Genomic DNA, 121,896 nt, shown 5'->3' with positions numbered 1-121,896 from the left:
ATAGTGCAACCATATCGGCAGTATACTGGTGAGGCATTCGTCTTCATGGACGACAATTCGTGCCCCAATCGTGTACATGTTGTGAATTACTTCCTTCAGGATAACGATATCGCTCGAGTAGAGTGGCCAGCATGTTCTCCAGACATGAACCCTATCGAACATGCCTGGGATAGATTGAAAAGCGCTGTTTACGGTCGACGTGACTCACCAACCTTTCTGAGGGATCTATGCCGAATCGCCATTGAGAAGTGGGACAATCTGGACCAACAGTGCCTTGATGAGCTTGAGGACAGTATGCCACGACGAATACAGGCATGAATCGATTCAAGAGGACGTGTTACTGGGTATTAGAGATACCGGCGTCTGCAGCAATCTGGACCACCACCTCTGAAGGTTTCGCTGTATGGTGTTACAACATGCAATGTGTGGTTTTCACGAGCAATAAAAAGGGCGGAAACGATGTTTATGTTGATCTCTATCCAAATTTTCTATAGAGGTTCCGAAACTCTCGGAACCGAGGTGATGCAAAACTTTTTTTGATGTGTATATATTGCCTTCTGCCGACCTGTACCTAGCCGAATTATGCCTCCTAAGCTCACTGTGAAGTTTACATACGGTTGCAAAATATGGGAAATTATTCACGTTCTGCACTTTTTGCGTAATTCATAAGAGAAAGCATCAACAAAAGATATTATCATGCAAGTAATTATAATACGGGGTGTTCCGAAACTGTTCGTTCAAACTAATATGAGACGTAAGAACATCAAAACAAATATACTTCGATAATGAGCGTATGGTGTCTGATGTATGTAATACTAGGCAACATTTTGTCAGTGGTGCTGACGTAAGCTGTCGTATTGGTGTTGCCGAGTGGGAGTGTGAACTGATATTTAAATGTCGACAATTCGCACGTTTGGCACATGTATATCCATGAGGTACTCGACCTCGTGTTAATCATCAATAGGAATTCGGCATTAATTCGTGGGCCGGCTTTCTCGGTCATAAGTTGACTGGACCATAGGTTTCTCCACTCCATCTCAGAGGATGGAAGTATCGTATCTTCGTGTAACATGTCTTTTCGGAACTGCTGGAGGACGTACCTCTGAATGTTACACGAAGGATGTACATACAGCACGATGGGGCGCCAGCCAGTTTCAGCACTGTTACAAAGAATCATCTGAGAGCCACCTTCGGGAATCGACGGATCTATCGAGGTGGTTTTGTGGTCTGGCCACTCAACTCACTTGACCTCACGTGTCTGGATTTCTTCCGCTGGCGGCAGATTAAGCAGTTGGTGTATGAAACCATTGTGGAAACACAAGAAGACCTCGTCACTAGAATTGCCGTCGTTGCTGGTACCATTGCAGATGTGCCAAGAATCTTTGAAAGGACACGGCAATCAATGGTCAACAATGTACTGCGTGCATACAGGCCAATAGTCGCGCATTCTATCATTTTCTGTGAATGCCACTGCTGTACTTAGCACACTTAACTACCTTCTGCGTAAATCGTCCCTAGCATCCGAAATTTCCGTCAGGGAGCGTATGTACCATAACTAAATACATTTGGTCCTATGTTGTAAACCTCCTGTATTAATTTGAATGTGTAGTTTCGGAACACTGTGCATATTCACTGAAGTCATAAATATGATGTAATATGTATTAGAAATGTTCACATTCATGTTGCTACATCGAAAAACTTTTGAAATGTGTATTTATCACCCAAACGGCGAAAACATGCAAATATGCTTACAGTATGCATCTGCGTACAAATCTTGGTTCTAGTGATTACGAATCGCAAAGTTCATATCTATGTAGCAAACTTCGGATAAATTGAGTATGGACTTCACTTGAATCATGTGAAAGTCTCTACAGATTAAAGATGATTGATTGGAATGACAGAAAATAGAAAAAAGGGGTTGTTGTTACGTGTGTACAAGAAATCTCTCAGCAACAGCTTCACCTGCTGTGCCCCGAAAACTATCGCTCTCAAAACGACATAAAACAGTCTGCCTTATTATCCATCTCACGTATCACTAGTTGCGGAATGGCCTACTAGAAGGGAGGTTTATCGCTTTTGGACGAAATGGCCTGTTCGTTAGAGAAGGTAGTAAACACTGTAGGCACCAATGACGACCACTGTTGATGGCATTGCCTACTATAAGACAGTATCAGTGTCGAGCAGCAAGTGGCCAGTACGCACAGACATGGCGTCGCAGCGTGTGTCGATTTTCAGCTTGACAGTACTGGTGCTGGCACCCACAGTGTATGCTGCATCAATCGGCATCAAAAGCGGCACTGCCCTGAAAGCCAACATCGGAGCAGGTGAAGACCGTGGCCTGCAAATGAGTGTCGGCTCAGGCCTGAAAGCGAATATCGGCGCAGATGGAGGCGAGGGCATGAAAGCGAGTGTTGGCTCAAGCTTCAAAGCGAACTTTGGCACAGGCACTGGCCAGAGCCTGAAATCTAATATTGGCTCAGGCCTCAAAAAGAACATGAGCACGAGAGGAGGCCAAGGCATGAAAGCGAATATTGGCTCAGGCCTCAAAAAGAACATCGTCATAGGAGGAGGCCAAGGCATGAAAGCGAATATTGGCTCAGGTCTCAAAAAGAACGTTGGTGCAAAAGGAGGTCTGGTCATGAAAGTGAAGAAAGGGACAGCACTGAATGTGAACATCGGCACGAGTGGAGGGCAGGCCTTAAAAGCAGGTGTTGTGTCAGGCATGAAAGTTAGTGTAGGTGAGGGTGCACTTGCAATACATAATATCGTGTCTGCCTTGCCACAGTTGCTTAGAGCGAGGGGCAGGCATTTCTTCCAAGTGCTTTTGAGAGTTGTTCCTGTCTCTGTCAATCTGCACGCAGTCATCAAAACAGAAGGGCCGGTCAGTCCTGAACATGTAAATAAGCAACTTGTTGAGTTTTCTTCACATCTCAAGAAGGTAAGCATTTCAATCTGCTAAGTGCCTTGCACAGTGTTGTAATATTGCCTTTGCTTGCGCCAGTCACAGGCATATGTTAAGTGCAATTATCAATCACTTTCCAAATTTTTCTTAATATTCTATACCAAATGAACAGACACTGTAACTACGAATTGTCATGCTGTGAAAAGTAGTCAAAGTTTTAATTATCACTTCAAAAAAATAAAATGATGTTATTAATTTTTTGTTTATTTGCAGGTACATGTCTGCAGTCTTGGTAGACATTGATATCCCTGCAGCACAGTACCATATGATGCCACTGATGTAGAAAAAACAAAATGACGCATTCTATTGCTAAAGTAGAGACGGTACTGTGGTGCAGAAACTTCAGTGTATGTCAGGATTTGCAGACATGTGACTGAATATAGAAAAAAATATGTAGGTGTATTTTTTGAGGGTAATTATTGAAACTTGATGACTATCCTCATATTTCATACTACAGAATGCAGTTAATAATCTTACAGTTATCTCAAAGAGGGAAGGAAAAATATTGGTAAATATTTGTCAAGAATGATAGAGACAGGACACAAGCATTGACTTGGCCCATTCAAATGAACTGTTCTGGTACTCTCCAAGGGAGGTAGCACATCAAAAATTTAAACGAAATCGATTTTTCAAAAATACGCCAAGCACATATCTCCCTCAGGAGTTTGATATATAAAACATATGTTTGAGGGAATATAAGACATGTTATTTAGTCTTAACTGTACCGAAGTACAGTGCCACGTTTCTTCGCACAGCATTCTTTTGTCATACGACACTGTATTTCGCTCAGTGAAATTCAAACCGGTATATTTTCGCATCAGGCTCTCATACCTGCAAGAAAGCACTATCAATAGCGATACTCTTTCAGTTGCTGTCGACGTACGCTTTTCGTTCACTGATTTTGTTTATTCTCTGTTTTGAAACTATTGCAGTGTGATTTTGTGAATTTCAAATCGATTTTTATTTAGCTGCATTTTTTTGTGCTCGTTTGTGGCATATTATCGCACAAGATGCCTTGAATTCGTTGCTTCGGCCGTAAACAACGTCACCAGGGCAGATACGCAGTAAAGTACGATTCGATGAACGTTACACCAGTGGCAGAAAGCTGCCGGTAATCGAATCAAAGCCGAGTGTTCCAAGAAGGAAACTTGTTTTTAGTGCTAATGAAAACGGAGGATGAATTGAGGGTACATGAGGTATTATTGTTGATATCAACATACTGTCCCAGTTAATATCGGACAATGTTACATGCAAGCATTGCTTTCGTGTAGAAATTGCTTCTGTGGTGGAAGATGAGAATGCTAGCAAAGGCCTTGCTACAAACTTATCAGTACTATGCAGCAAACGCAATCTTGGTACTTCTTGCATGACATCTGCAATCATAAACAAAAAATATGACGTAAATGTGAGGGCAGCGTAAGGCATGCGCTGTACTGGTAGGGGACAGAAGGCAGCAAGAACATTTTGTACTGTGAAGTTAATAAAAATCTTCTGGGTTATTAGGCCGCGTCATGTTTCTTCTAAAATGTTCGACGTTTCGACCCCTGTGCTGGGATCTTCCTCAGGATCTTTTGGTGTTCACTGCTGCTAGAACACTGTGCTGAACCTCCCACCCCCTCCAGCAAAATTTTAGAGCTTACTGCTTAGCGGAATAAAAGAAGTTGCGGAACCATCAATGAAAAGTGCTGCAGAAGAATCTGTTGTCAAATGGCACAGTGGATGTTTTCGAATGTACCTGGCAAAAACGATGGCACACTTCATTGAAGGTAGTTATTGCAGCAAAGTCTGTTGCCACTGGCAGAGTACTAGAGGTTGAAGTTCTGAGCAAATTTTGTCATAGTTGTGTGTATGGGATTCCAGATCATGAATGAAATATGAACTATAAAGTCGGGTGTGAAGGTATGGAAATGCATGGAGTTATCAGCTTGTTTACCAAATCAGTAGCCTCCCGTGGCCTGTGACATGCGAAGTACCTTGGTGACCGTAACATTAAAGCTTTCCTTGAGGTTCAAAATTGTGCTCCGTATGCCACTGCCACTATTGTGCAGAAGTTAGAATATTATGGCTTGACACTAAAATGGAATATGAAGGACTTGAAAAACTTGAAGCCAACAGTTTAGGGCCTTATACTTCCACAAAATGTCCACATACAATAGTCATGGTATGGTCACCAAAGGTCAATTGCACATGGTGAAGAATACCCTCACAGGAATTCCCTACCAATTCCTGTAACGGAAGCCATCACAACTATATTCAGGGACCTTTCAGATGAAATTTTATTGAAGAAATGTCTTCATGACGGTACCCAAAAACCAAACGAGAATTTTATCCAATGTGTATGGGAAGGATTGCCAGAAACACTTTTTATGCGATCGACAGAGAGGGTATAGTGAAAGCAGATAAATAATTTTTGAAGGTGACAAATAAGAGTGCATCATAGGAATGTAAAAAGGAAGAAAACTGATATAGAAAGCGGAGAAGAACCTACTTATGGTGCTGGACAGTTCTAAATGAATGACAAACACAAGCAGAAACTTTAACGGGTATTTTCCACAAAACACGTATGTGTGCATAGTCACTTATAACACCCAAAGTAAAAGGCCCATAACTTTCAAACTTTATATATTTACAAAACACAACCCCCTTAATACAGAACTCTAGAATTTTGCAAATATATAAAAAATGTGGTAGAAGCTGAGATAATTAACTGTAAACTTTGGTTTTTTTCTAATCATAAAGTTCAAAATGTAAACTCTCATTCATTTTTTCACCAATTAAATAAATTATAAAGTTTTAAACACCTGGAAGTGTGCTTTGTGTGCTCTGCAAAATTCATCGAAGACTCTCTCACTTATGAAGGAAAAGGTACTTACGTCATCAGGCCCGTCCAAAAGTCAGTAAAAATGGAGAGATTTACACGCAAAAAATATTTTGTTAGGTTCTGGAACTTTCACTACTATGAGTGTGAATCTTGAACCCTTCCTGATCACGCTGAAAAAGTTTTATGAATTTATTTGGAAAAGTATTGACAGTGGAAATTAAAACGTCTTGTGGTGCTTCTCCTACTCCCAGTCGGCCGGTTTGACGTCCTAGCCCCATGTACAACTAAATATGGATGATCTGATGCCAGTTTAAAATTTACCTCTCTGTTGTCTTAACCACTTCGCAATTGCACCACTTCAAAGAAGAAAGTTTCAAGTTTTTACACTGTCCTTAGATCAGAGAACCCTATGTTTACGAGAGAGTGGTGAAAATAGCGGTTGACATGTTACATGTTATGCATATTACTCGGTTGATTTTCCCGCTTCGCTGACGCAAATCGCAACCTCTTGTCGCTACAGCGCTCCTAATTGTAGAGTGTAACATGACGGTGTGTAACGTAATTATGTCGGTGCGTGAGAAACAGTTTCTAACCACAGAAAACATGCCTCCAATAGCAATCCATAGAAGAATGAAAGCTGTGTTCGGCGAGGACTGTGTCGACATTAGTAATGTGCAAAGTTGGTTCGTTCGTGCTCATAATAATGGAAACGGTGGTACAAATCTCGACCTCTGTGACAGGAACACCGACGCCAATAAAGTTCTCTGTAAGGCACTGCGAGACCCTCAGAACACCGAAAGCAATAATTCGAGAAGTTCGTCCGCACATGGAGTAGCGTCCTCTTCAGCATGACAATACCCGACCACACGCGAGCACTCCGACATTTGCAGCAATCCGAGCCTTGGTTTCACTGATCATCCTCCATATACTGTAGTCCCAACGTGGCCCGATCCGATACTCACCTGTTTCCAAAATTTCGCTATGATAGTAATGAAATGATGAAAGCAGAGGTGAGGTTGTGACACCGTCAACTATGCCAAATGGTCTACAATGATGGTATCAACAAACTGGTCTCTTATTGGGAGAAATGTGTTTGTAGCCAGGGTGACGATTTTGGGAAATATGTAGGTAGATACGAAGGATAAAGTTGTAGAATGTTACTAATGTTTGTTTTATTTAAAAAACTTTAAGAGTTTTCACATTAATAACTCGGAGGCGTTACATTTCAGCACGCCCTAGTAATGCGAGTGACGTCTAGATACATTTTACCATTTCCTCTCGAGCAAGTCTCGTGAGTTATACTTCTCGGATGCCGTATGAGTATTCTCATTTCTTGAAAGGTCACAAGAAACGGAGTAAGTCACTTTGGCGGGTAAGAGAAGTGGGCGCTGGCAAAAGCTGCCGGTAACAGATATGCATCAAACCCATTGATCTGTCTTATATTGATAAATATATTCCTAGATCCTTGTATACCAAAGAAATGCAACAAATCACTGTTTCGTCTCAGTTGCGACAAAATTTATTTATGAAGAACACCACATGTTTTGTATATGCAACAGCCCCCAAAAGGCAGTTATGCAATTAGGGTTCAAATGGTTCAAATGGCTCTGAGCACTATGGGACTCAACTGCTGAGGTCATTAGTCCCCTAGAACTTAGAACTAGTTAAACCTAACTAACCTAAGGACATCACAAACATCCATGCCCGAGGCAGGATTCGAACCTGCGACCGTAGCGGTTCCAGACTATGCAATTAGGGGACCCACATCGTAGTTCCAGCGTTAAGATAGATCCCAACGGTTTGGCTTTCAGCAGTAGCAACAATACTGTGAGCTCGGGCTTAGTTCCTTCCTTTTTTTCTTTTTGCAAACCGCACCTAATTGTAGAGGATACAGATCCGTGGATTAACATTAATACATTGCTCAAAAGAATTAGGAGAACATGACTTCGGGCGTCTGCCATACTACTTTGAGTAATAAATGAGGACTAGATATGTTATCAACTTACACCTTTAACTTTCATGAATTACGTATACAACAAGTCGTTACGTCCTCGTTCATTTACTTAACAAGAACTGAAATGTCCGGCAGGTGTCGAAAACAAAGTGGAAACATTCATTCCGTCATCCTGGGTGCGTTCCATTTGTCTTTCAGAGCTTCAATAACATATATGCCCTCCGCGAGCATCTATCACCGTCCGACACCAAAGTAGCATGCTTCGTATATGCCTTTGGAGGCTGCCCTATGATATCCGCTCCCATACTTTAGGGAGAGCCCTTGAGAGTTCTTGGAGAGTCTACGGTGGAACAGGATGAAAACGGACATCTCTGCCAAGCACATCCCACACATCCTCGATGGGGCTTAGATCGAGACTCACAGCTGACCATTCCTTTACTTAAACGTCCAGGCTTTGCGAGACATCCCTGGTGACTCCCGCCACAGGAGCCTAAGAACCGTATGCAGCAACCAACACATGGTACAACAGGATCTGTTCGATGTACTGCCTGGCGGAAAGGCGACCATGCACAAAGACAAGATCCGTACGAGACAACACTGAAGCTTCCCAACACCATCATAAAACTGCGATCGAATGCACAGCATTTGGCAGGCACAAAGGCGTCTCCACACACGAAAATGACCATCACCTCGCATCAGAAGAAATATGGACTGGTCTGTAAATAACACGTTTAGCCAGTAACGAAGTTGCCACTTGACTTGGGGACGATATAGCAGTAGACCGGCTGCGAGATGTTGTCGTGTCAACTGGGTTACTTGAACAGGACGTCTGGGTTGTAAGGGCCTTCCTCGTAATCTGTTACTTAGAGTGCGATAAGTCACAGCGTCTCCAATGGCCACTCTGAGGTGGTCTTGCAGTGTTCTGGAGATAACTGTACGAAGACGCAACGCAGATATGACCAGATATCGGTCTTCACGTGGGGTGGTAATGCGTCAGCAACCTAGTCCAACTCGCCTTGTGTACTAATCTGTCTCCCTGTAGCGTATCCACAAGTTATGGATGACAGATGGAGAGACATTGGCATCTGGAGCAACACGACGGCAAGGCCATCCTTCTTGGATCAAACTTACCGCCCTTGCAACTTGCGCTGCATTGAGATGTCGCTCTGCATGTGCTTGGTTGAGTACAACGTACACAAATAACAACTGTCGTCTGCGCAGCTAATTAGGGATCACGGTACCGGCACTCACTTCCTTCTGATGTGTCACCTGATACTGTAATCCATAACAGGACCGAGTAGTGGCGAATGACTTCAGTTGTTGCATACATTAAAAGTGAATATCTCAGGCTAATCAATAAGACCACAGCTACCGCCTGTGTCAAAATGGATTTAACATTCTATACGTTGATACACGTGTTTCCCTCATCCTTTTTAGCAGTGTATTATTGTAAATAACACTTCAAAGGAACAGTTGCTTCACTTTCAGAATTTAACTTTAAGAAAAGCCTTTGGTATATGCACATTAATGTGTCCAGTGACTCAATGTAATGAGAAAAGTAAAAAGAACTGTTAATACGACAGTAGAAACATAGAAATTAGGGATAAAATCACGAGAAGCGTTTGAAAAGTGCATGCAAAGTCCGAGAGATGGCACCACCTGCGCGTATCGAGATAATGTTTAGTTAGTAACATCTTTGGAAAGAACGGAAAGAACGCACACCAAGTTTCAGCCATATTGGTCTACTTCTTTGCGTGAAATTTCTTTCGCGTGAATCAAGGAAGTCGAGTGATTGTCAAAAAATGGACGAAGAAGAATTTCGTGTGGTGATTAAACATTACTTTAGATTGTTGTTTGGTCTCAGGAGTATACTAATGTATCCACGTTTCATCTACAGTGACGAAACGACGCTTAAAGTCGTGCGGATTCTTCCTCAACAGCTGCAAACCACCTTTGCAAAACGCCTCAGGAGGCTAAAGAGAAGCTTGATAAACATTACAGTTTATGAGTGGTTTCAAAATTTTCGGCGTGGCTATATGGGCACAAGTGATGCTGAACGTTCTGGACGCCCTGTGGAGGTTATGACTCCAGAAATCATTGATAAAATCTATCATATGGTGATGGATGGTAGAAGAGTTGAAGTGCGTGAGATTGCTAGTGCTGTGGGCATCTCGAATGAACAGGTACATAAAATTTTGCATAAACATTTGGACATGAGAAAGCTATCTGCAAGAAGGATTCTGCGATTGCTCACAATTGACCAAAAACGGAATCGTCTGAAGTGTTGCAAGGATGGTTTGCAGCTGTTCAGGAAGAATCCGCAGGACTTTAAGCGTCGTTTCGTCACTGTGGGTATACATGAAATGTCGTGTGGCTAAGGCCTCCTGTCGGGTAGACCGCTCGCCTGGTGCAGGTCTTTCGATTTGACGCCACTTCGGCGACCTGCGCGTCGATGGGGATGAAATGATGATGATTAGGACAACACAACACCCAGTCCCTGACCCAGGCGGGAATCGAACCCGGGACCTTACGATTGACATTCCATCACGCTGACCACTCAGCTACCAGGGCCAGACTGTGGGTGAAACATGGATACATTACTATACTCCTGAGACCAAACAACAATCTAAACAATGAGTTACCAAGGGAGAATCTGCACCGAATAGGCGAAGACCAGTCCTTTGGCCGGAAAGGTTATGGTGACTGTCTTTTGGGATTTGCAAGGGATAATCCTCATCGATTGTCTGGAAAAGGGTAAAACTATTACAGGTACATATTATTAATCGTTATTGGACCGTCTGAAAACCGAGCTGCAAGAAAAACGCCGGCGATTGGACCGCAAAAAGTCATTTTCCGTCACGACAATGCACCAGCACACACCTCAGCAGTTATGGTCTCAAGATTAATGGAAATAGGATTCCAACTTGTTTCACATCCCCCCTATTCTCCAGCCTTGGCTCTCTGGGACTACTATTTATTCCCCAATTTGAGGAAATGGCTGGTGGGACAAAGACTTTATTCAAACGAGGAGGTGATTGCAGCAACTAATAGCTATTTTGCAGACTTTGACAATTCTTATTATTGGGAAGGGATCAACAAATTAGAACAGCGTTGGACGAAGTGTATAAGTCTAAAGGGAGACTATGTCGAAATATAAAAAAGGTTTACCCCAGGCACGTAAGTAGTTTTTATTTTTGCACGGACTTTTCAAACACCAATCGTATAAACTGTGATGTAATTTATAGTATAAAATTATTTCTACAAGTTGGTCACCCACAGGGGAAAGAGTACACTCGAGGATTGCCAAGTCATGCAAATACCGCCGGGGACCTTGTATAACGTAGCTGTAAGACTGAGTTTAGAAGTACAACGGAAGTAGTAGTAGTAGTAGTAGTAGTAGTAACTACATTTAATACGGGTTTGGCAAACCTCAACAACTTCTAAAGTAGTGAGCTGTTACTTACATTGACGGAAAAAAATCGCAACACCAAGTGTAGTTGCGCGACATAAACGAAAGTTCGTAAAAATGTTTCTGCATCTGAAAGATGATGTCAAAATTCCGCACAAGTCGCATAAGAATGGCGATAGTAGCGCCACTATGAGGACGCAAATCAGCTTCGCTTTAAGTAGATGCTATAACGGTCGGGAGCGTTAGTTGCCTTTGAGACTCGACTAGTCAAGAATGCCTTCGGGGTGAGAAATACGTCGTTATCGGCACCTCACTGAGTATGAACTAGATCGTGTATAAGGGCTATGAGACGATGGATTTTCTTTCTGTGATACTGCAAAAAGACTTGGCAGGTATGTAGCCACTGTACATGACTGCTGGCAGCGGTGTTCACGAGAATGTACGGGCGCAAGAAGAACTGGCTCCATACGGCCACGTGGCATTACCGAGATGAATACCATCGTGATCCGTGCATGGCTCTGGCGCATCGTATTGCATCTGCAGCAGCAATTTGAGAGACACAACGAACTGTTACAATATCTTTGATTGAAGGACAGCTTGCAGCCGGACGACATGTAGCGTGCGTTCCACTGATACCAAACCACCACCATTTGTGACTTCAGTGGTGTCAAACGAGAGCTCACTGGACGGCAGGGTGGAGGTATGTTGTGTTTTCTGATGAAAGTTCGTTCTGCCTCGGTGCCAGTGATGACCGTGTGTTGGTTAGAAGGGGGCTATCTGAGGGCCAGCAACCAATTCTCTGCGTGCTACACCTACTTGACCTACACATGGAGTTATAGTTTGGAGTGCGATTTTGTACGACATCAGGTGCATTCCCGTGGTTATCCCACGCACCCTGACTGCAAATTTGTTTGTCAGTCTGATGATTCGACCTGTTGGGCTACCATTCATGAACAGCATTCCAGGGGGAGTTTTCCAACAGGAAAACGCTCGCTCACATACCGCTGTTGCAACTCGACGTCCTCCACAGCGTCTACATGTAGCCTTGACCTGCTTGGTCATCAGATATGTCTCTATCGAGCACATATGGTGCATCATCAGACAACAACTCTTAACCGTCCCTGTATTGACCGACCAGGCAGCAAGCGCGGAACTCCGTCCCACAAACTGACATCCGGCATCTGTACAACACAATGCATGCACATTTGCATGATTACATTCAACATTCTGACGGTTATACCGGTTATTAATATGCCAGCATTTCACATTTGCAATGGCTTATCTCGCGCTTACGTCAACCTGTCGTTTTGCAGTGTTAATCATTTAAATGTGTTACTTAGCAAATCTATTCCAGAATTTTCATTACTCTACATTAATTACACTACTAACCATTAAAAACGCTACACCACGAATATGACGTGCTACAGACGCGAAATTTAACCGACAGGAAGAAGATGCTGTGAAATGCAAATGATTAGCTTTTCAGAGCATTCACACAAGGTTGGCGCCGGTGGCGGCACCTGCAACCTGCTGACATGAGGAAAGTTTCCAGCCGATTTCTCATACACAAACAGCAGTTGACCGGCGTTGCCTGGTGAAACGTTGTTGTGATGCCTCGTGTAAGGAGGAGAAATGCGTACCATCACGTTTCCGACTTTGATAAAGGTCGGATTGTAGCCTATCGCGATTGCGGTTTACCGTATCGCGACATTGCTGCTCGCGTTGGTCGAGATCCAATGACTGTTAGCAGAATATGGAATCGGTGGGTTCAGGAGGGTAATACGGAACGCCGTGCTGGATCCCAACGGCCTCGTATCACTAGCAGCCGAGATGACAGGCATCGTATTCGCATGGATGTAACGGATCGTGCAGCCACGTCTCGATCCCTGAGTCAACAGATGGGGACTTTTGCAAGACAACAACCATCTGCACCAACAGTTCGACGACGTTTGCAGCAGCATGGACTAACAGCTCGGAGACAACGGCTGTGGTTACCCTTGACGCTGCACCACAGACAGGATCGCCAGCGATGGTGTACTCAGCGCCAAACCTGGGTGCACGAGTGACAAAACGTCATTTTTTCGGATGAATCCAGGTTATATTTACAGCATCATGATGGTCGCATCCGTGTTTGGCGACATCGCGGTGAACGCACATGGAAGCGTGTATTCGTCACCGCCATACTGGCGTATCACCCGGCGTGATGGTATGGAGTGCCATTGGTTATACGTCTCGGTCATAGCTTGTTCGCATTGACGGCACTTTGAACAGTGGACGTTACATTTCAGATGTGTTACGACAAGTGGCTCTACCCTTCATTCGACCCCTGCGAAACCCTACATTTCAGCAGGATAATGCACGACCGCATGTTGCAGGTCCTGCACGGGGCTTTCTGGATACAGAAAATGTTCGACTACTGCTCTGGCCAGCAGATTCTCCAGATCTCTCACCAATTGAAAACGTCTCGTCAATGGTGGCCGAGCAACTGGCTCGTCACAATACGCCAGTCACTACTCTTGATGAACTGTGGTATCGTGTTGAAGCTGCATGGGCAGCTATACCTGTACACGCCATCCAAGCTCTGTTTGACTCAATGTCCAGGCGTATCAATGCCGTTATTACGGCCAGAGGTGGTTGTTCTGGGTACTGATTTCTCAAGATCTATGCACCCAAATTGCGTGAAAATGTAATCATATGTCAGTTCTAGTATAATATATTTGTCCAATGAATACCCGTTTATCATCTGCATTTCTTCTTGGTGTATCAATTTTAATGACCAGTAGTGTATTTTTTTGGTGTTGCGATTCTTTTCCGTCAGTGTATTTGTGTAAAATTTGAGTAATAACATGAGTGAAAGTCATTTAATTATGAATGCTTCAGATCATTTATTTGGTCTTCCTTATTTATAAGATTTTAATTATTTTTATTATAAATTTAGATTAGAGCTATGTGTGTAGACTGAAGCAAAATGAACTAGAGTGTTATATAAGTATCGGAAAAATGCAGGGAACGTTTTAGCTTCCAGATAAGAGGTGTAGAATTTACTGTAATAAAGTGAATTGACTGACAGAAAACTCAGACTCAGCTGCGAGGAAGGTGTGTTGCTACATGACACCAGGCCGTCCCACATAAGGTAGACGTTGTTATAATTATTGGAATTGAAGTCATACACGTCGTGTAATGTCTGGGTAGTCAGGAAATACCATAGAACGCAAATTATAGAATTGTTTCGCAGCAGAGTCTGCGAGTCGGTTATTATCTGCACAGGGAGCGCAGCATCCGCAGCGAGTGACTACCTCGACGAGCTGATTGTACGAAAAAAGGAAAGGAAAATTATGCTATTACATCCCACAGACGTCTAGATAACTGGAGACGGAGCACTAGCTCGGTTTGGCGATAATGGGGAAGTAAATTGGACGTTTCCTTCGGAAGAACCGATAAACCATCGCTTTAAGGTAAACAACAGAAAATATTGACAAATATTGGTGGCCAGACAGGAATATGATTCGATGTCTTCCAGAATGTGAGCGCAGTGCCCTATCATTGTACACGAATATTTTGGGGTGAAGGGAATGGAAAGGAAACGTGATGGGAAAGAGACAAAAAGGAAATAATGACTTACAGCCGCACAGGGCATTGCGGCAATACAATGGAGAGAGCTGAAAATTTGTGCCAGATTGGGACTCGAACCTGGATGTTGCGTTCCTCTAGAATTTTTAAATGAAATTCCTAGAGTGTGTATGTAGAATGGTTTCAATAACCATTTCTTCTTTAATTTTGATTGTTATTGTTCTCGGTGTTTGGTCTGGGTGGAGTCGCTTTGCGTCTGACCAAATTCCCAACTTCCCTCTCGCCGCGCCGCAACGTGTCCGATACAACAGACACCACTCACATCTTTAACGCTTTGTGCGCAGTGGCTACTTAATGAAACAGCTTCAGTGCGGATGCACAATCAACGTCCGAACTCCTACGGGAATCAAGACATTTGCGAGTAGTGGGTGAAAGCGCAGGGGTTGTTGCGGTGCGGACAGCGGGAAGTTGGGAGTCTGCGTCTTACGGAAAGCGTGTCCGGATGGCCGAGGCAGCTTAAGCAACTGTTCGAGAGAAACTGTGTAGCTGGGTTCGAGTTCCGCTCCGGCACAAGTTTTCAGCTCTCTCCGTTACATTGTCGCATCGCCCTGTGCGGCTGGAAGTCATTATTTCCTTCCCATCTCTTTCCTACCCCGTTTCCTTCCCATTACTTTCACCCCAAAATATTTATGTTTATGACCCAGCTGCTTCATCGCGGGGGCGTCCGTTCCGATGGACATGTCCGACAGGACAACACTGATTTCTCTAACCGTATTATTGTGACACCTCGGTCGGTCCTATTGTACGAAGTCACCGAACTGTTCTGATTCTGTGAATACAGTCGCTCCTTCAAAGGCAGTCCAAAAATTTTTGAACGTCCTCAGTTAAACGTCACTTGACAGGTGTTAGCCACAACCGTGGCCCGGTCATCTCCAGAAGAGCTACTGGACGGCTGAGATCCCCGACGTAGGTTGAGTGTTGATCAAAGTTGATAAACGGGAGGTTGACTGCAGATTTTGACTACACGTTCTCTGGCCACGAGTGGGGTACGACCCACCTCCACATAGCATGAGCGTATATAGGCAATAAGCGATATTAATGTCCAGGACTACGTAAGTTGTGACACCAAACCACTGTTGCAAGATGTTCGGGTACAACTGTATGTGTAGAAAAAGCGGACCAAACACGCGTAGTTTGAAAACTGCATAGCCGGCCGTTGCGGCAGAGAGGTTCTAGACGCTACAGTCCGTAACCGCGCTACTGCTACGGTCGCAGGTTCGAATCTTGCCTCGGGCATGGATGTGTCTGATGTCCTTAGGTTAGTTAGGTTTAAGCAGTTCCAAGTCTAGTGGACTGATGACCTCAGATGTTAAGTCCCATAGTGCTTGGAGCCATTTGAACCATTTGAAATTTGAAAACTGCACAGGAAAAAGTTGGTTTTGGCAGAACGCTTTGTCTTAATGACTTTGTTGAGTTTCTTGGATCCTCATATCCAATCATTATGCCTACTGACTAGTCCCAAGAAATGAAGTATCTTTAAAACGTAATTAAGCTATCATTTATGTACTAGTAACAGTTTGTGCAGGACCTGTCGCTGTCGTTTCCTCAGATTCCCCTCACTGTTAATTAATACAACTGATGGCTCGATCTTCGCACTGTTTGCTGGCTTCATAGCAAACTTCACGCAGTTCGTCTTGCTTAGTAAGTATCTTTCCACAAATTCTTCTGTTCGCACCATCCTTGAAATGACATCATTGGAAAGTGCGATATTCAGATGCTCTCTAAATGTCTGCCTAACAGCAACAATAATATCCCTACGTGTGTAAGCAAGCTCATATCGGCTACGATCAGTCAGTGACACGCCATGTCATTCATCAACAACACCGTGCGCATTTCCCTCTAGATGACGTGTATAACCAAATATGAAAATCGAAATGTCGCACTTCTCTCTTTGAGAAAGTGTTGCGATAGCTTGCTTGGGCGTTAGTGAAAAATCATGACGTGCCTAATACCTTGTAGCAATAGCTACTTTCTTGCCAAGGAATGAAAGGAAATGAAACCCCGAATCTTCCGGCCGCTGTGGCCGAATGGTTCTAGGCGCTTCAGTCTGGAACCGAGCGACCGCTCCGGTCGCAGGTTCGAATCCTGCCTCGGGCATGGATGTGTGTGATGTCCTTAGGTTAGTTAGGTTTAAGTAGTTCTAAGTTCTAGGGGACTGATGACCTCAGATGTTAAGTCCCATAGTGCTCAGAGCCATTTTTAAACCCCGAATCGATGCGGTCAACGGAAGGTAGGAGGTGTCGGTGACAAGTACGTAGGCCGATAAAGTTACTTAATTTAGTCTTGACTGTTCACTGACAGTTTCTGTCTTCGCAGTGACATACGGTTCAAAAGAATTAGGGGAACTCATGTATCGACGTACGGAACATTAAGTCTATTTTGAACAGGCGGTGCCTGTGACTTTATTGTATGGATTGAGATCTTCGCTTTCAATGTAGGCAACGATTAAAATCATTCATCTGTCGGCTTTCTTATGCATTACAGTGTAAGGTGACCCATCACAAGGAAGTTATTACGTGCGTCCCAGTGTTTTCTAGCAACATATATAGATGGCAGTTGTCATTTGTGTACGTTGTATTCAACCAAGCACATGCAATGCGACATGTCAATGCAATGCAAGTGGCAAGTGCGATCTGTCTGATTAAAAAAGGGTGGATTTCCGTCGTGTTGATGTAGATGCCAATGCCTCTTCATGTGTCGTCCATAGGTTGTGGACCCTTTACAGGAAGACAAGTCAGTACACTAGGCGATTTGGACAAGGTCGACAACGCGTTATGCCGGCCGCGGTGGTCGTGCGGTTCTAGCGCTGCAGTCCGGAACCGCGAGACTGCTATGGTCGCAGGTTCGAATCCTGCCTCGGGCATGGATGTGTGTGATGTCCTTAGGTTAGTTAGGTTTAAGTAGCTCTAAGTTCTAGGGGACTGATGACCTAAGATGTTAAGTCCCATAGTGCTCAAAGCCATTTTGACAACGCATTACAGCTCTACGTGAAGACCCATTTCTGGCCATATCTGCGTTCCGGCGTCGTACGGATACCACCACAGTACTGCAAGACGATCTCAGAAGGCCTGCCGGAGCCACTAGGTCCAGACTCTAACGAACAGGTTACCAGAGAGGACCTTACGGCCCAGACCACTTGATCGAGTACCCCACTTGACAAGACAATATCTTGGAGCTCGCCTTCAGTTCTGCCTTCCCCACATCAACTGGCAGCTTCGTCACTGGCGAAACATGTTATTCACCGACGAGTCCAGATATCCACTGACGCAAGGTGATGAGCGTGTTCGTGTGCGGACACCCGTGGTGTTCGGTATCTTCCAAATGTTGTCCAGGAAACTGACAGATATCCAAGGTTCTGCGATACTACGGGGAGGCTTCTGTATTGAGAGCCATACGGGCCTTGTTGTCCATGGTCTCTTATTGCCAGGCAGTACATCGAACAGATCCTATTGTTCCCTGTGCTGGCTGCAGCATACGGTCGTGGCCTTGAATTCATTATAACGCCAGGGCCTGTGTGGCGGGTGTCAGCAGGGATGTATCGTATTACGAAGCCTGGACAGTGAAGTGATGGAATGGCCGCAGATATGTTCCTACCTAAACCATATCTTGCTTGTGTGGGATACACACACATCAAAAAACGTTTAGCATCACCTCGGTTCCGAAAGTTTCTGAACCTGTACAGAAAGTTGGAACAGAGATCAACATAAACATCATTTTTGCCCTTTTTATTGCTCGTGAAAACCACACATTGCTCGTTGTACAATCATACAGCGAGAGCTTCAGAGGTGGTGGTTCAGATTGCTGTGTACACCGGTACCTCTAATACCCAGTAAGACGTCCACTTGCATCGACGCGGCCTGCATTCGTCGTGGCATACTATCCACAAGTTCATCAAGGCACTGTTGGATCAGACTGTCCCACTCCTCAACGGAGATTCAGCGTGGATCACTCAGAGTGGTTGGTGGGTCACGTCGTCCATAAACAGCACTTTTCAATCTATCAAAGGCATGTTCGATAGGTTCATGTCTGGAGAACATGCCACTCTGTCGTTATCCTGAAGGAAGTCATTCACAGGATGTGCACGATGAGGGAGCGAATTGTCGTCCATGAAGAATGCCTCGCCGGTATGCTGCCGATATGGTTGCACTATCAGGCGGAGGATGGCATTCACTTATCATACAGCCGTTATAGCGCCTTCCATGACCACCAGCGGCGAAAGTCGGCCCCACATAATGCCACCCCAAAACAGCAGGAAACCTCCACCTTGCTCTACTCGCTGGACAGTGTGTCTAAGGCATCCAGCCTGACAGGGTTGCCTCAGAACACGTCTCCGACGATTGCCTGGTTGAAGGCATGTGCGACACTCATCGGCGAAGAGAACGTGATGCCAATCCTGAGCGGCCCATTTGGCATGTTGTTGAGCCCATGTGTACCACGCTGCATGGTGTCGTGGTTGTAAAGATGGACCTCGCCATGGACGACGGGAGCGAAATAGGGCGTCATGTAGCCTATTGCGCACAGTTTGAGTCGTAACACGATGTCCTGTGGCTGCACGAAAAGCATTATTCAACATGGTGGCGTTGCTGTCAGGGTTCCTCCAAGCCATAATCCGTAGGTAGCGGTCATCCAGTGCACTAGTAGCCCTTGGGCGGCCTGAGCGAGGCATGTCGTCTACAGTTCCTGTCTCTCTGTATCTCCTCCACGTCCGAACAACATCGCTTTGTTCACTGCGAGACGCCTGGACACTTCCCTTGTTGAGAGCCCTTTCTGGCACAAGGTAACAATGCGGACGCGATCGAACCGTGTTATTGACCGTCTAGGCATGGTTAAAGTACAGACAAAACGAGCCGTGTACCTCCTTCCTGGTGTAATGACTGCAACTGATAGGCCGTCGGACCCCCTCCGTCTAATAGGCGGTGCTCAGTCACGGTCGTTTACATCTTTGCATGGGTTTAGTGATATCTCTGAACAGTCAAAGGGTCTGTGTCTGTGATGCAATGTCCATAGTCAACGTCTATCTTCAGGAGTTCTGGGAACTGGGGTGATGCAAAACTATTTTGATGTGAATATGTGACAGCCGCGTTCGTGGTCGTCCCGTTCCACTACAGACTCTCCAAAAACTCGCATGATCTCTCATTCAAAAATGGGAATGGATTCTACGGGGTGGATTCCGTAGACTTATACGGAGAATGCCACGTAGGCGTCAAGTAGTGACGAAAGCTCGCGGAGGGCGTACACGTTATTGAATCTCTCAAAGTCCAATGAAAAGCACCCAGGGTAACGGAATGAATAATAGTTTCCAATTTGTTTTCGACACGCGTCGAACATTTCAGTGTCTTTATGTAAACGATAGAGGAAGTAATGACATTTCTTTGTGTACGTAATTTATGAGAGGTAAAGGTATAATTTGATAACATACCCAGTCCACAGTTATTACCCAGCGGTGTATAGCAGACGCCCATGTTCATGTTGCCTTCATTCTTTTGACCAGTGTATTAAAATTCCATTTTTATAACTATGAGATTAATATATTTTTTCGTGTTGTCAAAATACGGATTAGAAATGGGCAAATCACTCACATTTGTCAGCACCTCAAATGCGCCATTGATTTTCCTGCTGTCTACGAGACAAACGATATGCCTTGTTCTTACGGTGTTCGACATACATCTGCATATGCACTATATGAACCAGATCGAACTACATCCAAATTTCCTAAGTCCCAAACCGTTTTATACAGTACAAATGGTCCTTTTACATTTCCCTATGAGCGTGTTTCACTCTAGATTCTCTATGTTTCTGAAAATCTATCGACTTTTCCGGGTATTTCAAATAGGTACCCCACTCATACAATTACAGTCGATGATGACTTCATCTACCCTTGATATCCTGGAAAAATTATACGTTTAAAGCCGGCGGCAGGCATGAAACGTCTTCCGAAATTGTACTGAATACTTTCTCAGAAAATTATTTTGAACAATTAATTCAGGAGCCCACTAGAAGCGTAAATGGTTGCGAAAGCATACTTGACCTCATAGCAACAAATAATCCCGGACAAATAGTAATTATTATGACGAATACAGGGATTAGCGACCACGAGGCAGTTGCTGCTAGGCTGAATACCGTAACACCCACAACCATAAAAAAGAAACATAAAGTACATTTATTTTTAAAACACCTGACAAAAATGCTCTTAACACCTTTTTTATGAGACAGTCTTCACTCCTTTCGGTCTGATCACGTAAGCGTAGAAAAGATGTGGAATGATTTGAAAGAGATTGTATCGACAGAAATTGAGAGATATATACCACATAAATTAACAAGTGGTGGTACTGATCCCCCATGGTACAAAAAACGGGTCACATCCCTGTTGCAGAAGCAACGAAAAAAGCATGCAAAATTTCAAAGAACGCAAAATCCCGAAGATTGGCAAAGGTTTGTAGAAGTTCGAAGTATAGCGCGTACTTCAATGCGAGATACTTTTAATAATTTCCACAACGAAACTCTGTCTCGGAATCTGGCAGAAAACCCAAAGAGATTCTGGTCATACATAAAACACACCAGTGGCAAGACGCAATCAATACCTTCACTGCGCGATAACAACTGTGACGTCACCGATCATAGTGCTTCTAAAGCAGAGTTATTAATCACGGTTTTCCGGAACTCCTTCGCCAAAGAAGACGAAATAAATATTCCTGAATTCCAATCAAGAACAAATGCCAGGATGAGAAACAGAGACGTAGATATCCTCGGTGTAGCAAAGCAGCTTAAATCACTTAATAAAGGCAAGGCCTCCAATCCAGACTGTATACCTTTCAGAGTATATTTAGCAATTATATACAACCGCTCGCTCACAGAAAGTTCCGTACCTAAAGACTGGAAAATTGCTCAAGTCACACCAAGCCCCAAAAAGGGAAATAGAAGTAAATCCACTGAATTACAGGCACATATCGCTAATGTCGATTTGAAGTAGGGTTTTGGAAGATATACTGTGTTCGAACATTGTGAATTACCTCGGAGAAATCGATTTATTGACACTTTGTCAGCACGGATTCAGAAAACATCTTTCTTGTGAAACACAACAAGCTTTTTATACTCATGAAGTAATGAATGCTATTAACAGGGGATGTCGAATTGATTCCACATTTTTAGATTTCCAGAAGGCTTTCGACACCGTTCCTTTCAAGGGTCTTCTAACCAAACAGCGTGTCTATGGAATATCGCCTCAGCTGTGCGACTGGATTCGTGATTTCCTGTCAGAAAGGTTACAGTTCATAGTAATAGACGGAAAGTCATCGAGTAAAGCAGAAGTAATATCCAGCGTTCCCCAAGGAAGTATTATAGGCCCTCTATTGTTGCTGATATACAATAACGACATAGAAGACTAGCTGAGTAGCTCTATTAGATTGTTTGCAGACGATGCTGTCATTTACCGTCTTGTGAAGTCATCAGATGACCAAAACGAATTGCAAAATGATTTAGATAAGATGTCTGTAGGGTGCGAAAAGTGGCAGTTGACCCTGAATAAAGAACAGTTGTAAGTTTTTCACATGAGTGCTAAAAGAAATCCGTTAAATTTCGATTACGCGATAAGTCATACAAATCTTAAGCCTGTAAATTCAACTAAATACTTAGGGATTACAGGTACAAATAACCTAAATTGGAACGAACATATAGATAATGTTGTGGGTAGAGCAAACCAAAGACAGCAATTCATTGGCAGAATACTCAGAAAGAGCAACAAGTCTACTAAAGAGACTGATTACACCACGCTTATCCGCCTTATTGTGGAGTACAGGGCTATTACAAATGATTGAAGCGATTTCATAAATTCACTGTAGCTCCATTCATTGACATATGGTCACGACACACTACAGATACGTAGAAAAACTCATGAAGTTTTGTTCGGCTGAAGCCGCACTTCGGGTTTCTGCCGCCAGAGCGCTCGAGAGCGCAGTGAGACAAAATGGCGACAGGAGCAGAGAAAGCGTATGTCGTGCTTGAAATGCACTCACATCAGTCAGTCATAACAGTGCAACGACACTTCAGGACGAAGTTCAACAAAGATCCACCAACTGCTAACTCCATTCGGCGATGGTATGCGCAGTTTAAAGCTTCTGGATGCCTCTGTAAGGGGAAATCAACGGGTCGGCCTGCAGTGAGCGAAGAAACGGTTGAACGCGTGCGGGCAAGTTTCACGCGTAGCCGCGGAAGTCGACGAATAAAGCAAGCAGGGAGCTAAACGTGCCACAGCCGACGGTTTGGAAAATCTTACGGAAAAGGCTAAAGCAGAAGCATTTCTTAAACAGGAGATTGGAAAACCGATGGATCGGTCGTGGTGGAGATCATGATCAACAATTCATGTCATGGCCTCCACGCTCTCCCGACTTAACCCCATGCGATTTCTTTCTGTGGGGTTATGTGAAAGATTCAGTGTTTAAACCTTCTCTACCAAGAAACGTGCCAGAACTGCGAGCTCGCATCAACGATGCTTTCGAACTTTTTGATGGGGACATGCTGCACTGAGTGTGGGAGGAACTTGATTATCGGCTTGATGTCTGCCGAATCACTAAAGGGGCACATATGGAACATTTGTGAATGCCTAAAAAATCTTTTTGAGTTTTTGTATGTGTGTGCAAAGCATTGTGAAAATATCTCAAATAATAAAGTTATTGTAGAGCTGTGAAATCGCTTCAATCATTTGTAATAACCCTGTATTGCTGTGCGGTGTGGGGTCCGCATCAGGTGGGACTGACGGACGACATCGAAGAATTTCAAAGAAGGGCGGCCCGTTTTGTATTATCGCGAAATGGGGGAGATAGTGTCACAGACATGATACTTGAATTGGCGTGGCAATCATTAAAACAAAGGCGTTTTTCGTTGCGTCGGGATTTTCTCATGAAATTTCTATTACCAGTTTTCTCCTCCGATTGCGTAAACATTCTGTTGGCACCCACCTACATATGGAGAGATGATCATTACGATAAAATAAGAGAACTCAGGACTCGCACAGAAAAATTTAAGTGTTCGTTTTTCCACGCGCCGTTCGAGAGAAGTTCATTGAGCCCCTGCAGGGTACTTTATTGTGAATAGCAGAGTAATCACGTAGATGTAGATGAGATTAGGCTTCCTTGTCCTACATAAATATTTTGTTTTCTTTTTAGATCTTGATATCTTTCTCATGCGTTGCCAGTTTTCGCATAATAATATGCTTCGTTGTAATTCTTGGAAGAGAATTTACTTCTCTGAAAGCTTACATTCTGTAAGGACTGTGATATAGAACAAGCCAGAAATAAGACAAGTTGAGACCTTGCGACTGATGAGCACTTTCGGTTCACACCCACATTAACATTTTGTCCCTAACAAAACGCTGTCCTTTCGGTCAGGTCGTCACTTTAGCAGATGAAGTATCCCCTGGGCCCGAGAAGGGCAGTAGGGACCGTGCACTATAAATGTCAAACCTCTCTAGATAAATAGGCAAACAAGTTTTTTGAGAGCAATGCTGGAGTGTTATCGTGATGATAGAATCAACCGTCGGGTCTCGATCTCCGATAGATAATGTTAATTGTATCTAGAACATAACGAAGATAATGTTCAGCGTAATGTTTTCATGGTTTCACTAAATTCAGTTCTATACTTGCCAGCTGGCACCTTTCCTGTTCTCGAACTTTTCATACTTTCTTTTTGCCTGAATGAGACATTTGATATGTTTGGTAATCCTATCAGTTAGAGTTGATACTTGCGTTTTGTTAATTTTATTAATTAGCAAATACCTTACTTACGTATGAAAGCAAGGGGAAACTACAATCGTAATTTTTCTCGAGGTCATGCAGCTCTATTGAAAAGGTAAATGATGATGGTATACTGTTGGGTAAAATACTCCGGAGATAAAGTATATCCCCATACGGATCTCCGGGTGGGAACTTCTCAGGAGGATTTAGTCACCAGGAGAAACAAAACTGGTGTTATACGGATCGAAGCGAGGAATGCTATAACCTGGAATAGGGCAATAGGCCAAAAAATTTAAAAAAGAATATACAGTAGATAGGGTGGAGATGGGTTCAATGCGAATAAGTGAAGTTCGGTGGCGGGAGGAACAGGACTTCTGGGCAGTTGAATACAGGGTCATAAATACGAAATCAAATAAGGGTAATGCAGGAGTGGGTTAATAATGGATAACAAAATACTAATGGGGGTAAGCTAATACGAACAGCACAGTGAAGGCATTATCGTAGTCAAGATGCCCACACCTACCACAGTAGTACAATTATGCCAACTAGCTCTGTAGATAATGAACAGATTGAAGAAATGTATGAAGAAATAAAATAAATTATTCAGGTAGTTAAGGGAGACGAAAGTTTAATTCTGACTAGGGGCTGGAATTCGAGAGTAGGGAAAGGAAGGGAAAGAAAAACAGTAGGTTAGTATGGACTGGGGAGGGGAATGAAACAGGAAGCCGTACGGAAGAATTTTGCACAGAGCATAATTTAATCACAGCTGATACTTGGTTTAAGGACCATGGAAGGAGGTTGTATACGTGGAGGAGACTGGAGACACCGAAAGGATTCAGACTGATCACATAACGGTGAGACAGAGATTTCGGAACCATATTTTAAATTGTAAGCCATTTCCAATTTAAAACATGGTTGCAAATTCTGAAGGTGGCAGGGGTAAAATACAGGGATCGCAAGGCTATTTACAATTTGTACAGAAACCAGATGGCAGTTATAAGAGTCGAGGGGCATGAAAGGGAAGCAGTGGTTCGGAAGGGAGTGAGACAGGGTTGTAGCCTATCCCAGATGTTATTCAATCTGTATATTGACCAAGCAGTAAAGGAAACAAATGAAAAATTCGGAGTAGGAATTAAAAGCCAGGGAGGTTCGCCGATGACATTTTAATTATGTCAGAGACAGCAAAGGACCTGGAAGAGCAGTTGAACGGAGTGGACAGTCTCTTGAAAGGAGGATATGAGATGAACACCGACAAAAGAAAAACGAGGATAATGGTATTTAGTCGAATTAAGTCGGGTATACTGAGGGAATTAGATTGGGTAATGAGACACTTATAGTAGTAAATGAGTTTGGCTATTTGGGGAGCAAAATAACTGATGATGGTCGAAGTAGAGAGGATATAAAATGTTGAATGGCAATGGCAAAGAAAGCGTTTCTGAAGAAGAGAAATTTGTTAACATTGAGTATAGACTTAAGTGTCAGGAAGTCGTTACTGAAAGTATCTGTATGGAGTGTAGCCATGTGTGGAAGTGAAACATGGACGATAAATAAAAAAATGATTCAAATGGCACTGAGCACTATGAGTCTTAACATCTGAGGTTATCAGTCCCCTAGAACTAAGAACTATTTAAACCTAACCAACCTAAGGATATCGCATACATCCATGCCCGAGGAAGAATTCGAACCTGCGACCGTAGCGGACGATAAATAGTTGGGACAAGAAGAGAACAGAAGCTTTCGAAATGTGGTGCTACAGAAGAATGATGAAGATTAGATAGGTAGATCACATAACTAATCAGAAGGTACTGAATGGAATTGGGGAGAAGATAAATTTGTGGCACAACTTGATTAGAAGAGGGGATCAGTTGTTATGACATGTTCTGAGACCTCAAGGGATCACCAATTTAGAATTGGAGTGCAGCGTGGAGGGTAAAAATCGTAGAGGGAGATTAAGAGATGAATACGCTAAGCATGTTCAGAAGGATGTAGGTTGCAGTAGGTACTGGGAGATGAAAAAACTTGCACAGGATAGAGTAGCATGGAGAGCTACATCAAACCAGTCTCTGGACCAAGACCACAACAACCACCAAGACATTTCAAGGGGCAGATGTGGACTCTGACCAGACTTTTGGTTATGAACTGTAGATTAAAAGTAGAAGAAACTGAAAAAAAGGTAGGAAATAAATGAGATGTGGCATACTGAACGCAGCAGAGGATCAAATAGGTAAAAAGACAAGGCGCAGTCGAATTCCTTGGATAACACAGGAGATATTGAATTTAATCGATCAAAGGAGAAACTATAAGAATGTAGCACATGAAGTAGGTGAAAGGGAATACAAACGTATAAAAAATGAGATTGGCAGAAAATGCAAAATGGATAAGAAGGAGTGGCTAGAGGACAAATGCAAGGATTCAGAAGCCTGTTTCACTAGGGGACGATAGATGCCGCGTGCATGAATATTAAAGAGGCTTTTGGAGAAAAGATCAGCAGCTATATGCATATAAAGAGTTCAGGCGGAAAACCAGTCCTAAGTAAAGAAGGGAAAGCTGAAAGGTGGAAAGAGTACAGGGTTTTAAAAAAGAATATAATTACTACAAAGTATTGTGTTGTCAAAACCCTCGGTCGTTGCACCAGTGCTCGGTAATTTGAGGAATGAATACATTGTCTATTTTATGTTTATTGCCACTAGAAGTTGGTTGTCTACTGTTTACTTGGTTACAGTCACAGGTTACAAAATGGCTACTCCGCAACAGAAATGTTTGCAACACAGGATATGTATGTAAAGAAAATAGTCCTGGCAGCCCTCACGTTACCGACGAAAATGCCGCACGAATTCAGACCGCTTTAGTCCTTTCAAACCAGCTCGACGTGCCAGTCGGGAGTTACAAGAACTGCCGATAACAGCAGTTTGACATGTTTAGAGACGTCGTCGATTACGAAGCCGTACAAGTTACAGCTGATACAGACCTTATATCATGACGACAAACGTGAATGTGCGGCATTTTCTGACGAGCTCCAGAATGCTGTTGACAACGGTAACACCTCTCCACAAGGACTCGTGTTCAGTAATGAAGCGACTTTCCACCTTAGTGGGAAAGCAAACAATTTTCCAGTTTGGTGCCTAAAGGACCCACATGCACATACTGAACATGTAGAGATTCACGCAAAGCCAATGGTTTTGTACGATATCCCACTCACCTGTTTTCGGTCCATTCTTTTTTCATCGGAACAGTCAGCGGTATATTGCTGTGTTAACAAATTGTTGTTCCCGAGGAGGCTGAAGAAGGACAATTTCATTTTTCAACAAGATTGGGCAGACCTTCACTGGAGTTGTCAAGTGTGTGAATATCTGAATGAAAGAGCCGTTGGACTGGTCGATAAACAGTCAGCTACTCAGCACTTCTCAAATGGCCTTCACGGTCAGCGCATTTGACGCCCTGGGCGACTTCTTCTTGTGGGGTTTAATTAAGAACAAAGTTTATACACCAGATGTTGACGGTGCAGGATTTTGCGCTCGAACTAGCCTCTCGATTATGTTCCACAAATGTTCGATGGAGTTCAGGTCGTGCGATCTGAGTGGCCAAATTATTCGTTGGCATTGTTCAGAATGTTGTACAAACCAATCGCGAACAGTTGTGGCCCCCGGCTGGTGTGGCCGAGCGGTTCTAGGCGCTTCAGTCCGGAACCGTGGAGCTGCTTCGGCCGCAGGTTCGAATCCTGCCTCGGGCATGGATGCGTGTGATGTCCTTAGGTTAATTAGGTTTAAGTAGTTCTAAGTTCTAGGGAACTGATGACCTCAGATGTTAAGTCCCATAGTGCTCAGAGCCATGTGAACCATGTGTTGTGGCCTGGTTACATGAGCATTTCATCCACAAAAATTCCATCGTTGTTTGCTGCAACTGGTCTCCAAGTAGTCTAACATAAGCATTTTCAGTCAATGATCGCTTCGGTGGAACGACATCATCCAGCCACTTCGATATAAACACAACCCTCACCACTATCGAGCTACCAGCAATTTGCACAGTGCCCTGTTGACAACCTGTGTCCATGGCTTCGTGGGGTTTGTGCAACACTCGAACCCTGCCATCAGCTCTTTCCACCAAATGTGGACTCATCTGACTAGGGCACGGTTTTCCACTCGTCAAGGGTCCAACCGATATGGTCACGAACCAACGAGAGGCGCTGATGTTGGCAAAGGTACACGCGTCGGTCGAATGCTGCTACAGCCATTTACTTCAAATTCGCCGCACTGTACTAATGGATACGTCCGTCGTACGTCCCACATTGATTTATGCCGTTATTGGTGCTTTTCTGTTACCACTGACAACTGCGTTGTCTGTGGTTAGAGGTAATGCATGACATTTGGTGTTCTCTGCACACTCTTGTCACTGTGGAAGCCAGAAAATGGAATTCCCTAAGGATTTAGCCACACGTCTAGCTCCAGATACCATTCCACGTTCAGAATCAGTTAATTGCCGTCGTGCGGCCATAATGACGTCGGAAACCTTTTCACATGAATCACCCGAGTACAAATGACATCTTCGCCAATGCGCTGTCCTTTTATACCTTCTGCACGCGATACTACCGCCATCTGCATATGTGCCTATCGCTATCACCCGGATTTTGTCACCTCACTTACAACAATGCTCAAATCCATTTATTACGTTGGTAATCTCACCTGATGCTATATGAAAACATTGATTTTTGGTTTACAAATCCCAAACTGATCGTGGAGCGTTAAAACAAAAGGCCAATTTAAACCACGCAAAGACGCATTCGATACAGTTCCCCACAATCGTTTAATGAACAAAGTAAGAGCATATGGACTATCATACCAATTGTGTGATTGGATTGAAGAGTTCCTAGATAACAGAACGCAGCATGTCATTCTCAATGGAGAGGAGTCTTCCGAAGTAAGAGTGATTTCAGGTGTGCCGCAGGACCGTTGCTATTCACAACACACATAAATGACCTTGTGGATAACATCGGCAGTTCACTGAGGCTTTTTGCGGATGATGCTGTGGTATATCGAGAGGCTGTAACAATGGAAAATTGTACTGAAATGCAGGAGCATCTGCAGCGAATTGACGCATGGTGCAGGGAATGGCAATTGAATCTCAATGTAGACAAGTGTAATGTGCTACGAATACATAGAAAGAAAGATCCTTTATCATTTAGCTACAATATAACAGGTCAGCAACTGGTAGCAGTTATCTGTGAGTACGCATTAGGAGTGATTTAAAATGCAATGGTCGTATAAAGTTGATCGTTGGTAAAGCAGATGCCAGACTGAGATTCACTGGAAGAATCCTAAGGAAATGCAATTCGAAAACAAAGGAAGTAGGTTACAGTACACTTATTAGCTCACTGCTTGGATATTGCTCACCACTGTGGGATCCGTACCAGATAGGGTTGATAGAAGAGAGAGAGAAGATCCAACGGAGAGCAGCGCGCTTCGTACAGAATCATTTAGTAATCGCGAAAGCGTTACGGAGATGAGAGATAAACTCCAGTGGAAGACTCTGCAGGAGAGACGCTCAGTAGCTCGGTAGGGGCTTGTGTTGAAGTTTCGAGAACATACCTTCACCGAGCAGTCAAGCAGTATATTGCTCTCTCCTACGTATATCTCGCGAAGAGACCATAAGGATAAAATCAGATAGATTAGAGCCCACACAGAGGCAAACCGACAATATTTCTTCCCACGAACAATACGAGACTGCAATAGAAGGGAGAACCGATAGAGGTACTCAAAGTACACTCCGTCACACACCGTCAGGTGGCTTGCGGAGTATGGATGTAGATGCAGAATTCGTTTTTGCCTCACGTTTAACTTTAATATCATGTTAACCGAATCTTCCGTCGGTTTTGGTAGCACAACATTGTAATAAGTAAAAACACTAGTTTGCTTTTGTTCTACAGTATTACTTTTATTGTGTTAACTGGGTTTCGGCTTACAAGGCCATCTGCAGACATTTATGACAGTAAATGTCTTAAGATGGCCTTGTAAGCCGAAAAGCGGTTAACACAATAAAACTAATACTGCAGAACAAAAGCAAACTAGTGCTTTTCATTTTTTTATTCTAATAATTTGTCAACGTCGGCACTTTCCGTTTGACCTAATCTGTTTATATTTGTAACCAATTTGTAACACAGTATGAATAATTTTTTTTTATTTCAGATGGTGCAGACAAACGTATTGCCGAATGAAAAGGCCATTCTTTTGCTGAAACAAACTGTAAGAGAACTGAAGGCGGTAAGTACAGCTTTTTGTCTGTGTGCAATGGAACACAGTTTATCATTTTTAAATGACTCATATAATAATGGCAATTTTATCGATACTACTACATTAGAGAATTCTTTGAAACAGTGCGGTTAGAGGCGCCTCGCCTCCTCAAATCAGTTGCAACTGGGTAATAGTTGAAACGTCCCCTTAGAAAAATTTGTGAATGACTGTGCTGATAAACCTCTTCCATTATTTGATTTTCAAACAGCTGAGCAGAACTGAAGGTACTCAGATATTTCGCTCTTTATCTATTCTGATAAACAATAAACTGACACACAATATTTTTAGCGCAACGCAATCTGACTTTCAAAAATCCCTACAAAAGAATGGCCCTGACTAACAATAACCTATACCTTTCATGAATCACTTAGCTCACACGATCGTGTGAAACCCAGCTCGCGCTATTCGTCCACGAGACTCAGTGGGCCATAGACACGGATTCCCAGGTAGATGCCGCTTTTTTTTTTTACTTCCGCAAGGCGTTCGATACAGTTCCCCACAGTCGTTAAATGAACAAAATAAGAGCATATGGACTATCAGACCTATTGTGTGATTGGATTGAAAAGTTCCTAGATAACAGAACGCAGTATGTCATTCTCAATGGAGAGAAATCTTCCGAAGTAAGAGTGATTTCAGGTGTCCCCCAGGGGAGTGTCGTAGCACCGTTGCTATTCACAATATACATAACTGACCTTGTGGATAACATCGGAAGTTCACTGAGGCTTTTTGCGGACGATGCTGTAGTATATCGAGACGTTGTAACAATGGAAAACTGTACTGAAATGCAGGAGGATCTGCAGCGAATTGACGCATGGTGCAGGGAATGGCAATTGAACCTCAATGTAGACAAGTTGAAACGTCCCCTTAGAAAAATTATACATGACTGTGCTTAAACTGACACACAATATTTTTAGCGCAACGCAATCTGACTTTCAAAAATCCCTACAAAAGAATGACCCTGACTAACATTAACCAATACGTTTCACAAATCACTTACCTCACAAAAATCTCCGTTACTCGAACTACTGCAATACAGAGAGCGCCACTACTGCCAGCTAAATAAAAGATTCAAACTACGGAAGGCACTAACTACTGATAGGCATAGTTAGCAAATGAAAGATTTTAATAGATAACAAACAATGTATTTACCTTAATAGTCATCAAAAGTAATAATATATATAGCAGTTCATGACATCCAGTCTTACAAATTTCAAAACTCCGCCATTTCTCTCCCCACATCCACCACTGCTGGCGGCTCACCTCCAACTGCGCAACGCTACGCGCTGTTAACAGCCAACTGCCCAACACTACAATGGCAGACAACAATGCAAACTAGCCACAGACTGCACACAGCACAGCCAGTGATTTTCATACAGAGCGCTACGTGGCGTTACCAATAAGAAAACCTAAACAGCCTACTTACATAGCCCCCATGCTCCCCACAAAAAAATTTTACAAATTGTTTTGGACAGTGGCCAATACAGATTTGAAAAAAATTTTCATAATTATAATAACAAAGAAATCAAATGCACACATTTATTGATACAATGTTGGTCAAAAGCCAAAATTTTCTCACAGTCCATAAAGACAGTCCTGATCATTGACCACAGTAAAATTGCAGTCTTTTTTTTTCTCTCAAAGTCTGAGCAGTAAAAGAAAATGCACAATTGCACACTGAAATAGTGGATTTCCATGCAGCCTTGAAGAAGTAGTGTTGTCCTTCCAACGGAAAGACAGTGCTGACTCTTGACATGCAGACAGATAATGGGCCACACCAGAGCAAACCCACAGCAGAGTCGGTCGAAGTCTTGAAGAATATCGGTAGGTAGGTCATCACAGAACAGACCACTTTAGTCTTGTTAGAGATTACGGTATTGGTGGGCCACCCGAGGTGCAGACCCATTGCAGTCCTTGTAGAAATAATGGTATTGGTGAGTCATCATAGGTGTAGACCCACTGTAGTTCTTGTAGAGACGGCCAGCAGCCATCTGTTGCGACTATGCAGGTGCACAATCACCATAGAAGAGTCTTGCAGACAATATAGCAAGTCCATGAAACACCACTTGTGTACTCACAAAAAATTTTTTTTAAATGTCCTTAGAACCAGCAATGCTGCTATCCAGTCCCTTGCTGAATTATTAACACACGTGCAGACACTATCAGTCCCTACTTATCACATATTGTCCATATACCATGACCAACAGAAACGTGTTCAGTGAAATGTAGCTCACAAGTTACTTAATTTGATGAACTGGTGTCAATTACAATTTTATAACATAAGAATACAATACCAAAGATACAAAATACATCATTAAAGAACATAACAATACAGATAACATTTGTAGTAATACAGTCTTAACAAAAGAATAGAAATAAACATGTACATCAGTGTTACAAGAATTATGACATAAGTACATACATAAAGATCAGAATAACTTTTGAAACATCAACTTCACATATGAGCAACAAAACAGAACGGATAAATAATGTCTAAACATCTTTACAAAGTAAATAACATAGTATTAGAAAAATTCTACAACATTACTCTCATCAGCTAAACACATAAAGACAGGACAAACACAAATAAACAAGGGTACACAAACACATAGCAGAATAACACAGGAGGAAAGGACAGGGTTTGTTTCCAGTCTAACATTTGGTACTGCAGTCCAACCCAAAACTTCATTCCATAGATCTTTCGTCTTATTTCAACCTTTGCTTCCACCAAAAAAATCCTATCCAAGCATGCTTTCTGTATTTGTTTCACATATTGCTTACCTCATTATTTATTTCCAAGAAAATCCTACCTAAACCTGTTGTCTGTAAACCCTACTTTTTTGTTCATATCCTGTTTCAAAATACTTTTTTGGCCAAACAATTTTCTTATAGCTTCTCAATGTATTTCTTCCAATTCATCACAACTTGTTCTCTTATATGGCCTACCCCATCTTAAGCTAACTTAAATCTATTGAGCCCAGATGCTAAACTAAGGGACAAGGCAATGCAGCAGCACAAAACAATAAACACAAACTGCAATGACAAAAAATGCAAATTGGCAAAGCAAGCAGCAGTAAATCTAAATTAACAGAGAATATGCAACATTGCAACTAATATGAACCAATGTGCAGCAACAAGAAAAATAAGTCAGTAGTAAAACTGGCTTAACAGAGTAAAACAAAATGAAATTCAGTAGCACTATGCCTGGCACACAGCTGCAGCAAATGCAATAACTTATACCTAAACATGACAAAGCTCAAGCAGAGAAAATAGTACACTAAAGACAACAATGCAGATAAGGGAAATGTCTATTCACATGTTAATGTCTATGTAATTAAAGTGGTGCACCACAAAAACTTATTCTATGAAATAAATTACCAAGTACTTGAAAACAAAATTATGTATGCAGTTCCTGTGAAGGGAAATGTCTGTTTGTGCTCCCACATTTTTTTGGAAGTATATCAAAAAATTATTATTTACTGGATCTGTAGACAGAAAATATTTATATTAGTACATCTACAAAATTTTATTTTAACCAATGCTGCAGTGCAACTAGAAACTAGATATTAAACAAAATAGGCAAAGCAAGGCGTGAAACGTCATTCACTAGCCATATGGCATTCCATAATGCAGTAAACAATCTTTCAACTATCACGACAATACACATGAAATGTTTCTCATCATTTGATTTCAGTAAATATCATAAATTAAGAACTCTACAGTGTAATCATGTTTTCAAGTTTGAGCGTGTCGTATTGGCGATGCTTTCTACAAAGAAATGTCAATAGCAAGGATAATGGCCTCCTTTTTTCTCCACCTGTGCCTCTGAAAGGCACACACTAATGGCTTTTTTCCAGGCGACTGTCGCGCAGCTGGGTGCACACGACGCATTAAGTGAAAGTGGTCACTTAACTTTCTTACCGAAATATTTATGACACCAGTTTGCACTACAGTGACAGTCTCATATAAAATTTCACAGGTCGAGAATTTGCGTTACAAATGTGTAGAAACAAAATCCTTTAAATATAATAGTGTCCAAAAAATTTTCGTCGGCATTGTGACACATTCATGCATTTACACACATTTCATAACTCTTTAAAAGTACAATTCTTGGTTTCCATCATCCTTTTTCACAAGTCAGAGTCCCTAACCACTACTCCTTATTCCTTACCTTATTACACATATACATATTCATCAACACGTCTTCAATATTTCATCATAATAAATACATAGCATAATCAGATTCCTCGTATAGCATCATCTCATTGATCATAAACATACCTCAACAGCATAATACACATCGTCATCATAATAATATCATAACAGATCAATCACATCTCAAAATCGTCGTAGCTTTCTGAATATTTTAAAACCTAAAAAATATTCTCTGCTCATTTCAAAAGTGCTATCTACCTCAAACTTACTTTAAAAATCATGATCCCATACCAAATACGTCATTCAAAGCTCTCATAGTATCACAATGGTTCTGAAAAAATATGAAGAGTTCACAAAGTACAGACAAAATACAATTTCATAAGTGTGAAGTTATCCAACGGTGTAATTACGTAAACATCTGTCACTGATGTAGTAAAATAAATGTTTGTCTCTCTCAGTTAGATAATCAGATAGCTGTGTAATTCTGTGTTAGAGAAACATGGTGCCGATGTGTAAAGTTGTATAAGCAAATACCATATTAGCTAGGGTTCCTTGTGCTTGCCAAACACATGATACAGAAAGTAAGCGTGTACCCCCCTAAGGATTAATGTAATTATACCCTCAGGTGTTACAGATTACAACAATGGAATGAAATGTATCACGGAAAACCTTTGTATCATTGTATTTCAAATATCTTTAAAAATAAATGTTTTAAGTACAAAATTAATCACTCAAATACGTGTACTGTAGTGCTAAACTGTGCATCTTGTTGTAAGATAATCTCTGTGGAAGTGTCGTAGTTATCGTCCTCCGAAAGCTAAGTTCTGCAGAAGTCAATGTACGTACCTCATGATAAACAAAAGTGAAATTCTTTGCGTATAGATATCTTAGTTATTACGCTTACTGCCGTGATGAAGAAAGTACTGTGCTGTAACGTATTGTTGTGCTACGGAAAAGGCTGTCTCGTTGTAGCTATACCACAAAACTTACTACTAAAACATGTTTTACTTTCCAGGATAATTCAGAAAAACTGTGCAGATATAAAACAGAAACACCGCAAAAGCAACATTGTTAATTGTCACTCATTACTAGCGTCGTGATAAAATCGTGTAGCTGTCACATAAACTAACCACTGTGTCATCTGGTATCTCACAGAAAGTACTTTAAATCCAGAATGTATTTTCAAGTAAACCAAAATGTTGCATTAAAGTCTCATTAGCAGTACTGGTAAATGTTCTAAGTATGAGAGCCATATAGTCGTTACGCAACTAACAAGCAAGAATGTACACACACAATAACACTGTGTCATCTGTTCACAGTAACAATGCATTCGTAATTTCTATTTAAATAAGTTCTCTTGGTTCTTGACTGGATATTTAACTTCAAACATTGTTGCATGTTAACAGATTCTAAGTCCGGCAAAGCATACTAGTAATGTAAAGCGAAAAGTTATATGGCAAAGACAAAGTTAAAAAGCAGATTATCTTTCAATAAACGGTTTTACATCTGAAATGTGTGTAAACCTTTACTCTTACTAGTATGCAGAGTTTCAACTTCAACGCTATTATCATGTGGTATACGTCGGATTCTGTAAGGTCCATTGTAAACTAGAAAGAATTTGTGGCTCAAGTGTTTCTTCTTATGTGACAATGAATGAGCTTTAATGAGAACTTTCTGACCAATATATAATTTCTTTGCATTTGCTTTACCGTGTAGTTTTCTCCTTTTGTCTGCTGCAGATTTTATATTTTTAAGAGCCAAATCAATTATGCCTTTGTGTCGAAGTTTACGTGTATTCGGGAAAGGTACAAGCTCTCTGATTCTGTTCGGTGGTTCTTCATTCTTCAGTACAAGAGTAGGTGGTAAAGCAGTGGAGTCATGAGGCATTTCATTCAGCACGTTTTGAAATAAGTGTAAATATCTGTCCCAATGCTGATGCTTTCTGTCACAATAAAGACTGCAAAGCTTATTGATTTCTTTCATAATCCGTTCGGAGGGGTTACAATGTGGTGAGTACAATGAAATAAAAACAGGTTTGATTTTATGATTCCGAAGCATGCGTGACCAAATAGCAGATCTGAATTGCGGTCCGTTATCTGAAATGACTTTAGCAACGTGGCCAACTTCACGTAAGAAATTTTTAACAAAGGCATTGGATACAGACCGTCCAGTGGCTTTACGTAACGGAGTGAAAGAAACAAATTTTGAAGTAAGTTCAACAGCGACTAGAACGTACGAAAATCCATTCGATGTTCTGACAAGGAGTCCCAAGAGATTAACAGCAGCAAATTCTTTTAATTCAGAAGGAATGATAGGAAACAACGGGCACGATGTGAGATAGTAGATGGTTTCGCCTTTTGACAAAGTTTACAAATAGGCAAGACTCTTCGAATTCTCTTTTCCATGTTGTTAAAATAACAAGTCGTCCGAAGAATATGATAACATTTTCGTGGACCAAAATGTGCATAGCTGAAATGAATGTACCAAATAACCTTATTAACAAAATCGTCAGGAATGCAAAGTACCCATAGCTTGTCATCAACAGTGCAGCGTTTGAACAGGATGTTGTTTCTAACCAGATAATAATGCCGAATCTGTGTGTGTCTTTTCATGCCATTTGCTTTTGATGTCTTTGCAAATCGGATCTTTATCTTGTTCATGAGCAATGTCCTTTAAAGATGTGGAGATGAAGTTTTCAAAGGCGACTTTCTGAATGTAAAGAATACTGAAATTTTTCTCGAGGTTGCCTTCTGTGTTACTTTTCTCAAGCCCAGCCGGTGCGTGTGACAGTGCGTCCGCAACAATGTTCTCCTTGCCGGGAATGTAGACTATTGTGAAGTGGAATTCTTGCAGAAACAATGCCCAACGTTTTAACTTGCCATGATTTAATTTTGAAGACATAAGAAATTGTAATGCACGATGATCACTGTACACTTTTACGTGCTTACCAGAAAGAAAGAAATGGAATTTGTTAAATGCCCAAGCGATAGCTAAAGCTTCTAATTCAGTAACGGAATAATTTTTTTCAGATTTTGTTAGCACTCGGCTGGCAAAAGCAATGGTTTTCTGAACAGTAGTGTCATTTTCTGTGGCTTCTTGAAATAAATGGGCACCAAGACCGACTTTAGAAGAATCCGTGCTAAGGCTGAAATCTTGTGACAGATCTGGATGAGCTAGTATTGGCGTGTCAAGTAGCGATTCTTTCAAAGAATTGAATTCCAACTGTGCTTGTTCGTCCCAGTTCCAAATAGTATTTTTTCCAGTGAGAGAACAAAGTTTTGGTGTAACTAGAATTTGCATATTCAGAAAACGACGGTAAAAACTTACTAGAACTAGAAAACTGCGGACTTGTTTTTTTGTGGATGGAACTGGAATGGCTCTGATTGCTTCTAACTTTTCAGGATCCGGCTGAATGCCTTCAGAAGAAATAATATGTCCCAAAAACTTCACCTTTGTCCTACCGAATTCAGACTTTTCCAAGTTAACTGTAATTCCATATTCTGCAAAAATATGTAACACGCTGTTGAGGATGCGATTGTGTTGTTCCCATGAGGCTTCTGCTATCAGAATATCGTCCACATATAAGGTGATGTGACGTTTTAAGAACTCAGGTAATATGGAATTTAGCCCGCGAATGAATGCTGCCGAAGAAATTTTCAACCCAAAAGGAAGTTTCCGAAACTGATAACAAACGCCGAATCAAAGGGAAGCTGTGTATTTTCTACATTCTGGATGAAGTTCGATCTGATAAAAGCTGGATCTGAGATCAATAGAAGACAACACTTTTACACCATTAAAATTTTGAAGAAGTTCTTCCAACGTTTGCGGCCTGTCTGTTTCAGGAATGATGATAGTATTGATTTGTCTCGAATCTAAGACAAGCCTGATCGATTCATTTTTCTTCTCAACAACACGTAATGGATTGTTGTATGAGCTTACTGCAGGCTCAATAATGCCCCCGTCAAGCATAGATTGTATTTCTGTTCTAACACGGTCCCTATAATGTGCTGGAATTACATATGATCTAACACAAAATTTAGTATGCTCACGAACACGAAATTGGTATTGAAATCCCTTGATTTCCTGTTTTGTGCGTAAAAACTGTGGAATGTACTTGTAAAATCTCAAAAAGGTCCTGCCTATCAGTGTCATTACAATTATCAATTGTTTGAATTTTATTCTGAATTAACTCATTAGTTTCAAATATGCCGTCAATATCATCCCTGTCAGTACTTGCAGAGTGATTGTTAGTGTCTAGTTCCGTAGAAAATTCCGAACTGTTGTCTAACAGAATGTAAAGCCAATTAATTTCCTTGTCATGGTTTGAGAGCCAATCTTCAAATTTCAAAGCTATTGACTTACCTTCTTTCTCTAAACTTATTTCAGCATCGTGAAACTTTAAGATTGCTTTGTATTCATTCAAAAAGTCTACTCCCAATATAATTTCCGTCGACAATAATGGAACAATAAGAAAGTTCATAGAGAAGCTGTGGCTTTGACACAAGAATTCTAAGTTGGTTTGTTGGCATACATCTGCACTTTTTCCAAAGATTGCACCTTGTAATTTAATCTTACGTAACGGAAGTGTGGGGCAACCGTTCGATTTGTTGCATTTGCTAAAGGCTGTTTCACTAATTACTGAAATGGGACTGCCAGAGTCAAGTACTGCCGTAAATTTTACGTCATTTACTGTAATGTGAATCACAGGATATGCAGTGTTGTTATGTTTTACGTCATGTTCCTGGAGTAAGATGTCCCTAATGTCTTCCATTTTTACGTAATCACTAGCTACGGCAGCTGCGTCGTCAGTTTCAGAAGTATGTTTTGTGGCTGCCAGCGGTATGAGTCATTGTCTATTGTCTCTTTGTTGGCGCGCGTCGTTATTGGGATTTGGAGACCTAACTTCTACAAATTCACCTTGTCGAGAGGGCCCCGCCCTGTTTGAATCCCACCAGTTCTGATGCAATTCAGGTCTGTCGTTACGATTGTATCGTCTGTCGTCATGTCGGTAGATTCCATAGTTTCTTTCTTGTCGGTCACGTGGTGGAGAATTTCTCCCTGAATCGTAACTGCGCGCTGGACCGTTGCGCCTAAAGTTATTCTGTCTCCCTGTATAATAATTATTTTGGTTCCCATATTGACTGTTTCTCTGATTGTCTCTGTGATAGTCACTACTGCGGAGAGGTGATCTTTCCCTGCAATTATTACTACTCTGCCAACGGTTGTCATACGGGTGGTGTCTGTTTTGGTCACGATATGTGTTGTGAGAATAGCCTTGTCGTGTCCAGTTATTATTTCATTCATCGCGGAATTGTGACGGATGTGACCTGTAATTGTTGTGTTTCTGTTTTCGCGTTCTGCGATTGTCAGTGTCAATTTCTAATTCTTGTAACAGTCCCTGACAAGCTTCAGAGTCATCTTTGCAACGTCCTGCCAAAATAATATGTCGTAGATGTTCAGGTAGTTTGATTAAGCAAATGCGGATGAGTTCTGAGGGGCTGTATGGGTTTGACAGGTACCGATTCCTGTGCAACATGTCTTCAAAATATTTCCCAAGACTGGAAAATTCAGATTGTTCGAAATGTTTCATCATTATGATGCTATGTTTTACTCGGTTTTGTGTAGCTTGAGACCAATATGCTGAGAGGAAGGCATGATAAAATTCTCCTTCACTGTGACAATCGTGAATGACCGATCGTAGTCTTTCAGCTGGTTCATTCTCTAAGTAGCCACACATAAATTCTAATCTGTGCTCTAATGACGAGTTGGGAGGAAAACAATGAGAGAATTGATGGATCCACGCTTGTGGATGAATGTCGTTGCCAGAATTTTTAAATGTTTTGAATTTACATGTAGTAATGAACAGCTTATAGTCAAAATCATCGTGTCGGCGAGTAGCATATCGGTCATTGTAACGTCATGTCAGCGGTTCCATCTCAAAATTCGGTGCACCTTGCCAATTTCTTTCATAATTTCCGAAATGCCCTGTGTTATTATTTTGTGGCTTTTCCATATTTCTAAGTCCCTCTTCCCGTGTTGGGGCGCGAGTGTCCTCTGAAATATGTAATTTTTGTATTACATGTGCCAACTGACCTTGTACTTCCCGGGTTTCTCTTTTGTGTTGCGTATGAATTTGACTCTGATTTTGTTTGAATTTCTTAATTCGTTCATACTCTTCCGTGTCAGTGATGGCTACAGGTCTTGTGTCATTCAGATCATCATCTACCTTTGCAGATAAGTTAGTGAACTGATCCGAAAGTACGGCTACTTTCTCCGATAGTGTTCATATTTCCTCAGTGTGTTTTTCTGAACCAAGTTTCAGAGTGTCCATTTGTGTTGAAATGTATCTACTGTGACCTTTAAGTTTTCCTGAGTTTTTGCAAGTAGCGTAACCGAATCGGTAGATGCAACTGAGTCAATTTTAGCCCACAAGGTCTCATGATTTTCATGAACAATGGTTTGCAGTTCTTTTATGGCTGCTTCGTGATTCTGTAATGCATTTTCATGCCGCGAAAAAATAATTTGAAAATGCTCACAAATTTGTGTTTTTACGTCATTACAGACTTTTTGGCATTTCGATTCGATTTTATGTAACTCAGTAGTTAAATCTTCACGTGTTTGTTCAAGTGTGGTGTCTATCTTTTGAAGCTTTTGCTGTGTTTTCTCTTGATTTTGTTCCATTGTGTCTAATTTTTGAAGCTTTTACTGTGTTTGTCTCTGATTTGGTTTCATTGTGTCTAACTGTTGCTGTGCTTGTCTCTGGTGTTGTTCCATCTGACACACAATATTTTTAGCGCAACGCAATCTGACTTATCAAAATCCCTACAAAAGAATGGCCCTGACTAACATTAACCAATACGTTTCACAAATCACTTACCTCACAAAAATCTCCGTTACTCGAACTACTGCAATACAGCGAGCGCCACTACTGCCAGCTAAATAAAAGATTCAAACTACGGAAGGCACTAACTACTGATAGGCATAGTTAGCAAATGAAAGATTTTAATAGAGAACAAACAATGTATTTACCTTAATAGTCATCAAAAGTCATAATATATATAGCAGTTCATGACATCCAGTCTTACAAATTTCAAAACTCCGCCATTTCTCTCCCCACATCCACCACTGCTGGCGGCTCATCTCCAACTGCGCAACGCTACGCGCTGTTAACAGCCAACTGCCCAACACTACAATGGCAGACAACAATGCAAACTAGCCACAGACTGCACACAGCACAGCCAGTGATTTTCATACAGAGCGCTACGTGGAGTTACCAATAAGAAAACCTAAACAGCCTACTTACAAAGTGTAATGTGCTGCGAATACATAGAAAGATAGAACCCTTATCATTTAGCTACAAAATAGCAGGTCAGCAACTGGAAGCAGTTAATTCCATAAATTATCTGGGGGTACGCATTAGGAGTGATTTAAAATGGAATCATCATATAAAGTTGATCGTTGGTAAAGCAGATGCCAGACAGATTCATTGGAAGAATCGTAAGGAAATGCAATCCGAAAACAAAGGAAGTAGGATACAGTACGCTTGTTCGCCCACTGCTTGAATACTGCTCAGCAGTGTGGGATCCGTACCAGATAGGGTTGGTAGAAGATATAGAGAAGATCCAACGGAGAGCAGCGCGCTTCGTTACAGGATCATTTAGTAATCGCGAAAGCGTTAAGGAGATGATAGGTAAACTCCAGTGGAAGACTCTGCAGGAGAGACGCTCAGTAGCTCGGTACGGGCTTTTGTTAAAGTTTCGATAACATACCTTCACTGAGGAGTCAAGCAGTATATTGCTCCCTCCCACGTTTATCTTGCGAAGAGACCATAAGGATAAAATCAGAGATATTGGAGCCCACCCAAAGGCATACCGACAATCTTTCTTTCCGCTAACAATACGAGACTGGAATAGAAGGGAAAACCGATAGAGGTACTCAAAGTACGCTCCGCCACACACCGTCAGGTGGCTTGCGGAGTATGGATGTAGATGTAGATGTAGAAGTCGAGGAAAGCTAATCAGATCGGCTTTGCCCAAGCACTCCACTCGCTGCTCTTCACTTCAGCGACACTACAAGCAGCAACATGAACCCAAGTCACTGGAGAATCGCGAGATGTCACAATGGTGGAGGTTTTTGAACTTGAATAGGAATGCACCCATCTTAAAGCCTGCATTATCTGATTTACGACGAGGTCGTGCACCCTCGTGACCCCAGCCCTTCCATCCGGCAGTCCATGTGCGCCGCCAGCGGTCCCGGCGTGTTCCCCCTGCGCGGACCTGGCTCCTCCTGAGTCCCCAACCGAACTGGCCCACTCACACGACCCGGAAAAACAACAACGTCTCCCCAAAGATAGGGCAACAGTTACTACATATCGATAACAGCCGCTGCTGCCACTAGCGGACAGGCAACGCTTACAAAACCGAGTGGTGCCAATCAACTCGAGAAGAAGACACAAACAACCGCAACCATGCCAACTAAACGATACCGTCTGGCCTCCAACAGAGGGAAGAAACCTACAAACAGCACCAACGCAAGCCGCAGCACGGCTCACCGACGTTGATTCAATTATGACCGCAGCCAGCATAGGATCTTCGAAATTGATTCGTGAATCAGTGAAAACATGTGGCCTCGTCAAATGAATAACGATTCGCCAGGTGGCGTCTGGATACGTCGTCATCCAGGCGAACAACTTCACGAAACATGCACTATGGCGTCGTAGAAGGGTATTATGCTATTTGGATCATTCTTGCGGGTTTCCATGAAATCTGCGGTAATAACCGAATGCACCATGACAGCTGTAGACTACGAAGGCACCTCACGTTGTGTCGAAGGAAGCTGAAATTAGTTTGAACCTTGTGGGTGCGCTGTCGGAGGGCTCAACCAATGCGCTGTTCACCCACGTTAATAAGCGCTCAGCTCGCTCCAAGTAGTTCTCCTGTGTTGCCAGTTTCCCGCTGGTGTTCATGTTACACTTGATCAACACAGCGCATCCGTGGATAGGCCCTTTAAATGGGGAATGCCTGGGGGCTGATGATTAGTATCAATGCTTGAAATGCCACATTAAAATAACTATTTGGTTTAAGACACTTGAATATTGTACATTGCTGTAATAAACACAAACTTAAACATTGGTACTATGATACAAAAGAAACGGGCCTGCTCACATCACTGACGAGGGGAATCCACCATAGATGACACAGCCGAAACTTCGCAGGGTTAAAGAAAGGTTCAAATGGCTCTGAGCACTATGGGACTTAACATCTATGGTCATCAGTCCCCTAGAACTTAGAACTACTTAAACCTAACTAACCTAAGGACATCACACAACACCCAGCCATCACGAGGCAGAGAAAATCCCTGACCCCGCCGGGAATCGAACCCGGGAACCCGGGCGTGGGAAGCGAGAACGCTACCGCACGACTTAAAGAAAGGTGAAAGCAAAAGGACACCTATTTGGCTTAGTTGCTGACATTCAATAGTTTCCGAGAAAATGACAAGTTTTCGACGCCACTTCGTCAGTCCCAAGGGGCAGAGTAAAGCCAATAGAGTGGCTAAGAGCACAGTTTCGCACTATTGCGTCCTGTGGTCAGTTCCAATCTTATGTTGTTTTTTTTATCTTTTGTTACCGCGCAGATGTGTAACATAAATATTTTTTGTGAAGTATGGATGGCAATAAGGACAAAAGTAAAAAGTATTCCAAATCTTATTAAAATAAATTTTATAATCACTAATGTTATATAGTCCGCAGCTAGTGGTCTTGCAACAGCGTTCTCGCTTCTCGCGCACGGGGTCCAGGGTTTGATTCCCGGCGAGGTCAGGGGTTTTCCATGCCTCGAGATGACTGGGTGCTGTTGTGTCGTTTTCATCATCATTACGGTCGGAGGAAGGCAGTGGCAAACCACCTCCGCTAGGACATTGCCTAGTACGGCGGTGTGGGTTTCCCGCATCGTCCCCAACGCTCCTCGGAGTATGAGACCTCAATCTTCTTCAATGTTCTATAATCTTATTTAATTACCAGTAATGAAAAATATGTTATAGTGTTTAAATTCATAAACTGAAGTTTAATTTTATACTTCAAGAGAACCAGCGTATTCCCCAGGACGATAAGTATAAAAACATTCAAAGCATAATAAATCGGAGCACCAAAATGCGACTTCGCTGTGTGGAATAATGAGATAAAATGAATAAATGTTTGCTTAAAGGGTTCGTGGGTTTCAGAATGTTTGCTTGGTTTTAACTGTTTGGCTACGTATACCATCTAGGGGGACCAACCACTGCATTAATTGCTATACCCTGATGATTATTTTCACAATACTTCAACAATAAAAAATATTTTTCTATGCGGTAAAAAAACAAATAATATTTGCAACTTGCAAAAGTTTTTAGTTATATACGTAAAAGATTATGTTCCCTTTTTAAGTAGGATCAAGTTAACGACAGTAGTGAAGCTTTTAAATTGAAATACCAGATTGAACATTAACTGAAAATTTTTCTGCGTTCAGTGTCTTGCGTTCATATTAAGGGTTCCACATTGGCTAATAAGTACAAAAAAATGTTGAAATGTGTGTGAGATCTTATGGGACTTAACTGCTAAGATCATCAGTCCCTAAGCTTACACACTACTTAACCTGAAGTATCCTAAGGACAAACACACACACCCATGCCCGAGGGAGGACTCGAACCTCCACCGGGACCAGCCGCACAGTCCATGACTGCAGCCTGTGAGACCGCTCGGCTAATCCCGCGCGGCTAATAAGTACAAATCACATTTCCAAAACGATCACAGAGTTCCATCTTTAACAGTTCGAGTGGATTATTCTAAGTCGACATTCTCGCTATCTACCAGAATTCTTCTTAAGTCCACGCAACTATGCGACCATAGATTTTATAAGTGTTCGCTGCGCACTCACGAATATTACAAGTCCATGACTCGTATTTCTAAAATTTCTGAACACTGCAGAAACTTGATCCAAAAGCCGCTCATACATACGTCCTTACTACTTCAGCTGTGGCAAAAAAATCACTTTGGACAAGATGGCCACTCGCACTATCGTTACAAAAATTCACATAAATGTGCGTTTTCGATACTTATTTCAGAAGTAATAATCTTACTGCGCACAAATCTATATCATGTAATTTTTTGTGCTTTCCACTGCTGTCCTTATTTTTTTACTGATTTCATTAGGCTTCTTTACTGTTAATAAATCAGACACAAATAGAACTGATACATTTATATATATAAACCAACGTGTACACTGATACACTGCAGCCACTTGCATTATATTACTATTCATCATGCATAAAATCGGCGTTTTTGTGTTTCGAATACATATTATGGAATGTAGTTTAAAATATGTAATATTTACAAAAGTACTGTTACTGTAGAATTTCACGAGCTCTGTCCATGCTCACTTAGATTTTAAAAATTGCACAAGATGTCGAGTGGAAGTTAATTTTAAAAGTTCGTTTTAAGTGTATAACTTTCGACATTGAACAAATTAAAAAAATGGTTCAAATGCCTCTAAGCACTATGGGACTGAACACCTGAGGTCATCAGTCCCCTAGACTTACACTACTGGCCATTAAAATTGCTACACCAAGAAGAAATGCAGATGATAAACGGGTATTCATTGGACAAATATATTGTACTAGAACTGACATATGACTACATTTTCACGCAATTTGGGTGCATAGATCCTGAGAAATCAGTACCCAGAACAACCACCTCTGGTCATAATAGCGGCCTTGATACGCCTGGGCATTGAGTCAAACAGAGATTGGATGGCGTGTACAGGTACAGCTGTCCATGCAGCTTCAACACGATACCACAGTTCATCAACAGTAGTGACTGGCGAATTGCGACGAGCCAGTTGCTCGAACACCATTGACCAGACGTTTTCAATTGGTTCAAAATGGTTCAAATGGCTCTGAGCACTATGGGACTTAACATCGAAGTTCATCAGTCCCCTAGAACTTAGAACTACTTAAACCTAACTAACCTAAGGACATCACATACATCCTTGCCCGAGGCAGGATTCGAACCTGCGACCGTAGCGGTGGCGCGGTTCCAGACTGAAGAGCCTAGAACCGCTCGGCTACTCCGGCCAGCTTTCAATTGGTGAGAGATCTGAAGAATGTGCTGGCCAGAGCAGCAGTCGAACATTTTCTGTAACCAGAAAGGTCCGCACAGGACCTGCAACACGCAGTCGAGCATTATCCTGCTGAAATGTAGGGTTTCGTAGGGATCGAATTAAGGGTAGAGCCATGGGTTGTAACACATCTGAAATGTAACGTGCACTGTTCAAAGTCAATGCTAACAAGAAGTGACCGAGACTTGTAACCAATGGCACCCCATCCCATCACGTCGGGTGATACGCCAGTATGGCGATGACGAATACACGCTTCCAATGTGCGTTCGCCGCGATGTCGCCAAACACGGATGCGACCATCATGATGCTGTAAACAGAACCTGGATTCATCCGAAAAAATGACGTTTTGCCGTTCGTGCACCCAGGTTCGTCGTTGAGTACACCATCGCAGGCGTTCCTGTCTGTGATGCACCGTCAAGGGTAACTGCAGCCATGGTCTCCGAGCTGACAGTCCATGCTGCTGAAAACACATCGAACAGTTCGTGCTGATGGTTATTGTCTTGCAAACGTCCCCATCTGTTGACTCAGGGATCGAGACGCGGCTGCACGATCCGTTACGTCCACGCGGATACGATGCCTGTCATCTCGACTGCTAGTGATACGAGGCCATTGGGATTCAGCACGGCGTTCCGTGATACCCTCCTGAACCCACCGCTTCCGTATTCTGCTAACAGTCATTGGATCTCGACCAACGCGAGCAGCAATGTCGCGATACGATAAACAGCAAACGGGACAGGCTACAATCCGAGCTTTATCAAACTCGGAAACGTAATGGTACGCATTCCTCTTCCTTACGCGAGGCATCACAACAACGTTTCACCAGTCAACGCCGGTCAACTGCTGTTTGTGTATGAGAAATCGGTTGGAAACTTTCCTCATGTCAGCACGTTGTAGGTGTCGCCACCGGCGTCAACCTTGTGTGAATGCTCTGAAAAGCTAATCATTTGCATATCACAGCATCTTCTTGATGTCGGTTAAATTTCGCGTCTGTATCACACACATCCATGCCCGAGGTAGGATTCGAACCTGCGACCGTAGCAGCCGCATAGTTCCGGACTGAAGCGCCCAGAACCGCTCGTCCACAGCGGCCGGCTAAACAAATTAAAAACTGCTTGTTTGATAGAGATTGTGTTTTCTCATACCCACAGTCCACTGTATAGGATCAGTTTTTTATTGAATTTCTCTCTATTTGTTGATCACTGTAATCACTCGTTTTCGATATGGAGGGCCAACACTTGGACGCACCTCGCCAACGGCTAAGCACAGAGGGTATTTCCAAGCTGTCGACCCAAAGCTGGCGTTTACCCGCAGCCGTGGGATTTCTCACACTCTTACTCTCCGCCAAACCCTGGGACTGAATACTACGAGCGCCATTCAGTAATTAAACAGACAAATTCGTCTGGAGAAAAAAGCCTTTATTTTTACAAAACAGTACTTTTCTACTTTTCAACATAATCCCCTTGATCATTTATGTACTTGTTCCAACGGGCTACCAGCTTTATTATTACGGGTCCAAAGAGCTCTTTATCTTGATGTTTGAACCAATTTACCACGAACTTTTTCACGTCCTCGTTGTCCTGGAACCTCTTCCCACGTAGTCACTACTTCAGTGCACCAAACAAAATGAAAATCACTAGGTGCTAAATCAGGGCTGTAAGGGGGTGAGGCAGTACTTCCCAGCCCGTTTTGTCGATGGCTTCACTGGTTAGTTGAGCGCTATGAGGAGGTGCGTTGTCTTGCTGGAGAATCACACCTCTCCTCTGAGATCGACGACGTCTCTCTCTCACGGCTGTCTTCACCTTGTTTAAAAGCAAATCCGAGTAGTACTGGCTGTTCATTGTACGCTGCTCTTCGAGATAATCATAAAAAAACTGGAGCGTCAGCATCCCAAAACACCGTCAACATGACTTTTCCTGCTGAAGCTTGTGTTTTGAATTTTTTCTTGACAGGTGAGTTGGTGTGCTTCCACTCGAGGCTTCGTCTTTTTGATTCTGGCTCATAATAATGAACCCAGGTTTCATCAAAAGTTAAAATATTGTTGAGGAAGTGCCCACCTTCTCTTCCATAACGTTCCTTGAGCTCTGTGCACGCTCTCAACCTTGTTTCCTCGTGCAGCCGCGTCAACTCCTTTGGGATCCATCTTGCACATGTTTTGCGGTACTTCAGCTTGTTACAGATAATGTTATGAACTGTACCAGTACTAACTTGAACTTTAACAACTATCATTACCACAGTCACACGGCGGTCGACACGAATAATGTCATCAATTCGACTTTCAACTGTTCAGACAAAAAGATGGCTCTGAGCAATACGGGACTTACCATCTATGGTTATCAGTCCCCTAGAACTTAGAACTACTTAAACCTAACTAACCTAAGGACAGCACACAACACCCAGTCATCACGAGGCAGAGAAAATCCCTGACCCCGGCGGGAATCGAACCCGGGAACCCGGGAGTGGGAAGCGAGAACGCTACCGCACGACCACGAGCTGCGAACTGTTCGGCTAGGACGGTGTTCGTCAGTCACTGAGTCGCGACCATTTTTGAACTGTTCTGCATCTACATCTACACACATACTCCGCAATGCACCATACGGTGCGTGGCGGAGGGTACCTCGTACCACAACTAGCATCTTCTCTCCCTGTTCCACTCCCAAACAGAACGAGGGAAAAATGACTGCCTGTATGCCTCTGTACGAGCCCTAATCTCTCTTATCTTATCTTTGTGGTCTTTCCGCGAAATGTAAGTTGGCGACAGTAAAATTGTATTGCAGTCAGCCTCAATTTTTCTGGTTCTCCGAAATTCCTCAGTAGCGTTTCACGAAAAGAACGCCTCCTTTCCTCCAGAGACTCCCACCCGAGTTCCTGAAGTATTTCCGCAACACTCGCGTGATGATCAAACGTACTAGTAACAAATCTAGCAGCCCGCCTCTGAATTGCTTCTATGTCCTCCCTCAATCCGACCTGATAGGGATCCCAAACGCTCGAACAGTACTAGAGAATAGGTCGTATTAGTGTTTTATAAGCGGTCTCCTTTACAGATGAACCACATCTTTCCAAAATTCTACCAATGAACCGAAGACGACTATCCGTCTTCCCCACAACTGCCATTACATGCTTGTCCCACTTCATATCGCTCTGCTATGTTACGCCCAAATATTTAATCGACGTGACTGTGTCAAGCGCTACACTACTAATGGAGTATTCAAACATTACGGGATTCTGTTTCCTATTCATCTGCATTAACTTACATTTATCTATATTTAGAGTTAGCTGCCATTCTTTACACCAATCAAAAATCGTGTCCATGTCATCTTGTATCTTGCTACAGTCACTCAACGACGACACCTTCCCGTACACCACAGCATTATGAGCAAACAGCCGCACATTGCTATCCACCCACTCCAAAAGATCATTTATGTAGATAGAAAACAACAGCGGACCCACCACACTTCGCTGGGGCACTCCAGATGATACCCTCACCTCCGATGAACACTCACCATCGAGGACAACGTACTGGGTTCTATTACGTAAGAAGTCTTCGAACCACTCACATATTTGGGAACCAATCCCATATGCTCGTACCTTAGTTAGGAGTCTGCAGTGGGGCACCGAGTCAAACGCTTTCCGGAAGTCAAGGAATATGGCATCCGTCTGATACCCTTCATCCATGGTTCACAAGATATCATGTGAAAAAAGGGCGAGTTGCGTTTCGCAAGAGCGATGCTTTCTAAAGCCGTGCTGATGCATGGAGAGCGAATTCTCTGTCTCAAGGAAATTCATTATATTCGAACTGAGAATATGCTCGGGAATCCCGCAACAAACCGATGTTAAGGATATGTAACAATTTTCACAATTCATAGAACCTTCAATATGAACTTTAGACATTCTACAGTATATATTCATTGGTTTCTCGCCTTCAGCAAGTTAAAAACTAATAACAGAACGTTGTTCAAGTAATGTGTACGTTTCAAGTGGACTCGCCATCTTGAAATGTATTTTTGAGATTTTAAACAAAACAATGTTGATACATCAGCTGATCAGGGTTCATCCCAGTAATGCCAACTTGAAACCATAACAGTACCAAACTTGCACCACCGACAGTTTTTTCCCCAGACCAATTTGTCTCTTTAATTATTGAATGACCCCCGTACATTCGTCTGCTGAAGCTTGCCACCATCTTCTGGCTAACGCCACAGCTCTGGCGTGGTTTGCCGCTGGGTCCCCCCCCCCAGTGCGATTGGCACATCGCTTCAGATGAACAAACACCTGCCCAACCTCGCGGCTCCTTTTCTCGTAGCAACGATACATGCGGACGCAGACGCATCTAATTTTTAAAGTTTTGGCATTCAGAGATATTGGGCTGTAGCCTAGTAATACGGCAACTCGCTACAACATACATGCGCAGAATGGGGTCGTAAGTAACACCAAATACTGTAATAATTGTGCCAATGCATCTCCCAAATGGTTCAAATGACTCTGAGCACTACGGGACTTAACAGCTGAGGTCATCAGTCCGCATCTCCCACAAAAATTATTTTGATATTTTCAAAGCAAAGAACTGAAATCTGGAAAAACATATCGGGCTGTAGCCTTGCATGTTTGTATGTGTTGAACTGGGGACCTAGAAACGGCTGAGATGCTTCGTCCCCGTCATAGCCCTCAATGGTACACAATCGCACAATAGGCTACAGCAGTCCACTCACCCCACCGCCGCCCCATACCGAACCTAGGTTTACTGCGCGGTTCGGCTCCCAGTGGATCCCCCCGGGAATGTCTCATTCCAGACGAGTGTAACCCCAATGATTGCGTCTTAGAGTAATTATGGTGCACGCGTACGCGGAGACTGTGTTTGCGCAGCAATCGCGTACCTAGTGTAACTGAGTCGGAATAAGTGGAACCAGCCCGCATTCGCCGAGGCAGATGGAAATCCGCCTAAAAACCATCCACAGACTGGCCGGCACACCGGGGACAGGCACGCCTTCCCTCTCGGGAAGCAGTACATTAGACCGCGCGGCTAGCCGGCTGGCTGGGCCGTACCCTTACTAACTTATGCAGCAGTGTTTCTGCGCTAACCGTTAGCTTGGAACGTATTTAAACATTTGTATGTTTGTGTGCGAACCAACCTATAATCACGCAGCAGTAAATAAAAGCGGAAAAAACAAATTTGAAACTTATAAACGAATGAATTTAATCTCTCGTATTTCTGTGTATATGCGTATGTACAATCTGTCTGGCAAACAGTAAATAAATAAAAGTCAATTTTTCCGTGGTTACTGTAGCACAAGAAGTCACTTACAGTTACTGCTTATCGGTCAGAATTCCGTGTCCCTTTTACTTTGTATCAAATAAGCCATGTCAAATAATCATTCCCCTTTCCAACATACAAGGGGCCATCAAAACGTTTCCTTTCGAAGGCCGTACAGTATAGAATCGGTATGCCAGTCAGGAAAAATCCCTGTCAGCATTGAGGTGATCAACCCACTGACACGACAGGTTGACGTCTTCAGTCCCTTTTAAGGGACTAAAGACGTGATAATCGCATCAGGACAATAGGGCGGGTGCTCTGGCGCAACTTCCGCGTATCTCCGAGGTTAACTGGCGTATTGTAGCGCAACGCGATCAGCACAGAATTTGGCTCATGAGTCCATGATGCTGGTTTCCGACCAGAGGCGTACACATTCCGCTTTTAACCTGTCCATGCTTGCCTGTTAACCAGTTTATTCCGTCGCTTTCATTGTAGTGCTATGAGTTGATGAAAAGCCTTTTCTTACGACAATATCGCAAGAAAAAGCTCAATGACATATATATTCCTTTTGGGTCACTGCAGGCAAGAAAATGGTGGTTTTTATTTGTCCTTTTCTTTTTACTTTTCGACGTTTTTCAAATAGTTAAAAAGCTCTAAGCATTATGGGACTTAACATCTGAGGTCATCAGTCCCCTAGACTTAGAACTAATTAAAGGTAACTAACCTAAGGACATCGCACACATCCATCCCCGAGGCAGGATTCGAACCTGCGACTGTAGCAGCCGCGTGGTTCCGGACTGAAGCGCCTAGAACCGCTCGACCACAGCTGTCGGCTCAGCGTTTTTGGAGATTATTTATTTATTTAGATACGAACGTTTTTCTCTACAACTTCGCCCTCTTTCGACTAGTACTGGCCAATCTCAATTCGAACCGTCATCAGGTCACCTCTGACACATGCTTTCTGCAGTAAGCAGCGCCATCTCCGAAAGTCGAGATCCTTTGCACCTAAGAAACTGAAAATATCTGTTATACGAAAGTAAGGTTTTGGTAGTCCAGTTTCTACATCTACATCTATACTCCGCAAGCCACCTGTCGGTGTGTGGCGAAGGGTACCTTGAGTACCTCTATCAGTTCTCCCTTCTATTTTAGTATCGTATTGTTCGTGGAAAGAAAGATTGTCGGTATGCCTCCGTGTGGGCTCTAATCTCTTATTTTATCCTAATGGTCTCTTGGCGAGATATACGTAGGAGGGAGCAATATACTGGTTGACTCCTCGGTGAAGGTATGTTCTCGAAACTTCAACAAAAGCCCGTAGCCCGCATCTCGTGATCGTGCGGTAGCGTTCTCGCTTCCCACGCCCGGGTTCCCGGGTTCGATTCCCGGCGGGGTCAGGGATTTTCTCTGCCTCGTGATGACTGGGTGTTGTGTGCTGTCCTTAGGTTAGTTAGGGTTAAGTAGTTCTAAGTTCTAGGGGACTGATGACCATAGATGTTAAGTCCCATAGTGCTCAGAGCCATTTGAACCAAAAGCCCGTACCGGGCTACTGAGCGTCTCTCCTGCAGACTCTTCCACTGGAGTGTATCTATCATCTCCGTATCGCTTTCGCGCTGCTTTCCGTTGGATCTTCTCTATCTCTTCTATCAACCCTATCTGGTACGGATCCCACGCCGGTGAGCAGTATTCAAGCTGTGGGCGAACAAGCGTACTGTAACCTACTTCCTTTGTTTTCGGATTGCATTTTCTTAGGATTCTTCCAATGAATCTCAGTCTGGCATCTGCTTTACTGACGATTAATTTTATATGGTCATTCCATTTTAAATCACTCCTAAAGCCTAGTCGCAGATAATTTATGGAATTAACTGTTTCCAGTTGCTGATCTGCTATATTGTAGCTAAATGATAAAGGATCTTTCTTTCTATGTATTCGCAGGACATTGCACTTGTCTACATTGAGATTCAATTGCCATTCCCTGCACCATGCGTCAATTCGTTGCAGATCCTCGTGCATTTCGGTACAATTTTCCATTGTTACAACCTCTCGATATACTACAGCAACATCAGCAAAAAGCCTCAGTGAACTTCCGTTGTTATCCACAAGGTCATTTATATATATTGTGAACAGCAGCGGTCCTACGGCACTCCCCGGCGGCACACCTGAAATCACTCTTACTTCGGAAGACTTCTCTCCATTGAGAATGACATATACGTTCTGTTATCTAGGAACTCTTCAATCCACACAATTGGTCTGATAGTCCATGTGCTCTTACTTTGTTCATTAAATGACTGTGGAGAACTGTATCAGATGCATTGCGGAAGTCAAGAAACACGGCATCCACTTGGGAACCCGTGTCTATGGCCCTCTGAGTCTCGTGGACGAATAGCGCGGGCTGGGTTTCACACGATCGTCTTTTACGAAACCCATGCTGATTCCTACAGAGTAGATTTCTAGTCTCCAGAAGAGCCACTACACTCGAACATAATACGTGTTCCAAAATTCTACAACTGATCAACGTTAGGGATATTGGTCTATAGATCTGCACATCTGTTCGACGTCCCTTCTTGAAAACGGGGATGGCCTGTGCCCTTTTCCAATCTTTTGGAACGCTATGCTCTTCTAGAGACCTACGGTACACCGCTGCAAGAAGGGGGGCAAGTTCCTTCGCGTACTCTGTGTAAAATCGAACTGGTATCCCATCAGGTCTAGCGGCCTCTCCTCTTTTGAGCGATTTTCATTGTTTTTCTGTCCCACTGCCATCTCTTTCGATATCTACCATTTTGTCATCTGTGAGACAATCTATAGAAGGAACTACAGTGCAGTCTTCCTCTGTGAAACAGCTTTGGAAAAGGACATTTAGTATTTCGGCCTTTTGTCTGTCATCCTCTGTTTCAGTACCATTTTGGTCACACAGTGTCTGGTCACTTTGTCTTGATCCACCTACCGCTTTGATATAAGACCAAAATTTCTTAGGATTTTCTGCCAAGTCTTTCGAATTGAACGCCTCTCGCATAGCCCTCCTCACACTACATTGCGCTTCGTGTAATTTTTGTTTGTCTGCCAGGATTTGGCTATGTTTATGTTTGCTGTGAAGTTCCCTTTGCTTCCGTAGCAGTTTTCTAACTCGGTTGTTGTACCACGGTGGCTCTTTTCCATCTCTTACGATCTTGCTTGGCACATACTCATCTAATGCATATTTTACGATGGTTTTGAACTTCGCCCACTGATCCTCAACACTATTCTGTAATCTTTAGTGTGTTTCAGACACGTATGACTCCATTTATACTAATTTTTACTACTTTTTCCAGGATGTGTATTGCGGATTCGCTGAATCCGTTCTAAGTGGTGAAAATAGTTTTCTAAATTCCCCAAGCACATTGTAGTAAATACGAAGATTCCATATTATGTTAATCTAAAAGGTACATACCCGAAAGAAGAAGCTTTTCTTTCATACTAAGTTTTCTTCGCATTTCGTTACATACCACCAGAATGTGTATATGACTGTAGACTTCCACGGCATGCACAGTTGATGGAAAGCTCTTGGGATTCCAGCCGGATTGCGGTATTATAAAAGCACGGCGTTCTGACGATTGACATACTTATCATCTCTGGCGAAGTGACGAGATTTTGCAAAAAAAAAAATAGGGTGGAGCCCCTCCACGCACTCACCGGCATGATGGCCAACACAAAAGGTCTACTGCCATCTTTTAGTTTACACTAGGTGAAGTTCAAAATGGTTCAAATGGCTCTGAGCACTATGGGACTTAACATCTGAGCCCATCAGTCCCCTAGAACTTAGAATTACTTAAACCTAACTAACCTAAGGACATCACACACATCCATGCCCGAGGCAGGATTCGAACCTGCGACCGTAGCAGTCGCGCGGTTCCGGACTGCGCGCCTAGAACCGCTAGACCACCGCGGCCGGCGCTAGGTGAAGTCTCGCATGATGTGGGTACTGTGATGTTTGCGTACGACTGGGCATGATTAACCATTAATAAGCGCTCAACTGGAGGTAGATTACGTCGAAAGGTGAACAAAGGGTAGCGGTTTGAAGGGCAAAGGAAAAAAAGTGCCAAGGCAAGAGCCAAGGGAAGACCTCTGCGATAGCTGGTTCGGGTTGTAAGAGCAGTAGCGGTTTTCTTGCTGCCTGTGACAGGCCATGCAACGGGATGTTTTGTTAGTTAGTGGGTATCATGCAGGCGGATAGCTTTGACGTTTTGGAGCGATGTTGCTCGGCGGCTCCAGCTGTGTACTGGTGTTGACTTCTCGGTCAGCATCAGCATACCTGTAACAGTTGGGTTCATTATCGGTTGGTGCCCGGTGGGTCACGTAGCGAATTCACAGTGTAGGGTAGTGTTGGCGGTTTGTTCTTGCGTCAGTGTGCGAGCTTGTCGGCTGTGATAGCAGCTGGCATATCCAGTCAGTGTTGCTGATGTGTTGGGGTTTGTCGGTGTTGTCGGTTGTGAGGGTATGTTAGCTCACCAAAGGTGGTAATGCCCTAGGTAGCAGTGTCTTCGGCCGCTTATACTTCCACCTATGATTGTGGTCACAGTTTCCCAGAGTAAGGATGGAAGGATTGTTCGAGTGTCTCGAGTTTCTGTACAGTCGTGTGGCGAGTCCTTGGGGATTTCAAGGCGGCATTCGTTGTGAAGATCGACGGTGCGGGTGTAGTGTGGAGCGATGATAATGATGCGTAGCACTTTGTTCTGTATGATCTGCAGGCGGGGCAGGCGTGTAGGAGCTGTATATCCCCAGACGGGAGCTACTTACGTCATCAGAGGTCTAATCAGTGTCATGTATATGGACCTCGACACTCTCCTGTTTAATGTACTTTCCCTGTTGAGCGCTGGGCTGAGCTGTTTGAACTTCACGTGCGCTCTGTTGGCAACGTATTCTGTGTGATCCCCCCATGTAAGTTTCCAGTCCAGCCAGTCACCGAGATATCTGACTTTCTCTCGGAAACGCATTGGGCGTGCTTGTAGTGTTACCTGTCTACGGGTGTTGAGTTTTGCACAGTAACTTCGGTCTGGGTGTGTACAAAACTGCTTCACACTTGTCGACGTTTACCTTAATACGCTATCGTTCCAACGAAGGTTGGGCGGTTCTGAGTGCCGTCTGTAGCCGTTGACGGTTTCCAGTCTTGGGCTAGGTGGCTGTGTCATCTGCGTAGAGGGCTAAGGTTGTGTTTTGTGTTGCTGGTAAATCATTAACGTAGAGGATGAACAAGACGGGCTCTAGAATGCTTCCCTAGGATACTCCAGGTTGGACACCGTATTGTGTCGATTGTTTGCCCTGCACGTCAGCGTTGAAACATTTGGTTATGAGATATGAGTGAATGAGACGTTCGAGTCCGTCGGGGAAACCAGCATTGCTTAGCCTGCGTATGAGGCCTTTGTGCCAGAGAGGCTCGAAAGCTTTTTCAATGTCCAGGAACACGGCCTCTGTGGCTTTGTACGTGTTGTATCCCTGTGTTACATGTTCGACTAGGAGGATAAGTTGTTGTGCTGTTGAGTGGTGATTCCTGAAGCCGAACTGCAGCGGTCTTTTGGTGTCTTGGCGATGTAGTGCCTAGTGATGCGTTTAAGTATTAGCTTCTCAACAATCTTGCTGAGCGAGCACAGCAGACTGATGGGTCGGTAATTTTGTGGTAGGGAGTGGTCTTTTCCTGGCTTCCCGAACATGATGAGTTTGGGCGCCGTCCAAAAGTCAGCGACGTGTTGGTGTTTTCAAATGACATTCGTTATGTGTGCAAGGTATTCTACGGCTCTATCCGTGAACTCCTGGAGGACACGGTTTTGGATGCCATCGTGACCAGGAGCTTTCCTAGCGTTGGTATGCTTGATGACCCATGTAATTTCATCTGTGCTAGTGCGCCGGCCGTGGTGGCCGAGTAGTTCTAGGCGCTTCAGTCCGGAACCGGACGACTGCTACGGTCGCAGGTTCGAATCCTGCCTCGGACATGGATGTGTGTGATGTCCTTAGATTAGTTAGGTTTAAGTAGTTCTAAGTTCTAGGGGACTGATGACCTCAGATCCATTTGAACCATTTGCGCTAGTGCATCTAATTTCGTTGCGCGTAAGCTGGACTACTAGTCGTGTAACCCCCTGGTTCGTTTCAAGCGTGAATACTGGGTCTGAAGGAGCCAGATTCGGCATGAAGGACGCTGCAAGTGTTATGGCCGTATGCTCTGCCTTCTCCTTCGCGGAGTATGCAGGACCGTCTGGTCCTTGTAGAGTGGGAATGTAATGTTTCTCCCTGGTGAAGTGTCTCGCTAGCTTCCACAAACCAGGACGCGAGGAATCTAGCAAGTTTCTGCCTCCATTGCTCATTTCTAAATGTTTGTGTTTTCTCCCATATTAGTCCCTGGAATCAGTTAACGTACAGTTTATAGAACGGGCGCCTTTTAGGCTGCCAATATCTCATGAGGGGGTTCCTCAATGAGATAAAGCCCAGAATTTCCTGGGGCAGGGTCGTCGAGTGTTGTTGTGGTTTTGTAAGTGGAATGGCGTCAGTCATCGCATCAATATGTTGAGTGTGGTTAATTTCGTCAGTGTCCAGTATACGACTATCTAGTCTTTGCTTGAACAGGGTCCAATTTGCGCCCTTGTAGTTCAATATTCTGCGTGGTTCTGTGTCCTGCAGTGATTCTTCTGGTGTGCAATATTACAGGCATGTAGTGTGAGTCCAGATCGTTCTAAATCGTAAGGTTGAATAAGCTTTCGGTTCTTTCGTTGCGGTTGCCTGCGGTGTGCCCCCCCGGTCCCCGCCAGCACCTGGCTGCGAGAGGCAGGGGGAGCACAGAGGCCGGCGAGCAGGGTGGGGGTTGAAGTCGCGGTGGTGGGGCTAGCAGGCGCGCAGTTTGCAGCTCTGTCGGAGTATTTCGGCCCTGTCTCGAGCGCTCTCGACGATCTGCCGTTATCGTTGGAATACAGGCCGCACTAAGTTGATATCCTTCGTCTCTGTTTACAAGATCATCGTGGATCCGAATTTCGATAGGCTTTTGTATGATGGAGTCCCAATAGCCGGCGGCTAGGTATTCTTTAAGTCAATTGTATGGTCTTCCTTGACACTGTACTCTGCTATCGCCGATTTCTCCATCTCTCCAAGCTGCACATGCCTGATATGTTCGCTACATTCTGGAACCGCGCGACCGCTACGATCGCAGGTGCGAATCCTGCCTCGGGCATGGATATGTGTGAAGTCCTTAGGTTGGTTAGGTTTAAGTAGTTCTATGTTCTAGGGGACTGATGACCTGAGAAGTTAAGTCCCGTAGTGTTCAGAGCCATTTGAACCTGATATGTTCCTCGCAGCATTTAGGATACACACACCAGAAAAAGTTCTGCATCACTCCAGTTCCTAGAATTCCTGAAGACAGACGTCGACTCTGGATATTCTATCACAGGCACAGTCCCTTTGACTGTTCAGGCATGTCACTAACACCGCCCAAACATGTAAACAACTATCCATGAGCAGCGGCTATTGGACGGAGGGGGTCCGACAGCTGATCAGTTGCAGTCATTCCACCAGGAAGGAGGTACACGGCTCGTGTTGTCAGTAGTTCAACCATGCCTAGACAGTCAATACCGCGGTTCGATCGTGTCCGCTTTGTTACCTTGTGCCAGTAAGGGCTCTCAACAAGGGAAGTGTCGAGGAGTCTTGGAGTGAACAAAGCGATGTTGTTCAGAGATGGAGGAGATACAGAGAGACAGGAACTGTCGATGATATACCTCGCTCAGGCCGCCCAAGGGCTACTACTGCACTGGATGACCGCTCCCTACGAATTATGGCTCGGAGGAACCCTGACAGCAACGCCACCATGTTGAATAATGCTTGTCGTCCAGCCATAGGGCGTCGTGTTACGACTCAAACTGTGCCCAATAGGCTGCATGACGCGCAACTTCACTCCCGACGTCCATGGCGAGGTCCATCTTTACAACCACGACACCATGCAGCGCGGTACACATGGGCTCAACAACATGCCGAATGGACCGCTCAGGATTGGCATCACGTTCTCTTCACCGATGAGTGTCGCATGTGCCTTCAACCAGACAATCGTCGGAGAAGTGTTTGGAGGCAACCCAGTTAGGCTGAATGCCTTAGACACACTGGCCAGCGAGTGCAGCAAGGAGGAGGGTCCTTACTGTTTTGGGGTGGCATTATGTGGGGTCGACGTATGCCGCTGGTGGTCATGGATGGCACCGTACCAGTTGTACGATACGGGAATGCCGTCCTCCGACAGATAGTGCAACCATATCGGCAACATATTGGCGAAGCATTCCTCTTCATGGACGAAAATTCGCTCCCCTATCGTGCACATGTTGTGAATTTCCTTCAGGATAACGACATCGTTCGACTAGAGTGGTCAGCATGTTCTCCAGACATGAAACTTATCGATCATGCCTGGGATAGATTGAAAAGAGCTGTTTATGAAAAACGAGACCCACCAATCACTCTAAGGGATCTACGCCGAATCGCCGGTGAGGAGTAGGACAATCTGGACCAATAGTGAGTGCCTTGATGAACTTGTGGATAGTATGCCACAACGAATACAGGCATGCAGCAATGCCAGAGGACGTGCTACTGGGTATTTGAGGTACCGATGTGTACAGCAATTTGGACTACAACGTCTGAAGGTCTCGCTGTATGGTGGAACAATATGCAATGTGTGGTTTTCATAAGCAATAAAAGGGCGGAAATGATGTTTATGTTGATCTATATTTCAATTTTCTGTACATGTTCTGGAACTCTTGGAACCGAGGTGATGCGAAACATTTTTTGATGCGTGTACATCGCTGCGTACAATGAATTGTTGATCGTATCTGCAGGCCATGCTGCAAATTCCTTGTACGTTGAGTTAAAATGGGTCTTTCCCAGAGCCAAGTCACTCTTTCGTTTTCGGTGGTGGTCGGAAGACGGTTTTTATGAACGATATTTTCAGAAGCCTTCCTATTTTGGCTGATAGCGATCCCAATATACGGAGGAAAAACGAGTTTCTTGTCTTCTTCTCCCTCTTCCCGATTTTCCACGACCTGTCTGATCTTGAGCGCCCTTCCAATCTGCGCCTCGCTGTACCCACTTTTACAAAATACCTCCTTCAGACGCTGCATTTCGTCTGAGAAGCTTTCTTCGTCACAGTTGATGTGCGCTCTGTGTACCAAGATTGGCGGTGCTGCTTGCCTCTGCGCTGGTTGGTGGCAGCTTCATGCATGTAGGTACTGTGTGAGTCTTCTTCGTATGTATTGAATGGCCTAGTGTGCCACCAGCCTTCTGCCTTATTAGTATGTTGAGAACTTGGGGACAGCCATTCTCCTCTATTTCCATAGTTAAGGTGATGTTTTCAAGGATACTCTTAAGGTGGTTAAGATACTCATCCAGTGTCTGCCATGCTCCCAGACCACAAAAGTATCGTCAACATAGCGGTATAAGTGCTTCTGTTTTTCGCAACTCGCAATAATGGGCACAGCGAAGCGCAGATTTAGAGGGCGTTCAAGACAAGACAAAACTAAAACTAAACTCCGTCCTTGGAAGGCCCAACGGTACCGACCGGCCGCCGTATCATCCTCAGACCATAGGCGTCACTGGATGCGGATATGGAGGGTCATGTGGTCAGCACACTGCTCTCCCAGCCGTATGTCAGTTTACGAGAGCAGAGCCGCTACTTTTCAATCAAATAGCTTCTCAGTTTGTCTCACAAGGGCTGAGTGCACCCCTGTTTCCCAACAGCGCTCGGCAGACCTGATGGTCACCCATCCAAGTGCTAGCCCAGCCCGACATCGCTTACTTCGGTGATCTGACGGGAACCGATGTTACCACTGCGGCAAGGCAGTTGGCGTTCAAGACAAGACAGGTCGCGGAAAATCGGGAGGAGGGAGAAGAAGACAAAAAACTAGCTTCTCTTTTGTATTTGGGAGCGCTGTCAGCCAAAATAGGGAGCCTCCTGGAAAAATCGGACATGAAGACCATGTTCAACGCCGAAGAAGAAAGAGTGGCTTGGCTCTGTGAAAGACCCACTTCACGTACAAGGAATTTACAGCATGGCCTGCGAATGCCGTCAACAGTACGCTGGATAAACGCACCGATGTGTTTCTAAACGCGGCGAGGAACATATCAGGTATGTGCGGCTGGGACGGGTTGAGACATTTGACTTAAGGAACACCAAGGTGCACTGCTGAGCCGCCGGCTATTGGGACAGCGTCATAAAAGAGTCCATCGAAATTCGGACTCACGAGAATCTTGTAAACAGAGACGAAGGATGCCAACTGAGTGCGGCATGTAATCCAGCGATAACGTCACTTCGTCGAGAGCGCGCAAGACAGGGAGGGAATACTCTGACACAGATGCGAACTGCGCGCCTGCTATCCCCACCACCGCGACTTCACTCCCTGCCCACCGGCCTCTGTGCACCCAGCTACCCGGGGCCAGGCGGAGATACAAGTAGGAAGGCATCCACAAAATCTCGTCACATTCTGCTGCTAAACTCGCTGAAGGTCACGTCGTTGCTGCTCTGTCGCTTGTCGCTCGCCTCCGTCACTTCACCAGCCGAAATGTCCGGATGTGGAAAAGTAAGGCCAAATTGCCGCTGTAGTCCGTGTTCAATCTGGCCCTAAACGACCCCAGGAACAAGAGGAACAAAGCGAAAAAGAAGCAACAGTGCTACCGCTGCCGGAAGATGGGGCATGTAGCCAAGACATGCAGGGGCACAGTTGCCTGTTTGAAATGTGCGAAAGCGCATCATAACGCGCAACTGTGACAAGCCGAGATGTGCTGCTGCCACGTGAGTGAACTGCGGCGGTCCTCAAGCCGCAAATTCGTGCAGCTGCAGTTATATCGAGGCATGCAAGCAGCAGAAGAGGGCCGCCACAAACGAAGAGGCGGTCGAAGTCGACAAGAGGGGGAAGCGGGCCGCGCCGCCACGAAGCAGACGACGGCAGCTTCAGTGACACGTTGAGGAAAATGACCGATGACGCGGCTGCCGCGCTTAAATCCACCATGGTGGAGGAGATGACCGCCCTAAGGGCATAGTTTGATGTGGCACGCCGTCAGCTGCGGCATTGCTTGAGGACCTGAGCCACGCCTCGCGCATAGCGCAAGAGGAAGCACCGGCGCCAACCAAGGAGGTAGACGCGGAAACTCAAACGGTCGCCACCCGGCGCGAAACGGAAACGCAGGTGGTCGAGGAGGTGGCCATGGAGCTAGGAACACCCAGTCCAGCCTGTCCCAGGGTCGCAGACGGCCTCCTCGGAAACGATCGCCTTACCGGCGCTTGCTGAAAGGCAGGAGGCTTAGGAGGTGGCCACGGACACAGAGAAGACCGAGGAAGAAGAAGATGAGTCGTCCTTAGAGTGCCTGCCCCTTTCTGACAAGAGCGGCGTGAGGGAGGTATTCACTAAGATCGTCGACTCGCTCAGAGACGGCAGCTATACCCAGCACGACTTTCCTTACCCATCTACCAAGTCCGATTCCCTCCTCTCCCACACATACTCCGTGATCTCCAGTAGGGGTGCGAACACCAAAATTGGAAATTCAGGGGAAAGGAGTTCGTCTGGCCGACGGGTCTGGAACTCATAAACTCCTGCGCAATCTTCACCCTCAAGGGCTGGTGGCACATGACGGAGGAAGCCGTCCTGTACATCCGCGAAAACTCGCCACCAACGGACTTCTCCCGCCTTACCGAAGTGAAGTTCGGACCACCAGAAAAGAAGAAGAAGGAGAGGCCCAACTCTTCTGAAGCTCGCTAGCTTGCTAGAAGAACACGTTTTTATTTGTTTCAGATATGCCACAAGCCAATTCTACTGAGAGAGGATCTCTTAAACCCTCCAGCCCGGAATGAGGAGGGACAGTATCTAAAAATGCTTAGACTCTTCTACCTCGGACCAAGATGATTATGAGTGTGTCACTCGTCCAGATACCGTTGTTTTATAATACTCCATCCAGCTGGCAAGCCAAGAGCTTTTCATCCACCACAATTTGGTTTTTAACATCCACTGCGCCACGTTTTTTCCTGTTTCAATCAATGTTTGCCCAAAATTTCGAAAGATTATGTGCTGCTGAATAGCCTGAAGTCCTTAGCACACATTTCCACGTATTTGTCAGCCTCTACGTTTTTGTCTTTATTCAAAATACACTCCTGGAAATGGAAAAAAGAACACATTGACACCGGTGTGTCAGACCCACCATACTTGCTCCGGACACTGCGAGAGGGCTGTACAAGCAATGATCACACGCACGGCACAGCGGACACACCAGGAACCGCGGTGTTGGCCGTCGAATGGCGCTAGCTGCGCAGCATTTGTGCACCGCCGCCGTCAGTGTCAGCCAGTTTGCCGTGGCATACGGAGCTCCATCGCAGTCTTTAACACTGGTAGCATGCCGCGACAGCGTGGACGTGAACCGTATGTGCAGTTGACGGACTTTGAGCGAGGGCGTATAGTGGGCATGCGGGAGGCCGGGTGGACGTACCGCCGAATTGCTCAACACGTGGGGCGTGAGGTCTCCACAGTACATCGATGTTGTCGCCAGTGGTCGGCGGAAGGTGCACGTGCCCGTCGACCTGGGACCGGACCGCAGCGACGCACGGATACACGCCAAGACCGTAGGATCCTACGCAGTGCCGTAGGGGACCGCACCGCCACTTCCCAGCAAATTAGGGACACTGTTGCTCCTGGGGTATCGGCGAGGACCATTCGCAACCGTCTCCATGAAGCTGGGCTACGGTCCCGCACACCGTTAGGCCGTCTTCCGCTCACGCCCCAACATCGTCCAGCCCGCCTCCAGTGGTGTCGCGACAGGCGTGAATGGAGGGACGAATGGAGACGTGTCGTCTTCAGCGATGAGAGTCGCTTCTGCCTTGGTGCCAATGATGGTCGTATGCGTGTTTGGCGCCGTGCAGGTGAGCGCCACAATCAGGACTGCATACGACCGAGGCACACAGGGCCAACACCCGGCATCATGGTGTGGGGAGCGATCTCCTACACTGGCCGTACACCACTGGTGATCGTCGAGGGGACACTGAATAGTGCACGGTACATCCAAACCGTCATCGAACCCATCGTTCTACCATTACTAGACCGGCAAGGGAACTTGCTGTTCCAACAGGACAATGCACGTCCGCATGTATCCCGTGCCACCCAACGTGCTCTAGAAGGTGTAAGTCAACTACCCTGGCCAGCAAGATCTCCGGATCTGTCCCCCATTGAGCATGTTTGGGACTGGATGAAGCTTCGTCTCACGCGGTCTGCACGTCCAGCACGAACGCTGGTCCAACTGAGGCGCCAGGTGGAAACGGCATGGCAAGCCGTTCCACAGGACTACATCCAGCATCTCTACGATCGTCTCCATGGGAGAATAGCAGCCTGCATTGCTGCGAAAGGTGGATATACACTGTACTAGTGCCGACATTGTGCATGCTCTGTTGCCTGTGTCTGTGTGCCTGTGGTTCTGTCAGTGTGATCATGTGATGTATCTGACCCCAGGATTGTGTCAATAAAGTTTCCCCTTCCTGGGACAATGAATTCACGGTGTTCTTATTTCAATTTCCAGGAGTGTAGTTCTTACGAAAAATTGAAAATCAGTAGCATAGATGACTGAAGATGGAAGGCGCCAAGAGGGGGCACTTGCCTCTCCCCTGGAGTACAGAGTTTTTACTTATAACAGAATTCTCACACACTTATAATTTTCGTGATTCTGCAAAACATCTCGTTTAGCCAACTGTAACGTTATGTGGCTGATCGCAGTGAAATAATATAAGGTGGCGCACAAAAAACCGGCCCAGAGCACAGACTGCTCGTCAATTACAAACGATTTGTTGACCGCTGCGAGTAGAATAGATGTTGTTGTTATTGTTGTGGTCTTCAGTCCTGAGACTGGTTTGAAGCAGCTCTCCATGCTACTCTATCCTGTGCAAGATTCTTCATCTCCAAGTACCTACTGCAGCCTACATCCTTCTGAATCTGCTTAATGTATTCATCTCTTGGTCTCCCTCTACGATTTTTACCCTCCACACTGCCCTCCAATACTAAATTGGTGATCCCTCGATGTCTCAGAACATGTCCTACCAACCGATCCCTTCTTCTAGTCAAGTTGTGCCACAAGCTCTTCTCCCCAATTCTGTTCAATACTTCCTCATTAGTCATGTGATCTACCCATCCAATCTTCAGCATTCTTCTGTAGCACCACATTTCGAAAGCTTCTATTCTCTTCTTGTCTAAGCTATTTATCGTCCACGTTTCACTTCCATACATGGCTACACTCCATACAAATACTTTCAGAAACGACTTCCTGACACTTAAATCTACACTCGATGCTAACAAATTTTTCTTCTTCAGAAACGCTTTCCTTGCCATTGCCAGTCTACATTTTATATCCTCTCTACTTCGACCATCATCAGTTATTTTGCTCCCCAAATAGCAAAACTCTTTTACTATTTTAAGTGTCTCATTTCCTAATCTAATTCACTCAGCATCACCCGACTTAATTCGACTACATTCCATTATCCTAGTTTTGCTTTTGTTGATGTTCATCTTATACCCTCCTTTCAAGACACTGTCCATTCCGTTCAACTGCTCTTCCAAGTCCTTTGCTGTCTCTGACAGAATTACAATGTCATCTGCGAACCTCAAAGTTTTTATTTCTTCTCCATGGATTTTAATTCCTACTCCGAACTTTTCTTTTGTTTCTTTTATTGCTTGCTCAACATACAGATTGTATAAAATCGGGGATAGGCTGCAACCCTGTCTCACTCCCTTCCCAACCACTGCTTTTCTTTCATACCCCTCGACTCTTATAACTGCCATCTGCTTTCTGTACAAATTGTACATAGCCTTTCGCTCCCTTTATTTTACCCCTGCCACCTTCAGAATTTGAGAGAGAGTATTCCAATCAACATTGTCAAAAGCTTTCTCTAAGTCTCCAAATGCTAGAAACGTAGGTTTGTCTTTCCTTAATCTTTCTTCTAAGATTAGTCGTAGGGTCAGTATTGCCTCACGTGTTCCAATATTTCTACGGAATCCAAGCCCGACGTCGGCTTCTATCAGTTTTTCCATTCGGCTGTAAAGAATTCGCGTTAGTATTTTGCAGCTGTGACTTATTAAACTGATAGTTAGGTAATTTTCACATCTGTCAACACCTGCTTTCTTTGGGATTGGAATTATTATATTCTTCTTGAAGTCTGAGGGTATTTCGCCTCTCTCATACATCTTGCTCAACAGATGGTAGAGCTTTGGTAGAATAGATAAACGTGTCATAATGAGGCAGTGAAGAAATAACAAATAAGCTAATGCAAGCAACAACTTCGAAACAATAGATGGCTATTGGTGGGCGACAATCAGCAGTCTAGAACTCGGGGCCGATTTTTCGTACGTTACCCTGTACCACTGAAATAATATTGTAGAAGTTATCATATTCTCTTTACAAATTGGACAGTAGACACTCGAATACGGAGTTCGGGCTTCAGTCGGTTGTAAGTCGGTCTGCCTCCCATAACAATGAACATGCTCTTTTACCTAGGATAAAAAAAAGACGGCACTCGCGTGTGCCGTGTCGAGTTCCTTTGCATGTGTAATAACAAAAAAAAATTGCCTTTTTACATGTATTTCTTCTGCCATTTGTCGAAATAGTGAAGTAAGCTGATATGTCGTTTTGTTACCTGAGAAGATGTATTTACTACATACCATGTAATTTTTATGTAATTTACGTAATTATAAAATACATTTTAATTACCGGTCGTGGACGCTGAATAGAATACGAAAAGAGTCCAAAAAAGGTTTGAAACAGATCTAGAAAGCGCGCGCGAAGCGAACGAAACGAACAACAACTCGATACTGGACTATGAAGTATGAGCAGGCGGCAATGGAACTGCGACGAGTGGCCACGCGAAGGACGAGTCCGTCCGAGCGAGACCGAGACAGACGGGAACGAGACCGAGGCTGGACCGAGACCGGCCGACATACCGTTGAGGGAACGAGACCGACCTTTTCCCGTTCCCGGGAACTGTAAGTAGAAAGTCGCAACCGAAGTGAACTATGAAAGACCGTTCCTTAGAATTCGTTGCTCGCTCGTTCCGTTCATGTTGGTGAACCGTTCTTTTGGACTCGTTAGTTCGCGAACGACGCATCTCTAATTCATATAAATGTAGCTGTAGATGTAGATGAGCTGACTTCAATGTACAGGGCTATTACAAATGATTGAAGCGATTTCATAAATTCACTGTAGCTCCATTCATTGACATATGGTCACGACGCACTACAGATGCGTAGAAAAACTCATAAAGTTTTGTTCGGCTGAAGCCGCACTTCAGGTTTCTGCCGCCAGAGCGCTCGAGAGCGCAGTGAAACAAAATGGCGACAGGAGCCGAGAAAGCGTACGTCGTGCTTGAAATGCACTCACATCAGTCAGTCATAACAGTGCAACGACACTTCAGGACGAAGTTCAACAAAGATCCACCAACTGCTAACTCCATTCGGCGATGGTATGCGCAGTTTAAAGCTTCTGGATGCCTCACGGTTTAAAGTTTATGGCCCCTTTTTCTTGTGCGAAAAAAACGTTACAGGACACGTGTATCTGGACATTCTGGAAAATTGGCGCATGCCACAACTGGAGACCGACAGCGCCGACTTCATCTTTCAACAGGATGGTGCTCCATCGCACTTCCATCATGATGTTCGGCATTTCTTAAACAGGAGATTGGAAAACCGATGGATCGGTCTTGGTGGAGATCATGATCAGCAATTCGTGTCATGGCCTCCACGCTCTCCCGACTTAACCCCATGCGATTTCTTTTTGTGGGGTTATGTGAAAGATTCAGTGTTTAAACCTCCTCTACCAAGAAACGTGCCAGAACTGCGAGCTCGCATCAACGATGCTTTCGAACCCATTGATGGGGACATGCTGCGCCGAGTGTGGGAGGAACTTGATTATCGGCTTGATGTCTGCCGAATCACTAAAGGGGCACATATCGAACATTTGTGAATGCCTAAAAAAACTTTTTGAGTTTTTGTATGTGTGTGCAAAGCATTGTGAAAATATCTCAAATAATAAAATTATTGTAGAGCTGTGAAATCGCTTCAATCATTTGTAATAACCCTGTACAAGCCAGGGCAAATTCCGGCGGTCTCGTCACAGCGCAAAGGTGGAACAACTTTTGAAGAACGCCTACGTTTACCGGTCGCTGCAGCCACACTCCAGTTCCGCTAGCCAACAGACAAACAACCACGGACGCTGCAATGACAACACCAGTGCGGCACAGCAGTACACCACGCGCCAGCTGATCCGCTGCAATGCCCCGTGCAGACTCGCACCGCACGCCTTTTGCCCGTAGAGCACCGGACCCCCCATATCAAGAGGGCGCTCGCCAACCAGCACGACACGGAGCATATGGTTTAGACCATGGAGGTAAGAATAAGGGGAGATGGCGCTACGTATCCCAGCCGTACTACGTTTTGAAGCCATGGGGGCGTGGCTCGCTGCCATGACACTCTGACCAAAACATTGCCAGTGTGCTATAGCGCTGCGTGTATTACAGTCGCTAATTGCACCATATACGCATGTAATGTCATCAGATTGGTTGTTTCAAAGTTTTTGTTTAAAATAAAATAAAATCTCGTAAAGGCGAAATTCCGCGTTTCTTCTGTTTAAAAATAGTTTTTAATGTAATATTACGAATAGCTAGCCTTCAATGTAAACGATACAATTTTGTTAATTCAGTAATAAACGTGTATCACAAACTAAATAATAGAAACTGAAAACTAAGTTAGCTATACCCTCCCTCCAAAGCCCCATAAATACGCCGGCCGCGGTGGCCGTGCGGTTCTGGCGCTGCAGTCCGGAACCGCGGGACCGCTGCGGTCGCACGTTCGAATTCTGCCTCGGGCATTGGTGTGTGTGATGTCCTTAGGTTAGTTAGGTTTAAGTAGTTCTAAGTTCTAGGGGACTTATGACCTAAAATGTTGAGTCCCATAGTGCTCAGAGCCATTTGAACAATTTTTTTGAACCCCATAAATACACCTTGTTTGTAATACGTACTGGGACATTTCAGCTACTACTGGGAAACACTGTTCATTACCACCAATATTTACTGAAATACCGTACATAGAATGGCAAATCTACACAGTGTCCTGTTTAGGCCTATACTTTACGCCAGTTAATGTAGTGTTAGCTTTTAATTTGGTACATGATGAAGACAAAGTGAGTTACTCAACACTTCGATTATCGACGATACGTACGTATTATACTGAAACGTGAACTTGAAAACTAAGAATTTAATTCTTTGAATTAACATACCTTTTGCAAATGTTTTGGGTGTGTAGGGAAAACTGATGGTACAGCATTTTCTCGGAGCCTTACTGTTGAAAGGGAAGTTCGGTCTATGTCCTCTTCTCGGAAATGCTGAGAACATATAGTGCTCCATTTAGACTCACGCCAATTCTTCCTCCTCACGGCATTCTGTCACAGAGCTTTCCGACTTTCATTTTTAGGAAATCTGAAATCATACAGGAGAAAAACAGTCCGCAGCTCGTGGTCGTGCGGTAGCGTTCTCGCTTCCCCCGCCCGGGTTCCCGGGTTCGATTCCCGGCGGGGTCAGGGATTTTCTCTGCCTCGTGATGACTGGGTGTTGTGTGATGTCCTTAGGTTAGTTAGGTTTAAGTAGTTCTAAGTTCTAGGGGACTGATGACCATAGATGTTAAGTCCCATAGTGCTCAGAGCCATTTGAACCATTTTTTTGGAGAAAAACACGCTATAGTACAAGTACCGATGTAGCACACGTTCATTCACAATGAAGTTGTAAAATCACACTTAACGAGACAACTTACACATGAAATGTTATTCCCTTCGATTTCGCATCACAATCAGAACGATTCGTACATCCGAACACCACACAAGTCACCATAATAGCGCAAAATCCTTCCAAAAGCGAGCGACAAGCCTATGCACACAAGCTTACAGCAGCAGTGTTTTGGTCGGATTGAGATGGCTACCCTCGGCTTCACATAGCTTCACAGCTGTGACGTCACGGCGTCTCCCTCTATTGTTACCTCCATGGTTTAGACAGAGAAAACTCCGCGAAAGCAAGAGCGTTGGAGGAGATCACGGCGTTGTAATGTCTTTTAGGCTTCTCTTCGTATATTTCTCATGAGCAGCACTCTCTGCTTCTGTTTCAGTGCGTTCAGTGTTTGTCGCTGCCCAATTATATATTTCCGTTGCACTCAATAGCTCCACACTTTCAACAAATTCTATGTAGTTTATAAAGTTCTTAAACCACCGGTTAGATATTAGTTAGCTCACATTTTGTTTATTACATTCATTTTTTCCACAAGTTCAGTGCAATAATACACTGAAGTAGTTATCTCTTCTTTTGTGTCTGGGATCACTTTCTAAACGTCCGCAGTTCGTGGTCGTGCGGTAGCGTTCTTGATTCCCACGCCCGAATTCCCGGGTTAGATTCCCGGCGGGGTCAGGGATTTTCTCTGCCTCGTGATGACTGGGTGTTGTGTAACGTCCTTAGGTTAGTTAGGTTTAAGTAGTTCTAAGTTCTAGGGGACTGATGACCATAGATGTTAAGTCCCATAGTGCTCAGAGCCATTTGAACCATTTTTTCACTTTCTAAGAAGCTTCCAGTTAATCACCAACTATTTCTCTCTCAACGGTTACGCTTTCGGAATTGTGAGGTTCCCGCTACTGACTGTATTCCAGTATCTTTTCTTTTCTTTTACTTTTCATGGAGACGCCACTAGACATCTATTCACTTAATGTCTTAAAGAACTTCTAGCATAATTAAATATTACTCTACATAGGACATCAAGGGGACAAAAAGAGCCTAAACCACTTATGGCTGCTTCTCGCCAGATGTAGACCTATTTGACGCCACGTGAGTGGGATCATGAAGTGGTATCGAAACTTTGACTGTAATCTTCTCGGAACTTACTGAGTGCCAGCACATAAGCGGAATAGGTACCCCTTTGTTTTCAGGCTTGTACACTGAAGGGCTAAAGAAACAGATATAGGCGTGCGTACTCAAATACACATATATGTAAACAGGCATATTACGACGCTGCGGACATCAACACCTATATAAGAGGACAAGTGTCTGGAGTGGTTGTTGGGTTACTGCTGCTACAATAGCGGGTTATCAAGATTTAAGTGAGTTTGAAAGTGGAGATGCTGTCGTCAGACGAGCGATGGGACTCAGCATCTCCGAGGCAGCGATGAAGTGGGGACTTTACCGTACGACTATTTCACGAGTGTACTGTTTGGCGTCCCCGCACTCCAGCCGCGTGCTGATACTGTCGACGCCGTAGAGCTGCTACTGCCACGGCTCTCGCAGTGGAGCTGAAGACACGATGCGCGATGACGTAGGTCCCCGTTGGTGAACGGGAGACAGAAATGCGAACTCCTACAATGGATGCTTTTTCTGGTTTAAGATTGAATGATTCATTGCCCGGATATGCAGTATTTGTTAAATCTCATCTCATCCGCATCGTACACACCACCAATTGCGAGGAAACATTGTAATTATCAGTCTTCTCGTACGTTGTTGGCTCGTTGCTATGGAGTTGTTGAACCTGTATGAAGCGAGATCCACAGATACTCTTTGATCACGTCTGAGTGAACCTACGCCGTAATGTTAAAAAAAATGTCAAAAGTCCTCTTTTCAATTAATGAAGTAGGTATTTTGATATTCAGATTAAATTGTCCCTGCTGCACAGTCGCTGGTTAACTATCATTGATTAAATCACTTAATAATGTAGTCCACGCTTGATATTTCACTTGGAACCAACAGTTTATTGTTCCTTGGCCACTAAATACTTTATAACTTTCACACCACACGCACACGCATTGGCTGGTAAACTCAGTTCTATTTAAATTAAGTTTCTTAACAATTACGACAACTTGACTCTTCAGCGTAATTGTATTGTCTTCGTGAAGTCGTGTAATTGTGTCCTACTCGAGACTAATTGAGTGTAGTTCTTTGACATACTATCCACTCTTCTTTTAGTTCCAACTATTTGAAAGTCAAGTCCAATATTCACTAGTTTCGTCAATAAAGTTCAATTAACCCGTAATGCACAGTTAAACGCGTCTATCAGTTCCTGTCTCTGCTTAGAAAATCAGTTTCTGAAATTCGTGAATAACGTCACGCAAGAAACACTTCTGAACGCAAAACAATCTCGTCGCGTTCCGCGCTCTCAATAACTAAGACAAGAATTGGTTCAAATGGCTCTGAGCACTATGGGACTCAACTGCTGAGGTCATAAGTCCCCTAGAACTTAGAACTACTTAAACCTAACTAACCTAAGGACAACACACACATCCACGCCCGAGGCAGGATTCGAACCTGCGACCGTAGCGAAGACAAGAATTGTTCTCGCACGTCTTTACAGGACGAGAGCCAGCAAGCGACTTCTTCTCTGAAAGAGTATTGTAGGCGCATTGAATTTCTTCGTTGCGCTTACAACTCTCTTCCACATAAAAGTTATCTCTAACATCACCTTGGACTTAGCTTTCAAGATATTAATTGCAATTATCACTTGGATATTTGTCCATTAGTTAAATTTGAGGTTTCTTCCTCCTCTCTTCATAACAAAAACTCTCAGTGATGCACAATGTTGTTATCAAAACTTCTTGGTGTTAGCTTATCGGCAAAGTTGTCGTATTTGCCAAGATAGCCCGCATCTCGTGGTCGTGCGGTAGCGTTCTCGCTTCCCACGCCCGGGTTCCCGGGTTCGATTCCCGGCGGGGTCAGGGATTTTCTCTGCCTCGTGATGGCTGGGTGTTGTGTGCTGTCCTTAGGTTAGTTAGGTTTAAGTAGTTCTAAGTTCTAGGGGACTGATGACCATAGATGTTAAGTCCCATAGTGCTCAGAGCCATTTCAACCATTTTTGCCAAGATAACTCTTCCCTATTTCATATTATGATAGTCTGTCTTAATTGACTTTAAGGGGGTCGTTGGGGTGTTATAACAGCGAATATCATCAATCCGGTAAAAGATCAAAGCTCCGACATCCCTGCGGCAGGAGAAAGATCCTGCAAAAACGCGACCAACGACGACCGAAGAGAATCGTTCAACTAGACAGAACGGTCTGAGGCGCTGCAGTCATGGACTGTGCAGCTGGTCCCGGCGGAGGTTCGAGTCCTCCCTCGGGCATGGGTGTGTGTGTCTGTCCTTAGGATAATTTAGGTTAAGTAGTGTGTAAGCTTAGGGACTGATGACCTTAGCAGTTAAGTCCCATAAGATTTCACACACATTAAAAACTAGACAGAAGTGCAACTCTTACGCAAATTGCTGCAGATTTCAATGCTGGGCCATCAACAAGTGTCAGCGTGCGAACCGTTCAACGAAACATCATAGACATGGGTTTTCGGAGCCGAAGGCACACTCGTGTAGCCTTGATGACTGCACGACACAAAGCCTTACGCCTCGCCTGGGCCCGTCAACACCGACATTGGACTGTTGATGACTGGAAACATGTTGCCTGGTCCGACGAGTCTCGTTTCATATTGTATCGAGCGGATGGACGTGTACGGGCATGGAGACAACCTCGTGAATCGCCGCGCGGGGTAGCCCCGTGGTTTGAGGCGCCTTGTCACGGTTTGCACGGTTCCCCCGTTGGAGGTTCGAATTCTCCCTCAGGCACGGGTGTGTGTGTGTGTGTGTGTGTGTGGTGTGTGTGTGTGTGTGTGTGTGTGTGTGTGTGTGTGTGTGTGTGTGTTGTCCCTAGCATGAGTTAGAGTAAGTTAGATTAAGTAGTGTCTAAGCTTAGGAACAATGATATCATTAGTTTGGCTGACACATTTCCTCATGAATCAATGGACCCTGCAAATCAGCAGGAACTGTTCGAGCTAGTGCAGGTTCTGTAATGGTGTGGAGCGTGTGAAGTCGGAGTGATATGGAACCCCTGATATGTCTAGATACGACTCTGATAGGTGATCATCCGTAAGCATCCATTCAAATCCAGTGTGCATTCCGACAGACTAGGAAAATTCCAGCAGGACAGTGCTACACCCCACTCGTCCATAATTGCTACACAGTGGCTCCAGGAACACTCTTCTGAGTTTACACAGTTCCGCTGGCCCCCAAATTCCCCGGAAATTAACAGTTTTGAAAATATCTGGGATGCCTTACAACGTGCTATTCAGAAGTGATCTCCATCCCCTTGTACTCTTACGGATTTGTGGACAGCCGTGGAGGATTCATGGTGTCAGTTCCCTTCAGCACTACATCAGACATCAGTCGAGTCCATGTCACGTAGCGTTGCGGCACTTCTGCGTGTTCGCGGGGGCTTTAACGATATTAGGCAGGTGTACCAGTTTCTTTGGCTCTTCACTGTATCAGCCTACGGAGTTTCGAATATGTCGAAGTCTGACCAATGGTGAGTTCTCCTTGTAAGAGACTTTTTTCGTCCCACATAAGTACATAACTGTTGTCACCTCGAATTGTGTCGCTAAGACATTAGAAGTTTCATAAAAAAGAAACGGTCAACAGAGTGGTAGTGACCTCATAACTGAAAACAGCTTGCAGTACAGTAGCGAGCAGTGGGACGTGGAAGGAATGCACTCGTGTGTGAACTCAAAAGGTCATTCTGTGGCAGTGACCACCGCTGATCGTTTATGTTGTAAAGGTGTGTAGACTTGGGTGTGGGCACGTGGTTCTCTTGTGGAGGCGGTGGGTTGTTACAGAAGATGTAGGCTGTCAGTGGTAACAAACAATTTGTGGACTTCTAAGCTGAATAGGTGTAGATACTGTGTCCACAGAAGGCAGCCAGTGGTGGAGGTCAGCGACGCAAGTTTGGATAACAGGCGTGGAGGTGCCATTATAAGCACATACAGGGTGTTTCAAAAATGACCGGTATATTTGAAACGGCAATAAAAACTAAACGAGCAGCGATAGAAATACACCGTTTGTTGCAATATGCTTGGGACAACAGTACATTTTCAGGCGGACAAACTTCCGAAATTACAGTAGTTACAATTTTCAACAACAGATGGCGCTGCAAGTGATGTGAAAGATATAGAAGACAACGCAGTCTGTGGGTGCGCCATTCTGTACGTCGTGTTTCTGCTGTAAGCGTGTGCTGTTCACAACGTGCAAGTGTGCTGTGGACAACATGGTTTATTCCTTAGAACAGAGGATTTTTCTGGTGTTGGAATTCCACCGCCTAGAACACAGTGTCGTTGCAACAAGACGAAGTTTTCAACGGAGGTTTAATGTAACCAAAGGACCGAAGAGTGATACAATAAAGGATCTGTTTGAACAATTTCAACGGACTGGGAACGTGCTGGAAAGGTAGAGCGACCGCGTACGGCAACCACAGAGGGCAACGCACAGCTAGTGCAGCAGGTGATCCAACAGCGGCCTCGGGTTTCCGTTCGCCGTGTTGCAGCTGCGGTCCAAATGACGCCAACGTCCACGTATCGTCTCATGCGCCAGAGTTTACACCTCTATCCATACAAAATTCAAACGCGGCAACCCCTCAGCGCCGCTACCATTGCTGCATGAGAGACATTCGCTAACGATTTAGTGCACAGGATTGATGACAGCGATATGCATGTGGGCAGCATTTGGTTTACTGACGAAGCTTATTTTTACCTGGACGGCTTCGTCAATAAAGAGAACTGGCGCATATGGGGAACCGAAAAGCCCCATCTTGCAGTCCCATCGTCCCTGCATCCTCAAAAAGTACTGGTCTGGGCCGCCATTTCTTCCAAAGGAATCATTGGCCCATTTTTCAGATCCGAAACGATTACTGCATCTCGCTATCTGGACATTCTTCGTGAATTTGTGGCGGTACAAACTGCCTTAGACGACACTGCGAACACCTCGTGGTTTATGCAAGATGGTGCCCGGCCACATCGCACAGCCGACGTCTTTAATTTCCTGAATGATTATTTCGATGATCGTGTGATTGCTTTGGGCTATCCGAAACATACAGGAGGCGGCGTGGATTGGCCTCCCTATTCGCCAGACATGAACCCCTGTGACTTCTTTCTGTGGGGACACGTGAAAGACCAGGTGTACCGACAGAATACAGAAACAATTGAACAGCTGAAGCAGTACATCTCATCTGCATGTGAAGCCATTCCGCCAGACACGTTGTCAAAGGTTTCGGGTAATTTCATTCAGAGACTACGCCATATTATTGCTACGCATGGTGGATATGTGGAAAATATCGTACTATAGAGTTTCCCAGCCTGCAGCGCCATCTGTTGTTGACAATTGTAACTACTGTAATTTCGAAAGTTTGTCTGCCTGAAAATGTACTGTTGTCCCAAGCATATTGCAACAAACGGTGTATTTCTATCGCTGCTCGTTTAGTTTGTATTGCCATTTCAAATATACCGGTCATTTTTGAAACACCCTGTACTTCAGTTTGCACAGTAGCCCCGACCCACTTGGCGGTGCGTCTTCAGCTCCATGCAGCATCAGGAGGCTTGGTTCTGCTGTTGGGACTGTGGTCGGAACGTGCTGACGTGCGGCTCCAGTGATAAGCGGCGGTTGCCCAGGGCCAGACCCGGGACTGGCGACTCGCAGTTGACAGTTGACTGGAGCTGAGAGTGTGTTAGGCCGATCTCTCCCATCCAGACTGGGGGAAGCCAACACTAAGCAGAGGCTTATTCGAAGTTCAGCTGTGCCATCATGCACTGCCTGGCTGGAAGGCCTGCTTTTATACAAGTCAAGTTCTGTTGCAGTTGATGTTATCCATGTGGCCCATCAAGCACTGTCGAAATGTTTCGAAATGTTATTGTCCCAGTGCCCAGGTCGTGATTGCGGAGCTGTTGGTTGGGCACAACAGCTGAGCTTGTGTGTGTTGACGAAAATTTGGGTTTTGGCATCGGGCTCTGTCTTGTGTCTGTCACTATACTCCTCCACTCCTGGATAATCTAACCCACTGAATTCTCGAGTGCCTAAAGTCAGGCTATTCCTACAGTTCATATTTTACTAAACCCTAGTCCAGAGTACAATTCCTTAAGAAACTACCATATGTGAGTACTCTTCGATCTTCTTTTTATATTTGCACTATTTTCGTTATTCCACCTGTTTGGGATCAAACGCTGCCTCCTTGTTTCTAGCCCCTGCACTACCTCACTTCATTTCTACGTTGCTTCAGGTCAGAAAATGGTAAGGGTGGAACTTCGGCTACTCTACGCTTGAGGTAACAATAAACAATGCCCATCATCATCAAGATGATGGATGTGACCGACGTGGTTGTTCCAAATCCGATGAACTGGTGCTAATGTTCGGTATGGTACTCCTTCACATGTCTCAGCAGATGTTCCAGCGATACGTGGACATTTTGGATGGCAAGCGTCCGATCCAGGGAGGCTGTAAGGACCGTGTATAGAGTGTTACTTAGATAATAAGGGTTTACTTTGGCAAAATTTCGAAGGGAAGGTCTGGTAGGTATCGTAGCGAGTAGGTTATGTTTCACTAGAGATCGTAGCGGATGGCCGTAACTTAGGTCAAGAAATTTCAGCACGTAGCCCACTGATGAGCCAACCTAGCGCTACATCTACATCTACATTTATACTCCGCAAGCCACCCAACGGTGTGTGGCGGAGGGCACTTTCGTGCCACTGTCATTACCTCCCTTTCCTGTTCCAGTCGCATATGGTTCGCGGGAAGAACGACTGTCTGAAAGCCTCCGTGCACGCTCTAATCTCTCTAATTTTACATTCGTGATCTCCTCGGGAGGTATAAGTAGGGGGAAGCAATATATTCGATACCTCATCCAGAAACGCACCCTCTCGAAACCTGGCGAGCAAGCTACACCGCGATGCAGAGCGTCTCTCTTGCAGAGTCTGCCACTTGAGTTTGTTAAACATCTCCGTAACGCTATCACGGTTACCAAATAACCCTGTGACGAAACGCGACGCTCTTCTTTGGATCTTCTCTATCTCTTCCGTCAACCCGATCTGGTACGAATCCCACACTGATGAGCAATACTCAAGTATAGGTCGAATGAGTGTTTTGTAAGCCACCTCCTTTGTTGATGGACTACATTTTCGAAGGACTCTCCCAATGAATTTCAACCTGGTACCCGCCTTACCAACAATTAATTTTATATGATCATTCCACTTCAAATCGTTCCGCACGCATACTCCCAGATATTTTACAGAAGTAACTGCTACCAGTGTTTGTTCCGCTATCATATAATCATACAATAAAGGATCCTTCTTTCTATGTATTCGCAATACATTACATTTGTCTATGTTAAGGGTCAGTTGCCACTCCCTGCACCAAGTGCCTATCCGCTGCAGATCTTCCTGCATTTCGCTACAATTTTCTAATGCTGCAACTTCTCTGTATACTACAGCATCATCCGCGAAAAGCCGCATGGGACTTCCGACACTGCCGTTGGTTGTAATAGCTATAAATGATGACTACAGTATCTGCTACTGAAAAGAGCCAGTGTGGCCTTACTTGTCACAAGAACTCATTTTCCCCTGCAATTCCCTCCCTCGTACACTCGAAAGCGGCTTTTTCGGCGCAGAGGAGTTTGTGCTCACACGATCCTGGTGCGATATGAACTAGTAATGTGGGGCAGACGGTAATTTGTTTGGCTCAGCACTGCAAGAACACTGAGGTAAAGAGCTGTTTTCGGGACTTTTTATCTGTTGCTGCAATCTGGCTCGCCTCGAGATGACAGATCACAGCAACCTTGGTCATTTGCTAACACAGCGGTAAAAATTCATTTACTGTTACTCTTAGTAGCTCCAATCGTACCACTAACTCTACCTTAACCATCTGGTAACCTTCAAGGAGGTACTCTGGGGGTAAGAGGGTTGGTGTTAGGTGGCCATGGGTGGCGCGGTTGAGTACCTCTTGCAACTCTGTTTCAATTTGTGCATCACTGATGCGTTCCGCAAGAGTTTGAAGGAGCCTCGCAATGCAAATCGGTGTACTAACATTATCCAAGCGATTCCTAACAATGCGTCGGACGCAGTTTATAGTAGTGGCTGACTCCTTGATGTGCGTCATGAACGTGGTGACCATGAGACGGAGTGCAAGTAGGCTGTTTAGGTTTTCTTATTGGTAACGCCACGTAGCACACTATATGAAAATCACTGGCTGTGCTGTGTGCAGTCTGTGGCTAGTTTGCATTGTTGTCTGCCATTGTAGTATTGGGCAGCTGGATGTTAACAGCGCGTAGCGTTGGCAGTTGGAGGTGAGCCGCCAGCAGTGGTGGATGTGGGGAGAGAAATGGCGGAGTTTTGAAATTTGTAAGACTGGATGTCATGAACTGCTATGTATATTATGAGTTTTCAACACTATTAAGGTAAATACATTGTTTGTTCTCTATTAAAATCTTTCATTTGCTAACTATGCCTATCAGTAGTTAGTGCCTTCCGTAGTTTCAATCTTTTATTTAGCTGGCAGTAGTGGCGCTCTCTGTATTGCAGTAGTTCGAGTAACCAAGATTTTTGTGAGGTAAGTGATTTGTGAAAGGTATAGGTTAATGTTAATCAGGGCCATTCTTTTGTAGGGATTATTGAAAGTCAGATTGCGTTGCGCTAAAAATATTGTGTGTCAGTTTAAGCACAGTCTTGTATAATTGTTCAAAAAGGGGACGTTTCAGGAGGTATAGGGTGTTGTTCACCATATCTTTCTCGAGATTCGCCAGTTGTGCTAGGTGAAACTCGATGGTTTCTTGATTACACTCCTCGTCTTCCTGTACCTGATATAATATCGAATTTATTTTCTCTTCCAGATCAGTGGTACCGAAGTCTGTCTGTAGTATCCGATCTCCCATATCTATCCAGCCTCTTCCATTGGGCCTGCACGATTGGTTCCATAGTCTGGCACAGCTACCCAAGTACCTGTGTCTAGCTGTACCATTACAGGTGACAGTCCCCTTGTCTGTCGCTGAACACTGTTTTATCCAAAATGATGTGTTGCAACTGCCCAAAGGTTTCATCTAACCACCTAACTTCATTTTCAACTGCCCACATGTTGAAGTCAAGTGTCAGTATTCACTGCTGGTGCAACAGTTCTACAGCTGACTGCTGAATGAGTAGCATGCCACCAGTTAAGAGTTGTACCTTGAGAGCCTCTGCCATCTTATAAATGCGAACAGACCCAAGACTTTATAAATTAGAAGAAAGGTCAGCGTTGGCCGTAATTTTGATGGTTTATTGACAGCAAAATCGATTTTCAATCACATAATGATCATCTTCAGTGCTGTAGTGCACAAATTAAAACTCATAGGACTGGTGTCAAGTTATTATCAGTAACCAAAGCTATGAAACGATCACAATAACTTGTTACTGATATTAACTTGACACCAGTGCCTATGAGTTTTAATTTGTACACTATAGCACTGAAGATGATCATTATGTGATTGAAAATCGATTTTGCTGTCAATAAACCATCAAAATTACGGCCAACGCTGACCTTCCATCTAATTTCACGTATACGGTCTTTGTGCACACAGCACTCTATGGAGTCGCCAATCAATCAGACCCAAGACTGACTCTATGGCGATGCCCCTCGATTTCACATTTCCATACGGTACTCTGTGGCTGGAAATGTTTCAGCTGCCTATAACTCTTTGTGGACTGGCTCGGATTTACGGGCAGATCATGCCCTAGAGAAAGAGGAAAAATCTCTGTTAGTTTGGCACACCACCCCATGACCTCAGAATATATGAAAACTTCGCAGTAACTGCAAGAGTATCTTGTTCCTTCTGTCTGATCTTACAGTTCCTCCTTATCACTTCGCTGCCCTCTAGTGAATGAGCTGCCCGTAAACAAGGTATCACTCCAGGGATACTTTTAAATGGACAACCGTGATGCAAGTTGATGGTTGCAGCTTTACATAAATGAAGAAGTCGTTTCAGTTGCTTGATAAGGCTCTTGGTACTGTGTTACAAACTTCTTAGTTTTCCTTTTTGGTACACAGGGGTACCTCAGAATAACACAGTGTCTGATGTGATACTTGGGTAGCTAGGTTTTACCTTTTTGTTCTCCCCCTTACCACTACAAGGTCTTCATATTCATCATGTGAAGCTGGCACCGTATACCCTTCAGTCTCTTAGCAAACTTCTGCCCGGACGATGCATCCTCTAAAGGGGACGATTTACCTGTTTCTCAAGTGGACTGCATCTTTTGTCCAAAAACGATCTCACGTGGTGATAACCTGGCTCGCGGATTATAGGTTCTATCACATATGGTAGTAAAGCGTTCCACTCACTATGATAACTGTTCACATAATATCTTAGCATTTTCCCTATCATTTGGCTTACCATGTCTGTCCACCCATTGGCCTGCCGATATATTACATTACTCTGCAGCTTCCCAACTTTTAAAAGACGACACAACTTATTCACAATATCAGTTATAAAATAAGTGCCCTGATTCGTTTTGATGGTCTCTGGCAACCCAGTGGTGAACCATTACATGTGATACTGTATCCGATTGCTGGTTTGGTGCCACAGTCAAGGATGCAAATCAGGAAAATGGTCAATTACAGTTCAAAAAATACAGATTACCTGCAGGTATCCATGCTAGGGAAGCAAAAACTGTCTGTACTGATAATTTTGAATGGTCTGCTAGCCTCAGGTGAACTCTGCAATGGAATATGTTGTCGACTAAGTTCAGTATTTTGTGCATACAGTAAACAGTTTATGACGTACTTTACCATATCTTATTTCAGTGTTTTCCACTAAGAATTTTCCGCATCATGTTATCTGTACCTCGTTGGCCTTTATACCCTGTTAAGATAGAGTCACTGACTGTATTAACACTTCATCTTGTAAGCTTGCCGCATAATTATGCACCAACCACACGTTTTTTATTTGTATAATCCTTCATCGTCAGTACTTGAGCCTCTGTCGCCAATTGTTGACAATCTTGATCAGCAGTCTGAGCCTTTCACTGTTCTTCCATGGATATACATTCTATGGCCCGTATCTTGTCATTTAACTTATCTATGATTCTTCCAAGGGACAATGTATGACCTCAAAATCGAACTCACCTAACTATAAAGCCCAACGTGTCAGGATGCTTAAGGCTTAAGGCTCAGAAGTCATTTCAGTGCTGTTGAGCTGTTACAACTTTAAAACGTCGACCGTATAACATGTTGTTGTGATCTTCGGTCCAAAGACCGATTAGATGCAGCTCTCCGCACTAGTCTTCCCGTGAGAGCGTCCTCATCTCCGAATAACTACTTGAACCTACGTCCTTCTGAATCTGCTTATTGTATTCATCTCTTGCTCTCCATCTACGATTTTTATCCTACATACTTCCCTCCAGTACTAAACTGGTGATCTCTTGATGCCTGCCGGCCGGAGTGGCCATGCGGTTCTAGACGCCACAGTCTGTGGCCGAGCGACCGCTACGGTCGCAGGTTCGAATCCTGCCTCGGGCATGGGTGTGTGTGATGTCCTTAGGTTAGTTAGGTTTAATTAGTCCTAACTTCTAGGCGACTGATGACCTCAGAAGTTATGTCGCATAGTGCTCAGAGCCTTTTGAACCATTCTTGATGTCTTAGAATGTGTCCTATCAGTTGATCCCTTCTTTTGATCAAGTTATGCAACAAATTTGTTGTCTCCCCAATTCTATTCAGTACCTCCTCATTAGTTATGTAATTTACCCATCTAATCTTCAAAACACTTCTGTAGCACCACATTTCGAAAGCTTCTATTCGCTTTTTGTCTAAAAGTTTATTGTCCATGTGGCTAGACATCAGACAAATAATTTCGGGAAAGATTTCCTAACACCTAAATCTATATTCGATGTTAACAAATTTATCTTCTTTAGAAATGCTTTTCTTGCCACTACCAGTCTCATTTTATATCCTCTCCACTTTGACCATCATCAGTTATTTTGCTGCCCAAATAGAAAAACTCATCTACTACTTTAAGTGTCTCGTTTCGTAATCTAATTCCGTATAAGAAGCAATGGAATAAGTGAATCCATAGAGCTAACTGATCATCCATTTTTCAGTAGTTAAGTGATTTTTCTCTGTCTTGTTTAACTGTCTAGAAGAATAAGCTACCACCATACATTCTGCTCTGTCAGTTTCCTGACTCAGGACACACCTCAAGGTGAGGTTGCTCAAATCATATGATAATATAAATTCTCTCTCGTAATCAGGGAATGAGAGGGTGGGATCAGTGGTTAGCAAATCCTTTAATCGTACAAACGCTTCATCACGCTCTGGGGTGCAATGACATTTCACCATCTTCTTCAGCAAATGTGTCAAGGGTCTCGCTACTTCTGCAAATTTTGATACAAATTCTCTATAATAACTAGCCTTCAACAGGTAAGACTGAAATTCTTTCACTGTTCTATATATCAGGAATTCCTGCACAACTTGCTCAAACTGTAACTGTAGGTCGGTTCACATTCCAATCTGGCTGATAATATGGCCAAATAGAGAATTTCATTCAGTACAAAATGACACTTTGCTAAACTGCACGTCACTCATAACCGACTAAAGATGTCACATAACTGGTGTTCCTGGGTGTCCTTAAAAAAGACTATAATATCATCCAGATACATCATGCACTGTGCTGGTTTCAAACCGTGCAGTACACTGTCCAACAGGCGCTGGAATTTCGTCAACACAGACTTCAATCTTAATGGCATTCGCCGATACTGAAAATTATCGGATGTTACCATAAACGCCACCTTAGATCGCCCCTCTGATGCTACCCCTCTCTGAAGGGACCCAACCCACAAAGTGATGGTTGTAAAGTAGCAGCACTGCCAAAGGTACCCAGTATTTCTGTGGTGTTAAGCACTGAGCACACATTTCTTATTGTCTTTCTTTTGATTTAAATATCTGTAATAACAACAAAATCCATGAACCTTATTCCCATCTGGGCTCTCTTTTAGAAAATAACTACTGGTCCTGACGATCGACTGGTGCTCTCTTCCAGAATTCCATCATGGAACTGTTGGTTAATAAATTCCTCCATCACTGGTTATAGATGATGTGGAACTCGATATGATTTTCTATACACTGGACGTTTGTTCTCAGTGGGAATCCTGTGCTGCATTAGCAGTGTAGCTGGTAATCGTCTGAGGGCGTGAAACAATTCTACATATTCTTCTAATAATCTTTCCCTCTACTGCCTCCCATGTTCTTCCAACTGTGACACCTTCTTCCACAGTGCAGCTGGGTCAACAGACCGTCCTGGCTTCGAATATTCTTCCCTAAAGTCTCTCTCTGATTCTTTCTTAACCAAAACTTCCAAGCTAGCTATCAGTGCACCTCGTGATATTTTCACTTCTTGGGAACGTAATCTGTCAGCACTCACAGGCACTACTTGGCTTCTGTCAACGTTTTCTTCATAGGATCAACTACAGCAAACAAAACACTGTCTTATCCAGTTCTCCATTTTCCTTCAAGGGTTCAACTATACATAAAGCATTAAGTGGCTCCACCCAAAATATCTTTCTTACCTCTCTATATTATGTCTCATGAGTCCAGACTAACAAAACCTAGAATAGGGTGTGTCTTGCATCTGCTCAGCAGTCGAGATGGAACAATGCCCCATCCAACTCTGCTATGCACTGTTGTAGATCGACTTTCGTGTGGTGTTTAGTCACAAAATCTTTCCCAAGCATGACGTTGTTGCAAAAGCATACACTAGAGAGAGCTTCCACACAAGCCTGGAAGTCTTCCCTCCTCACCACATTCAGAGCCCAAACATTGCCAAACCGAGTGAATGAATAATGCTTCCACTCACCCCACTCAACCTACAAATTAGATGCACCATGACTGGCTACGAATATCTGTGATCCCATATCCAGCAAAAATTTGCACACCCTTCTTCCTATACAGCCACTACTTCCGCATGGGGATGCTTCATGCTAACGTTTGTTGGGAAAACTAGACGTTGGCTGTAACATTCTAGAAGAGCATTCTACAAAGAAGCTGGTACACCTGCCTAATATCGTTAGAGCCCCCGCGAGCACGCAGAAGTTCTGCAACACGACGTGGCATGGGCTTGACTACAGTCTGATGTAGTGCTGAAGGGAACTGACACCATGAATCCTCCACAGCTGCCCACAAATCTGTAAGAGTACGAGGGGATGGAGATCACTTCTGAATAGCACGTTGCAAGGCTTCCCAGATATGTTCAATAATGTTCATGTCTGGGGAGTTTCGTCGTCAGCGGAAGTGTTTAAGCTCAGAAGAGTGTTCCTGCAAGTTTGGGGTGTCGCATTGTCTTGCTGGAAATGCCCAAGTCCGTCGGAATGCATAATGGACATGAATGGATGCAGGTGATCAGACAGGATGCTTACGTACCTGTCAACTGTCAGAGACGTATCGAGACGTATAAGGGGTTCCATAGCACTCCGACTACACACTCTCCACACCATTACAGAGCCTGCACTAGCTTGAACAGTCCTCTGATGACATACAGGGTCCATGGATTCATGAGGTTGTCTCGTTACCCGTACTTCAGCTCGATACAATTTGACACGAGACTCGTTCGACACCGCAACATATTTACAGTTATTCACAGTCCAATGTCGGTGTTCATCAACCCAGGCGACGCGTAAAGCTTTGTGTCGTGCAGTCATCGAGGGTACACGAGAGGGCCTTCGGCTCCGAAAACCCATGTCGATGATGTTTCGTTGAATGGTTCGCACGCTGATGGTTGTTGATGGCCCAGCATTGAAATCTGCAGCAATTTGCATGAGGGTTGCACTTCTGTCACGTTGAACGATTCTCTTCAGTCGTCGTTGGTCCCGTTCTTGCAGGATCTTTCTCCGGCTGCATGGATATTGGAGATTTGATATTTTACCGTATTCATGATATTCACGGTACACGCGTGAAATGGTCATACGGGAAAATCCTCACTTCATCGCTACCTCGGAGATGCTGTGTCCCATCGCTCTTGCGTCGATTACAGCACCACGTTCAAACTCAATCTTGATAACCCGCCACTGTAACAGCAGTAACCGATCTAACAATTGCGCCAGACATTTGTTGTCTTATATAGGCGTTGCCGACCGCAGCGCCATATTCTGCCTGTTTAAGTATCTCTGTATTTGAATACGCATGCTTATACCAGTTTCTTTGCCGCTTCCGTGCATTTTTTGTATAACGCTTGTGTTGAGATATACCCTATAATTCCCACCCTAGTGTCCAATTATCCCACCGCCAACAATCACATTCAGAGTATCCAACCTGTTTACAGATCTTACATTGTGACTTCCTACAATAAAAACTACTGTTCTCTCGCTAGTTTTCTTCACTGCATGAAGCTCTGCTAATGCTGCTGCAGTCATTACAGCCTCGTTTACGGTATGAGAAAACTGCATACGTACTTTACGCAACATCTCAGTAGGTATCCTCGTAAAAACGCTCTGTGCTGTGCTTCCTGTGAAGTAACCTTAATGGTATTGTTGCCATCTGTCAGTTCATACGTATTAACGCTTATCTTGTGATCTAAGTCTTCCCTGATATATATGCGGCTTCGATGGTTCTCGGGTGTACTACCGGATCCGATCGTCGTAAGTCGAGGATATTTCCATGGACAACCATTACGCCATCATCAGGTGGTGCTGATGGATTCAATGATTCAGTCCGGCAGTACACTTGAACCATGGTAGCAATCTTTACCTTTCTTATGCAATTGACAAAACTCTCCACAAACTCTACTTGTCTCTTGGTTATCCAGTTAAGTTGTTCTAGACAGCATCTAACCGTGTTCTTTCTTCTATACCGTTCCACTAGTCATTACTGGAAAATTTCGAAAGATCGAGCATTTCACAGCTTTTCGTGAAACATCACGCATCACCCGCCAGTTTCAGTCAAGCCATACTTAACAACAGTTCATCTTTCGAATTCCCCAATTCTGCACCCGTATGTAGAGTATAAAAAAATCTCCCCAGTCAGAAATGAGGTGACACTTGCGTCTAGGACAGGAACGACAAGTTAGGAATCGAGTGCCCCTTGTTTCCTCCCTTAGTCTGCCCAACTCGCTACGTAGATCCTCAATATCGATCTGCATTTGAGACAGCTGAATCAGCAAATATTGAATGGTTTCCTGGGTTGATACTTTTCACTTACTGCCAATTTGCTCATGTATTATTACGAGAAGCGTCAAAATATTCCTTCAAAAAGAAAAGAAAGGGAAATTACTGTACAGGCCTACACAGAAAAAAAACCTGAAAGGCGGCACTTACTTGCATATTTTCGTAGATTGCCACAGCAATACTGCCGATGTCATGGTCGTTGTTCCACGCCTCCAACAGATCATCCGGCAACACTTGCAAAGGTGAAAACTTATTGTGGGTAAGTTGTTCTCTGTCGTATGCAATGAATTGATACTGAAGATGTAGGCTGTCAGTGGTGACAGGACATTTTTTGATTTCCGAGCTGAAAAGACGTAGATATTGTGTCTACAGAAGGTGGGTGGCGGTGGAGGTTGGCGACTCAGGCCGAGACGGCAAAGGAGAAATTGCTGGTGTCAGCACTTCCACCAGTACGGTGCCGAGGCAATCTTGCTAACAGTGCATCGTTCAAACATGTACAGTGTCAGAAGGCACACTTCTGTTCTCGTAACCGCCGGCCGGGGTGGCCGAGTGGTTCTAGGCGCTACAGTCTGGAACCGCGCGACCGCTACGGTTGCAGGTTCGAATCCTGCCTCGGGCATGGATGTATGTGATGTTCTTAGGTCAGTTAGGTTTAAGTAGTTCTAAGTTCCAGAGAATTGATAACCTCAGAAGTTAAGTCCCACAGTGCTCAGAGCCATTTGAACCATTTTTGATCCCGTAACCGTTGTCAGAATGGGCCGATGTGTGGCTCCACCAATGAACAGCGGTGGCCCAATGGATATCCAGGTCTAGTGTTTCGGAAGCAGCAGCAGGCAGTGCTGGGACCTTTTGGCTGGAGCTGAGAGGACGTTAGCTCGACCTCTGGCGCATCCAGGCTGCGGCTGGACTCCAGCAGGAGGTCCTGGCGAGATTGCTGATGGATGTTGGTCCCTTTACAGCGGAAGCCAACACACAGCGGATATTTTTAGCCTGGCCGAACGACCAGCTTTTATACAAGACAAGACAGGTCTGGTTGCAGTTGAGGTCATGTACTCTGTCCAACGAACGCCATCGAAATGTCTCGAAACACTGGTTATTGTCCCATTGACCGGGTCGTGATTGGGAAGCTGCAGGCATCGCGTAAGTGCTGAGCTTACGAGTTTTGACTAGCGTTCGGAATTTGCATTTGAAACCGGCATGTGTCTGCGCCACTGCAGTACTGTAAGAATCAGATCGGCCAGAGCCATTGGGTTGATCAGCTTCGATGAAAAGTGTCAGTTTGTGGACAGTGTTCAGAATCGAAAAAATGTTTTGCATTAGCACTCCATAGCAAAAATTTCTCAATTATGTGAGCTATTTCACTTTTTTTACACTGTATCAAAGTAAGCACCTGACCAGATCAAAGTGGCTTATGCAGCTATACCTCTGAAGCTTGCTCAGGCTCTTAACTGAACCAACCCTTCACAGGGGCGAAAATATAAATATGATGGTATGCCACACATAAATCTTCACGTAAAATTTTATTAGTTTGTGCCTAGGTCTGTCGAGTTACCTTCGCTAAAACAGTTTACGCAAAAGTGTTAACATGAATTATAGCTAACGTTTTTATTGGATGATGCGGTACATTGCAAAGGGTGATTCAGTTCCATCTCTGCAGTTCAGAATCACTGCCTTCCGAAAGCTATTAACTATTCTTTAAACACTGTTGGTGCCATTTAGTCCTAGGATGCATCTCAGTGTGTTACTTAATTAGTTAGTTACGTTCATGTTCCATGGATCATTTTGCACGATAAATCGTCATGATATGGAACGAGTCATTTTACATTCATATTGCAAATTAATTTGTACTCTAAACCTTACCATATAATTATTTTTTTCCCTGAAATGAAAACAAGATATACAGATTGAGTTAGCAATTCATACCCACCACCTTTTACACATTACATACATAGAAATTATGCCTCGGAATAGAAGGAGCTGCCAAGGAGAAACTTTTACAGTTTATTTTCAAATTTTACCTTGCTGTCTGTTAGACATTTTATCAGTGGATACGTGGTCAAAAATTTTTGTTGCAGCATTGTGCACCCCTTTCTGTGCTAAAGACAACCTTAATGCTGAGTAATGAATGTCAATTTTTCTTCTAGTATTGTAATTGTGTACATCATTGTTCCTTTTGATCTGTAGTGGGTCATTTACAACAGACTTCATGAGGGAATAAATATACTGTGAAGCAGTACAAGATGATTGCAGGTGAGCACTTACAGCAAGTTTTTGGGCAATGAAGACCTTCTTTCTTAAAGATGAGTTACCCAAAAACACTATTCCATATGACATTACTGACTGAAAATAAGCAAAATATGTCAACTTACTGATTTCTCACTCCCCAAAATTTTCTATGATATTAAGTGCTAATGTGGTTGAACTAAGTTGTTTTAGGAGTTCAAAAATTCCAATTTAAATTCTCATCAGTATGGGGACCTAAGAATTTTGAAGTTTCCACACTATGTATTATTTCATCACCATGTGTTAAACTTGTCATTGGTGGAGTAGCCCTAGAGGTGCAGAACTGAATATGATGTGTCTTTGTGAAGCTCAGGGTGAGAGCATTTGCAGAAAACCAGCCAATGATACTTTTGAGAATTTTGTTCACAATTTCTTCCATTTCTGTGTGTAGACTGGGAGTGATTACAATTCTGGTGTCATCTGCAAAAAGAACTAATTCTGCTTGTACATTAGATGGTAGATCATTTACATACATGAGAAACTGTAGTGGATCCAAGATTGAGCCTTGGGGAACCACATACATTATTTCTCCTCAGTCAGAATTATGTCCCTGGATTCTGTTTGTTGAATTACTACTAAGTACAACTTAGTGTGGCTATCTGATGATGGAGACTTCGTGTACACGCTTGCCTTTCGCCAGCACAAACAAGAAAAGAAATTATAATGCAGTGGGATACATCATAAACTGTGTGAATACCAGCTAGCAGTAGGAATGAGGCAGTTGGATAAAAAGATATTGCACTAAACAATGTAAATAATCTATTTCCAAATGGCAATTTGCGAGCTGTTGTTGTAGAGAAAAATGCCTCTTTATCAGTAATACGAAGATCACATATTCACAGTGCGACCTCTTTTAAAGAGATTATGGCATGAACATCAACAAAAGTAAAAAAAGTAATAATGGAGTTTAGTCAAATTAAATCAGGGTATGCAGAGAGAATTTATAGGAAAATGACACACAAAATTTACCAGATGAGATTCGCTGTATGAGCAGCAAAATAAATCTTCAAGGGTATATAAAATGCAGACTAAAAACAAAAAGGAATAATTTTCTCAAAAAGAGTACCTTAACTTTGAATATACATTTACATATTAGGAAGTCTTTTGTGAAAGTATTTGTCTTGTGTGCAGTCTAAATAGGTTATGAAATATGGACAGTATACAGTACAGACAAAAAGAATACAGATGCTTCTGAAATGTGGTGTTACAAAAGAATGCTGAAATAAGATAGCTAGGTCGGATACCGAATAAATGGGTGCTAAATGGTGTCTGGAAGAAAAGCTATTCGTGCCATAGCGTGACTAAAAGGAGGGATAGGTTGATAGTACAAATTCTGACTATCATGGAATAGTTGGTGTGTTAGAGACAAGTGTGGGAGTAAAAATGGCAGAGGGAGACCAAAGCGTGACAACAGCAAGCCGATTAAAACGGCTTTTGGTCGCAGTAATTGGCAGAGAGTGAGATACTTAAGAGGGGACGGGCTAGCACAGAGAGCTGCGTCAAACTCATCTGCGAGCTGAAGATCACAACAACAGTTTCACAGGCCATGGTCTACTATTCTACAGAGAAGGAAACCTAAGTTGCAACATTCTTCACGGAAATTACCTTTCTTAGCCATGCTTTTGTCTGATATAAAGATTTTTTTCCAAAATCGACTACATCGATGTTTACTGTTCATATCGAGTATCATGCCAGGTACTGATATGAGTATTCAAATGGTCAACACCAACATTTACATCTGGAAGTCGTAATTGATCCGGTTTTTTAGTCTCCCGTACATGTATTTGTATTGTTAAGTTTTATGACTAGTGTATTGAAATAACTAAAGGTCTGAGACACTACGTACCATACACTAATGCAATAAATACCTGTGCAATGTATAGAGGTCAAAGCGCATCAGTCTTACAGCCAAGCTTTTCATTTACTAGTGCAGTATTAATTTGTAAGTAACCAGAACAAAATTTTAGAGTAATACAGCATTTTTTGTATAATAATGCACTTTCCCTTTTTTCACAGGTACTCGAAGGGAAGCTCGATACTAAATTAATCAAATGTCCATGCATTAGTTGGTGAATGGAAACTACTTTTCAGCAAAGCCTTGAGAAGAATAAAGCCAGTGTCATGCCATACCATACACGTGCTACTCAAATAAAAAAAGACTAAATGACAAATGCATAGACGCTATCTCATCCTCAAAAGCTGTAAAAATTGTAAAATTATAGTTTGGTAGGGATTTTTTAGTGTTTTGTACATTTGTCAAAGTCGACACAGATGTTTTGAAATTAAACATTTTTGACTTGAGCTATATTGTCAATGAACTATCTCTGTCACAAGTGAAATGTTTATATATACGCAACCGGTTTACGGACAATGCATTCTAATTTATATTTCGACATCGTATCGCTTGTGCCAATAGATGTGGAAAATAAACTTTTTTTATAGTTACATGACGCTAAATAATCATTATTGGACCCAAAAATAAAATAAAACTTCACTCAAGTTTCTACATCGTTAACATCATCCTCCTTTTTATACTGTCCGAGGAAATATACCTTTCAGAGAGTTTCCAACACCAGCCTGACGACGGGGAATGCACTTTATCCACATATGTCACGGAGTTCATGTGTAGTTCAGACGCAGACTGAGATGTTGATTGCCATTTTGCCAAATCAACGCATCTTTCCATACTAAATCCAATGAGAATAATGTGTCCAATGTGGACAAAATGACACCTCATAGAAAGGGAGCAATAGATTCGAAAATGAAAAAGATAGTACTTGATAATTCAAGGTCTCAAGTAAGGAAACTTTTCCCGACAGAGAATTTTGCCAGTTTTACTGTTGTTTCATCACTTACGTAGGTGTTCTTCCTCGTGATCTACAATTAAATGATGATGACAAAAAGTACGATGTAACCTAAGTAATGACTTGGAGTAGCGAGAGAATAGCATTAGTTTTTAGATAAAAACACAGATGACGATACAGCGTTAAGCAAGCCGCAATTGTACATCGTAATGCGTGGTCCGAGGAGGTATCAGTTCGGTGGTGCTCTGGCATCACACGAGACACATCAGGGTGATCGGAAGAGCAATGAATATGTGATTACATTCATTGTACGTTTTATAGATCCAGTCTGATTGAGATCCTTAGGGATGTGTAATACCTAAAAAAGGAGACACACAGCAATCGGCTTTTTGTAATTTCTTATACATTGCCAGAAAAAATTAATACATGTATTTAAAGGTTTCCAAATCACTCGAGATTTATCGTCGCAACAGCGCGTATGGAGTACATGAAGTGATTACATTTATAGATCAACTAACGGACCCGACAGACGTTCTCCTGTATGATATTTCAAGCCATTAGGATATTAAACAAAGTATGAAATGAAAGATAAATAATATAATAATTTGATTATTCTTTATTTTGAAATAACATCAATTTTTCTAAAAACCCAAGGGTTTCTACTAGCCCTCATCTTTTTCCTATTTGATCCTCTGCTGCATTCACTATTTCATCCCTTAAAGCTACCCATTCTTCTTCTACTGTATTTCTTTCCCCCATTCCTGTCAATTGTTCCCTTATGCTCTTCCTGAAATCCTGTACAACCTCTGGTTCTTTCAGTTTATCCAGGTCCCACCTCCTTAAATTCCCACCTTTTTGCAATTTCTTCAGTTTTAATCTACAGTTCATAACCAATAGATTGTGGTCAGAATCCACATCTGCCCCTGGAAAAATCTTACAATTTAAAACCTGGTTCCTAAATCTCTGTCTTACCATTATATAATCTATCTGATATCTTCTAGTATCTCTAGGGTTCTTCCATGTATACAGCCTTCTTTCATGATTCTTGAACCAAGTGTTAGCTATGATTAAGTTATGCTCTGCGCAAAGTTCTACCAGGCGGCTTCCTCTTTCGTTTCTTGGCCCCAATCCATATTCACCTACTATGTTTCCTTCTCCCCCTTTTCCTACTCTCGAATTCCAGTCACCCATGACTATTAAATTTTCGTCTCCCTTCACTACCTGAATAATTTCTTTTATCTCATCATACATTTCATCAATTTCTTCGTCTTCTGCAGAGCTAGTTGGCATATAAACTTGTACTACTGTAGTAGGTGTGGGCTTCGTGTCTATCTTGGCCACAATAATGCGTTCACTATGCTGTTTGTAGTAGCTTACCCGCATTCCTATTTTTTTATTCATTATTAAACCTACTCCTGCATTACCCCTATTTGATTTTGTATTTATAACCCTGTATTCACCTGACCAAAAGTCCTGTTCCTCCTGCCACCGAACTTCACTAATTCCCACTATATCTAACTTTAACCTATTTCCCTTTTTAAATTTTCTAACATTACCTGCCTGATTAAGGGATCTGACATTCCACGCTCCGATCCGTAGAATGCCAGTTTTCTTTCTCCTGATAACGACGTCCTCTTGAGTAGTCCCCGCCCGGAGATCCGAATGGGGAACTTTTTTACCTCCTGAATATTTTACCCAAGAGGACGCCATCATCATTTAAACGTACAATAAAGCTGCATGCCCTCGGGAAAAATTATGGATGTAGTTTCCCCTTGCTTTCAGCCATTCGCATTACCAGAACAGCAAGGCCATTTTGGTTAGTGTTACAAGGCCAGATCAGTCAATCATCCAGACTGTTGCCCCTGCAACTACTGAAAAGGCTGCTGCCCCTCTTCGGGAACCACACATTTGTCTGGCCTCTCAACAGATACCCCTCAGTTGCGGGTGCACCTACGGTACGGGTATCTGTATCGTTGAGGCACGCAAGCCTCCCCACCAACGGCAAGGTGCATCGTTCCTTTAATAACTGAACTATTTTCAATGTATATTTTTTTGTATTCATTAGTTACAAAGTACAAAAAGATAGCGTTTTGACTAAAGTGCTGCATGTGTGTGAATGTTTAAGATACATGTGAAATTACTGAAATAATGCATAAATGTTTTATTAAGAGCTTGAAAACTTCCTGCAAAGATCTATTGAATGTCTTACGGTAGGCATTTTCGTGAAATTATTGTGTATATTCTACAGTGAGTCAAGCAGTGACCATGTGACCAAACCTTTAAATAAGTGTGCACAGCGGAACACATGATCTTTCGTCATGAATCTTTTATCTTCAGACATTCGTGAGGGTCTTTCGTTTTCAGTCTCTTGGCGGAGGCCTTTCGTGTGTAAAGTTCTGGCTGTCGTATGTGCTACGAATATGTTTCACTCTGTGATAGTGAGGCTTTGTGGTCATGTGTGAAAGCTTGTAAGCTTCAGGACTCTGGTTTCAGTCAGGAGTAAAAGTCTTTGGAGTCCGTTTAGTAAGCGCCGATCTCTCTCATGTGCAAACTTCAGTTTCATTTCTTCGTTATTGTAGCTGCGAACTTGTAAAGATTTGCTTTTAACTGATTTACATTTTGTGATGAACGTGTACAGAATTAGTCGGGTTAGCATTGATGGCTATGAAATTTAGGTTCGCTAGGATTGAGAGTTCATGCTAACAAATATTTTGAAATGGTTGCTGTTTCCACGAGTTTCTCGCGCTCATATGTGTATTTATTTAGTGCATGCCTTTATGTTTTGGATGAACATTATTGTGTTGAAAGTGTGGGCTTTAGAGTAACTGTATGCCCTCCCCAACCCACCCACAGACGACAGCAATAAACTAAATGTAACTGAATGTTATAAGCCATACGACGCCCACACTTTCTTGGCATGTTCTACAGCATTGTGATTATTTATCTCGAAAAGGATACACGATATGAGAGATTAGAGAAACCCCAAGGGTGGCATCGTGAAAGCGGACCCTGACACATGAACTACTTCCCCTGGATATTTATTTAATTCCTAATTGTTGTAGAGTGTATATTATAGGAATTCTGACATGGTTATGTGGTAATTATTATTGCTGTTATTGTTATTATTATAGCAGTGTCAATAACACCTGTCATATATACCATTAATTGGTTGTGTGCGTTTTTGAGGTATAGCAACTGCATTGGTGTGTCTTCATCACCTGCTTAAATACAATACACAGGAGGACAGTTGTGCTCACTTGAAACACAGACCACATTAGAACTGGACCAAGGTAGGAAAATTACAGTACCTATAAGGGACATCCTCTGAAGTATGGACTATTTTCCTTTTTTTACCACCGCTTTTAAGATACATTTATTTTTAATAAAACAATATTCAATGCTCGAAGGTGAAAAGTTATACAGACACAGTAGTCAACAAGTTCAAAATGATAACTTCAGTAAAAAGCTTGGGGTGCTCAACACAATTTAAATTTCAGGAAGTTCGAGACGGCAACATGCAGTATACCACATAATCAGAGTAATAACAACAAAATCCTTCCTTATAACAAGAGCTCGCACAGGGGTCTGTTAACATTCAGTACCCGAGCCTATGAGTAAAGTGCTTAACGAAAGTTAACGTAGTTGATAGAAGACTTAATCCATAACCCTTATAAACACGGCATATACTTACAAAACGTGGCACTGTACAACTGGCTTCCAATATACATGCTAGCTGCAGTGATATATGATGCACGTAGTACCGACTAACAGTGTTTTCCTTTCTTAACACGACACAGCTCCCCGCCGCCGTTGGATAAGCAGCTGCAGCAGCAAGTCGTGTACTCCTAGCTCACTCATTTGTTACATAGTTTAATTCTTAATTTCTTTGCGTGTTTTTGGTACTTGCATTGTTTAATTCATAAATTTCGGGCGTATTATAGTATTTGAGAGTGTAGCATCGCGTTTTAGTACCTGAATAGTGTAAATTCGCGTAGTCTCCTTCCGCCGCCGAGCAGTGTCAGCAGTGCGCAAGTAGCAGCATTACTGCATTTACTAGGCAATCTTGTATTTTAATAACCGTTTAAATTTTTTCGATTTGTTTGCGCTCTCTGTAGATTAGTTCAGACGTTCTTTGCAAAACAGTTTTTAGCATGGATAGGGACTGCAACTGCTGTGTTCGGATGCAGGCTGAGTTGGCATCCCTTCGCTCCCAGCTTCAGGCAGTGTTGGCTTCAGTCACACAGCTTGAGGCTGTTGCCAATGGGCATCACTGTGGGGGTCCGGATGGGCGTTTGTCGGGAACGGCCAGCTCGTCCCACGCATCCCCCGATCGGACTACGACTGTGGTTGCCCAGGATACTGCCCGCATTGAGGCTGATCCCTCACCTGTGGTAGAGTGGGAGGTCGTCTCAAGGTGTGGCAGGGGGCGAAAGACATTCCGGAGGGCTGAACGGAAAGCCTCTCCAGTTTGTCTGACGAACCGGTTTCAGGCTCTGTCTCAGGCTGATACTGATCTTCGGCCTGACATGGCTGCTTGTCCTGTTCCAGAGGTTGCCCCTCAGTCTGCAAGATCCGGGCAGTCGCAGAGGGTGGGCTTACTGGTAGTTGGGAGCTCCAACGTCAGGCGCGTAATGGGGCCCCTTAGGGAAATGGCAGCAAGAGAGGGGAAGAAAACCAATGTGCACTCCGTGTGCATACCGGGGGGAGTCATTCCAGATGTGGAAAGGGTCCTTCCGGATGCCATGAAGGGTACAGGGTGCACCCATCTGCAGGTGGTCGCTCATGTCGGCACCAATGATGTGTGTCGCTATGGATCGGAGGAAATCCTCTCTGGCTTCCGGCGGCTATCTGATTTGGTGAAGACTGCCAGTCTCGCTAGCGGGATGAAAGCAGAGCTCACCATCTGCAGCATCGTCGACAGGACTGACTGCGGACCTTTGGTACAGAGCCGAGTGGAGGGTCTGAATCAGAGGCTGAGACGGTTCTGCGACCGTGTGGGCTGCAGATTCCTCGACTTGCGCCATAGGGTGGCGGGGATAGGTCAGGAGTCCACTACACGCAACAAGCGGCTACACGGGTAGCAGGGGTTGTGTAGCGTGGTCTGGGCGGTTTTTTAGGTTAGATGGCCTTGGTCAAGTACAGAAAGGGCAACAGCCTCAACGGGTACGGGGCAAAGTCAGGACATGCGGGTATCAAGCAGCAATCGGTATTGTACTTGTCAACTGTCGAAGCTGCGTTGGTAAAGTACCAGAACTTCAAGCGCTGATAGAAAGTACCGAAGCTGAAATCGTTATAGGTACAGAAAGCTGGCTTAAGCCAGAGATAAATTCTGCCGAAATTTTTACAAAGGTACAGACGGTGTTTAGAAAGGATAGATAGCATGCAACCGGTGGTGGAGTGTTCGCCGCTGTTAGTAGTAGTTTATCCTGTAGTGAGGTATAAGTGGATAGTTCCTGTGAATTATTATGGGTGGAGGTTACACTCAACAACCGAACTAGGTTAATAATTGGCTCCTTTTACCGACCTCCCGACTCAGCATCATTAGTGGCAGAACAACTGAGAGAAAATTTGGAATACATTTCACATAAATTTTCTCAGCATGTTATAGTCTTAGGTGGAGATTTCAATTTACCGGATATAGACTTGGACACTCAGATGTTTAGGACGGGTGGTAGGGACAGAGCATCGAGTGACATTATACTGAGTGCACTATCCGAAAATTACCTCGAGCAATTAAACAGAGAACCGATTTGTGGAGATAACATCTTGGACCTACTGATAACAAACAGACCCGAACTTTTCGACTCTGTATGTACAGAACAGGGAATCAGTGATCATAAGGCCGTTGCAGCATCCCTGAATATGGAAGTTAATAGGAATATAAAAAAAGGGAGGAAGGTTTATCTGTTTAGCAAGAGTAATAGAAGGCAGATTTCAGACTACCTAACAGATCAAAACGAAAATTTCTGTTCCGACACTGACAAATTGAGTGTTTATGGAAAAAGTTCAAGGCAATCGTAAAATGCGTTTTAGACAGGTACGTGCCGAGTAAAACTGTGAGGGACGGGAAAAACCCACCGTGATTCAACAACAAAGTTAGGAAACTACTGCGAAAGCAAAGAGAGATTCACTGCAAGTTTAAACGCAGCCAAACCGTCTCAGACAAACAGAAGCTAAACGATGTCAAAGTTAACGTAAGGAGGGCTATGCGTGAAACGTTCAGTGAATTCGAAAGTAAAATTCTATGTACCGAATTGACAGAAAATCCTAGGAAGTTCTGGTCTTACGTTAAATCAGTAAGTGGCTCGAAACAGCATATCCAGACACTACGGGATGATGATGGCATTGAAACAGAGGATGACACGCGTAAACCTGAAATACTAAACACCTTTTTCCATAGCTGTTTCACAGAGGAGGACCGCACTGCAGTTCCTTCTCTAAATCCTCGCACAAACGAAAAAATGGCTGACATCGAAATAAGTGTCCAAGGAATAGAAAAGCAACTGGAATCACTCAATAGAGGAAAGTCCACTGGACCTGACGGGATACCAATTCGATTCTACACAGAGTACGCGAAAGAACTTGCCCCCCTTCTAACAGCCGTGTACCGCAAGTCTCTAGAGGAACGGAGGGTTCCAAATGATTGGAAAAGAGCACAGATAGTCCCAGTCTTAAAGAAGGGTCGTCGAGCAGATGCGCAAAACTATAGACCTATATCTCTGACGTCGATCTGTTGTAGAATTTTAGAACATGTTTTTTGCTCGAGTATCATGTCGTTTTTGGAAACCCAGAATCTACTATGTAGGAATCAACATGGATTCCGGAAACAGCGATCGTGTGAGACCCAACTCGCTTTATTTGTTCATGAGACCCAGAAAATATTAGATACAGGCTCCCAGGTAGATGCTATTTTTCTTGACTTCCGGAAGGCGTTCGATACAGTTCCGCACTGTCGCCTGATAAACAAAGTAAGAACCTACGGAATATCAGACCAGCTGTGTGGCTGGATTGAAGAGTTTTTAGCAAACAGAACACAGCATGTTGTTATCAATGGAGAGACGTCTACAGACGTTAAAGTAACCTCTGGCGTGCCACAGGGGAGTGTTATGGGACCATTGCTTTTCACAATATGTATAAATGACCTAGTAGATAGTGTTGGAAGTTCCATGCGACTTTTCGCGGATGATGCTGTAGTATACAGAGAAGTTGCAGCATTAGAAAATTGTAGCGAAATGCAGGAAGATCCGCAGCGGATAGGCACTTGGTGCAGGGAGTGGCAACTGACCCTTAACATAGACAAATGTAATGTATTGCGAATACATAGAAAGAAGAATCCTTTATTGTATGATTATATGATAGCGGAACAAACACTGGTAGCAGTTACTTCTGTAAAATATCTGGGAGTATGCGTGCGGAACGATTTGAAGTGGAATGATCATATAAAATTAATTGTTGGTAAGGCGGGTACCAGGTTGAGATTCATTGGGAGAGTGCTTAGAAAATGTAGTCCATCAACAAAGGAGGTGGCTTACAAAACATTCGTTCGACCTATTCTTGAGTATTGCTCATCAGTGTGGGATCCGTACCAGATCGGTCTGACGGAGGAGATAGAGAAGATCCAAAGAAGAGCGGCGCGTTTCGTCACAGGGTTATTTGGTAACCATGATAGCGTTACGGAGATGTTTAATAAACTCAAGTGGCAGACTCTGCAAGAGAGGCGCTCTACATCGCGGTGTAGCTTGCTCGCCAGGTTTCGAGAGGGTGCGTTTCTGGATGAGGTATCGAATATATTGCTTCCCCCTACTTATACCTCCCGAGGAGATCACGAATGTAAAATTAGAGAGATTAGAGCGCGCACGGAGGCTTTCAGGCAGTCGTTCTTCCCGCGAACCATACGCGACTGGAACAGGAAAGGGACGTAATGACAGTGGCACGTAAAGTGCCCTCCGCCACACACCGTTGGGTGGCTTGCGGAGTATAAATGTAGATGTAGATGTAGAACATGAAACAGACCATTTATCTTATGGTAACATTAAAACAAAATACGAATACTCGTGATGAAACGTAATTAATCCTCTCCAAGCCAACACTTGAAGAAGGAAATACAATAAATCAGCAACTAAACAAATGCGTCGCTAGAGGGTACTTTAAACACAACTCATAAAACTCAAACCAAAACATGGCACAAAACATCGCTGCCTAGATCCAGTCCCAGATAGGCTTCGGCACAGTTGCAAGCTCAAGTGTTGGCGAGAGGGGGCAACCAAATTCACAGTCTTACAACTAGCACATAGGTAGTGAACAAAGCGAACGTAGGGCTACCACTTGCATCCATCAAGTTGTAGAACGTACCACTTGCATCCAGTAAGTTGTTGAATGTATTGTATCTCTCGTCGTGCATATTCCCACCTGTTAATTCATTTATTATCGAACAGTTGCGCCGCGATTTCGTTGAGAACAGCTTGGTCTAGCACATCCCCAGCGTTCCGTGCTATACGCGAGTTCCAGGATGGCAAACATCTCTTTCTCTTTTCACCAAGAGATCAGTGGCACTTCCTGTGTTTTCACACGCTGGCCACTTGCCGAAGTGAGTTCCTCCTGTGTAGGGCGAACCTTCCGGTTCGGATATCAAACCGAGGCAGCCCGGTCTCCTGCTCTGCCAATCGTCTCGGATGCCCCACTGAAGGCGTCGCCTGCCTCCTAACCAAACCCTGCATAACAGTTGGCGATACAGGAGGTGTTGGCTAGCGGCACATAAAGTATCTTTACAGGCCGGAGAACTGCAGAACGCCGGACATCAACTACAAAGTTAACGTGTCTCGCAACAGAACGTTAGCGATACGGAATGTATCGGCTATCGGCACATAAAGTGGGTTTACAGGCGGGAGAACCGCAGAGCGGCGGCCGTCGGCTGTAAAGCAAAGGACAGTCGCTACACAACGTAAGTTCCTTCCTGAACCTAACCTCAGACACCATTTGGACAAGCGGGCGAGCAGATGACTAACACTAAAATTTTGTGTCACAGCGAAGCTCCCTAATAAGTTCAAAATGGTGAATTATTGTAGTACTTAATCCATAGTGAACATTTCCAGCGGACTCATATTTACGAAATTATCACATCAACAGAGTAATTGAGAAACGACCAGACCTTACTGACTGTGGTGGTTACAAATAATTGCTACAACCGGCAAGTGAAAAAAGATACACTTTCTAAGATTAGGGAGGCTCTGTTACGCAAAAGTGGATATAGTCCATGAGAAAGTCTTAGAGAGATGATTTTTTTTTTTGCTGAACCGTCAGTCTTCTGGCTGGTTTGATGCGGCCCGCCATGAATTCCTCTCATTTTCCAAACTCTTCATCTCAGAGTAACACTTGCACCGAGCATCCTCAATTATTTGTAGGGTGTAGCCCAATCTCTGTCTTACACTTTATTTTTACTCTCTACATCTCCCTCAAGTACCATCGTAGTTACTCCCTGATGTCTTAACACATGTCGTATCATCCTCTTCCTTTTTTTTTGTCATGTTTTCTGCATGTTCCTCTCCTCGCCGATACCACGGAGAACCGCTTCATTTATTGTCTTCTCAGTCAGTTCTCAGCATTCTCAACATCCTCCTGCAAATGGTTCAAATGGCTCTGAGCACTATGGCACTTAACATCTGAGGTCATCAGTACCCTAGAACTTAGAACTACTTAAACCTAACTAACCTAAGGACATCACATACATCCATGCCCGAGGCAGGATTAGAACCTGCAACGTAGTGGTTCCAGACTGTAGCGCCTAGAACCGCTCGGTCACACCGGCCGCCCATCCATCCACATCTCCTACGCTTAAATTCTCTTCTTTTACGGTTTTCTCGTAGTCTATGATTCACTAGCATGAAATTCTGTGCTCTAAACGTAAATTTTCAGAAATTTATTTCTCAAATTAAGGCCAATGTCTGATACCTGTGGAATTCTTTTGTCCATGAATGCCCTCTTTGACTGTGGTATGCTGCTTTTTATGTCCTTCTTCCTTTCACAGACATGCGTTATATTGCTTTGAAAGTGGGAGAACTCATTTACTTCGATACTTTGCGGTTTCCACTTCTGATGTTATGTTTATTGCCAATTATATTTCCACTACTCGTCATTACTTTATCCGGTTTACTCTTAATAAATAATGTCCATGTTTATTATACTGTCCATTCTATACAACAGGAACTGAAATTGTTACTCACTTTCACTGAGGATAGCAATGTCATCAGTGAATCTTGTCCTTAATATCCTGTCACCCTCACTCCTAAGCCGTTCTTTTACTTCCGTCATTGCCTCTTCGATGCATATGTTGAACAGTAGAGGCGAGAGACAACCTCCCTGCCTTGCCCTGTATCCTTCGTAGCCCGTGAATATCGTTCTTGTTCTTCCATTCTTATTTTTATCTCTTGGTTCTTGTATATACTGTATACCAACGGTCTTTCCCTACACCTTACACCTATTTTCCTGAGAACTCGAACGTCTTGCGTCATTTATACTCTTGAAAGCATTTTATAGGTCGACAGAACCTACATAAGGTCTTGTTTCTATTGTTTCTATTGTCAAGTGCAACGTCAGAACTGCTGTCTGGTGCCTCTATCTTTCCTAAAGCCAAACTAATCCTCATCTCAGAGATACTCAGTTTTCTCTTCCATTCTTCGGTATATTACTCTCGTCCGTAACTTGGGTTCATGAGCTGTTACGCAGAGTGTGGTACAGTTCTCGGAACTTTTTACCCTTGCTATATTTTGGATTATGTGAATGAATTTTTTTCGGAAGTTTGATGGTATGTCTCCAGACTCCTAGATTCTACGCAACACTTTAACCAATGGTTTCATAGTAACGAAACCACTTTGATTTTAGAAATTCTGAAGGAATGTTCTCTATGCATTCTGCCTTACTTGATCACATGTGTTCCAAACTTCTGTCAGAATCATACTAGACCCCAAATGTCTTCCATTTCGACTACCATTTCGTCTTCTACCATGTTATCTGACCTTCCAACTACCCGCTCTCTCCTCCACGTTTAACAGTGGAATTTCTCTTGCACTCTTAATGTTGATGCCTTTCCTGTTAACTTCAGCAAAGGTTTTCTGTATGTTGAATCAGTTCTTCCGACACTCATTTCTTTGTCGATTTCTTCGCATTTTTCTCTCATTGATTTCATTTGACTCCCCCGCAGTCACAATATATTCCATTCCTAAATGACTTATACTAATGTATTCCTTTGTTTTCCTGAACCTTTTTGTACTTTCTTCTTTTGTCGATCAAGTGAAGTATTTCTTCTGTTACCTAAGGTTTCCTCGCAGCTATCTTTCTTGTAACAGTCTGTCGCCGCTTTTCTAAAGATGTCTTTTCATTTTCAGCAGAACTGCCTAGTGTGGAAGTTAGTATCGAAGTGTCTACAGCCTTAGAGAACTTCAAACATACCTCATCATTCCTGAGTATTTCAGAATTTCATTTTTTTCCCTACTGATCTTCCGGACGGTTGTCTTAAACCGTAGTCAGCTCTTCGTCATTAGTAAACTGTGATCTGCGTCTGATGTACTTCTGAGTAAGCCCTTCAATCAACATCTGATTTCGGAATCTATGTCCGTCGATGATGTAATCTAGCTAGAATATTCCCGTATGTCAGGCCTTTTCCAAGTGCATCTCCTCTTATTGTGATTTTTTAACAGTGTATTCGCTATTACAAACTGATGTTTATTGCAGAAATTAACTACTATTTCTTCACTCTCATTCCTACCAACGAGTCAGTACTATTCTCCCGTAAACCTGTCTTCTATTCCTTCCGCTAGTATAGCGTTCCAATCATCCATTGTTATTAGATTTTCATTTCCCTTTAGATAGTGAATCGCACGTTCAGTAGCCTCGTATACTTTTTGTATCGTTTCGTTTTCTGCATGTGATCTCGCCATGTATATGTGAACTATTGTTGTCAACATTGGTTTGTTGTTCCTCCTGTAGAGAACAATTTCATCGTTGAAGTTTTCATGGTGACTCATTCCCTTCCCTACATTCCAATTCAAGACAAATCTTATTTCTGTTACATCAATTTTTGCTATATTGACCTGACTTGAAAACGTCTTCTTTCTACGTATATCATTTCACTGACCCCACTACAGTTAGACTGACCCATTTCGTTTCACCATTCAGACTTTCTAGCTTCTGTACTGTAATGTATCCTACAATATAAAATGTAAAAAAGAAATGACTTGATTTTGAATGTCAATTATTCGATTGGTGGGACACACGAAATTGCCGACGGCATGGGTGTCTCAATAATATGGAGCTGCAGACTTTTGAATTAATGATAAATGTAAAGCTTCAACTTCGTCGTTCAACCGTGAAATAAGCAATAGCTGTAGAACTTGAAGTGGTCAAAGGCAGAAGTCGTTATTGGAGAGAGAGGAAAAGCATGGCGATGTAGGACTGTGATAAAGTTAAGTTCCTATGCGACAAATAGCTTGCACGATATTAGCAACGATAATCTGGCTTCGTAAAGAAGATTAGACGGAAAGCTCGACTTGGGAGAAGGTAAATGTACATAAGACAGCTCGCTGATGGTGCGCGATCGTCGTATCAACAAACCGACCATTTCCAACTTATTTAGGTGGTTGAAACATTAGCACTCTCTTCATAAATCATTAGTAAAAGGGATTCATCCCAGTGCTAGTAAATAAAGCCAATAGTTAAGCTTAAACGACTTATTATTCAACGCAGATTACAAAACCTACAAAAGATATGACTTTGCAGTTTGGCGGTCGGAACAAGAGATGATTACATCTTTAACTTTAAACAGCACGCATTATTTTGCCACTGGAGAGATTATCATGACGCTTTCTAATTTACAGGCCACAAGTTCTTAATGCAGTGTCTTCTGCATTCCCATGCCATTGCTTCTTGCTGATTCTCCCGCCTTTTTCAAATCTTGACGACAAGACCGTGCCCCTAACCAATGTCCGCTCTTCCAACTTCTTTCAAAAGGCTGTTGGCAGAATTCTTCCACCGCCATTGCTGATCATTTTCATTCAGCTTTAAGGACAACGTAGGGCAAAATGCATTCTTGTACTTAAACGTATATATCTCCAAAAATATTACAGTTAAAAAAGTACAACTTGAGACTGTTATGTACAACATAATGCTTGACATCCTGAGCAATTTTTGTTTGAAAATGAGCATCGACATACATTTTATAAGGATTTGAATTTTTAATTACTTTTGTTTCTATAATGTACCTTTTGTCGCGATCTGATCAAACAATAAAACTGGAATTTCACAGTTGTTTAGATATGCGTAGGAGGCTAATAAAGCGTGTGGAACAGATTTTTGTTTAAGGTCTTAGTTGCTTTGAAATTAATTTTTCAGTTTTGTGTTACCTGGGACTGCTCTACTTTTTCTCAAATTTTAAAGGAGAACTTTTCTCAGAGATGAGATAACGGAAAGTGCTACACAGGATTATTCAGTAAGTAATTCTTAAGAACTATGCCAAATTTCAGGATGTTATCTTTTCTGAGAAAAGGTACGTTATAGCTCAAAAAATGTCCTTTTATTGGAATTCGCATTTAAAGTTCTTTATTTCAATTTTTGACAATATTACTATACCTCTAGTGACTCATGCTGCCCATATTCATAGTATTTAGTGTCTTCCACGTCTTACTCGAATCATCTATTCCCCTGTCTCTTTTGCCTAACCAACTTTCGCAGTTTTTCTTCTGCTGTCCAGTCGCGCTTCATTGATGCTTCTGAGTATCTTCAGTGTGAATGCACATGGTTGGAAGCCTAGTCTCTGCAGCCATTTAATCCTTCCTCCGTTCCCACTATTGAACAATAGTTAGGCATCACATGCAGCTATCTTCACAACAACTGACGACACAAATACTGTTTTTGGGACAACGCCTCCATATAAGGTGATTGTAGCCCTCATTTGTATTCTATTATTTTCCCATGTACACATAATTATCACATACACATGCAACATTAATCATATGGAGAAGTATTTCTAAATCAGTCAACCTAAATCCACTGGAAAACTCGTCTTAGGCTCTGTACACAGCATCATCAGTTCCATCACTAATTTTCTTCTTTGATGAACTCAATGACTTTATTGAAAATTGTTCTTCACACTTAGTAGAACTGTTATTAAATTTCCTGTATCTTTTTCACTTGAAATTCGACTTTTCCTCACTTTTTTGAATAAGCGTCCACTGTTACGACCAACTTTGAGCAAAACAGGTTGATGTAAGCAAAAGTAAAAACTGAAATAAGTTTGAAGCACCTACTATTCAAAAGAACCACGTTGTAAACAAAGGAAAAAGCAAAGATAATCTTTCTCACAGCCTTCTAGATTCATCTACATTTCGTTTCGATTGTGTGAACGGGAAGTTAACGAACAAAAAATTTCTAGCGTAGAAATGGTCTGGATCACGGAATAGAGAGAGGGCGCAGACGCCCAAACAAACTTTTTAAACCGTTTAAACCATATTTCTAGCCAGAATTCGATTGTGAAACTTAACGAAGTTATCCTTAAAGAATGAATGTAGCAAATTGCGCAATAAAAAAAATTCGAATTTTTTCTCAGTTTTTTCCTTCATCTTTCCTTAAGAAGGGATGGGATCGAATGAGAGACCCAGAACGCTTTAATTACTAGTCAAAGACGCTTCCCTTAGACGGCAGTGGCGGAAACGTTCCACTTACATTTAAATGTACGTTTCACAACCGTTTATACGTATAATAGGGAGTCATTAAAGCCTGATAGTTTGGTAGATCTAGAGTGGCATATAGCCAGATCGAATTTTGATGATTCTTATACCTTTAATCATCCAACTAACGTGGGCCATATAGTATACCCAGCTTGGCTTCTACTGTACTGGTGTTCCACAACAGAAATAACAAGAGTAAGTACAGTGCATTCCGTTTCTCCCTTAGCACCGTACATTGTCACCAAACTAGTTAGATGCTAAAAAAGAAATAAACGTTTTCTGTAGATTACTACAGCTTCGTTACCCAAAAGACACGGAAGGTTGGTTGGTTGGTTGGTTGGTTTGGGGAAGGAGACCAGACAGCGTGGTTATCGGTCTCATCGGATTAGGGAAGGATGGGGAAGGAAGTCGGCCGTGCCCTTTCAGAGGAACCATCCCAGCATTGGCCTGGAGTGATTTAGGGAAATCACGGAAAACCTAAATCAGGATGGCCGGACGCGGGATTGAACCGTCGTCCTCCCGAATGCGAGTCCAGAAGACACGGAAGCATAGGATACATTACAGTTGAGGATATCTGCGTTAAAATGTGAACACCACACCAGTAGATATCATGCCCTTGCAGATGTATTTACATGGGTCTTGACAATGTATGAGACTGAGAGAACGCAGGCTGCATCAAATAGCTTCAGCTGCATCAAGTGATAGAAATGCCACGAGCTTTCGGTCAAATACTCCTTGGCAATTGCCAACTGGAATGGCTCTGATGGGCTGCTGGTAGGCCCTTTTATAAACTATCTGTGGGCTGTGACGTCAGTACTACCCAAGGCGTGTTAAATGTGCATGAATCAACAATGCGACCTCTGGGTTCCACGCCGCTTTGAGCTGTAGGCCGCCGTCTCGTCGGTGACATTTACTTCTGTGGATTCCTTTAGTACACTATACTGGAAGTCAGTAGCACGAGCCAGGAGAAGGTTTCATCAAATTTAATCCATGGTCCGTTGTGTAGTATATGTTCAGTTTAAGCGGATTTTTCGGGGTAGCGTAGTTGATGAAACCTCTCATGGTCCTTCCTGCGTTGTTCGACAGTGCGCACTGTTTGTCCGACGTAAATACTGGCCAAACTCGCGAGGTATTTTATAGACCCCAGTTGTTCTGAATCCTGCCGCATTTTAATTGTCCAGTAATAGCCAGTTTTCTGACAGAAGACTGAAGATGCAATGATGTTATGACTTTACAGCAGGTTGATTACTCTTCCCGAGACAAGCCACAGCATGCTGAAAAGATAAGTTTCTTTCCCTGCTCCTCATCAGTGGTCTTACTGCGGTTCTTGCTTGAAATCATTTAATATTTCTCGTCATAGTTGTAGCCGTTGTTCTTGAAGACCTTGTGTCTGTGGCACAGCCCAGGGGGCAGGTGATGGGCGTATGCTGTCAAGGTTGTTTCGAATTCGCTACATAAGTTTCGCTGGGAAGCCCTTACACGTCCTCCGCAAAGTCTCGATTCTCTCAATACGATTTCCATGCATTTGGAGCCCTGAAAAAAGACATTCGTGGCCGTCGACTTGCTTCGGACGAAGAGATGAACGCCTAGGTTAATCATTGTACCGTAGTCAACCGCAAACATTTCTCCGTAAAGGCATTGGCCGTCTTGTCTCACACTGAGATAAACGTGTTAACAGTTATAGCGATTACTTTTAAACTAAAAAAACAGTCTCATTTTCATTTGACTGCCCCTAATAGTTAAAGTGGCAACCAAACAGTTTCCATTCGAAGGCCACACTAACCCCTTACCTACATGTACGTCGCTACGGGTTGCATATACGCTCACGAGGGGACCTTCTGGGAGGTGCATCGAGTTATGAGCTCCCTCTTCGCCTGCTTGTAGTGTGGATACGCACCTGTCACAGCCTAATATTGTAGGTGCCAATGCGGCCTCGTTTTTGAAATATTGCCTGCTAAAGTTTCGGCAGCTCTTTATGTGCAGAGAAGTTTCACTATTGTGGCAAGTGAGCGAGTAACCGAGTGGCATATAGTATGCGGCATCCTTATGTCGTAACGGGACGACTTCCTATTATCCTGTTTATGTAGCCGAAGAGGAACGGCTTTCCTTTACCCATTCGTACAAAAAAAAGTGGCAAGCGAGCGAGACCCCTGTCCAGGCGACCCTGATTCGAGACCTGTCTATGCTACTTTTGTTTTCTTTTTGTTTTTTCAAATGCTTGCTTTAATTTATAATTACTCATGAAAATTTTGTAAGGAATTGATTAAAAAGAATTACAAGACGCTATAAATCAAAATAACAAATTGAATGTCACATTTTGTTTCAATCTTTTGCGTTTATTTTTATTTTAACAGGAAATTAACAGTAATCAAAACGCCGGCATACATAAATTTGCCTATTTACCTGAAAATTGAGAGAAGTTGTTAAAATATTTCATCGAAAATAGTTATAAACCCGTCATACAAATTTTGGGACAGGGTCCTAGAAAATTTTATACTTGTCAGATCGTTGTCGCGTCGTCGCGCCTAATCCTGTTTATGGTCTGTGACAGTGGGCATTTCCCTATTTGTACCTGCCGTTCCACGAATAAAGGGACTCTACTGTCTGTGTACGTGAGTAGCGCCGATTATAGCTGCCGAATAAACGTTTTTCGTTACTTGAAAGCTTGGCAGACGTTTTTCCTTTAAAATGGAGCAAAAAGTGCAAAATGGCTCAAATGGCTCTGAGCATTATGGGACTTAACTTCTAAAGTCATCAGTCCCCTAGAACTTAGAACTACTTAAACCTAACTAACCTAAGGACATCACACACATCCACGCCCGAGGCAGGATTGGAACCTGCGACGTAGCGGTCACGCGGTTCCAGACTCCAGCGTCTAGAACCGCACGGCCACCCCGGCCGGCCAAAAAGTGCAAGCTGTTCAAGGGTTGTCAGTCAGTGCAATTTTGACAATATTGAAAATTTGGTCTTTTGTGAGCTCCACCTAACAATGAAAAACAACAGGAGTTAACAAATTTTGACAAAATTTGACGTTCAATGCGTAATTTTTATTTGTAGAGGCTTTTAATTCTTTTTAATCAATTCCTTGCGGAATTTTGATGATTAATTATAAATTTAAAAAGGCATTTGAAGAAAAAAGGAAACAAAAGTAGCATAGACGGGTCTCGAACCATGGTCGCCTCGACGGGAGTCGTCGTGCGGTAGCGTTCTCGCTTCCCACGCCCTGGTTCCCGGGTTCGATTCCCGGCGGGGTCAGGGATTTTCTCTGCCTCGTGATGACTGGATGTTGTGTGCTGCCCTTAGGTTAGTTAGGTTTAAGTAGTTTTAAGTTCTAGGGGACTGATGACCATAGATGTTAAGTCCCATAGTGCTCAGAGCCATTTGAAATCGACGGGAGTCTCGCTCCCTTGTCACTCGGCTACTCGCTCACCTGCCACAATAGTGAAACTTCTCTGTACATAAAGAGCTGCCGAAACTTTAGCAGGCAATATTTCAAAAACGAGGCCGCATTGGCACCTACAATTTTAGGGTGTGATAGACGCCTACCCACACTATAAGCAGGGGAAGTGGGAGCTCATAACACGATGCACCTCCCAGAAGGTCCCCTCGTGAACAACGCCCTCAAAGAGAAGCTCGTTGATCGCCCCTGATGAGCAGTTCGACAGGGCCCTAGTCAATGAAGCTGTACTCTGGTATATGAATATACATGCCCGAATATTAAATTTTTATGAACTTATGCTCTATTAAAGGAATGTAAATGCCCTAATATTCAATTTGTGAACTATCTGACAAGTAAATGAAGAAGTTTGTATTTTGTGACAGTAGCGCGCAGTCACACACACTTACGTAAATCAACGCAACGGAAAATGAATATTCATGGTTTATGTAACTGAACATCAAACAGTAGGTGATCACTCAGAAAATCCTACCAAAAATTATATAGCGTTGATACGTTCAGCATGTAGACAGAAGCTGTGCAATGGGGATGGTTCCTCTCGACTGTCATTAAGAAACTGAGAATTTATCACTGCAAAACCCCCTCAAACCAACAGAATCAGAACGTAGTTCAAAGACCATATATGTACATATTATTAAAAATGGGGGAAGGGATCACCACCATGTGCTACATAAAATATCTCGTTATTATATCAACATAAACACTGCAAAGACTGCCACAGTAATCTGCATTCTGGAAACAGCATCCAAACATACTTTTTGTACCACGAATTACTCATGCAAAGAGGGGAACATTTATTATCAGCGAAGTAAGAGGGCCAGCCGAAGTGGCCGTGCTGTTAAAGGCGCTGCAGTCTGGAACCGCAGGACCGCTACGGTCGCAGGTTCGAATCCTGCCTCGGGCATGGATGTTTGTGATGTCCTTAGGTTAGTTAGGTTTAACTAGTTCTAAGTTATAGGGGACTAATGACCTCAGCAGTTGAGTCCCATAGTGCTCAGAGCCATTTGAACAATTTTTGAAGTAAGAGGACACTCTTTGACTGCACGTACACTGAACGATTATCGAAGAGACAAAAGGGAGATTTTATCAACAGCTGACGACAAGATGGCGTCACACAAAGCGTGCGTATACCTTACTTGCAAGAATTAAGGGATGGCTTAGGGAGAGAAAAAACTAGCAGTAGTAGTGAATTAAGATTTTATAGGCTATTGATATCAAATTGATCAGATATATACCACAAACCGCATGGGGCTCACAATACATATGACAATGAATCGAAATCTAGTAATTTCAAGTATTACAGTCCTCTAAGCACGACCTCCAGTGAAGGAACAATTATTGAAAGTACAGGAGAGAATGATAAGATTGAGTGCATAAAATATGGGATTGAATAAATAAGACTCAGTCACGTTATCAGCTTCTAACTTGCGAAAAGTGAGTGATCTCTGAGCCTTTATAATACACTGAAGAGCTAAAGAAACTGGTACACCTGCCTAATATCGTGTAGGGCAACACGACGTGGCATGGACTCGACTGATGTCTGAAGTAGTGCTGGAGATAATTGACACCATGAATCCTGCAGAGCTGTCCATAATTCCGTTAAGAGTACAAGTAGGTGGAAATCTCTTTTGAACAGCATATTGCAAGGCATCCCAGGTATGCTCAACAATGTTGTAAGAGGTCCGAGCAGATGTAATTTCGATGTATTGCTCATGCGCTGCCTGCGATATGCAAGGTATAAGAGAATCGCTGACCAGAGATCAGTGTTGACTGCTGTAGGAACTGTGTAGCTGTAGCAGTAAGTTGTTGCTAGTCTGGTCTGAAGTCTGCTCTGGTCTGGTCTGGAGTCTGCTCTGGTCTGGTCTGGTGTATCGTGTTGGCTGGCCCGGTCGCGGTGGAGCGATGCCGGAGCCTGAGTATTATTGTACAAGGTAAAAAGCAGCCTCGCGCATATGTAGTAATGTTATCTCAAGTGGCATGTAAATGTTTTAAAACTCTCGTAATAATAATCTTCCTCATAAAAAGTAACTTTTAACAACCATTCATTTCAATTTAAAGAATTTACTAATTTCTCCCATACACGATCGTCCCGATTATTGCAATAGAAAAATCAGTTGCTTTCTTTCATAAAAGACAGATAGGTCGGCCAGCATTGCACAGAGCTGTGTCGGAAAAATTTATTGTAAGAGCAGATATATGACTACTTCTCAGAGATTCACAAAGAAATACGATCCTGGCCGGTTGTCGCCAAGTGTAACCTCCCCACAAAAATATAATAAATAATATGAGTATGATTCTATTTTAGTGTAACCTCAAAACAAAATTCTTTCACAGTGTAACCTCCCAACACAATTCTTTCTCACATTAACCTCCACACAAAATTCTTTCTGATTTAATCTAAGCTCAAAATTCATTCACATTTAGCGTAACCTCACAACAAGAAAATTCCTAAACCTCTCAATTAAATTGTCGCTCACTTATGACTTTTCAATAATTCACTGTGAATTTAACCTGGTAAATATTGGACGACAGCAGTGCTGCGCCATAGCCCTGAAAGATCATTCTGAATAAAAAAGGAAAAATTCTTACCTCAATGAAGTCGCCGGATATATTTGCTCTTACAATAAATTTTTCCGGCACAGCTCTGTGCAATGCTGGCCGACCTATCTGTCATTTATGAAAGAAAGCAACTGATTTTTCTAGTGCAATAATCGGGATGATCATGGATAGAAGAAATTAGTAAATTCTTTAAATTGAAATGAATGGCTGTTAAAAGTTACTTTTTATGAGGAAGATTATTATTACGAGAGTTTTAAAACATTTACATGCCACTTGAGATAACATTACTACATATGCGCGAGGCTGCTTTTTACCTTGTACAATAATACTCAGTCTCCGGCATCGCTGCACCGTGACCGGGCCAGCCAAAACGATACACCAGAGCAGACCAGAGCAGACTCCAGACCAGACCAGAGCAGACTCCAGACCAGACTAGCAACAACTTACTGCTACAGCTACACAGTTCCTACTGCAGTCAACACTGCTCTCTGGTCAGAGACCTTGCATATCGCAGGCAGCTCATGAGCAATACATCGAAATTACATCTGCTCGGACCTCTTACAATGTTTATTTCTGGAGAGTCTGGTGGCCGGTAGAAGTGTTTAAACTCAGAAGAGTGTTCCTGGAGACAGTCTGTAGCAGTTCTGGACGTGGTGGGTGTTGCATTGTCCTGATGAATTGCTCAAGTACAATGGACATGAATGGATGCAGTGAGCAGACAGTATGCTTCACATCATTACAGAACCTCCGCCAGATCGAACAGTCCCCTGCTGACATGCAGGTTCTGTGGACTCAGAAGGTTGTCTCCATACCCGTACACGTCAATCCGCTCGATACAATTTTAAACGAGACTCGTCCGACCAATCAACATGTTTCCAGCCATCAACAGTCCAATATCGGTGTTGACCGGCCCAGGCGAGACGTAATGCTATGTGTCGTGCAGCCATCAAGGGTACATGAGTAGGCCTTCGGCTCCGAAAGTCCACATCGATGACGCTTGTTGATGGCCCAGAACTGTAATCCGCAGCAATTTGCGTAAGAGTTGCACTTCTGTCAGGCTGAACGATTCTCTTCAGTCGTCGTTGGTCCCGTTCTTGTAGGATCCTTTTCCGACTGCAGCGATGCAGGAGGTTTGCTGTTGTACCGGATTCCTAATATTCACGGTACACTCGTGAAATGGTCGTACGGGAAAATCCCCACTTCATCGCTTCTGCAGAGATGCTGTGTCCCATCGCTCGTGCGCCGACTATAACACCACGTTCAAACTCACTTAAATCTTGATAACCTGCCATTATAGCAGCAGTAGACGATCTAACAACTACGCCAGACACTTGTTATCTTATATAGGCGTTGCCGACCGCAGCGCACTATTCTGCCTGTTTACATATCTCTGTATTTGAATACGCATGCCTACATCAGTTTCTTCGGGGCCTCAGTGTACTTTTCACCGAATACCCAAACACGTCACAATTAATTGCAAAAATGGTTCAAATGGCTCTGAGTACTATGGGACTTAACATCTGAGGTCATCAGTCCCCTAGAACTTAGAACTACTTAAAACTAACTAACCTAAGGACATCACACACATCCATGCCCGAGGCAGGATTCGAACCTTATAACGATATGTTTACGTAATGTGTATACATAAACATACAGTTATAAATGTCCCCGTTCGTAGTCGCTAATTATAAGAATATGTTTACTTTTGTGCTGTAACATATAGCTATAATCAGCGGTGGAAACATATTTGCGAACGCCGACCGTGTACGGCTGTTTCATGTTTGATCGCCTGATCAGTCGGAAGTTGCATTGCAGAGGAGAGTAAATGCCTATTCAAAATATAATTATTTTTGGATAGATCAACATGAATTTCCTAAGGGACCGTAGTTTATCATGCATTTACCAGTAGAATATGGCGTGGAGAAAATATTTGGCCGCATACAACTTCTGTCCCTTTTCGACGAAAGAATTCGTGACTGTGAACTCTCTATTTGGCAGAAACATAAAGAAAATTAAATAACTTCATGAAGGAGTGAGACATAGATTCTATATTAAATAAATAGTCCATACACCAGTTCCACTTAACTCTGAATTTATGGCAATTAATAGACGAACTTACACTGCAATGAAGGGTTTAACATGGATGCCGTTTTGACTGGCACTTCTCGTAATGAAAACAATTCCTTTGACGTTTTCACATACACGTCGCACAATAAATCTACTGCTAGGCACTTTTAGTACTACACATTTACTTTACACTAAAACAATATTATTTTTAACGATAATAATACGGCGGCAAGACATGCGCGTCCGACACAAGTTACAAGAGACAAGAGAAGAATGAGTAACTGTTCATCGAGAATATCTCGTACATAAAAAAAAAAAAAATGTGTAAAAGTGTTCTTCTTCTGTCCGTTTTTCGCGCCGCGGTTTTCAAAGTCAATAACTCACTGCATCTCTGACGGCGCTTCGACAATAAACAAGTTACGTCACAGGTCGTTCACCTTTTACATTCTCGCAACATTATTTGCCAACTGTAGCTGTTGCCGAGCAACTGCTCGATTAGTGAATGATTTAAAATGATAAGGCAATCACATAATGTTACAACCTGCGACCGTAGCGGTCGCGCGGTTCCAGACTGTAGCGCCTAGAACCGCTCGGCTGCACCGGCCGACCAAATAATTACACGTTCTGAACGCGGAATGATAGCAAAATAACTGCATATTTTTATCACATGTCTGAAACGATCTAAAAGTTGCCCAGTAACAACCACGGCAAAATGACTGAAGAGGTCCCACCAAAATCTCCAACACTACAGTCGCCACCTCCGAAATGCTTAGCTTCTATGACCAGAACACAGTTCAAATACCCACGGCCACAACGCCCAGTCGGCAGCGAGCGTCCCTTATTGGCTAATAACCGATTAAATCACCAAAGGCGAAAACAATGACGCCGCAGAGAGTACTCATAAAATCTGCACAGCTAACAGGTACTGAATACATAGACGTCTTTGATTAATATTGCAAAGACTACATCGCGACTTAAGGAAAACCAAAACTGTGATTACAAATAACAGTACAGTTCAACACGCAACTTTCAATAGCTTCCAATAAGTATCTCAGTTCAGCAGCGCGCAGACCGTCTCGCAGCCCGTGTGTTACATAACGACGGCTGCCCCTGTCCGGGGGAAGAACCGGCTGTTGCGTTGCGCGCGCAGGGCATTGCGCTCAGCCCCGATCATGTTGGTAGCAGGTAGCTTTGCTTCCGCGAAGATGCAGATACGGCTCGTTTCATGCCGTATATTGCCCGCCATGTCACTAGAGAATCTACGGACTGCCCGTTCGACAGCAGTTGTTATTTGACAGACGGGCATGTCCTGCAGCGAAGGTGGCAAAATTAAGTCGCTCCTGAAATGCCACCGTGGCACACTTGTCTGTAGCTCTCGTTGTCAAGGCATAGAGTATAAATATCTATGGAGTGAACATTTGGGTGCGCAGAACGAGAAATCTGTCCGCAACATCTCCTGCGGCTCAAGTCACGTGGTATTGGGACGGCGCATGTTAGTCCGTACAGCGCTTAGCGTATTTTGAGTGTTATTACTTCGCTAGAACAGATAGATCACTTTCAGAAGTATCTGAAACTTTGTATAATCGTTTTATAGACATCTTAGCAATTTTATACCTGGAACTGAAATAGTCTTAAAGCTGTGAAGAGCAAGGGTATTGTGCTTTTTGACCACAGTATCATAGCTCAGTTTCACTTTACTTACGTTTTTTCGGGTGCGGGAAAAGAAGTGACAGCCAACAATACCTTTTTAGGTTTTCTATTGCACTCATTCATGTTGATGAATCTCCGTTCTAATTACTTACGTCACAATGACACTTTATTGAGCGCCGATGCATCACAGAAAGCGGGAAAAACGCATAAATAATCAATTTACACTGTCTTATATAAATTTTATCTGCAGATGAACGTAGCACGAATACGTAAACACTGACTGGCAGCTTAAACGCATTTCTCTGGTAAACACATGGGAAAAAAAAGCAGAAATGTTCTCTACAATATAAGTCACTATAATACCGCGTCTCGATATTTTTAAACATATAAAGCGCCTCACATCATTATGATATTGACCATTAGAGATTAGTTGTACGTACCTATGAAAAGTAACTGGTCCTTCGTTCACGTAATTCCCTGTACATCCGTAGTAACAACAATACTGCACCATGGCTGTTATTACTACTAAAACGTGTAGAAACGTATGTAAAAACAGGTGAGTACGTATAATATTAAAGTTTCGCTGTTACCGCAAAGCCGGCCGGAGTCTCCGAGCGGTTCTAGGCGCTACAGTCTGGAACCGCGCGACCGCTGCGGTCGCAGGTTCGAATCCTGCCTCGGGCATGGATGTGTGTGATGTCCTTAGGTTAGTTAGGTTTAAGTAGATCTAAGTTCTCGGGGACTGATGACCTGAGAAGTTAAGTCCCATAGTGCTCAGAGCCATTTTTGAACCAAATATAACATTGTAGACGTAAAAAATGTTGATCTAACAAAAGATGGCCGCAAATTGCTGACAAGCAGCGACGTCCCAATACCACGTGACTAGCTCGGTTTGATGTTGAGAACATGCGCAGTAGGCTATACTCCAAATGACTCTAAGCACTATGGGACTTACCATCTGAGGTCATCAGTGCCTTAGACTTAGAACTACTTAAACCTAATTAACCTAAGGACATCATGCCCGAGGCAGGATTCGAACTTGCGACCGTAGCAACAGTGTGGTTCCGGACTGAAGCGCCTAGAACCGCTCGGCCACAGCGGCCTGCTAGGCTATGCTCACTCCATAGACCTTATGTGTCAAGCTGATAACGGAGCGTTCTGTGGATTTGTGGTCTGCACAGCGTTATTGTTTCAAAAGTCGGCTGAAGTTCCCTTTCTGCTTCTCTGTAGTTCGTTTCCGTGATGACTCGTGTTGAGAAATCAAAGCCGCGTCGACCGAAGAGTAGTTAAACATGCAGCAGGTGTCAGAGCACCTGAGGTCTATAAAATACCTAGCGAGTATGACCGAAGTTACGTCATACAAAGCGTGTCCACCGTATAAAAATGCAGGAAGGTCCATATGAAGTTTCATTGGCTACTTTACCACGAAAACACCGCTTTAGCTGAGCACGCCCTAGAAAACGGCCACCGGGAATTTGACGAAACCTCTGTCGCGGTTCGCACTAACGGCTTCTAGGACTGCGTAATTAAAGACGCCAGCGAAATAAAAGTCACTAACAATACCGTTAACAGAGACGGTGGCCTGCAACGCTGTGTGGCGTGAGATATAGCGATTGCGGGGCTGAAACGGGCGCATCGGACCTGGAGTCAACGTACGCCGATATATTGCTATGCCATCAGCAGCAGTGACAGTCGGCAGTTAGTGTTTACAAGAGCGTACTAGCAGTCCATCAGCTGTCACTCTACTTGACATCAGCTCCTGACAAGGGAACCTCCCCATCGCACCCCTCTCAGATTTAGTTATAAGTTGGCACAGTGGATAGGCCTTGAAAAACTGAACACAGATCTATCGAGAAAACAGGAAGAAGTTGTATGGAACTATGAAAAAAATAAGCAAAATATACAAACTGAGTAGTCCATCAGAAGATAGGCAACATCGAGGACAATGTGCGCTCATGAGCGCCGTGGTCCCGTGGTTAGCGTGAGCAGCTGCGGAACGAAAGGTCCTTGGTTCAAGTCTTCACTCGGGTGAAAAGTTTTAATTTTTTGTTTTCAGACAATTATTATCTGTCCGTCCGTCCGACGCGATCATTTTTTTGGGAGTGATTATCACATCGACAAGAAAACCTAAATCGGGCAAGGTAGAAGAATCTTTTTACTCATTTGCCAAGTGTACAAGTTAGGTGGGTCGACAACATATTCCTGTCATGCGACGCACATGCCGTCACCAGTGTAGTATAGAATATATTAGACGTGTTTTTCTGTGGAGGAATCGGTTGACCTATGACCTTGCGATCAAATGTTTTGGTTCCCATTGGAGAGGCACGTCATTTCGTCTACTAATCGCACGGTTTTGCGGTGCGGTCGCAAAACACAGACACTAAACGTGTTACAGTGAACAGAGACGTCAATGAACGTACGGACAGATCATAACTTTGCGAAAATAAAGAAAGTAAAATTTTCACTCGAGGGAAGACTTGAACCAAGGACCTCTCGGTCCGCAGCTGTTCACGCTAACCACGGGAAGAAGGCACTCTTGCCCGCATCTCGTGGTCGTGCGGTAGCGTTCTCGCTTCCCACGCCCGGGTTCCCGGGTTCGATTCCCGGCGGGGTCAGTGATTTTCTCTGCCTCGTGATGGCTGGGTGTTGTGTGCTGTCCTTAGGTTAGTTAGGTTTAAGTAGTTCTAAGTTCTAGGGGACTTATGACCACAGCAGTTGAGTCCCATAGTGCTCAAAGCCATTTTGAACCAAGGCACTCTTGATCTAGCATTGTCCTTGTATTGCTTACGTTGCAAATGGACTACTCAGTTTGTATATTTTGCTTTTTTTTCATAGTTCCATACAACTTCTTCCGCTTTTCTGGATTGATCTGTGTTCAGTTTTTCAAGGCCTATCCACTGTGCCAGCTTATAACTAAATCTGAGGGGGGTGCGATGGGGAGGTTCCCTTGTGAGTAACTGTTCGAGCCGGCCGGGGTGGCCGAGTGGTTCTAGGCGCTACAGTCTGGAACCGCGCGACCGCTGCGGTCGCAGGTTCGAATCCTGCCTCGGGCATGGATGTGTGTGATGTCCTTAGGTTAGTTAGGTTTAAGTAATTCTAAGTTCTAGAAGACTGATGACCTCAGAAGTTAAGTCCCATAGTGCTCAGAGCCATTTGAATCAGTTTCAACTGTTCCAAAGTTCCTGACACTTTAATCATTTGACGCGGCTGGAAGCCAGAGAACATTTTTCGCGACGTAAGAAACTGTTGAAATGTGTCACGCTTCACACAGAGGGCGTCAGTCAACAGTTCTTTTGTTGTTATGAAGTTACAACTACAAACTTAAAACATCATTTATGATGGGCCAAATTAAGAAACCAGAGCGTGCTAGTGCGTCTGCTACGGTGTTCCGGTGCCACTCAAACGAATTCGATATCCTCCGTTAGTGAATAATAGGTTCGAAGGTACAGGGCTGACAAACACAGATAGGTGTTACGTCTTTAACGATTTTCCAATGTCCTGAGACGTTAGACGGAGAGATAAACATCAGTCATTATAATCTTTTACTTTCTAAATCCGTGTTATTTGAGAGGGCCTCTCACATACGGAAAATTGTGTGCGTGCAAAGCGAGTTGCAGAGTGTGTTCGCTTAGACCAACTCGGCTTAATTCGCCTCAGCTCGGCTTGCACGCTGAAGCCGCCGTGGTGCGTTGATAACGGCATACTCAACACGGAAGTAATTAAGTGCAAGACAGTTACTAGAATAATGAAAAACCTGCTCCAAAAAAGCAAAAATTTCGGAAAGTCTATTTAAAGTAAAGTGGGAACTGTCTTACTTTTTTTGCAGTAGTGACGATAAAGGCTAATGCGCAATCTGTTGTACAGTAATTAGGTGCGTAAGAAAATCCTCTACTGAAAGACACTACAGCAAAATGCATTCAGAAAAGTATAGTGAAATCAAAGGTGACACCACAGAGGGAGAATTAAGGAAGTTGCAAACCCTTGCAGAAGAGAATTCTGTATCCACAAATGAGGTTTGTACCAGTACTTCGCCGGCCG

General features: G+C 43.5%; 1 protein-coding gene across 1 annotated transcript; it reads left to right on the top strand.

Annotated features, from left to right (window-relative positions):
• The first annotated feature begins 2,205 nt into the window (after positions 1-2,205).
• Positions 2,206-93,049, top strand: LOC124607378 (fibroin heavy chain-like). The gene is made up of 3 exons (XM_047139693.1): positions 2,206-2,938; positions 30,684-30,758; positions 92,621-93,049. The coding sequence occupies exons 1-3, from the start codon at positions 2,207-2,209 to the stop codon at positions 92,675-92,677; spliced, it is 864 nt and encodes a 287-aa protein (XP_046995649.1). The 5' UTR covers position 2,206; the 3' UTR covers positions 92,678-93,049.
• The last annotated feature ends 28,847 nt before the right edge of the window (positions 93,050-121,896 follow it).

This window comes from Schistocerca americana, chromosome 3 (genome assembly GCF_021461395.2).
Source record: "Schistocerca americana isolate TAMUIC-IGC-003095 chromosome 3, iqSchAmer2.1, whole genome shotgun sequence".
NCBI lineage: Eukaryota > Metazoa > Arthropoda > Insecta > Orthoptera > Acrididae > Schistocerca > Schistocerca americana.
This window is presented reverse-complemented; position numbering and strand designations above follow the sequence as displayed.

Coding starts and splice junctions, on each gene's coding strand:
- LOC124607378 (XM_047139693.1), top strand. CDS start 2,207: ATGGCGTCGCAGCGTGTGTCGATTTTCAGCTTGACAGTACTGGTGCTG. Junction 2,939..30,683: donor TTTCTTCACATCTCAAGAAG/GTAAGCATTTCA, acceptor TTTTTATTTCAG/ATGGTGCAGACAAACGTATT. Junction 30,759..92,620: donor CTGTAAGAGAACTGAAGGCG/GTAAGTACAGCT, acceptor CTTTTTTCACAG/GTACTCGAAGGGAAGCTCGA.